General features: G+C 43.5%; 7 protein-coding genes, 1 long non-coding RNA gene and 2 pseudogenes across 8 annotated transcripts in view; 4 read left to right on the forward strand and 6 right to left on the reverse strand.

Moving 5' to 3' along the window:
• Positions 1-1779: 1779 nt before the first annotated feature.
• ndufaf5 (NADH:ubiquinone oxidoreductase complex assembly factor 5) lies at positions 1780-11029 on the reverse strand. The gene is made up of 11 exons (XM_029740244.1): positions 10405-11029; positions 10263-10303; positions 10063-10126; positions 9593-9640; positions 9287-9390; positions 9119-9158; positions 8736-8933; positions 8514-8574; positions 8266-8349; positions 2339-2421; positions 1780-2240 (listed from the first exon to the last, which is right to left on the reverse strand). The coding sequence occupies exons 1-11, from the start codon at positions 10729-10731 to the stop codon at positions 2154-2156; spliced, it is 1137 nt and encodes a 378-aa protein (XP_029596104.1). The 5' UTR covers positions 10732-11029; the 3' UTR covers positions 1780-2153.
• Positions 11030-11085: 56 nt separating this feature from the next.
• LOC115178864 (ESF1 homolog) lies at positions 11086-21645 on the forward strand (annotated as a pseudogene).
• Positions 21646-21758: 113 nt separating this feature from the next.
• On the reverse strand, positions 21759-25392 carry btbd3a (BTB (POZ) domain containing 3a). Its single transcript, XM_029740243.1, has 4 exons — positions 24650-25392; positions 24361-24451; positions 23927-24045; positions 21759-23712 (listed from the first exon to the last, which is right to left on the reverse strand). Exons 1-4 carry the CDS (start codon positions 24796-24798, stop codon positions 22680-22682), a joined length of 1392 nt encoding a protein of 463 aa, XP_029596103.1. The 5' UTR covers positions 24799-25392; the 3' UTR covers positions 21759-22679.
• A 7404-nt stretch (positions 25393-32796) lies between these two features.
• LOC115178802 (ERO1-like protein beta) lies at positions 32797-63838 on the forward strand. The gene is made up of 16 exons (XM_029740128.1): positions 32797-33337; positions 36257-36376; positions 38410-38493; positions 42889-42930; positions 49335-49417; positions 49595-49668; positions 52014-52134; positions 53601-53647; positions 54195-54209; positions 54322-54348; positions 55252-55344; positions 55757-56003; positions 56350-56419; positions 60093-60179; positions 61197-61330; positions 61726-63838. The coding sequence occupies exons 1-16, from the start codon at positions 33167-33169 to the stop codon at positions 61784-61786; spliced, it is 1476 nt and encodes a 491-aa protein (XP_029595988.1). The 5' UTR covers positions 32797-33166; the 3' UTR covers positions 61787-63838.
• Positions 63839-64278: 440 nt separating this feature from the next.
• LOC115178803 (integral membrane protein GPR137B) lies at positions 64279-72234 on the reverse strand. Its single transcript, XM_029740129.1, has 7 exons — positions 71155-72234; positions 68297-68346; positions 67967-68189; positions 67006-67155; positions 66658-66786; positions 66206-66327; positions 64279-65316 (listed from the first exon to the last, which is right to left on the reverse strand). Exons 1-7 carry the CDS (start codon positions 71614-71616, stop codon positions 65205-65207), a joined length of 1248 nt encoding a protein of 415 aa, XP_029595989.1. The 5' UTR covers positions 71617-72234; the 3' UTR covers positions 64279-65204.
• A 22935-nt stretch (positions 72235-95169) lies between these two features.
• LOC115178647 (cytochrome P450 2B4-like) lies at positions 95170-102099 on the reverse strand (annotated as a pseudogene).
• Positions 102100-107578: 5479 nt separating this feature from the next.
• Positions 107579-108818, forward strand: LOC115178648 (uncharacterized). Its single transcript, XR_003872654.1, has 2 exons — positions 107579-107798; positions 108651-108818. It is a non-coding gene; the product is annotated as an uncharacterized LOC115178648 (long non-coding RNA).
• Positions 108819-109107: 289 nt separating this feature from the next.
• On the reverse strand, positions 109108-116185 carry LOC115178645 (vitamin D(3) 25-hydroxylase). The gene is made up of 9 exons (XM_029739899.1): positions 115944-116185; positions 114230-114392; positions 112020-112172; positions 111490-111650; positions 110994-111167; positions 110466-110604; positions 110088-110275; positions 109779-109920; positions 109108-109632 (listed from the first exon to the last, which is right to left on the reverse strand). The coding sequence occupies exons 1-9, from the start codon at positions 116103-116105 to the stop codon at positions 109439-109441; spliced, it is 1476 nt and encodes a 491-aa protein (XP_029595759.1). The 5' UTR covers positions 116106-116185; the 3' UTR covers positions 109108-109438.
• A 7570-nt stretch (positions 116186-123755) lies between these two features.
• On the reverse strand, positions 123756-129596 carry LOC115178646 (vitamin D(3) 25-hydroxylase-like). Its single transcript, XM_029739900.1, has 9 exons — positions 129355-129596; positions 128017-128179; positions 126645-126797; positions 126115-126275; positions 125623-125796; positions 125095-125233; positions 124715-124902; positions 124419-124560; positions 123756-124272 (listed from the first exon to the last, which is right to left on the reverse strand). The coding sequence occupies exons 1-9, from the start codon at positions 129514-129516 to the stop codon at positions 124079-124081; spliced, it is 1476 nt and encodes a 491-aa protein (XP_029595760.1). The 5' UTR covers positions 129517-129596; the 3' UTR covers positions 123756-124078.
• Positions 129597-136186: 6590 nt separating this feature from the next.
• Positions 136187-144179, forward strand: part of LOC115178847 (nidogen-1-like) — an 80274-nt gene continuing 72281 nt past the window's right edge. Inside the window, exon 1 of the mRNA XM_029740215.1 lies at positions 136187-136483. Coding sequence (XP_029596075.1) covers positions 136280-136483 — 204 coding nt within the window. The 5' untranslated portion in view covers positions 136187-136279. The remainder of the gene's footprint in view (positions 136484-144179) is intronic.

Below are 144179 nucleotides of genomic sequence, written 5' to 3' on the forward strand. Positions count from 1 at the left end.
CACCATATAAGACGCTTCTAGCCCCTTCTTATTAATGTTCTGTTGCTTTTATACATGTCTTACTACTCAAAAGTTCTCTTTATCGCTCAAACTCCTGTGGCTTATTTTTCAAATTGTCATGTTTTGTTTCTAAATGTCTGCGGAAGAGTGAAGGTTTCCCACAAGAGAGTAACGATTAATCTGATTGGATGTTAATTATTTGGCTCCTGAGTGGTGCAGCAGTCTAAGGCACTGCATCTCAGTACAAGAGGCGTCACTACAGTCCCTGGTTCAAATCCAGGCTGCGTCCCATAGGGCGGCGCACAATTGGCCCAGCGTCGTCCGGGGTAGGCCGTCGTAGGCTGTCATTGTAAATAAGAATTTGTTCTTAACTGACTTGCCTAGTTAAATATTTGACTAGGCTACCTGTATTGTAGTGTTGTTATTTTGCTGAACACTAGATGGTTTAATTGTATTTGTGGCAGTGAAAGAGGCTACTCAGGCGAGGGGAAAAAAAACACCGAAATGTATACCCCCGTTGGAAAATATAAATGTACCGTTTGAAAATGGGAAGAATTAAAAATATTTTTTTGTATACATTTATTTGGAGTATCCGACAGCATTGCGCGTACCCCAGTTTGGGAATACTTGATTCAAACCATATGTTTTCAATTGGGTTCAGTCTCTGGATTTCAATGTGTGCTTGGGGTTATTGTCTTACTTGGCCGCAAGTGGATCTTCAAGCATCAGCCTCCTAGCAGAGGCAACCAGGTTTTGGGTAAAATGTCCTTTTACTTTGTAAAGTTCATGATGCCGTAGACCTTAATCAAGGGCCTCAGGACCAGTGGAAGCAAAATAGCCCCATAACATCAAAGATGCACCACCATATTTTCCCGTAGGTATGACATACTTCTCTGCATATACTTCTGTTTTTCAACGCCAAACAGCTGTATTTTCATACCATCTGACCATCGCACCGGTTGCAATCAAATCAAATGTCACATGCGCCGAACAACAACTTTACCATGCAATGCTTACCAACAATGCAGTTCAAGAAATAGTTAAGAAAAGATTTAAAGTAAACATTTTTAAAGTAGCACATAATAATAACGAGGCTATATACAGGGGGTACCGAGCCAATGTGCGGGGGTACAGGTTAGTTGAGGTAATTTGTGCATGTAGGTAGGGGTAAATGACTATGCATAGATAAACAGCGAGTAGCAGCAGTGTAAAAACAAAAAGGGGGGGGGGGGGGGGGGGGTCGTCAATGTAAATAGTCTGGGTGGCCATTTTGATTAATTGTTCAGCAGGCTCATGGCTTGGGGGTAGAAGCTGTTAAGGAGCCTTTTGGACCTAGACTTGGCGTTCCAGTACCGCTTGCCCTGCAGTAGCAGAGAGACCAGTCTATGACTTGTAACTGGAGTTTTTGGTGCCTTCATCTGACACTGCCTAGTATATAGGTCCTGGATGGCAGGAAGCTTGGCCCCAGTGATGAACTGGGCTGTACGCACTACCCTCTGTAGCACCTTACGGTCGGATGCCCAGCAGTTGCCATACCAGGCTGTGATGCAACCGGTCAGGATGCTCTCGCTGGTCCAAATACCAATGCCGTTTATCAAACTCCAGGCGGTGCTATGGTCAGATGACATGAAAATAGAGCTCTTTGACCATGCACACCAGCGGTGGGTTTGGCATTTGAGTCCAATATGTTAATATTTTGAATTCCACCTCTGACAAACAGCATTACCTTCAGATGTGAACACTATAAACAGTATACATACAGTCCATTATCAGACAAAGTGGAGATTATATATCATTGCATTTATTTTAAGAACACAAAGCATGGTAAGACAGGAACACAAGACACTAAATAATAAATGTAATGTAGAAATGTATGCATTTGCTATTAATTGGTGAGAAACTAATTATCTGTCATACAGCATGTATATCAGTCACTTAAAACACACAGTGTTGTAGCCTTTCTCAGTCACTGTCTGGCTTACACTGAATCTGTTGATAGTATCAGTTAAAAAGTGACATCTGACTGATGTCATTGAGTGGACATCTCTTACCAACCAGTCACCTATCTACTTTAGTAGTTCGCCAATACTTTCATTGGGGAACTTACCCCATTCTTTAATTTTCTTTATGCAATGGTTGCAGGTGTTTTTTTTCTACGACTTGTCTTTAGTTGATGGCTGGCCGATCTTCGAGAGGTCCCCAAAAGACACATTCGCAGAGCCTCTTTTAGCTGGTTTTGCCTGCCAAGAACAAAACAGCATTCATCATCTCTACCATTGTCATTTACATTATATTTCTGCAAATGTAATTTGCAAACATATGAGCGAAGATCACACACCTGTGAGTCATGAGGCTTCCAACCAATCATGTAGAGGATCTCAAATGTTGCAGGAACAGACCGATTCTCACTCCCATACATCTCTGAGGGGAATCAATCAAATACAGTATCAGCATCTGAAGCAGGGGTCAGGCTGGTTAACAGGTACTGGTTGTGCATGATTTTGTTCCAAGCCTGCGCTAAACACACCCGATTCATCTGCTCATCGAGAGTTGTTGAATCAGGTGTGTTTGTGCTGGAGCAAACAATACACCCAGTAGCTTTCCAGGACCAGAGTTGGTGATCACTTCTCTAAAGCAGAAGTTTGATAAGAGTTACTTCTGCTCAGGGATGGATAAAAATGTTCAGAATGGGTACCTAGAAGAAAATGGGGGAGGGTCATGCTTTTTCAATTTCAGTCAAGGGGAGGGTTTAGTGCAATTTTTTTTTACTAGTCCAGGGGAGGGTAATGTAATTGATGAAATGTCAATATTTTAGAATCAGTGGCTTATTAGGCTATCTAGCGATGTGTGCCCGATGCCACCCCTCAGCTCTGATTCTCTGCTGGGTGCGCAATATCAAGTGCGCCTACAGGCTATTTAGTACGGTCTCAATCAAATAATCCATAGCCTATAGGCTACGAAGAGCATGCTCGGAGAAGCACAGAAACAGCTGCTGGGATGGTGTATATAAAAGGAGGACCGGAGGTCAACTTTAATAGCTTGATAATTCTATAATTGACTTTAAAAAATAAATGTTTCTTGCCCATAATGTAGGCCTATTTATCAGAGTTATCGACCTCACAATAAGCCAGGTACGAGTAACTTACATAGTGGTGCTGAAATTTGAAGCAGCAGCCGGGGCACTATTAAATCGGAAATGGACAGCTCATGGTGATGAAAGCAGGCAAATTCGAGTAGGCATAATTCATTTCAACGTCTTCATTTTATTTACACTTCACTAACAGGGCTTTGTGTTGGAGCCTATTTAAGAAAGAGGGAGGCCTACCTGTTTGACGGACAAAATTAGGCTATTGGCTGCTATAGCTATAGATTTGTTGGTCAATTCCTCCACCCATCCGTGCTCTCTTTAAATAGCCTACCTCCGTGTCAGTGAAGGGCTGTTAAGTTAAACAACGACTCGAATTGAGGTATGAGAAGGTATATGACATAGGCTTTTTACCTTGTTTAAGATTTTGAAGAAAATAAAACAGACCCAACTATATAAAGTGATCTATAAACAGGGCTTTAGCATTACATATATATACACATACACACACACAGTTGAAGTTTACATACACTTAGGTTGGAGTCATTAAAACTCGTTTTTCAACCACTCCACAAATTTCTTGTCCTAACCAACTTGCCAAACTATAGTTTGTTAACATCTACTTCGTGCATGACAAGTCATTTTTCCAACAATTGTTTACAGATTTCACTATCACAATTCCAGTGGGTCAGAAGATTACATACACTAAGTTGACTGTGCATTTAAACAGTTTGGAAAATTCCAGAGAATTATGTCATGGCTTTAGAAGCTTCTGATAGGCTAATTGACATCATTTGAATCAATTGGAGGTGTACCTGTGGATGTATTTCAAGGCCTACCTTCAAACTCAGTGCCTCTTTGCTTGACATCATGGGAAAATCAAAAGAAATCAGCCAAGAACTCAGGAGAAAAAAAATGTAGACCTCCACAAGTCTGGTTCATCCTTGGAAGCAATTTCCAAACTCCTGAAGGTACCACGTTCATCTGTACAAACAATAGTACGCAAGTATAAACACCATGGGACCACGCAGCTGTCATACCGCTCAGGAAGGAGATGCGTTCTGTCTCCTAGAGATGAACATACTTTGGTGTGAAAAGTGCAAATCAATCCCAGAACAACAGCAAAGATCCTCGTGAAGATGCTGGAGGAAACGGGTACAAAAGTATCTATATCCACAATAAAACGAGTCCTATATCGACATAACCTGAAAGGCAGCTCAGCAAGAAAGAAGCCACTGCTCCAAAACTGCCATAAAAAAGCCAGACTACAGTTTGCAACTGCATATGGGGACAAATATTGTACTTTTTCGAGAAATGTCCTCTGGTCTGATGAAACAAAAATAGAACTGTTTGGCCACAATGACCATTGTTATGTTTGGAGGAAAAAGGGGGATGCATGCAAGCCGAAGAACATCATCCCAACCGTGAAACACGGGGGTGGCAGCATCATGTTGTGGGGGTGCTTTGCTGCAGGAGGGACTGGTGCACTTCACAAAATAGATGGCATCATGAGGAGGAATATTATGTGGCTATATTGAGGCAACATCTCAAGACATCAGTCAGGAAGTTAAAGCTTGGTCGCAAATGGGTCTTCCAAATGGACAATGACCCCAAGCATACTTCCAAAGTTGTGGCAAAATGACTTAAGGACAACAAAGTCAAGGTATTGGAGTAGTCATCACAAAGCCCTGACCTCAATCATATAGAAAATTTGTGGGCAGAACTGAAAAAGCATGTGCGAGCAAGGAGGCCTGCAAACCTGACTCAGTTACACCAGCTCTGTCAGGAGGAATGGGCCAACATTCACCCCACTTATTGTGGGAAGCTTGTGGAAGGCTACCCGAAACGTTTGACCCAAGTTAAACAATTTTAAAGGCAATGCTACTAAATACTAATTGAGTGCATGTAAACTTCTGACCTACTGGGAATGTGAAAGAAATAAAAGCTGAAATAAATCGCTCTACTATTATTCTGACATTTCACATTCTTAAAATAAAGTGGTGATCCTAACTGACCTAAGACAGGGAATTTTTACAAGGATTAAATGTCAGGAATTGTGAAACTGAGTTTAAATGTATTTGGCTAAGGTGTATCTTAAGTTATCCATACTTCTGTTAATACATAAATACAGTGATTGACACTACCTTTCCTCTATTATAGCACTGTAGCTCACTATGCAATGTGGAAATCACTAGATTTCTTTAGGCCGCTCATGTTTACGAATTGAATAGTATTGAAAACTGGAAATAACAGCAAATATTCGCTCACACTAAAAAAATAAAAGAATTGATAACAAGCAGTCAACTTGTACAAAGTGACATCAAGTTGCCTTCTCTTGCCCCACACTGTTAGTCTCATTCATTCAAAACTAGATGTTGGAACATTGCTGCGAGGATTTGCTTCCATTCAGCCACAAGCGCATTACCGAGATCGGGCACTGATGTTGGGTGATCCTGGCTTGCAGTTGGTGTTCCAATTCATCCCAAAGGTGGTTGAGGTCAGGGCTTTGTGCAGACCAGTCAAGTTCTTCCATGCTGATTTCGACAAATCATTTCTGTATGGACCTCGCATTGTCATGCTGAAACAAGAAAGGACCTTCCCCAAACTGTTGCCACAAATTTGGAAAGACAGAATTGTCTAGAATGTCACTGTATGCTGTAGCGTTGAGATTTCCCTTCACTGGAACTAAGGGGCCTAGCCCGAACCATGAAAAACAGCCCCAGACCAGTATTCCTCCTCCACCAAACTTTACAGTTGGCACTATGCATTCAGGCAGGTAGTGTTTTCCTGGATCCGCCAAACCCAGATTCGTCTGTCGGACTGCCAGATGGTGAAGCATGATTCATCACTACAGAGAATGCATTCCAACTGTTCCAGAATCCAATTCGCTTATGCACTCTGCGGTCCCAGTGAGAGCTTGTGTGGCCTACCACTTCGTGGCTGAGCCGTTGTTGCTTCTAGACGTTTCCACTTCACAATAACAGCACTTACAGTTGTCGGGGACAGCTCTAGCAAGGCAGAAATGTGACGAACTGACTTGTTGGAAAGGTGGCATCCTATGACGTTGAAAGTCAGAGCTCTTAAGTACGGGCCATTCTACTGCCAATGTTTGTCTATGGAGATTGCATGGCGGTGTGCTGAAATAGCCTAATGCACTAATTTTAAGGGTTGTCCACATACTTTTGGCCATGTATTGTGTGATATATATAAAATCAGTGCATTCGGGAAGTATTCAGAAACCTTCCCTTTTCCATATATTGTTTCATTACAGCCTTGTTCTAAAATGTATTAAATAAATAAAAAATCCAATCTACACACAATACCCCATAATGACAAAGTGAAAACAGGTTTTTATACATTATTCATTGTGAAATTCCTTATTTACATAACTATTCAGACCCTTTGCTATGAGACTCAAAATTGAGCTCCTGTTTCCATTGATTATCCTTTAAATGTTTGTACAACTTGGAGTCCACCTGTGGTAAATTCAATTGATTGGGTATGATTTGGAAAGGCACACCTGTCTATATAAGGTCCCACAGTTGACAGTGTATGTCAGAGCAAAAACCAAGCCATGAGGTTGAAGGAATTGTCCGTAGAGCTCCAAGACAGGATTGTGTCGAGGCACAGATCTGGGGAAGGGTAGCAAAACATTTCTGCAGCATTGAAGGTCCAAGAACACATTGGCCTCCATCATTCTTAAATGGAAGAAGTTTGGAACCACCAAGAACCCGATGGTCACTCTGACAGAGCTCCAGAGTTCCTCTGTGGAGATGGGAGAACCTTCCAGAAGGTCAACCATCTCTGCAGCACTCCACCAATCAGGCCTTTATGGTAGAGTGGCATGGAAGCCACTCCTCAGTAAAAGGCACATGACAGTCCACTTGGAGTTTGCCTAAAGGCACCTAAAGACTCTCAAACCATGAGAAACAAGATTCTCTGGTCTGATAAAACCAAGATTGAACTCTTTGGCCTGAATTTCAAGCGTCGCGTCTAGAGGAAACCTGGCACCATGCCTACGGTGAAGCATGGTAGTGACAGCATCATGCTGTGGGGATGTTTTTCAGTGGCAGGGACTGGGAGTCTAGTCAGGGTCTCGATTGTGCATCTGTAAAAGTTTGAGTGTTTTCAGCGACAAGCCACATTTCTTCAGCCTCCTACTGTCCCGTCGATGTGGTAGGGGGGTGCTCCCTCTGCTGTTTCCTGAAGTCTACGATCATCTCCTTTGTTTTGTTGACGTTGAGTGTGAAGTTATTTTCCTGACGCCACACTCCGAGGGAGAATAAAAAATGAATAAAGAATGGTACCAACACATCCTCCGTGAGCAATTTCTCCCAACCATCCAGGAACAGTTTTGGTGACGAACAATGCCTTTTCCAGCATGATGGAGCACCTTAACATAAGGCAAAAGTGATAACTAAGTGGCTCGGGGAACAAAACAGATATTTTGGGTCCATGGACAGGAAACTCCCCTGACCTTAATCCCATTGAGAACTTGCGGTCAATCCTTAAGAGGCGGGTGGACAAACAAAAACCCACAAATTCTGACAAACTCCAAGCATTGATTTTGCAAGAATGGGCTGCCAACAGTCAGGATGTGGCCCAGAAGTTAATTGACAGCGTGCCAGGGCGGATTGCAGAGGTCTTGAAAAAGAAGGGTCAACACTGCAAATATTGACTCTTTGTATCAACTTCATGTAATTGTCAATAAAAGCCTTTGACACTTATGAAATGCTTGTAATTATACTTCAGTATTCCATAGTAACATCTGACAAAAATATCTAAAGACACTGAAACAGTAAACTTTGTGGAAATTAATACTTGTGTCATTCTTAACTTTTGGCCACGACTGTACATCAATGTTGTTGTCTGAGGCTATCCGGAACATATCCCAGTCCACATGATCGAAGCAATCTTGAAGCGTGGAATCCGATTGGTCGGACCAGCGTTGAACAGACCTAAGCACGGGCGTTTCCTGTTTTAGTTTCTGTCTATAGGCTGGGAGCAACAAAATGGAGCCGTGGTCAGATTTGCCGAAAGGAGGGCGAGGGAGGGCTTTGTATGCATCGCGGACGTTAGAGTAGCAATGATCCAGTATGCTGCCAGCCCAGAACAGTATGTATGGATGATAATAGTATACGATGGTTTCATTTCAAGTATTTATCTACTATGTAGCTCACCTTGGTAGATTGCAGCTGCAGCTAAAATGGTGTCTCTGTGCAACATGGACTTCCTGTTCCAAGCGCAGTTGCTCTCCCCCATACCTGGAGAGTTGAGACAACAGTGAAAACTCAGCATTCAGGCACTAAACATTATTTAACTGCCTGTCCTATGAGAAGATGAATAGAAACAATTAAACTATAACAACTCAGTATGAACAAAAAGCACAGATCTACAACAGTATAACTGCGGTATACAGTAGGCCTACCTTGCAGGTCACTCATGACCTCAAGTATCCCAGGATAGTGCACTTGAATTTCATCAATGTCCTACAGAAAACAAAATGTAATAAATCGCTTGCCTCAAACACAAATATTGCGGCATCAATATAATTTCTAGCTAATCGCTAGATTCACATCCACAGAATTAAATAGAACACTCATATTAGCCTATATTGTATATCTATGGCTAGGGACACCCAAGGCCTCACCACTGTCAGCATACTGAAGCCTGCCTGGCCCAGCAAGTTGCCCAGGTCTGTGACGGCCGTGTAGGGGGACACGTGGGGGGAGAACCCCCCTTCCCGCTCGAGCTCAGCCAGCTGCAGGGAGCAGCGCAGCTCATACAGGGTCTCCCCGCCCACCATGGCCCCAATGAACACCCCATCCGGCTTCAGGACCTGGTTGATCTTTGGGAAGGGAAAGGGATTATAATGACAGCACAGTGATACAGACTGAAGAACCAGGATTGTTGTAATCCTGAATCCTATGCGTAATTATGATGTTATAAGGTAACACATTTGGAAAAACAGCCAGCAAAAGGCAATAGACAAAGCACTGATGTAAAAAAGAAAAATATGAGGCTGTCAGTTACCTGTCTCAAGGCTCCAGGGAGATCATTGATCCAGTGTAGGCTAAACAGGACAAACATACAGTGCTAGATCATTTTGTACTGCAAGCAAGCCATACAAAACCCTGGGGAATATGACTTGGAGGGCTCAAATCGAATATTATGTCAGAAACATCTACAGGGCCAAATCACCTCAAGCTGCTGACCACCAGATCAAATGCGTTTTCTTTAAAGGGTAGAAACTCTTCATCGGCCATGACACAGTGGGTAGGGATCTCACTTTCTCTTGTGTTTCTCTGAGGAGCGAGAAGAGCGTTAGATCATCCAGAAAAAAAACAGAAGTCCCTCCATAACATGCCTCTGATTTTACAGAATATTCCAGCAATCTATAGTTAGTGGTCTCTGCTCATAAACACAATAATTCCACTTAGGCTATGGGTGTTCCAACATAATTACATATTATAATTCCTATTAGTAATATAATTGGCTATAACTCACCAAAGACTTTTCTGAGATGTCAGTTAAGAAGAGCTGTTCAACTACTTCCTGAAAATGGAAGCACAATTCAATATTCAGAAAGCCATACATCTTGTGAGTTAATGTTTTCCCTACTTTAAAGGGGCAATCTACATCCATTTTGGACATAAATGTATGATATGTACCCATTGATTCTTGACGAATGTAGCTAATAAATGCCTCATTAGCTTTGTTCTGTTGTACCCCATCAGAACCCAAAACATTTAAAAGCTTATTTTACTATGTCAACAAAGTGAATGTAAACAAACATGATATAGCCTTAAAACAAGGTTAAAACTATAATTTTGATATCATGGATATATTGCAAAGCTCTGTCTATGAATTTGAGAGTGGTTACATTTCTACAGCCTCCAACTTTCTACCGAAACGGGTGGGGAATGCTGTTGTTTAAAATGCTCCCCGCCTGTTTATGAACAACCATTGAAGGCTACCTTGTGCAAATGCTCAGCAATGTGACTTTTCCCACAGCCAATGTCCAATGCCAAAGGAAATGTCCTGTGAAAATAAGTCCAAAATGTCAGCAAAATACACACCCTCACATGCACAAATATTAACTTTAATTTCAACAACAGTGCCATGAATGTGACGATTTTCATAGACTGTCTACGCATCACACCTTCTGTTGCCTTACCTTGCAATGTCATAGACCCTGTCTGCAACTCTGCTTCCAACCTGCAAATGAATATGAACAGTACCAGAACACATACATTTCCTTAGATAAAAGAGCGCTAGGACAAGACTAAATATATCATACAAATACAGCTACAGTATACCTCATCTCTCAGATAGTCATATTTGTCACTGTCTTGTAGTGATGCAGCCCATTTCTTCTGTCTCCTCTTCATAGTCCTGTCAAATACATTCATTGTACCTCCAGCCCTGCCAGACAACTGCCTCTGCATTTCAGTCCATTGAGAACACCGAATTTTAAATGACAACTCTCTCACCGGTGGAAACATTGAATGAGCTGTCATGACATTTCTTTGCGAATGAGCTGCATCATGTTGTTGTGGGACCAGCAATCTAACGCTGCCTATTTTCAAGACTCTCCGGCAGACACAACTACCATTGGGAAAACGACTACCTATTGCATTGTTCATTTCTACAAATTGTTTACCGACTAACGCGCTAATAAGTAGCAAACCATTGCATAACAAATTAATTTTTGGTGTGTTCTTCCAGTCATCCACATTGAATGACCTCGACACAGTGGACAAACATAAAACATGGAACTGTTTTTCCTCGTTTGATAGAAAATATGGAACTGGATTTCAGTCTGTTCACTAGTTTTACCGCCTCTTCTTGTTGTAAAGGCTAATGCATATAGTGCGGATTTCATTTTAAAGCTCAAATGATACATTTATATTGGTAAATGTAAGTATTGAATTTGAATACTTGGTGTATAGAATATGGACTGAATTGTGGTTTTGTACTGCCTGGCTTGCCGTATGCAAAAAGGGGTGGGACAAGAAAAAGGTCACGAAAGTGGTGCATGTTGGGAGAACACGTGGATAGCGGTACAATTTCATCGGAAAAGTTGTTTTTGTAAGTCTCTATTCACCAAAATACTTTTCCACGTGTTATCTCTGCCAATTATTTCTCAGTTTACACTTTGAATTGCGTTCTTTATGCTAACTGCAGCTCTTGGAATGGCCCTCCTCAAGTGTTGTTTACATGTTTGACTCATGTATCTAACGTGTTAGCTTGCATGCTAACCCATGCAATAAAACACTCACTTGTTAGAGTAGTATGCGCCCAGGGCAATATTGCACTGTGGTGCAGTGTACCTACTACGACTAATAGAGAGTAGGAATTATCTTTTTTCCCGAGTGGCGCAGCGGTCTAAGGCACTGCATCTCAGCGCAGGTGGCGTCACTACAATCCCTGTAGTACACACAAAGAATGATAGAGGCCTCTAGTGGCCAAAAGGTCATTTTTAGCATGGGAAGCGCGGTTGAGGGCTTCCACCAATTTAATGTAGTCAACTGGGTGGGACTGACAACTTCATTGGCTGATCCCTCCTGATGATCTGGTTCGAGGCATGTCCAACTGGGTCATCAGAAGGGATCAGCCAATCGTGAAGAAGAAAATTGACACTTTTAAAGTTGAGATGGCCTCAATGGGGTGGCAGGTAGCTTAGTGGTTAGAGCATTGAACCAGTAACTGTAAAGGTTGCTGGATCAAATCCCCAAGCTGACAAGGTAAAAATATTTCGTGCTCCTGAACAAGGCAGTTAACCCACTGTTCCCAGGTAGGCTGTCATTGTAAATAAAAATGTGTTCTTAACTGACTAGCCTAGTTAAATAAAACATGTTACAATGGCGCTGTCACAGATGCTATAATGTAGGGCGTTCACTTGCTGCTGTACAATGTAGAGAAAAACGAGGCAATTCAAGAGGGTGCTACGAAATTATTGTCAAAATGTGGTTCTCTTTACCCTATGTCATTATAAATTACATAGAATTAATCATTATTGGCAACTGCTCGGCTTCAGACTGCAAGGCACTACAGAGGGTAGTGCGTAAGCTTCCTGCCATCCAGGACCTCTGTACCAGGTGGTGTCAGAGGAAGGCCTTAGAAATTGCCAGACTCCAGCCATCCTAGTCATAGACATTCCTCTCTGCTACCGTACGGGAAGCGGTACTGGAGTGCCAAGTCTAGGTCCAAAAGGCTTCTTAACAGCTTCTGCCCCCCAAGCCATAAGACTCCTGAACAGCTAATCAAATGGCTACCCGGACTATTTGCATTGTCCCCCCACCCCCATTTATTATGTATGCATAGTCACTTTACCTCTACCTACATATTCTCTCAATTACCTCGACTAACCTATGCCCCCGCACATTGACTCTGTACCGGTTGTCCCTGTATATAGACCTGCTACTGTTATTTTATTGTTGCTCTTTAGTTCATTTTTATTTGTTATTACTTTTTTATTTCAGTTTATTATAGTAAATACTTTTACACTTGTTGTTCTTAACCGCATTGTTGGTTAAGGGCTTGTAAGCATTTCACTGTAAGGTTGTATTCGGCGCATGTGACAAATAACATTTGATTAGATTGTTTGCTACAATATTATAACCTTAATATACTTGTGTTGATCAAATAAGAATGTTAATTTGCTGTGACTGTTGCTAGTTTAGACTGTGCCACGCTTGGTTGTATCTCTTCCATATTTGGTGTTGTGAGGTGGTACTATTTGCAGGTATTTCCACTGGTTGGACAAATCAAATCAACTTGATACATTTTCTCCTCCAGCTCCTTGGCTTTCATTGTCTATAACCATGAGAGGGGCTGTTTCTATGGTGATTTAAAGGGAAAGACTCAGAAATACACAATGAAAACAGGGACAGATTGTTGTTGTGGAGGGTGGATTTTGAAATTCAGTCTTCTAGCTTTGTAAATAAATATATTTAGTCCCTACTTAGTTTTGTATTCAGCGGGTTTCGTTTTTAAAAAGCCCATGTTTACACTCACCAACCTGCAGCCACTAGTTAGCTTGTCAGTTGACGTTCGATGTTAGCGCCGTTCTGCCACGGCGCAGCGCCACAGAGTTCTATTGAGCAGTGACCACTTTTTGATCATACCTGTGATAACATGCTAAATTCGGTGAAAAATCTGTAACTTTTGAACCATATATGGTAGAAACATGACTTGTTTTTCTGACTTAATTTTCTATTGAATGGACACTTATATAAACCTTGATCGAATAAATCATTTTATGGGTGAACACCCTATATAGTGTGCACAGATACAAAGATGAGTCCTCTATCTATCTCTATGGGAGTGTCAAACTCATTCTATGGTGGGCCAATCATTGTTAAAGTTAAATATGTGTTTATTACTTTTATTATTTCATTCTCTTCTCGACCTACACTGTTGGAGCTTAAGAATTTCACTGTACCCTGCAATTACATCTGAGACCCTGTGCACGTGACTAATAAACTCATCTAATCTTAGGTCTGATGGTTTTTGCTAATGTTCTTTACTAATCAATTACCTTAATTCATCAATCAAGTACAGGGAGGTGCGAAAACCAGCAGACGCTCAGCCCTCTGTGGCTTGAGTTTAACAGTGACCTAGGAGCAATTCCATGGTAACGGAATTATATTGAGACTTTGGTAAACATTTTTCACCTCAAAATGTATCCCAAACAACAACCATTTGATTTTAAAAGTTGAACAAATCATATAACTCTGTGCACAAGGACAACTTTTAATAATTTCCACTGAACATTTTACAAGAACAACTGTGTTGATTCAAAGTTTGGTAACAGAATTACAGTAAAATCTTCCTCAGTTTTATTCTGTTACCAAACTTTGCATCTGCAAAATGTTTTCAGTAAATGTTTTTATTTTTTATTGTGTAAATTGTTCAAAGTAATCATTGTGCATAGTTTATGCCTTGAAATCAATGTTTGTTGTTTAGCATACACTTTAAAGTGAAAAATAGGAGACTACGCATAATTCCGTTACCATGGAATTGTCCCTAGCTAGTTACTTTCATATTTTTTGGGGTGGATATCAATAGACTGGAGCAAATCTACCATCTCTTACTATAGTTAGAGTAGCTCGCCAGAGATGTTACATTTATGCGCTTCAAAAGTAAATAGCGGTAGGCTGCATTACTAGCTTCTGATCTGCAGTATTGAATACTTCTATTCAGTTCAGTTTGGACATCAATAGATCTGCATAATCAGAATTGAGTACTGAGCACAAGAATTGCTCTCGTAAGCTTACATCTGAGGTAGGCTGTTCTTGGTTGTTACGACAAGTATGATAGTATTAGTAAGTAAGAGAGTAGTGTGTATGTAGAAAGGATAATAACTCATTGTTTTCTTTCTTAATCTCTGATCTTGTGCAACATTACCTTCCATGTTATCTAATGACTTCCATTGACAAACTGTCTGTCCTCTTTACAGATACGACGACTTAGTCATCATGGCTTCCAAAAAGGGCCAAAGCGGCGATGACCGCTTCCAAAAAGTGAAAAAGGACCCACGCTTCTGGGAAATGCCAGAGAAAGAGCACAAAATCAAGATTGACAAGCGCTTCCAGTCGATGTTCCACGACGATCGCTTCAAGTTCAAGTACACGGTCGACAAACGCGGCCGACCCGTCAACCACACCTCCTCCGAGGACCTGAAACGTTTCTACAATCTCTCTGACTCTGAGGAGGAAAAGGAGGATGGAAAGGATAAAGAGAAGAAAAAGAAGACAAAAGCAAAGTTGGACACTGGGGAGGGAGAGGATAAGGCAGTGGAAGCCCAAAAAGCCTCTGAAGAAAGGAAAAGCTTCACAGTCCGTAAAGAGTGGACCTAAAGGAGACCAGCCTATCAGAGGAGTCAGACTCTGTGAGGAGGGTATAAGTAGAAGAGGGGACCTTATTGTATGACCTTATGACCCATAGCATCAATTACACCTCAGGGCCCCTGCTAAAGCAAATGCTTTAAAAACAAATGTTTCAAGCTTTATTGTCACGTGCACAAGTACAGTGAAATGCCTTTCTTGACAGCTCTTTCCCAACAATGCAGTAATTAATCAGTAGCACTGTAAAGTAAAGTAGAACAAAAACACACAAGAAATAAGAAGAGTACAAGAAAGTAAGTAAGCTGTATACAGGGTAAGTGCCAATACCATATTTGCAATGTGCAGGGGTAGATATAGACCCCTTTCTGTGTTTACAAACATTGCCACAGGAGGGCGATGTTGGTGGCAGAACAAGGGGGAGTTCTTATAGAACACCGGCAAAAAAACTATTTACATGTTGCTTATGAGTGCATTTTACACTACTTTTGGATTGTAATTGAAAACCTCTTCACACTACTTTTGGATTGTAAGGCTCGTATGAACGTCCTGCTTAATATAATGTTTGTGTCATCATCGCAAATCAACTGCATTATACTTTAAAAAAAAACACTTCAACCAGGAAAAATGGCTCTTTGGCTAGCTGTTGCTACAGCCTATATCAGTGAGCGTTAGCATTCTAGCTAACAACTGCTGCATCCCAAATAGTTATTTTGCAAAGATCACAACCAAATATAATCTTAGTGACTGTTCATGCGAGAATCAAAACATCATTGTAAGTGTATGAGAACCCCAAAAAGTTATATACGTAAATCTAAGCTATGTTGAATGGGCGCAGATGGCGATGGCTTTCTAACTGCCACGCGCATATGTCCGTGACATCAATGTGTCGTACTAGAAAAGGGTCTATGTACAGGTATAAGGGGACTAGGCATCAGGATATATGATAAACAGAGTAGCAGCAGCAGCGTATATGATGATTGTATGCGAGTCAGTATGAATGTGTGTGCGTGTTATGTTTGTGTGAGCAAATAAAGTATGTGTGTGGGAGTGTGAGTATGTCTAGTCCTGTGAGTGTGCGTAGTCAGTACAAACAAATGTATTAACATTGGGCGATGAGTTGGATTGACGACATGCATAAAGATATAGCTCTAGAGATGAGGATGGTTTTCCCTTGCTCAGTCCTAGCAAAGCTGCTGCAGCCAAGTGGAGACTTTATACAGTGCATTCGTAAAGTATTCACACCCCTTCCCTTTTTCCACATTTTGTTACGTTACAGCCTTATTCTGAAATTGATTAAATAAAAAAAAATCCTCATCAATCTACGCAAAATTCCCCATAATGACAAAGTGAAAACAGGTTTTCAGAAATTTGTTGCGAATGTATAAAAAAAAAAAGATGCACTCACACCTGCCTGCTGCCATTCCTGAGCAAGCTCTGTTCTGGTGGTGCCCCGATCCCGCAGCTGAATCAACTTTAGGAGACGGTCCTGGCGCTTGCAGGACTTTCTTGGGCGCCCTGAAGCCTTCTTCACAACAATTGAACCCCTCTCCTTGAAGTTCTTGATGATCCGATAAATGGTTGATTTAGGTGCAATCTTACTGGCAGTAATATCCTTGCCTGTGAAGCCCCTTTTGTGCAAAGCAATGATGACGGCACGTGTTTCCTTGCAGGTAACCATGTTTGACAGAGGAAGAACAATGATTCCAAGCACCACCCTCCTTTTGAAGCTTCCAGTCTGTTATTCGAACTCAATCAGCATGACAAAGTGGTCTCCAGCCTTGTCCTCGTCAACACTCACACCTGTGTTAACGAGAGAATCACTGACATGATGTCAGCTGGTCCATTTGTGGCAGGGCTGAAATGCAGTGGAAACGTTTTTTGGGGGATTCAGTTCACTTGCATGGCGAATAGGGACTTTGCAATTAATTGCAATTCATCTGATCACTCTTCATAACATTCTGGAGTATATGCAAATTGCCATCATACAAACTGAGGCAGCAGACTTTGTGAAAATGTATATTTGTGTCAACTTTTGGCCACGACTGTAGTATATGCTCATACAATCTATGCATTGTTTTGAAGTTTGTTGCTGCCATCAATACATGCTGTTTTTACAGGTGACGAAGAGGAAGATGACAAGGTGCCTCACGTTGAGGGGGACAATGTGGACCAGGCGGCCAGCATCTCAGACGGCAGTGAGGATGACGAAGATGATGACGAAGATGAAGCAGATGTAGAGAGTGACATGGAGAGCGGCTCCGAGGACGAGTCCGGTTCAGAGTTAGACGAGGACAGTGACGGCAGCAGGCCAGATCTGGCCAGGGGGAAAGGCAATGTGGAGACCAGCTCGGACGAGGACGACAACGATGATGACGTGGGGGCCATCTTGAAACGTGAGGAAGAGGAGATCCAGCACGACTGGGGCGAGCTGTGCAAGGACAGCGCCGCGGAGCGAGGAGGTGAGGTCTAAGGCTGTGTCTCAATTGTCCAGAGGGGCTTCTTCTACTCATTTCCTTTCATCATCTAAAATTACATAAGAAATTGCATGTTCCAATGTTGTCGTTTTTTTTCTACAACAGGTAACCCAAAGGCTCGCCGTGTGTAACATGGATCGGGACCGGATGAAAGCCAAGGACCTGCTGGCTCTGTTTAACTCCTTCAAGCCTAAAGGAGGGGTTGTGCTCTCTGTCAAGGTAAGGCTCCATTAATTTGTCTATTGGCTGTCACTCAATTATGATGGATGTGACACTGCTTCACCAGACCAAGCCACAGATGTTGTGTATGTTTAACACTGTGTGTTTGTTTAGATCTACCCCTCAGAGTTTGGGAAGGAGCGGGTTCAGCAGGAACAGACCCAGGGTCCCCTGGAGCTGATGGCCCTGCCGGAGGATCCGGACAAAGACACAGGAGAAGTATGATCTAGCCACCCCATTAACACTTCCCTATCCTCCCTGTATTGTTCAACCAAAAGTACTACTATGCGGCTAAAGTACTACCATGCGGTGGTGGAGTGCGAATCGCTCGACACAGCCGCTAAAATCTACCAGGAGTGTGACAGTTTTGAGTACGAGAGCAGCTGCTCCATCCTGGACCTCCGGTGAGGAAATAGACAGACACTCGTTTATACTGAAGTGTACACTGGAGGAAAATGTGTTCAATTAAAGTGTAATAGAATATGCTGTATAACTTGATAACGTAAAGCATGGTAATGGAGCTGTCCTCAAAAGAGAGGTGGATGTACACAGCATCTTATCAAATCAAATCAAATTTATTTATATAGCCCTTCGTACATCAGCTGAAATCTCAAAGTGCTGTACAGAAACCCAGCCTAAAACCCCAAACAGCAAGCAATGCATGTGAAAGAAGCACGGTGGCTGGGAAAAACTCCCTAGGAAAAACTCCTGAGAAAGGCCAAAAACCTTATCAATACATAGAATAAAATAATAGCATGAATCTCATCCTTGCTTAATATATTACCAGTATATCATCGTACATCAAGGTATTGCACATGCTAACTACTTATTAGCATCATACCATTATCTGTGCTGCTTGTTCATTCTAAACATTAGGACGATGCTATATTCCCATGCTAACTGCTGTGGTGGTCCCTCCTCACCTTCCGTCGGAACAGGTTTATCCCTGATGTGACGTTTGACGAGGAGCCAAAGGACTTGGCCACAGACGTGGATCTGTCTGCCTACACCCCCGAGCTCTTCACCTCCACAGCAGCAGCCACGTCAAAGGTTAGGCACACTCCGTCTAATAAACTCTTATGGTCATAGCATTAATTCCTCCATGTTCGGTCCCTGTCAGGTGGATGGATTATCTTGGCAAAGTAGAAATGCTCACTAACAAGGATGTAAACAAATTTGTGCCAAAAATGTTAGTGAAATAAGCTTTTTGTGCGTATGGAACATTTCTGGGATCATTTTTTTCAGCTCATGAAACATGGGATCAACACTTTACATGTTGCGTTTTATATTTTTGTTCAGAAAAAATAAGTATGAATTGTTCAGATTGAAATTAGTAGATTATTCTTTTTTTTGTGCAGAATTTTGGGATCTCGTACATTTCCCCCTTGTCCTATCATCTTCTTTACTTGAGAAAGGACTCTGTAGTTATTTCAGGTTGTTTACATTTCTGACTTGTGTGTTTTCCAACCCAGGTGGAGTTGACCTGGGACGAGACGGACCACGAGCGTGTCACTGCCATGAACAGGAAGTTCAACAAGGACGAGCTGCTGCAGATGGATTTTAACGCCTACCTGGCCTCCTCCAGCGAAGACGATGAGGATGGAGTGGAGAAGGAAGAGGAGCTTCCAGAGGGTAAGAAGAAAACAACACTTGAAGTGATTTTGATTTGCTTTTATAGAATACCTTTCTAGCTGTATACCTGAAGAACAAAAGCTCACTTTAAGGTTATTATTCTTTGTGCTGGTAGATTATTGCCACTGAGGAAAATCACTATTACTGTAATTTAAAGGAGAGATGTTATTTAACTTGTTTTTATGTGTATTGCATATGTTTGTTGCATTGACGTTTATTTCTCCTTTGGTCACCTAGTTAAACAGCCTGAAGAGGCCAGCAAGGAGGTGGAGAAGAAGGCCAGGAAAGGGAAGCAGAGCAGCGGCAAGCAGATAGAGAAATACAGAGAGATGCTGAAGAGCATCCAGGAGAAAGACAAGAAGGAGGAGGAGGACAAGGGCATGGAGATGGAGATCACATGGGTGCCAGGTAGGGCCAAAAAAGTTTTTTCCCTGTGTCAGATTGACTTTTTCATTGTTAGTAGTGCAACTTTTCATTATGTCAGTGCGACTTTTCCCCATATGTCAGAAAGACTTTTTCCTTCTGTCGGATAGTGTGACTTTGACTCTTGTCAGTACAAATTGCATTTATTTGGCACAACCACTAAGCAGCCTCATAATTACACCATCTTCCTCACCTCAGGACTGAAGGAGACAACTGAACAGTTGGTGAAGAAGAAGATAGAAGGAAAGGACAAGCTGACACCCTGGGAAGAGTTCATTGAGAAGAAGAAGGACAAGAAAAAGCAGAAGACCAAAGGAAAGCAGGTGCGATCCCTAGATTAAAGATTGTTGTTAAATGTCTCACACACACTGTATTGGAGAGTGACAGACTTTTCTTTCCTTCAGGAATCAGATGATTCGGACCTCAGTGACGATGCGCTTCCTCCAGACGTTGACTTTGATGACCCATTCTTTGCTGATGAACTTGGTTCTACGGGTGAGTTGTGTCGTGAATCACACTCAATCAGTTGCCACATTTACTCAAGTGCACTGAGTAAATGACTGTTTTTTCTCTCATCTCCCAGATCTGAAAAAGAACGCAAAGAGCAAGAAAAACAAAAAAGTGGAGGAGAGGACACCTGAAGAGAAGGAGGAGTTGGAGAAACAAAAGGTAGGTGTCAGTGACGTGTGGTTGAAAGCATTCTTATACACTAATGCAATGGACTTAATACTGTTACTGGTATTCAGAACTCTGCGCATTACATTTTGTGAACAGATGTCTTGACACGGTTTGTGAGTAAGCTAATCAAAAGTAACCCATTTTATTTCTCCATTAACCCATAGGCTGAGATGGCCCTGCTCATGGAGGACGACGACAAGCACAAACACTTCAACTACGACAAGATCGTAGAGGAGCAGAATCTGAGCAAAAAGAAGAGGAAGAAGCTTCTGAAGAAGGACAACACGAGTCTGGAGGAGGACGACTTCCAGGTCGGAGCAACCTTTTGATTTCTTTTCATGGCAAAGAAATAGCTTGTATTTTGACTTGTTTCCAACCATCGTTTCCCATTGACATCAATTAATAATTTCGTAAAAGTCTCAAATCAGAAGCTTCATGAATACACTCATTGATATGGGATTTAGGTTAAATTACCTGGAATAAGGTGGAATTGGTACATGTACAACTTTGCCAAAGTTCATTAACTTTAAGGACCATTTTTCTGTGGCACAATTTGTTTTACGGTCAAGGCTTTTTTGTAGACTTCAATGAAATCTTAACACCCCCCCCATCCCTTCTCTCTGACTGACAGGTGGATGTGAAGGACCCTCGTTTCCAGGCCATGTTTACCTCCCACCTCTACAACTTAGACCCGTCTGACCCGGGCTACAAGAAGACCAAGGCCACCCAGAGCATCCAGGTCGAGAAGCAGCGCCTCAGGGAGGAGCGCCAGCGCGACCAGGACAAGGCGCTCAGGAGCTCACAGGCCCCGCCCACACAGGTAGTGGGAGCAAAGAAACAGGAAACAATTGCCAGTGGCTGAACCCACCAAGAACATGGACCCCGGACTGTCCATGCTCATCAAGTCTATTAAGAACAAAACAGAGCAGTTTCAAGCACGAAAGAAACAGAAGACAATGTAGGCCTTTCTAACTGGACTATTGGGGACTACGTTTCTGGGTGAAAAGCTATGTACTGCTGTTAACCAGCAGCTATGTGCAGCAGCCTTACGCTACACTATCTCTTTGTGATGAAGAGACTGTTGGTGTGTGTGAGGCCTGAGACAAGCCTTGCCCACTTTTATTTTGAACTATCACTCTACAAGAGGCCTAATCAGGAACACGAAGTTGAAGATAAAGTTTGAATATTTTGTATTTGAATGTGTAATATGCTAATTAACAGTGAGACACTTGTATAAAACATGTTCTGGGGGACTGCCAACAGTAAATGGTGGTTTGATGGATCTCTGAATAGTATTTTTTACTCTTGCTCTAAATTATACAAACCTGCTCTATAGCCCCAGTCTGAGCCCTTTAAAATACTTATATACTAAAAGAAGACACTTCACACAATTTTACAGAACTGGTTCATTTTATTTTTGATATGCAACAACAGTACACATTCATAGGTCCATTGACACTGTCAAACTCACAGCACAGCAACGCGTCATACTGATTTTCAGAGAAAACAAGGTCAAAAATAAAGTGTATACAAGGAAGCAAGATACAAAAAGGCTGTCCCATTTGAAAAGAGGACCAATAGTAGTGCAAACAAAAGTTAGCTATATACATACATACATACATACAAGGGCCTACACTGAGACAGCAACATACTCAAGTATCTTAAACCTCAGCACAGGTTTACATTTCCGTTTGATGTCTATTCTCAGTTTATTAATCTCACAGAAAACCCAAGGGGAAACTTTGAGAGGTAACAATATTAGCAACACAAAATTAGTTAACAATACAAAATCTTAGAAATTGCACCATCAAAAATGTTTAAACTATTTATCAAGTTACAAAGTACAAAAATATTTCATTATACCCCAAGTATCCTCTACATCAACGTCGATTTTTGCACAGGTTGAAATACCTTATATTGAAGTTGTAGTGTTTTCCTTAAAACAATTACAGGAATGTTTGAAGTAAAAACAAAAAAAAAGCTACCTACAACATACTAATAATCTTGTTAAATGAGAACTGTGCTTCATAAACAGTCAAACAAATGAGTAAACCGTTAAATGTGAACAAATGCCTATCCTTCATTTAAAATAAGAAAATATTTGGTCACTTCAACCCAGTCCTACACTAGGTCCGACATACTCATAAGGCAATTGAATATTGAACTAAATTACCACCACAATAAATGTGATTTTTTTTTCTCCAAACCAGGTACACTTTTAAAGCCATAGTTAAGAGATGATGCTTTCTGAACATCCGGAGGGGTGCATTTACTGTGACCGAAAAGGAGTGTTACGTTTCCCTCACGTTCGACACCTCAAGCGTAAAAGATGAGCTCAGGGATTTGCCCCCCCTGCACACCTGTCCCGTTGGTGCTGTCTGAAGAGCACTGGAACTGGAAGGTGACCTTGCCACACTGCACCTCAGTCATGCCCTCCTGGCCAAAGTAGCTGAGCTCGTTGCCGTCCAGCACTACGCTGGCCGTGTAGAATGTGTCGGGCTCGATCTGCACAGGATATTCAAACCACACTGGGAATGTGCTGCTGGAGCCGTCCGAAAAGTACTTGATGAGGCTCTGGCCCAGCGGCACGCCCTGCCTCTTGAGTTCAATCTTGGCGCTGTACTCTGCTGAGCCGCAGCTGGAGCCGTACAGGCCGAAGCCGGCGATGAACACTCGCTTGTCCACAGCGAACTGGATGCTGTCGCAACGGCCCCGGTAGCGCCACTGGTTGCTCCGGTAGGCGCACGACTGGAAGCGGTGGCAACGCTGTGGCGCCAGGCCCTTGCGCGGCTTGCTGGCGAACAGCAGCTCAGGTTTCTTGGCGGCCGTGTACCACAGGAAGATGTCGTTGGTCTCGTTGAGCGTCAGCACGCCCGACTGTGCCGCACCGTTGGCGAAGTCATCCAACGTCATGGTGGGGATGCGGATCAGGTAGATGGCCTTGCCCAGCGCCAGCCGTTTGTTCTCAATGGTGGGCGTCAGGTCCAGGCGCTGGCATTCGGCCTCGGCCCAGCTCAATGCCGCCTCGAACACCACCATCTCCTTGGCGTTGAGCGTCTCGCGGCGCAGGATACTCTCCAGGGTCACCGAGTCAATGTCTGTGAAGCCCTCGGAGCGCAGCGCCAGCTCGGCTTGGGCGTCGATCACCTCCCAGCAGCGCTGCATTAAGTCGGGCTCCTCAAACAGGCAGCTCTGGGATAGCAGCACGCAAGCGTTCTTGGCGCTCAGGCTCGTCTCCAGGAAGTTGACGCAGGCCCGAGCCAGGTGGGGCACAATGTACTTCTTGGCGGCGTAGAGCGTAGCCAGGACCGTGTCGGCACACAGGTCGATCTCGTCGCAGTAGATGTACCTGCCAGACCAGAGTGGGGAGAGTCAGATGAAGGCTCGACAAGGTCACTTCAACTTCTCATTTATGGGAAGGCTAACTTTATCATTTCACATGCCCTTGCATTGTCTGCTGACTATTCAAAGGAAGACATTCTAACCTGAATACGACATTCTGAAATGTACAATGAACACTGGGACTGTATCTAATGAAACGTCAGGAGGCGCCGGCCACTTACTTCAGCATGGCTAGGAACGAGGGAGGCTCCACATCAGGGATACGGATCTCTTCCTTGTCCTCTGCCAGTTCACCGTAAAACATGGCGTGGAACACAGAACTCCCCACAGCCAGCACATACTGAGGGACAACATGGAAGATAGGGAGTCACATGAGAAAAAGAAGAGGAGCAAAGAAAAGGGAGCAAGTTATGGTGGGAGGATGGATAAGGGACAGAAGTTGGAGAGAATATACATTTACACATGAATTATGTAATAAATGTAGAGATTTGCAAAAGGATTTAGCATAAAGAGGCTGGTGTGGAGAAATATCATTTTATTTTACGTGTTGGTCATTTAGCAGACGCAACAGATAAATCTGTCTGTACATGTTTTGTTTGGTCTTGCTCAGTTAATTACTCACATACGTTGGACAGGTTTAAAGGTGACTGGTTACCTTGTGCCCAGGTACTTGCTGAGTCCCTCCTGGGGGGCCAACGACAAAGTGAACATCTGCCATCAACTCATTGTTGAACATGACTGAATTCCTGTGAAAGCATGAGCCATATGATTAGCAAACAGTGTCGATGGCATCACATTCAGACTTCAGTATCTGCATGTATGAGCTGGTAGACCCAAGAAATTGGTTTTCTTTGGCCATTTTAAAAGGTATTAAATGTACACATCGTCTCTCCTCAAAAGGCATTAGATTCCCAGTTGAACTACTGCTTACTAGGGTCGCCTACCTCTCTCGGATGGTAGGATAGAGCCCTTGCCAGTTGCAGCTGGGAATGGTGTTGTTGTTATTCCGGTTCTGCTGCTGGTATTGTTGCACAGCTGTGGTGGTTGAGGATGCTGGGCCCAGCTTCTTGGTGGGAAAGAGCTCTGCAGCCATCTTCACCCCACTATTTCTTGTTAGGGTGATCTCATGGCAGGATGAGGCTGCGATTGTTGGGGGCAATCTTTTAAATTGCCTTTATGTGACGATCGTGGCCGACACTGGAAAGGACAAAAAAGCTAGCCACTGCAACAACGTTCGAACGTTAGCTAGCGTTAAATAGTTCGCTAGCTACGCAAGGTAGTCTTACAATACATGCACAAATACACACGACAAACATCTAGCTATATTCTAGAATTGAAGTTGTTTAAATCCTCGCTTAATTTTAGACGTATTAGCTAGATAGCTACCTGTAGCCAGTTTGCTAACGCTAGCTAACTGTGCTGTACTGCGGTCAAAACCGGACAGATGTGATACAGGAAGTGGCTAATGAACGCTTGTTTGTTGAATTTGGCAAAACCGGGAAAGGTAGCTAACTATCCTCTTAAGTGTCGCATTTGACGTCTAGTACCTATCACCAATCGTAAAGTGGGCGCCCGACGATTGTATGAAACCTTTCCACATCCAAGTAGCTAGCTAGCTTGCTACACACAACTCGAGTGTACACAATACACATCTGCCAGGCACTACTGTTTAGGTGTCATACAAGTTCATACCACCACACTACGGGTGAAGGAGGGCTGTACTCCAGTTTTTTTCTTTGTAGAATGCTGAACATGAATCCTTTCCAAACTATTGTTAATTTTTGTGACATTGATAAAGAAGAACAATATTCAAGCTGATTGTCACTGAAATATATTTGTGTAGGTATTGAAGTTATTTCAAAATAAATGTGACAGTGTATGTGCCTCTGCCTCTGCCCAGTGTTGTAGTACTCATTCTCGAGACCACATATTGACTGTCTTGGTGTCGGATACATTTGGTCTCGGACAGTGACTCCTCATAATTTCGCCAGGCCCAATATATACACTCCTTTCTTGAAACATATCTTAAAAGCCTTTATATCTATTATAGACATGTGCAATGGCGAACCTATAGGCCTTCAGTTTGTGACAGGTTCGAGATTCTGAAAGGACACCGTAATACCAGCGCACCCATCAATTGGAGGGTATACGCAGGTATATATTTATTTTTTATTTAACCTTTATTTAACTAGGCAAGTCAGTTAAGAACAAATTCTTATTTACAATGACGACCTACCCTGGCCAGACCCTAAAACGGAGGACGCTGAGCCAATTGTGAGCCGCCCTATGGGACTCCCAATCACGGCCGGTTGTGAAACAGCCTGGAATCGAACCAGGGTCTGTAGTGACACCTCTAGCACTGAGATGCAGTGCCTTAGACTCAGGAGCCGTAAAGCCATATACCCACATTTTTCAGTGGTCATTGCTTATACTCACTTCTTAGGGGGCCTGTTGTCCGGACCTCTGGCAGTCTCTATGGGTGTGCCACAGGGTTCAATTCTCGGGCCGACTCTCTTCTCTGTATGCATCAATGATGTTGCTCTTGCTGCTGGTGATTCTCTGATCCACCTCTACACAGACGACACCATTCTGTATACTTCTGGCCCCTCTTTGGACACTGTGTTAACTAACTCTCCTTCCGTGGCCTCAAACTGCTCCTAAACGCAAGTCAAACGAAATGCATGCAATTCAATCGATCACTGCCCACACCTGCTCGCCCGTCCAGCATCACGACTCTGGACGGTTCTGACTTAGAATAAATACGTGGACAACCACAAATACCTGGGTGTCTGGTTAGACTGTAAACTCTCCTTCCAGACTCACATTAAACATCTCCAATCCAAAATTAAATCTAGAATCGGCTTCCTATATTGCAACAAAGCATCCTTCACTCATGCTGACAAACATACCCTCGTAAAACTGACCATCCTACCGATCCTCGACTTCGGTGATGTCATCTATAAAATAGCTTGCAACACTCTACTCAACAAACTGGATGCAGTCTATCACAGTGCCATCCGTTTTGTCACCAAAGCCCCATACACTACCCACCATTGCGATCTGTACGCTCTCGTTGGTTGGCCCTCGCTTCATACTCGTCGCCAAACCCACTGGCTACAGGTTATCTACACGTCTCTGCTACGTAAAGCCCCACCTTATCTCAGCTCACTGGTCACCATAGCAGCACCCACTTGTAGCACGCGCTCCAGCAGGTATATCTCACTGGTCACCCCCAAAGCCAATTCTTCCTTTGGTCGTCTTTCCTTCAAGTTCTCTGCTGCCAATGACTGGAACGAACTGCAAAAATCTCTTAAGCTGGATACTCATATCTCCCTCACTAGCTTTAAGCACCAGCTGTCAGAGCAGCTCACAGATCACTGCACCTGTACATAGCCCATCTGTAAACAGCCCATCTATCTACCTCATCCCCATACTGTATTTATTTATCTTGCTCCTTTGCACCCCAGTATCTCTACTTGCCCATTCATCTTCTGCACATCTACCATTCCAGTGTTTAATTGCTATATTGTAATTACTTTGCCACCATGGCCTATTTATTGCCTTAACTTACCTCATTTGCACTCACTGTATATAGACTTTTTGTTTTCTTTTGTTCTACTGTATTATTGACTGTATGTTTTGTTTATTCCATGTGTAACTCTGTGTTGTTTTATGTGTCGAATTGCTATGCTTTATCTTGGCCAGGTCGCAGTTGCAAATGAGAACTTGTTCTCAACTAGCCTACCTGGTTAAATAAAGGTGAAATAAAAATAAAATAAAAAATCCCTACTGATGCGTATCAAAGTAGTGTGGTGGAGGTATACGATTTATCAATTACGTAGTACAATAGAGAAATCATGCACAAAGTAGCCTACACAATCGCAAAGCACGTGAAATATATTCACATAGTCTAGTTCAGCGGAATATAAGTGTGCAGCTCTCGACTGGTTTTAACATCGGTAGCCGGTAGGGCAATAAAGAAGTTTCAATTCGTGATATCTACCAGTAAATGCTAACTAAGGCAACAATGGCTATGCAAACCAGGTATTGAAAAAGTTACGTCCGAAATGTTGGTTAGTAGTCTATTTGTGATGAGCAATTGTCATCAGGGGCGGAAACATGGATGGGCCTGGGTGGAGAGGCCCACCCACAGGGAAACCAGGCCCTGACAGGCCCATCAAATCACATTGATGTGGTTTAAGCATACTTTTTTTTCTATTAACATCTATTACTTCCAATTGCAAAAAAACATTTAACTTTTACCACACAAAGTAACCGGTGATCTAAAGTTTAGTGGTACTTACAGCGTTTTAACTACTTTTCAGATATGAAACAAACAGACAATCATAATATCATTCAAAAATATCAAATTCCCAGTTTATGCTACAAAATCAACTTTATAAGAGGTTTTAAAAATAGGTTCTATTTAACTCAACGTTCCATAACATACACTAAGCCGATACATTTCTTGGTAGATATTGCTATCCGGTTGTAAATCACAGCTGGCCTGGTACATGGTTTGCTGCCTACATTCAGGATGCACAGTTTCATTTTCACTGACTCAATATTCTGGACAAAAACAGACTAATGTAACTAAGGTTGGGAATGTCAATACAATCAAACTAGCAAGGGCAATGATCACAAGTCAGTCATAATGTGACTAATAGGCTGGAGTATCAAGCTAGCTAGCTGCTAGGAGGATGTCATGCCATTGGAGGAGTGGGTAAGTGACTGACTTTTTCCCCTCATATCGTTTTTCGGTGGCTATACACAGCTAGAGATGCAGGTGTCATTTGGTTAGCTAGCAAGAACTTGAATGACAGTTATACAATTAGCGTATATCCTGCGTTTGAAAATTCACTCTGGCTATCTACTCCAATTTAGCACAGAACAACTGATGCATTTACAAATGCGCAACACCTGCTGAATATGACCGGGTCAGTAAACATAGGCAAAAAAAGCAATAGTTAGTCAAGAACGCTCTAGATAACATGAAAACAGCCCAACCAGCTCTGCTACGGTGAGTAAAAGGGTCAGAGTGAGGTGTTCTCTCATTTGTGTCTGGAAGTAGCTAGCTAGGAAGCTATCCAACTATAGCCAGTTAGCTTGGGTGCTTTGTTGGGACAAGCATGCATTGGCAGGCAAGCTGCAGAAGGATGAGGTGGCTACAGTTCTCCATCATTTATCAGTGCAATTTTGATGGCCAACTAGCTGAAAAAGTTTGAGAGGGTTTATCTAATGTTCCTTTGTTAGATTTTAGCTCATCTTGCTCTGGCTTGCATTATTTGTTGATCTTGTTGTTGATGTGCATAACTGAGGCAGAGAGAGCCTACCTTGTCATGGTTGTTTGATCAATAGGACTGTAAAGTTCCCAAATGTAAGAGGACTCCCATGGTATTTACATATTTGCAGAAATCCATTCAGGTGTAATTTGTGGCTTCTGGCAAATGTATTCTAATTATCTAAAGTCACACTGTTGCAACTGCCTATAAACACACAGTCCAGTTCAAAATGAATGATGGCAGGCCCATGTGGCAAATGGCTTGTTTGTAGAAAGGTCTACTGTAGCTCTGATTGGCAATAGTGCACCGTCTGTGTAGACTCCAGTCCTGGACAAGACAGATGTTTTTATTCGGTTTTATTTACTGCAGTGCCTATTGCCCAAATGCATGGCCACGTTCCCACTCTATATTGCTATAGAATTTTCACAAATGCCCTAGTATATGTAATTCCCAAACATTATAAGAATTTATGAAAACATGAAAATTACCATATCTAAGTGGTCGCTGTTCAGAATTGATGTCCTATTCTTCCTGGGGGTATATACAGTGCATTCGGAAAGTATTCAGACCCTTTGACTTTGCCCACAGTTTGTTATGTTACAGCCTTATTCTAAAATTGATTAAATACAAAAAGATACCTTTTTTACATAAGTATTCAGACCCTTTGCTATTAGACTCGAAATTGAGCTCAGATGCATTCCGTTTCAATTGATCATCCTTGAGATGTTTTTACAACTTGATTGGAGTCCACCTGTGGTAAATTACATTGATAGGACATGATTTAGAAAGGCACACATCTGTATATATCATCCCACAGTTGACAGTGCATATTAGAGCAAAAACCAAGCCATGAGGTTGAAGGAATTGTCCGTAGAGCTCCAATATAGGATTGTGTTGAGACACATCTGGGTAAGGGCACCAAATAAATTCTGCAGCATTGAAGGTCCCCAAGAACACAGTGGCCTCCATCATTCTTAAATGGAAGAAGTTTGGAAGTACCAAGACTCTTCCTAGAGCTGGCCTCCTGGCCAAACTGAGCAATCGGGAGAAGGGCCTTGGTCAGGGAGGAGACCAAGAACCCGATGGTTACTCTGACAGAGCTCCAGAGTTCCTCTGTGGAGAAAAACCTTCCAGAAGGACAACCATCTCTTCAGCATTCCACCAATCAACCAGGAGAAACAAGATTCTCTGGTCTGATGAAACTAAACTTGTCTCCAAACTTTTGACTGGCACTGTATATAAATGTGATATTTCAGTTTTGTATTTTTTATAAATTTGCAAAAAATTCAAAACACCTGTTTTTGCTTTGGAATTTGGGGGTATTGTGTGTAGATTGATGAGGGGCCAAAAACTATTTAATCCATTTTATAATAAGGCTGTAACGTAACAAAATGTGGAAAAAGTCAAGGGGTTTGAATACTTTCTGAATGCACTGTATGAAGAGATTTTAAGAAAATGTCATGTTGCTAAAATGCTGTCAGTTCCGCATTTCACTTTAAATGCAACAATGCATCACATAAGTTATTTTCAAAGAGATGGCTAACAACATCAATGATCATTTTAAACTTAACTTCTTGTTGAAAGTTATTCTTGAAAAGGGGGGGCTAACAAATTAGAAACAACATCCTCTTTGATAACACCTGCTGCTGCCACTGCAAACTAGACGGCAACAAAAGCTAGCTAGCTAGACCGCTGGAAAACTACTACTTGCTTTTGTGCAGTGACCTGTTGGCCTTCAAGAAGGCTGAAGTTTCCAAACTATTTTGTAAAAATGGTCCCACAAAACAGTCCCAGTCAATATGTGATTGGTTGATTCCACTGTCACTACAAAATGTTGCTCTAATACAGTTAAATGGCAGATGCCTTTATCTAGCTCCTGATGGCGTAGCCAATGGCTGACTTAGGTAGCTAGATTTAAGACCAGCAAAGAAAAATCCTGATTCTCTCTCTCAACTCTTTCCTGTCCTACAAAAACTGAAGAGATTAAATCAAAGCATCATTGAAAATAATAATATAATTATCATTATTATAATCATTATTTTATAAATCCTTAGCCCTTCTCTGAAGGCATAGAAGGCCCATTGTTCCCCACTGTGTTTGAGTTAGTAATAATTTATTGAGTGGCTCTATTCCCTCAGCATGCATTTTGTAACTTCTGAATGTATAAAGAATCCATATGTTGTTCTGAAATATGAAGACAGAAATACTGGACATGTTGAACTCTTATTATGGTGGTGATTTGACAAAATGACAATCATGGTCTTGAATTGGACTGGGCTTGACTCGGACATGATTTGCTCCGGTCTTGGTCTTGAATCGGTCTCGAACACAACACTGCCTCTGCCCAGAGCTTCTGTGGCACAGTCCATTCGGTGCATGCCTCTGCATCGTAGGAGCCACTCTCCGAGTCCCTGTGGCAGTCTCACTTTATCCCGCTACACTGGTGGCAGCAGTGATCACTCCAGTGGTCTCACATGGCATTGGGCAAGCATGATCTGTATATGTTTTGGGCTTGGTGTGCGAGGACACTTGGGGGAGAAGCCTGGAGTCCACGGCTTAGGGTAGTAGCAACAATGTGATCAACGGGGTTTCGAACTTCAGGATTTTGGCAATGATGCCCTGAATCTCGTTCCCAAGAGTCAGATGAACTCGTGAATACCATTTGTATGTCTCTGTTTCCAGTATGAATGAAGTTAGAGGTCTGTTTCCTGAGTCAATGCTAACTAACTATTGTTAGCGCAATGACTGGAAGCCTATGGGTATCTGAAGCTAGTTAGTAATTGAGTATGGAATTTTATATTTTTTGAATCTCTGCCTCCTTGGTTTTTCTTTTATATATTTTTTTGTGTTGGTTTTTCCTTTTATGGTTTGTGTGTGATAAATACCTGCTGAACTCTATAACTTAACTACTGTATCTATGTCTTATCTTAACTAATGTCAAAGAAACACGAGGTAATTCCAATTTCTTAATTTTTATTATTAATATGTGCCAGGAAAAATAGAATGGTATTTTATTTGCTCTTGCAGAACAGTTTAAACAACTGCCAGTAGGGCATCCAGCAGCCTGTCCTGCTCCAGGTTCTCCACTTTGGGGGTCTGCTCTGAGGAAGATCTCATCTTCTTCCTCGGGTAGTTGCGGAACCTCTTCCAGGCAGAGAACTTTGGCTTTGCAGTGGAGAAAGCCTCGCAGCCCGAGAGCTTTAAGTCAATCTCCTTTTCATCTGCATCACCGTGGTCCTCCACTTCAGCCACTTCAGCCTCAAGCAGAGTGTCCTCTGTGACGAGCTGGTTGGACAGGAGGAGGCTGACCTGGACTGGCTTCTGCTGGAGTCCTTCCTCCCCATAGTGCTGTAGGTCGCTCTACAGGAACTCCTTCTTCCTTCAGAGTGATGACCTCCTTACTCACACCTCGGAAAAATGGCAAAGGACCAGGAAGAGTCTCCACTCTCTGAGGAGGGATCAGCATCTTCCTCCTTTCACCAAACAGACTTGCAGCCAATCAGCTTTTCCCCAAGAGGGTCTGATGCAGAGATCTCGAGATTGTCTCTTTGGCCAGCCTCCTCCAACTCAGTGCAAATCATCACACACAATGTTTTAAAGCTTAGGGCCTAAGGAAAACCTAACTAGAGAAAAAAAATATTTAAAAATTATGTAAAAATAAAAGCCTATGCAGACAATACATCAGCTAGGGCTGCAGAAATGACACTGCCACAAATTACAGTGTATTTTCATTAGGCTATTATAGCAAGTCACATGAATGCGTTTCCCATTCACACAGGATGTAAAACACGCAGTAAAAACATTTTCACTGTACCTCTTTGCTTTCCGTAGCCGATTTATTTTTTTCAATCGTCTTGGCTCGAGAACTGTGTTTTTTTTCATGGCAAAACTTGGTATTTTCGGTTTTTTGAGTATTATTTATAACGACTACTGATGATACTAAATACATTTTCACAAGTTACTTCTGAGGATACAGTCGTACAGCTGTCAGCTTTGGTTGGGAGTCTTTCATTTATCCAGCAGTTTCATTACGACAAGCTTTTCTCCGCTGTTGTTCTTGCTAGTGCGCACCACTAGCTAGCTAGTAGCACATCATTAGCTAGCCTGCCAACTAGACATCTACATTTCAAAACTGTTCTTTGTTTTTGTCTTTCGTGGAGCGTTGAATTTGCATCAGTGATGATAAAAAACGTGATACAATCCGGAGGACTTCTGGTTTTGTTGTGGTTGTTATTTGGGGACTTTGTTCTGGTTTGGTTTCACAACAGAGTCAAAACCGAAACGTACAACAACCAATATTCTTCCAAAGAAGATGCTCCTGACAGTCAAGACCAAAGATGTTTTTGTCACGTAAGTACATTCAACTTACAATATATTGCAATATCAATGTCCGTTTAGGAAGGTTAAATGGCTGCGCTGGAGGAACATTATTCTAGTGTTTTCTACTGTCATGTTAATTTGACGTCATTATACCCGCATAGCTTGCTCGCGCCCTACCATTGCCTTATCCAACTTTATGGACAGTAGGGCATAATATGTATAAATTAATCATGTGGTTTATTTTGCCTTGCACATCGATACACACTGACTTGTCAAAATAATTATTAAAATGGGTGGTTAAAGATACTCGTAGCCAGCTATTTCCTGAATTCAACATGAGTGTTTGTTATTGCTGTACAGTGTAATTTCACACTTGTGCGCATCCCAACACCCCTGTCATAATCGAACTTTCCCTTATCATGCGAATATCTGATCTTAATTCACCAAATCTGCAACTTCCAGTCTCACAAATGTGTTTGTAGGCCTATGTCGTGCAATGTTAAATTGCTGTGTGTGTTTTCTTGATGTTTGTCATTCATGCCAACTTTTGAAAGAAGTTAGCTACTGAGATGAGTGGTTGTGATCGACGGCTGACTTGACTCACATACTGCAATCCGAATCAAAAAAGTGTCTGTATGTTTTTTGTACTGTGGCACGTGCCTTTATTATTTCGTTCTAACAAATTGTAATATGAGAAGACCGAGACGTGGTGTCGTCTGATTGGCCATAGTAAAGGTTCCTTCCAATTCGTTTGTGGGAGATGTAGTCTTCTCTTCCGTGAGTAATACTTGCTTTAAATGTCCTTGAACCGAAGTGAAGACTACAAATGTCAAGTATAGAGGCGGGACTAAGTTTGACAGCTGCTGACATATCTTGTTTGGAGGCGAGGCCTGGAGAATTATGCACGAGGAAAATAAGTGGTCTGAAATGACAGCTCATCCCCAGGTTAGGTCAGAGTCATCCTATCAACTCTGGCAAACTCTCACCTGTCCGTTGAAGTAGGCTTCAGCAGTCCCTTTAGGGACATAAAAGACAGAGATATTCTCATAAGGCTGGTCTTAGTATTGTAATTTAAAGATAGCAGCTCCTCAGAGAAATAGGAAAATTAAAATATATTTTTAATAAACAACAAGGGAAACCACTCAAAGGTTTTGAATTCATCCGGCATGCTCAGAAGACTTTGTTACTTATGGACGGCTTCACTGCTTCACATCACGTTTTCTGGACAGCTACACTCAGAGGTCAGATATGTGGTTGTTTCCATCTGTGGGCTATATGCTAGTGTTGGCTACATTTCTGGAATATTGTCACAATGACACAGAATCAACTGAAAGAGAAATGTCTTTCTGCTGCTTGTAGCCAGTTTGTGAAACTAATTGTCAGTAACAGCTGGTTAGATAGGCTACTCAGTTTTCTCCACATCATGACACACAACCACTGATGTGAAAGTGACTGAATGGTCTACACAGTGCTAAGAACTTAATTTCATAGAATTCTTGCAACATGCAGTCTTGTGCAACTTGTTATTATAAAATACCGTATGTCTCTGCTTTGTCTGTTGACAATGACACACATACCTTTTCATATGGCTGCAATTACAATATACTCATGAAACGAGTTTATATACTAAAATATTTTCTATGACGCCATTTGCTTTGATTGGGTCTAAACCTGAATACTTCATGATGAGAGAGAGTGGAAAGGCTTGGGTGTCTGCTGGACCAGAGCAACGCAGTCTTTCTTTCACAAAGCAGCTGTCTGTTTCATTATGCATGGGAGAATAAAGCCGTTTGTCCGCAGGTATCAGATGTATGAAAAGGGAAAGGTGGAGGGAGAATGGCAAACGTTTTGGTAACCAAATTCAGGTCAACAACCTCAACCTGCAGCTGAGATGAACGTTGTCATGTTGCTTAAGTGTTTTGTGTTGTGCGAGTGTCAGGAAGTGGTCTTTTATCTGGCTTCCAGCTCTCATGTCTGAAAGTGTCTGATTTGAAAGAGTATGTGGCAGTTTTATATCAGGCTAAATATGTGTAAGAGGAAGTTAAGATTTGCAGGCCAGCTTTTGCCCTCGTTTCTGTCCCTTTCTCTGTCTCCCCCTCTCTCTTTTTTTTGACTGAATCCCATATCTTCCCCTCGTCCCCGGCCCTCCATTTGCACCAAAGTGTCCCAAAGCTGAGGGAGGGAATATTATGGAGGGTGTAGGGCCTAATTAGACCTTCCGATAGCCACTTTGACGAGTCAGCGTTGCTTCCGAGCAGAGCATTATCCCAACAAGGTGTAGCCTAAACGCATGGTTAACGGTCCGGTCTGCAAGTAGCCTAGTTTTAAAATGGCCCGTGATATGCTTTATGAATGTAAAATACGGCCTGCCAATGCTGCTTGTTTTACTGATAAACTTATGCTGCTATTGTTTTTAATTTCGTAAAGCAGCTTGTGTTTCTTAACGAGGCAAAGGGTATCTGGCGGTGACTGGTTAGCTACAGGGAAGCAAAAGAGTCACCTGCATGATGTGTATAATCGGCGGCGACGCTTGAGCAGAGCCTGTTTGCCTAACCTGCCCACACTCATCGCTTTTTCCCCCACAGCTCACCAGCTGATGTAGGCTAGGCTTGTGTGGCGGGTCCTTCCCACTGTTGAACAGAGCCGTGCTGTGCATCTGTACTGTTAGTATTAATTGTGTTTATCACTGAAAAGCTCTCAATCTCTCCAAAAAAGTCTGATTTTAGCCACAGAGATAATTTAGTCTTGTCTCGTTTGAGTCAACTGAAATGAACAATATTTTTTTGTTTAGTTATTGTTTTTCCTGGGTCCATTTAGTCAGTTATAGTCTAATCAACTGCCACTGAAAAATAAGTGTTTGACAAATATTTTAGTCACTAATTTTGTTGACAAAATGAACACTGGTGTACACCCATAATTCTTAAGGCGTTTTCCGGTTGTTTCCCTCAGTTGACAGGCGTCTTGGATGACTGCTTCTGTGACATTGAGAGCATTGATGTCTTCAACAACTTCAAAATCTACCCCCGCATTCAGAAGCTGACCGAGAGAGACTACTTCAGGTACTACAGGGTAAGTACTAAATAGTAGGCCCCAACAGTGGAGGACGAGGAGCAGTAGAAATGCCCTTAAAATCATCAGACCGTAAGGTTTTGCGTTTGTCTTTGCACTATAGCTTAAAAAAATGTGTCCTAAAGGTAATCCCTCAATAAACAATCCTACTACTGTGGATTTACGCTAATTGACTACCTGTATTTTCAAATGGGTTTGTATTTTTTTTTTTAAACAATACCTTTGTTTGAGCTTCAATGGCTCTTAACCCGTAGTACTTAGTGCTTATAAAGGGACCCTCCCCAATTCAGTTCCTTGCTAATCTAAAACAAATAGGCCAAGCAAATGTTTTTCAGCCTACCCCATAGAGTTTGTGGACGCTGCTCTGTTGTGTATTCACTGCATTGGATGTCTCCACCCGGGACTACTGTTCTAGTTGGAATAGGTCTGCTTCAGGGTTGACTGTAAATTGACAGCGAATAGACAACCTTCTTGAATAAAAAGTTAATTGTGCTACTCCTATTTACGTTATAATGTCCATGGGTCTATTCACTAGGAACCAAACGGATGCAAACTGGCCGAAATAAGACGGGACTAACCTGAACTTGTCCGATAGGGTTGGTTGTTTAGCAACTTAACCGACGCGTGCACAACTATGGCGCAAAACAGACCGGGTTAACTTAGATTGTTGACATGTTGAAAACATTTCTAAATGAGCACTTGTGGTCGCTCAAATAAATCGTTAGTGTTGTTGGTTATCTAGCTGGCTAATTTTAGCCATATTAGCGTAGGCATGACATGAGTCAAAACATCACAACAAGATGCAACGAGCTAAAACGAGCCACCTACGATTCCCCACATGGCAGCTTCTTGTCATTGTTGCTAGCTATCAGAATCATAACCCCACACGGCCTTCTGCCTCATTGATGCTTGCGCATCATTTTTGTGAAGTTGTCAGCCAACCCTTCTTTAAGAAAGGCTTGTTTTTGTTGCTAAACATTTTCTGTTTGGAAAAACTTGCATGGGCCCTAGTTACAGCAGAAACACATTGACCGTACGTTATTATTATTGTATGTGATACTTGTCAGGTACATTAAGTGTGAAAATTAGATGCTCCTCATACTGGAACATAGGTATTAGAAAGAGTGCATGAGGATGACACCACCGTGTGGATGTAACTGAATCTTACAGGGAAATACAGTAGGTCCAGTCCAGTGGTTACAAACATTTAGTCATCCGTCTTTCCCAATCATCCTCTTTTGCATCCCTAGGCAGTCTTACGAGTTGCCCATTTGTAGAACCTGATGCAAATATGATATCATTCTCTATGACAACAGCACTCTGTCCCGTTACATTTGTATAACTGCTCAAACGCTCTCCCGACACCTAGAATCCATAAGAGACATTTAGGCCCATTTGAGTCACTTAATCTTTTCACGAAGGCAGTTAAAGAAAAGTCACTCAATGCGAGTCCAGCTGTTGCGTTCATACGCCATTCATACACACCAAGCCATCTCATTCTAAAGGCAGAGTCTATTGCCCTTTTCCCACTGTGAACATCCCATCAGGAACTCTGAAAAGGAAGAATAGACTCATAGGAACATAATTAATATTTTCAGAATACTCATCTGGCCCCTAGTGTGATATTCCGATTAAGTTTCTGTCTACCACTGATCAGAAAGCTGCTGCTTTTCTTGTCACCATCCCATTGACTGAGCAACATTTTGACCCCACAATCAGTGTGTCACCTTTATGATTATCAGGTATTCTTCTCATACTGTCGCCTTCGAATGAGGTTGACGTATCCAATGACGAGCACGACTAGGAAAGAGGTCACCAGCAACAACAATGCCCCGTGGTGTTTACGGCGGAGCTCGTCTCCGAAATGCGTCAATGGAAAGAGAATCTGAATCAGTTGTTGACATCATTATTTGAGTGAATTTAGCCTAGCTGTTCTGTCTTGCCTGTCTCCAACACATCACATCTCTGTGTGACTTGGTCACTTTTATAGCATATACCATGCCATCTCAACTCTTCCCTTTTCTTCTCCACAGGTCAACCTGAATAGGCCCTGTCCCTTCTGGGCCGACGATAGCCACTGCTCCATCAAGGACTGCCAAGTGGAGCCCTGCCCAGAGGTCAGTTCACCCAACCCACAATTATCTACGTTGGTCTCCACATCGACTCCTAGTATTAATTACCCACAGGCACCTCCTGTAGGTCTGAAATGGTTAAATAAGTATTGGAAATGTGGTAAAAATTCTACGTGGGCTACAACAAGGTGGAGATATTATTGCTATATTTAAAAAAATGTTCAAACATTTATTTCACCTTTATTTAACCAGGTAAGCCAGTTCAGAACAAGTTCTCATTTACAACTGCGACCTGGCTAAGATAAAACAAAGCAGTGCGACACAATGAACAACACAGAGTTACACATGGAGTAAAACAAACATACAGTCAATAATACAGTAGAAAAAGTCTATATACAGTGTGTGCAAATGGTGTGAGGAGGTAAGGCAATAAATAAGCTATAGTAGCGAAGTAATTACAATTTAGCAAATTAACACTGGAGTGATAGATGTGCAGATGATGTGCAAGTAGAAATACTGGTGTGCAAAAAAGTAAATAAAAACAATATGGGGATGAGGTAGGTAAATTGGATGGGCTATTTACAGATGGGCTGTATACAGCTGCAGCGATCGGTAAGCTGCTCACATAGCTGATGCTTAAAGTTAGTGAGGGAGATATTAGTCTCCAACTTCAGCGATTTAAAAAAATATATATATTTATTTATTATTTTATTTTTTTGCAATTCGTTCCAGTTATTAGCAGCAGAGAACTGGAAGGAAATTAGATGTACCTGCTGGAGTGCATGCTACGAGTGGGTGTTGTTATGGTGACCAGTGAGCTGAGATAAGGCGGAGCTTTACCTAGCAAGGACTTATAGATGACCTGGAGCCAGTGGGTCTGGCGACGAATATGTAGCGAGGGCCAGCCGACTAGAGCATGCAGGTCGCAGTGGTGGGGTAGTATATGGGGCTTTGGTGACAAAACGGATGGCACTGTGAAAGACTACATCTAGTTTGCTGAGTAGAGTGTTGGAGGTTATTTTGTAAATGACATTGCCAAAGTCGAGGATCGGTAGGATAGTCAGTTTTACGAGGGTATGTTTGGCAGCGTGAGTGAAGGAGGCTTAGTTGCGAAATAGGAAGACAATCCTAGATTTAGTTTTGGATTGGAGATGTTTAATGTGAGTCTGGAAGGAGAGTTTACAGTCTAGCCAGACACCTAGGTATTTGTAGTTGTCCACATATTCTAAGTCAGAACCATCCAGAGTAGTGATGCTAGTCGGGCGGGCGGGTGCGGGCAGCGATCGGTTGAAAAGCATACATTTAGTTTTACTAGCGTTTAAGAGCAGTTGGAGGCCACGGAAGGAGTGTTGTATGGCATTGAAGCTCGTTTGGAGGTTTGTTAACACAGTGTCCATAGAAGGGCCAGATGTATACAGAATGGTGTCATCTGCATAGAGGTGGATCAGCAAGAGTGACATCGAGTTGGCCCCAGAATTGAACCCTGTGGTACCCCCATAGAGACTGCCAGAGGTCCGGACAACAGGCCTTCCGATTTGACACACTGAACTCTGTCTGAGAAGTAGTTGGTGAACCAGGCGAGGCAGTCATTTGAGAATCCAAGGCTGTTGAGTCTGCCGATAAGAATACGATGATTGACAGAGTCGAAAGCCTTGGCAGGTCAATGAAGACGGCTGCACAGTACTGTCTTTTATCGATGGCGGTTATGATATTGTTTAGTACCTTGAGCGTGGCTTTCCTAACTGACTGCATGTATTGGTTCCTAAGTTCCCTGAAAAGTTGCATATCACGGGGACTATTCGATGCTAGTGCAGTCTGCCGCCGGGTATTTTTGTGCTGATCGAGGGCAGTCAGGTCTGGAGTGAACCAAGGGCTATATCTGTTCGTTGTTCTACATTTTTTTGAAAGGGGCATTATTTAAGATGGTGAGGAAATTACTTTAAAGAACGACCAGGCATCCTCTACTGACGGGATGAGGTCAATATCCTTCCAGGATACCCGGGCCAGGTAGATTAGAAAGGCCTGCTCGCAGAAGTGTTTTAGGGAGCGTTTGACAATGATGAGGGGTGGTCATTTGACCGGGGACCCATAGCGGATGCAAGCAATGAGGCAGTGATCACTGAGATCCTGATTTGAAAACAGCAGAGGTGTTTTTGGAGGTCAAGTTGGTCAGGATAATATCTATGAGGGTGCCCATGTTTACGGATTTAGGGTTGTACCTGGTGGGTTCCTTGATAATTTGTGTGAGATTGAGGGCATCTAGCTTAGATTGCAGGACTGCCGGGGTGTTAAGCATATCCCAGTTTAGGTCAACTAACAGATCGAACTCTGAAGGTAGATGGGGGGGCAATCAATTCACATATGGTGTCCAGGGCACAGCTGGGAGCTGAGGGGTGTCTATAACAGGTTGAAACAGTGAGAGACATTTTTTTCTGGAGAGATTCATTTTAAAATTAGAAGCTCGAACTGTTTGGGCATAGACCTGGAAAGTATGACAGAACTCTGCAGGCTATCTCTGCAGTAGATTGCAACTCCTCACCCTTTGGCAGTTCTATCTTCACAGAAAATGTTGTAGTTGGGGATGGAAATCTCAGAATATTTGGTGGCCTTCCTAAGCCAGGATTCAGACACGGCAAGGACATCAGGGTTGGCGGAGTGTGCTAAAGCAGTGAGTTAAACAAACTTAGGGAGGAGGCTTCTGATGTTAATATGCATGAGACCAAGGCTTTTACGGTTACAGAAGTCAACAAATGAGAGCGCCTGGGGACACGCAGGGCCTGGGTTAACCGCCACATCACCTGAGGAACAGAGGAGGAGTAGGATGAGGGTACGGCTAAATGCTATCAAAACTGGTTGTCTAGTGCATTGGGGACAGAGAATAAAAGGAGCAGATTTCTGGGCGTGGTAGGATAGATTCAGGGCATAATGTATAGACGGGTATGGTAGGGTGCTGGTACAGTGGAGGTAAACCTAGGCATTGAGTGACGATTACAGAGGTTGCATCTCTGGACGCACTAGTTATGCTGGGTGAGGTCACCGCTTGTGTGGGAGCTGGGATAAAAGAGGTATCTGAGGCATGTTGAGTGGGACTAGGGGCTCCGCAGTGAACTAAAACAATGATAACTATCCTAAACAACAGTATACAAGGCATATTGACATTAGAGAGACATAAAGCGAGGCATAAAGCAATCACAGGTGTTGATTGGGAGAGCTAGCTAAGTCAACAACGGGTAAGACAACAACAGCTAATCAGCTAAGACAACAACCAGACCAGTCGTGATGGAACGGCGGGGCTCCGTGTCGACAAAGGGTCCAGGCCATTTGGCAAAAGAGGTATTGTAGCTGGAGTAATTTCGCTTGCTAGCTGGGAGATGTGCCTGGCTCGCGGCTAACTGGTGCTAGTTTCGGGACAAGGGCGTTAGCCACTATAGCCACTCGGTAGCAGCTAGCTAGCAGCGATGATCCGATGCAAAGGTCCAGAGCTTACGGCAAGAATCCGGTGGTGTAGTGGATTCTAGTCGTGTTAGTGAAGAGTCCGGGAGGCATCAGCTGTGTAGCCGAGTGATCATAGGGTCCACTGAGCAGGCCGGTAGATGGGCCTAGCTCAAGGCTAGCTTCGGGGCTGGCAGCTAGCAAGCTGCGACGATCAGGAGTAATGGTCCAGGGCTTACGGCAGGAATCCGGTGTTTTAGTGGAGAAAAACAATCCGATATGCTCAGGGTTGATTACGCGCTGTGCAGACTGGCAGGCTGGCAAGTATTATCCAGGCTACAAGTTTTAATTTTTTTAAAAATTTTAGTCATTTAGCAGATGCTCTTATCCAGAGCGACTTACAGTAGTGAATGCATACATTTCAGACATTTTTTTCCCCCCCGTACTGGTCCCCCGTGGGAATCGAACCCACAACCCTGGCATTGCAAACACCATGCTCTACCAACTGAGCCACACGGGAGACTACAGATTAGTCTGTAGTGGCTGGTGTCTGTGCTAAAGGTAAAGGCCGCTAGCAGTGGCTCAAGCTTCTGATGGCTAGCTTCTGATGGAGGTTCTGGCTATAAGTTCTAAAAATAGCAGACCCATATCACATTGGGTGAGGCGGGTTGCCGGAAGGTATATTTAATTTAAAAATGGAAAAATAGATTTAAAATATATAGAAAAAAGACAAAAAAGACAAAATTTACACGGGAGACTGACAAACAACATCTGCACGGCTTCGCCATCTTGGAATATTGCTAATCATTCTAATTCTTTTAGATCTAGGCCTACAAGAAGAGACCAGGGCTAGGGGCAAATTCATTTACAAATGTTAATATAGTGTTTCCTGAGTCTTCGTATTCTAATCTGTGTTTTCTGTTAATTATAGCTTTGCCTCTGTGACCTGCTTTCTGCATTGTTGACAGTGATGTCCCATCAGTTTTCTTTGTGTGTGTTTGTTTACAGAGCAAGATTCCAGTGGGAATAAAGTCTGGAAACTACAATAGGGTAAGGTGGTCTCTCCCCAGATAGACAGACGGCATTCACTCAACAGTCATTCAACTGTAATGAATACAAACACACTCTACAAACACATTCAAACGAAAGGAAAGAGAATGTACCATATGCACTCTCGATTTTCATGCAATATGGCAAAGAAACAGGAGTGTACTTACTATGTTTTAAAATAATTAGGGCAAAGGAGTAAGTTAAACAGATAATACTGTGTAAATGTATTGTTCGAAGAATGTATTATAGTTGGATATTTATTATAGTTGGGGGGGGCGGGGTAAGCGAGAGACATGATTGTTGGCAAACGCTTGGGTCGTGTTCAGTAGGCATGAGGAGGAGTGAAACAGGTGGGTACTATCTGATTTTTGTCCAATTACAAATGCTTGTTTTTGTTCTCTTCTGCAAAGTGTTTTGTTACAGTGTGCACTAATGAACACGACCCTGGCGTAGTGCCTTTTGTTTGTCTTGTAGTGACCCACTAGTGTTTGTTGGTTATCAGGACTGATTGGCAGGCAAGGTCAAATCCTGCTGTATCTTTAGTTAATGGAAAACGGTTATGTTTGGACACATCGGTTGAGCTAGGGGTAGTTACATGGCTATAGGCTACATTATGTGCAGGGCAAGGTTTGTTTTTCAACTTTAATGAAATCAGCCACATCTCATAGATTTTCGACTAACAGCGTTAAGCCAGACAGCTCTTCAAAACTTTTCAGTAGTTTATTAGCCACATCTGGCTTGACCTCCCGAGGCCTCTGGTCCCTTATTGTGTGGTCTGTTGTGTGAGGATTTTTGTCACATCGCCCCCCAGTGTTAGGGGTTAGCGCTAAGTGTGCTAGTGGAGACGTGTGAGGCAAAAGGCTTATTAAATTCGCAGTTAGCGCTGTGGTGATGCTCTCCCACAGCTGAAAGCACAGAGGGGGTATGTGCTGGCAAGAGATGCTATGTGGCTGGCGACGTAGCCATGCCACAGGAAGAAGCACAGCAGGTGCTTGTGTGTGAGGTCATGACGAAACATTAGCTGACTGCACATCAGAGTTGTTTATTTAGCTTTTTATGCTTCGTGGCATGTGGCGTTAGCTTAACCAATTTGTTTAGCCCCTCAGGTATTTTTTTCTTGACTGACTTTCTATTTAAAAAGTTGAATCCTATTGCAGAGAGTGTGTGAAGAGCTCGAGTTGAAGTATACAGAGTAGGGAGCCCTATATGATGGATTTAGCCTAGCGTAATTGATAACAAAGATGGGTCGTTCCATTTGATTTCAATCACCTTTTGACTGCATCCTTTTTGATTGGTAGAAGTGGTCAGAAAGTAGCTTTTTAGACTTGTGGTAGGATAACTAACCTTCCAATTAATGGCAATACATTTCTTAGCCGCTACAAATGCTTGGGAGTCCCATAGGGCGGTGCAGCGTCGTCTGGGTTTGGCCGGTGTAGGCCATCATCGTAAATAATAATTTGTTCTTAACCTTTATTTAACAAGTCAGTTAAGTAAAAGACCATAACATATGCAAATATGTCTCCTTTTGTGTTTTACACCTCCAGCAGAGGAATGACATTTCTGAGTGCATGTAATTCAGTTTCACTGGCATATACTTTGTTCTATGAATGGCCTTAAACTGCAGTATTTGATGTGCAAGATGATATGAATATGACTGGGCATTCAAACACATCTGTATCCATTCATTTACATTTACATTTAAGTCATTTAGCAGACGCTCTTATCCAGAGCGACTTACAAATTGGTGCATTCACCTTAAGATATCCAGTGGAACAACCACTTTACAATAGTGCATCTAAATCTTTTTTTTGGGGGGGGGGTTAGAAGGATTACTTTATCCTATCCCAGGTATTCCTTAAAGAGGTGGGGTTTCAGGTGTCTCCGGAAGGTGGTGATTGACTCCGCTGTCCTGGCGTCGTGAGGGAGCTTGTTCCACCATTGGGGTGCCAGAGCAGCGAACAGTTTTGACTGGGCTGAGCGGGAACTGTGCTTCCTCAGAGGTAGGGAGGCGAGCAGGCCAGAGGTGGATGAACGCAGTGCCCTTGTTTGGGTGTAGGGCCTGATCAGAGCCTGAAGGTACGGAGGTGCCGTTCCCCTCACAGCTCCGTAGGCAAGCACCATGGACTTGTAGCGGATGCGAGCTTCAACTGGAAGCCAGTGGAGAGAGTGGAGGAGCGGGGTGACGTGAGAGAACTTGGGAAGGTTGAACACCAGACGGGCTGCGGCGTTCTGGATGAGTTGTAGGGGTTTAATGGCACAGGCAGGGAGCCCAGCCAACAGCGAGTTGCAGTAATCCAGACGGGAGATGACAAGTGCCTGGACTAGGACCTGCGCCGCTTCCTGTGTGAGGCAGGGTCGTACTCTGCGAATGTTGTAGAGCATGAACCTACAGGATCGGGTCACCGCCTTGATGTTAGTGGAGAACGACAGGGTGTTGTCCAGGGTCACGCCAAGGTTCTTAGCACTCTGGGAGGAGGACACAAGGGAGTTGTCAACCGTGATGGTGAGATCATGGAACGGGCAGTCCTTCCCCGGGAGGAGGAGCAGCTCCGTCTTGCCGAGGTTCAGCTTGAGGTGGTGAGCCGTCATCCACACTGATATGTCTGCCAGACATGCAGAGATGCGATTCGCCACCTGGTTATCAGAAGGGGGAAAGGAGAAGATTAATTGTGTGTCGTCTGCGTAGCAATGATAGGAGAGACCATGTGAGGATATGACCTCTCCAAGGGAACCTGGAGGGCGATAAATGATAAGGATGTTAAGCTTGAAAGGGCTGGTAACTGTGACAGCATGGAATTCAAATGAGGAGATAGACAGATGGGTCAGGGGAGAAAGAGAGAATGTCCACTTGGGAGAGATGAGGATTCCAGTGCCACCACCCCGCTGGCTCGATGCTCTAGGGGTATGCGAGAACACGTAGGCAGCTTCTACCAGGTCTTCCTCACATTTTTATTTTACATGTTTTGTGTCATCGGGAAAAGCCTTGATACAGTTTGAAATCAACTTTGGACGTTTGTCAGACTGCCTTAAAATAGCATCTGGCTGGTCCAGTGTTTGCTACACAGAGAGAATAAAGTGTTGCAACTCTAAAAATGCAGTTCCCTGGATGGCTGACCCTGCTGATACCCCTGTCACCATCTGATCCTCCTTAAATGAGGCATGAAAAATAATTACCTTGGTGTCCATTCATGCATTATATTATCCAAGAATAGAATCAATGGTTCAATAATTGAAATGACCATTATTCCCAAATCCCAGACTGCAGCCTTAAACTTAAGCTGCTGTCCTGTAGCTACTGTAGGTCTACCCATCAATTCAAGATTTAACTTTGTATCATTCACTGATATTGTTAATATACTGTAAAATTCACCTGAGCTCCGTAGACTGATCTTCCCTGGCTGTCTGACCTAGGGCCGTGGCAGGCATGAAATTTCCTCAGCCGGTGATTGTCAAGCAAATAACTGTCGGTCTCACGGTAATTGACCGTTTATTAACAAATACACATTTAGCATCTCCTGGCTTCTAATAAATCCATGTAATATAGCCTACACCTTCCCAATAAATCCATAATTTGTTTTGGACAGGTCTAAAGAAGCATGATCTGAAGAGAATAGCATACTCTGAGTTGTCCTTATGTTAGGTCCTGATATGGCTATGCCAAATGGCTGTGGGCTACACTAGTTCATTTAGCATTATTTTATAGTATGAAGAATACAATTCAACAAAGATAAATAAAATATAAATATTGTCTGTGATTTGAGGGAGTGCGCACATGCAGCTATTTTTGTGTTGAGCGGTTAACAAAGAAATAGGTACTCCTATAAGCTTAATTTAGAGTTATTAATGTAACTTTAGTTGTTCTACGAACGTTGGGCTATATGTTTAGATTTTTAATACATTGTAAGGCTGCGTGATTTGATTCTAATGATGATTGGAGAAAAGTTGCTTGACATGCATGAGCTCTGCCTTGTTTTTTTTGCGTAGGCTGTACACTCTCCAATAGTCTCTCATTCACAATTTGACAAGCACTTGATAATGGCTCGAATTTCACGGCGGGGCCGTAATGCACCCTAAAATAATCCATGCCTTTTGCGGACCGGAGTGCTGCGTTGTGCCCTTGTCACTGAGTGTGCTGCGCAATGGAAGCCCTCTCACTCACATGGCTCTCTGTCACGTGATCAGGCCTTTCTCACAGGCTACAAATGAAGATGGACACATCGGAGACGCAACTGCATGTCCTTATCCAATTCCGAGGTGCATATTGGAAAAACTATCCACATTTACTTTGTTAGCCAACAAGATGAGCAGGCCTAACGAACAGCAAAAGCACTAGCCTATGTCAATCTACTATCCCCCATAGTACAAAAGTCGACCTATTCTATTCTGTGCCAGAAATAAATATTCCAAACATAGTCTGGGACAGTTGTGGGATGTGATAGACCCCAAATTAATACAACCACTAGCATCAAAACACCTTATTTATGCAATGTGGCTGACGCAACAGATCAGAACGTTTAGCTTAAAATGTTGCTAAACTATTATGCTGTTTCTTCACATTATAGGCGCAGCAATGCGCACATGGTAGTAGGCTATAAGCGCGAATGTCCCATTAGCGGAAAACACCATTATCTAAAGTGACCGCAAATGCGATTATGCATATGACGCTTTTATTATAAAGGTGCCTTTTTATGGTGAAAATGATCTTCCCCAAACTTGAAACTCACGCGCTGCTTATGTATGCCAGTTGGGCTCTACACGCCTTGTAAAGCAGATGAATGTGCTTAATTTTAAGAAGTTATTTGGCCACTTTAGTTGTGATACAAACCTTACTAAAACATAGGCCTATGGGCTAAGCTACATGAGGTGTGCGACTATGTTTAGAAAAAGTTGTAAAAAAGAAGCCAGTTTCTTATGCTGGGCATCATTTACAAGTGATAGGCTAGTATTGTCACCCTTCAGACTTTTCTTGATTTAATCTTGTCTTATATATGTGTGACATTTGTTTTGATTTAGAATGGATCATTATCATGCACCTGTATCGAAACGGGGGCAGCGGGAAAAATACATGTAATCTATGCACTTAAATAGCGAATGGAGGACGCTTTTCTCCGTGGTTTATTTTCATGCCAGCCAGGTAGGCTATTCTCCAGTTGTAAATATAAGCATATTAGGAAAGTATAGAAATAAATATAGTAGGCCTCACCTAGAGAAATAAATATAGTAGGCCTAACCTAGAGAAATAAATATAGTAGGCCTAACCTATAGAAAACTGATGGGATTCTCTTTTTTAATAGCGGCCATCACTGTTTTCTTCCGCAATTGCAAAGCCTATAGAAATGTTGCGCAGCATGAGCTCATAGGCTCTCATGAAGTGTTTGATTAGATTTTTCGAATACCAATGCCATGACAGAGAAGAGATTTGACTGGGCTGAGCAGGAGCTGACCTCCTGTAGGGGTGGGACGGCTAAGAGACCAGAGGTGGCAGAACAGACTGCTCGGGTTAGGATGTAGAATTTGAGCACAGCCTGAAGTTAGGCAGGGGCAGTTCCCCTTGGTGCGCCATAGGCATGCACCATGGTACTTGTAGTGAATGCTAGCTTTGACTAGAAGCCAATGTCTACGGAGGAGCGAGGTGATATGGGAGAACTTGGGAAGGTTCTCCCATATAAGACGGGATAGGACGATGGCCTGGATTAGGACTTGCTCCACTTCCTGTGTAAGGAAAGGTTGTACTCTACAGATATTGTAGAGCATAAACCTGCAGGAGTGAGTCACTATTTTGATGTTTGCAGAGAACGACAGGGTGTTCCAGGGTAATGCCAAGGTTCTTTGCACCCTAGGAGGGGGACAGAGGAGTTGTCTACAGGGATTGAGTAGTCTTGGAGCGGTAAGGCCTTCCCCAGGAGGATGAGCAGCTCTGTCTTGTTGAGCTTGAGGGGGTAGGCTAACATCTAAACTGACATCCAAAATATGCCAGGCAGGCAGAGATGTGTGTCGCCACCTAGTTGTCAGAAGGGAGGAATGAAAAAAGTAGTTGCGTGTTTTCTGCATAGCAATGATAGGAGAGACCATAAGAGGATATGATAGAGCCGAGTGACTTGGTGTATAGAGAGGAAAAAGGAAGGGGCCTAGAACCGAGCCCTTGGGGACACCGCTAATGAGAGCATGTGAAATGGTTCAACTTTGAGCAACTTTATCTGTTTTGGCATTCAGGTTCAAAAAGTAACCATGGGAAAATGGGTATTGAAAGTTTTGTTCAAATCACAAGGGGTGCCATCAAAAAGTGATTGAAATCAAATTGAACGACCCACATGTAGCATTTTTCTTAGGCTACCCATTTTTACTTTAAAGTTATCTTATTTCATCTAGCTAATGCTCTTTTCTCTTTCTATCTTTGTGGCCAGTATTCCCAGGTGGCCAACGCCAACACGGACATAGTAGATTGTGAACAAGCCCAAGACCTGGGGGCTATTAACAGCACCCTGAGGTAAGAGCACACGCACACGCATGCTACTTCCCTAAAAGGCCTCATACATACATGGGCATCAGTTTGGATAAGAAACCACTAAACCAACATTCCAAAATATGGCGGTTATTTCAGATGAATGAAAGCATTGTCCGAGAGTGGTTGCTGTATTACTTTTCCTCCTCCTCTCTCCTATAGTAACTATAGTAAAGAGGCCTTTGAGGACTGGGCCCGGCACGATGACGCACAGGACCACTTCTGTGAGCTGGATGGTAAGGCCCACTCTTCTTCCACTTCAATGCTTTTTTTAGACGGTGCCTATCTTTTCCATTCATATGGGATTGAGGCTGGTGTATTTCTTCTAACATTGGTGCTAGAGTGGGGTGTTGTAAAAGCAGTAGGTTTTTTACCTGCTACACTGGAACTTTAGGCCAGTGTGCAAGAACCACTTTTATAAATTGTTCTCGGGCGTGAGCTACTCAACGAATCTTGAAAATGTAACCAAAGCTTAATTATACTCTCAGTAATCTATGATGGGCAAACGCATGTGACTGTCTGAGAGTATCTGTTTAGAGAGGTGGAGACTTTGCTAGTGAATATTTTCTAACACTTCTCCCCCCAGAACATAATCGAGCATCTGACGCAATTGTCTGTGGAATTGCAAAATACTTTATTTCTGAGCGTCTGAGATTATACGCTCACCAACGCGAGACTCTCGTGAAGCCACGCTTCTTACATAATAGGAGCTTCTCATGGTCTGCAAAGAATGTGCATGTAGTGTAGCAGGCCAGTAATGCATTTTGGTCTTTGACAGTCACTTTCGAGGTGTGAAAACATCTGACAAACTTATTTAAAAAAATGTATATATATATTTCACCTTTATTTAACCAGGTAGGCCAGTTGAGAACAAGTTCTCATTTACAACTGCGACCTGGCCAAGATAAAGCAAAGCAGTGCGACAAAAACACATGGGATAAACAAACGTACAGTCAATAACACAATAGAAAGATCTGTATACAGTGTGTGCAAATGTGTGAAATTCCCCTTTAGTGACCCCTCAACAGGTGGATCCCGTTAGCGGGATCAATTTGACAACAGCCAGTGAAAAATCAGAGCGCCAAATTCAAAACAGCAAAAATCTCATAATTAAAATTTCTCACACATACAAGTATTATACACCATTTTAAAGATAAGATTCTCCTTAATCTAACCACATTGTCCGATTTCAAAAAGGCTTTACGGCGAAAGCAAAACATTAGATTATGTTAGGACACCACCTAAACAAGAAAAGCCACACAGCCATTTTCCTAGCAAGGAGAGATGTCACAAAAACTAGAAATACAGCTAAAATTAAGCACTAACCTTTGATCTTCATCAGATGGCACTCATAGGACTTCATGTTACACAATACATGTGTGTTTTGCTCGATAAAGTTCATATTTATATCCAAAAACCCCATTTTACATTGGCACGTAATGTTCAGAAATGTTTTCCCTCCAAACCTTCCGGTGAATGAGCACACACATTACAGAAATACTCATCATAAACTTTGATCAATATACAAGTGTTATGCACAGAATTATAAATACACTTCTCCTAAATGCAACCGCTTTGTCAGATTTCAAAAAAGGTTCACGGCGAAAGCACAATTTGCAATAATCTGAGTACAGCCTAGAAGACACCAACAACAAGCAAACAGAAACCCGCCATCTTGGAGTCAATAAAACGAAATTACATTATAAATATTCACTTACCTTTGATTATCTTCATCAGAATGCACTCCCAGGAATCCCAGCTCCACAATAAATGTTTGATAAAGTTTATCTTTATGTCCAAATACATCCATTTTGTTTGCGTGTTAGGTTCACTATCCAAATCCACAACGTGGATTTACTTAGTCCAGACGAAAAGTAAAAAAAGTTATACTACAGTTTGTAGAAACATGTCAAACGATGTAGAAACATGTCAAACGATGTATAGAATCAATCTTTAGGTTGTTTTTAACATATCTTCAATAAAATTCCAACCGGACCTATTCGTTCTCTTTAGGAATGAATATGAACTCAGCTATCTCCCAAGTCTCTGCGCGTGACTGAACCCATGCCTTATAATGGGACACCTACTTCCTTGGGCTGTTATTCCCTTCGAATTCACCATAGAATCCTCAAACAAGGTTCTAAAGACTGTTGACATCTAGTGGAAGCTTTAGGAAGTGCAAAATGAACCCTAAGTCACTGTATACTGGAAAGGCAATCACTTGAAAAAAACTACAACCTCAGATTTCCCACTTCCTGGTTGGATTTTCTCAGGTTTTTGCCTGCCATATGAGTTTTGTTATACTCAGACATCATTCAAACCGTTTTAGAAACTTAAGAGTGTTTTCTATCCAAATCTACTAATAATATGCATATCCTACCTCCTGGTAGCAGGCAGTTTAATTTGGGTACGTTTTTCATCTGGCCGTGAAAATACTGCCCCCTATCCCCAAGAGGTTTTTGACAAATACCCCTTTAACATTGACAAGATACATTTTATAAGGTGTATCGCAATAGTGAAAGGGGATTCATCTATCCATTCATCCCAATGTTCTCTCATTCTTTCTCACACCTTCTGTCAGATGAGACGTCACCAGATGCAGACTATGTGGACCTGCTCCTAAACCCGGAGCGCTACACTGGCTACAAGGGCCCCTCAGCCTGGAGAGTGTGGAACAGCATCTACGAGGAGAACTGCTTCAAGTGAGACACACACACACACACACACACACACACACACACACACACACACACACACACACACAAAATAAACTTTTGTAAAAAAAAATATTTTACCTTTATTTAACTATGAAAGTCAGTTAAGAACAAATTCTTATTTTTCAATGACGGCCTAGGAACAGTGGGTTAACTGCCTTGTTCGGGGCAGAACGTGCCCCTGAATGCAGTTTTACACACAGATGAACTAAATCTATCCCATGCCTACTTGCGCACAGTCCACTCACACACACCACATAAGCGACATGTTCCCTAATCTGTAGCTAGCTGAAATATTTCAGCTTCTTCCCTCTCTTCGATGGTCTGATGTACAGTCAGGTCCATAATTATTGGCATGTGCGCATCAAAGATCCACCCCCATATTTTACTGCAGGTACAAGGTACTTTTCTGCATATGCTTCTGTTTTCCAAAACCACCACTAGTGTGTGTGTGGCCAAAGAGCTTTATTTTTATGTCATTTGACCAAAGCACCGGTTCCAATCCAAGTCACAATGCCATTTCTCAAACTCTAGGTGGAGCTATGGTCAGATGACATGAAAATAGAGCTATTTGGCCACGCCCCAGTGCTGGGTGTTTGGCATCAAAAAAGGGAAGCATATGCAATAAAGTACCTCATACCTATGGTAAAATATGGTGGTGAATTGTTGATGTTATGGGGCTGTTTTGCTTCCACTGGTCCTGACGGCATCATGAACTTTACGAAGTACCAGGACATTTGTGCCAAAAACCTGGTTACCTCAAATGGATTTTCCAGCAAGGCTATAAACACAAGCACTAATCAAAATCCACAAGGAAATGGTTACTTGACCACAGAATCAACATTTTGCAATGGCCATCTGCCTCCAGACTTGAACCCCATTGAAATCCTGTGATTTGAATTGAAGCAGGCAGTCCATAAGAGCAGGAGAATAATCTGGAAAGATTCTGTATGGAGGAATGGTTTAAGATCCCTCCCAACGTTTTCTCCAATCTCAAAGCATTTTAGAGAGAGGTTCAGTGCCGTTATTCTCGCAAGGAGAGGGTGCTATTCTATTAAAAACAGGCGTGCCAATCACCAATTATGTTAGTATAAAATAAGATAATTTCCATTTTTTTAACATACAATATAGCTCAGTATTTGTATAATTTATTTTAGTCTTTTTTTTTTTTGCTCGTTTTTTGCTTGTCTTTATTTTATTATTTAACCTTTATTTAACTAGGCAAGTCAGTTAAGAACAAATTCTTATTTTCAATGACTGCCTACACTGGCAAAACCCTAACCAGGACGACGCTGGGCCAATTGTGCGCCGCCCTATGGGACTCCCGATCACGGCCGGTTGTGATACAGCCCGGGATCGAACCAAGTGTGCCAATAATTATGGACCTGACTGTATGTCATTTTGATAAATCCATAGAGTATAGTGTCTGATTGCCCATTGTTTGTGGTTTGCAGGCCCAGATCAGTGTACCGGCCCCTTAACCCACTGGTTCCGCCCAGAGGTAAGGGATACTCTTCTAGTTAACAAGCCTGTATTCACCATCATGGATTGTCTTGTCTCCATTTTCCTTCTCAGGGTGGCCTGTATTTTACAATCTTAAGCCAACAGCTAGTTTTGTTTTACGTTTGCCCTGTGTATTCACATGCTTTCATTTCGCTATTAGGTTATAATAATAGTTGTTATATTGTTAATAACCAATATATTAATTAGAAACGATATAAATTGTTATTAATTGCTAGTTTTCCAGAATAATTTCCAGAGATGTGTGTGCATATTCAGTTTCTGTGTAATAGATAATGTCCTCTCATCAGCTTACCTGCTGGTAATAGATCATTCATGGTAATAATGATAGCAGGGCTTTTGTTCATGTTTGCCTTGTAGTGTTACTTGAGTTATTTAGGAGTAAATAGTGTACAGTTTTCCCCTCCAGAAGTCTGTGTGGGTTTGTGTGCGTGCGTGGATGTGTAATAATAATAATAATAGCCTACAGTATGTGTGTAACATGCCTTTGTCCTCCTCTCCCTTTTGTATTTTTTTCATTCCCATAGGAGGAGATGATGATGGTAAGTTGGAATCTATGCATGTTAATCTATGTATATTGAATTGTGCTATTTATAATATATTTTAATGAATGCAAACTGACACAAGGCCTATTGTCGTCTTGTATCCGTGCAGGCGAAGGCTTCTACAACTGGCTGGAAGGTAATGTTTTAGAAATGTATTTTTATTTCATCAAATTATTTTTAAAAATCTCTTCAAATTAGCATTATTTTCACTTCAAACACACAATATATTTTGGAATGAAGCAGTGGCACATCTTTGTTCAGCACTGTTACACTTTATAGTCATTTCCCTGTATGGGACGCCACAGGACAAGTAGAAACTTCTAAATTAAGAATGGGATTATTTTAGTTATTTGTTAATTAGTCCATTTCAGAATCACTTGAATGTTACGTGTCATCATCGAATGCCCCTTAACCACACCACTCAGAACAGCCACTCGCATCCAAACCAATTCAGCCGAGACACTCCCTCTCTCCAACTTTTTCTCATGTATAATGGGTTTTCAACATCTGTCAGGTTGCACCCTCTGCGTCCCAAATGGCACCCTATTCCCTATGTAGTGCCACACTACATTTGGGGGACTTTGGTCAAAAGTAGTGCACTATTTGGGAAAAGGATGCCAAAAAAAAGCGCCCTCTTTGTATGCCTTCATTAAGGTGTTTTTGTTCAGGCAGACAATAGTGGCGGAAACCTCTTTGGGTGGGCTACAAAGAAAACATACACAGTTCCATTCCTTGGCTCTAGTATAGAGAAGACTATGAAATAAGCCTTTGTTGTGAATGTCCCGTGACGTGCAGACACACTTACTGGACCAAGAGAGGGGACTCTAGTCACTCAAATGCGTTGAGTCGACAACACACACATACACAGTGATGGAACTAGGGGTGTGCCATGTGTGCGTATCTCAAGCTTTCTTGTTTTTTCCTCTCTTTCTCTCACCCTCTCCCTCCCTCCCCCCTCTCCCTCTCTCTCTCTCTCTCTCTTCCCATCACCCCTCTACATACTCTTTCTCTCTCTCTTTCGACCCTTCCTCCCCTCTAGGTCTGTGTTTGGAGAAGAGGGTGTTCTACCGGCTCATCTCTGGTCTCCACAGCAGCATAAACATCCACCTGTGTGCAGAGTACCTTTTGGCCGGTAGGGAAAAACAAACCACTTCCTCTCTATAGATGTCAAAACAGTCACCAGCGTTATGGTCATAGAATTATAATTCTTAGAATAGAAGAAGCCCCTCGAGTCATGATAATTTGAATGACGAACCATGGCAATTTGGGTGGCGGGTGTAGTAATGTGTGTGGTGTATTGGTGTTTGTGTAAAACCAATTTAGCATTTTCTATATATTTACTCTACTTTTGTAAGTGTTCTTGTATTGGAATACTTTCATATGGGTCTGTTATCATTCTATAACTGATTCAGTGTTTGTTTACTTCTTCGTTACATCAATTCATAAAGGTTTCTAAATCAGTGGTCCCAGTTTTTCACCCCAATGTCATCAGTCGTGCCAACGTTGATGTAACCCTCACTATTCACTCTCTCTGCTCTCGTCAGAGGGCTGGGGCAAGTCCCTGTGGGGCCCCAATGTGCAGGAGTTCCGCCAGCGCTTCGACCCGGCCGAGACCAAGGGCGAGGGCACGCGGCGCCTTAAGAACCTCTACTTTCTCTACCTGATCGAGCTGCGCGCCCTCTCCAAGGTGGCGCCCTACTTCGATCGAGCCTTCGTCAACCTGTACACGGGCGACCGTCAGGAGGACCGAGCCACCAAAGAGTTACTGCTGCAGTTCTTCAACGAGACCAAGTTAGTCAAATGTTTTTTAACATATCTTTTTTTAAAGTGATTTTTTTCTATTTATAGAAGAGATAGTGAGAGTGGAGGGTGACAGTGAAGAATGATAGAAGTTGTGTCAATAGGCAGTAGGATAGATACAAACCTATGCCAACACTGTAGACATGTGCCAGAGGCTGCAGCATTACAGCTAGACCAACCAGGCCACAATACCAATTGAGTCTTAAGGATCATTCGCGCTACTGAACTCTAGGGCTTCAATGAGGTCATGAGTTTCAGGTCAAGTGGTCGGTTTTGATTGTGAATTAGAGGGGATATTGTCTTGACTTCGGAATAACTGTCTGTTCTCATCTCCCAGAGCTTTCCCGATGCACTTTGACGAGAAGTCCATGTTTGCTGGGCAGAAGATCGAAGCAAAAACGTTGAAGGTGAGTCCACACATCTCACTTTCATTTCACTGTTAATACTAACATGCTTATATTTGCCATAAGCCCAGTCCTAGAATAGGTTTGACTCATATCTCAATGGTTTGGTCCCTAGCATAGCTTTGTACAGTGGGTCTTGTACAGTGGGTCTATTTGGAATGTGGAGAGCAGATGTGTCTGCAGAATTTTGTGCTAGCTCACTGTACGACCGGCTAACCAAATGGGCCAGTATTCGGTCAACAGACAGTGGTTTTATGCACTGTATAATGATTTTGCTGCGTCCATTGAACTTGACTTGACACTTCCAAGATATGGCCTAGTAGGCCTACATTCTGTACATATCAAATACATTTGTATTTGTCACATGCGCCGAATACAACAGGGTTAGACCTTACAGTGAAATGCTTACTTACTTAACCAACAATGCAGTTTTAAGAAAAAGACCTACAAAAATAAGAAATAAAAGTAACAAATAATTAAAGAGCAGCAGTAAAATAAGAGTTATTAATGTGACTATGCATAGATAATAACAGAGAGTAGCAGCAGTGTTAAAGAGGGGGTGGGGGGGGGGGCAATGCAAATAGTCTGGGTAGCCATTTGATTAGATGTTCAGGAGTCTTATGGCTTGGGGGGTAGAAGCTGTTTAGAAGCCTCTTGGACCTAGACTTGTCGCTCCGGTACCATGTGCCGTGCGGTAGCAGAGAGAACAGTCTATGACTAGGGTGGCTGAAGTCTTTGACAATTTTTAGGGCCTTCCTCTGACACCGCCTGGTATAGAGGTCATGGATGGCAGGAAGCTTGGCCCCAATGATGAGGGCACTGCCCTCTGTAGTGCCTTGCGGTCGGAGGCCGAGCAGTTGCCATACCAGGCAGGGATGCAACCCATCAGGATGCTCTTGATGGTGCAGCTGTAGAACCTTTTGAGGATCTGAGAACCCATGCCAAATCTTTTCAGTCTCCTGAGGGGGAATAGGTTTTGTCATGCCCTCTTCATGACTGTCTTCGAGTGCTTGGACCATGTTATTTTGTTGGTGATGTGGACAGCAAGGAACTTGAAACTCTCAACCTGCTCCACTACAGCCCTGTTGATGAGAATGGGGGCGTGCACGGTCCTCCTTTTCCAATCATCTCCTTTGTCTTGATCACGTTGAGGGAGAGGTTGTTGTCCTGGCACCACACGGCCAGGTCTCTGACCTCCTCCCTATAGGCTGTCTTGTCGTTGTCGGTGATCAGGCCTACCACTGTTGTGTCTTCGGCAAACTTAATGATGGTGTTGGAGTCGTGCAGTCATGAGTGAACAGGGAGTACAGGATGGGACTGGGCACGCACCCCTGTGTTGAGGATCAGCATGGCGGATGTGTTGTTACCTACCCTTACCACCTGGGGGCGGCCCGCCAGGAAGTCCAGGATCCAGTTGCAGAGGGAGGTGTTTCGTGCCAGGGTCCTTAGCTTAGTGATGAGCTTTGAGGGCACTATGGTGTTGAACGCTGAGCTGTAGTCGAAGAATAGCATTCTCACATAGGTGTTCCTTTTATCCAGGTGTGAAAGGACAGTGTGGAGTGCAGTAGAGATTGTGTCATCTGTTGGGGCGGTATGCAAATTGGAGTGGTTTTAGGGTTTCTGTGATAATGGTGCTGATGTGAGCCATGACCAGCCTTTCAAAGCACTTCAGGGCTACAAATGTGAGTGCTACGGGTCTGTAGTCATTTAGGCAGGTTACCTTAGAAACATGTATTACAGGCTCAGACAGGGAGAGGTTGAAAATGTCAGTGAAGACACTTGCCAGTTGGTCAGCGCATGCTCGGAGTACACGTCCTGGTGATCCGTCTGGCCCTGCGACCTTGTGAATATTGATCTGTTTAAAGGTCTTACTTGCATCGGCTGCGGAGAGCGTGATCACACAGTCGTCCGGAACAGCTGATGCTCTCATCCATGTTTCAGTGTTACTTGCCTCGAAGCGAGCATAGAAGTAATTTCGCTCATCTGGTAGGCTCGTGTCACTGGGCAGCTCTTGGCTGTGCTTCCCTTTGTAGTCTGTAATAGTTTGCAAGCCCTGCCACATCCGACGAGTGTTGGAGCCAGTGTTGTACAATTCGACGTTAGTCCTGTTTTGATGCTTTGCCTGTTTAATGGCTCATCGGAGGGCATAGCGGGATTTCTTATAAACTTCCGGATTAGAGTCCCGCTCCTTAAAAGTGGCAGCTCTACCCTTTAGCTCAGTGCTGATGTTGCCTGTAATCCATGGCTTCTGGTTGGGGTATGTAAGTACAGTCACTGTGGGGACGATGTCATCGATGCACTTATTGATGAAGCCAGTGACTGATGTGGTGTACTCCTCAATGCCATCGGATGAATCCCGGAACATATTCCAGTCTGTGCTCGCAAAACAGTCCTGTAGCTTAGCATCTGCTTCATCTGACCACTTTTTTATTGATCTAGTCACTGGTGCTTCCTGCTTCAATTTTTGCTTGTAAGCAGGAATCAGGAGGATAGAATTATGGTCAGATTTGCCAAATGGAGGACGAGGGAGATCTTTGTACGCATCTCTGTGTGTGGAGTAAAGGTGGTCTCGAGTTGTTTTTCCTCTGGTTGCACTTGTGAGATGCTGGTAGAAATTAGGTAAAATGGATTTAAGTTTCCTTGCATTTAAGTTCCCGGCCACTAGGAGCGCCACCTCTGGATGAGCGTTTCCTGTTTGCTTATGGCCGTGTACAGCCCATTGAGTGCGGTCTTAGTTCCAGCATCAGTTTGTGGTGGTAAATAGACAGCTACGAAGAATATAGATAAACTCTCTTGGTAGATAGTGTGGTCTACAGCTTGTCATGAGATACCCTACCTCAGGCGAGCAAAACCTTGAGACTTCCTTAGATATTGTGCACTAGCTGTTGTTTACAAATATACTTAGACCGCCACCCCTTGTCTTACCAGAGGCTGCTGTTCTATCCTGCCGATACAGTGTATAACCCGTCAGCTGTATGTTATTCATGTCGTCGTTCAACAACGGCTCGGTGGAACGTAAGATATTCGTTTTTATTGTCCCGTTGGTAGGATATACATGCTTGTAGTTTGTCCACTTTATTATCCAGTGAATGTACGTTGGCCAATAGTACTGATGGCAAAGGCAGATTAGCCACTTGTCGCCAGATCCTCACAAGGCACCCCGATCTCCTTCCGCGATACCTTAGTCTCTTTCTCCTGCGAATGACGGGGATGAGGGCCTATTCGGATGTCTGGAGTAAATCCCTCTCGTCTGACTCATTAAAGAAACATTCTTTGTCCAGTTCAAGGTGAGTAATCGCTCTTCTGATGTCCAGAAGCTCTTTTCGGTCATAAGAGATGGTAGCAGCAACATTATGTACAAAATAAGTTACAAACAAAATAGCATTGTTGTTTAAGAGCCCATAAAACGGCAGCCATCCCCTCCGGCGCCATCTTCTAATGCTGACAGGAAGTCCTAATAGCTAAGCTAAAAGCTAATAACAACTGACTTGGTGTGAGTGTATGTGTGTTTGATTCCTCAGCCGCACTGATTATGACTAAATCTGTTCAAATTATACCGAATGAATGCAGGTGTTTGCAGGCTATTTATCCACATTGAGCCTAGCTCATACCCCAACAGGAAGCAAAGCCTGAAACATTCCCGTCTCTCTCTCTCTCTCTCCCACTGTTTTCCCAGGAGGAATTCCGGCTACATTTTAAAAACATTTCCCGGATCATGGACTGTGTGGGCTGCAGTAAATGTCGACTCTGGGGGAAGCTACAGGTATGCCATTTTGGGACTCTTGTCCTTCCTCCTGTGGACACGTGGTTATTTTTAGCGGTAGTTACCCGTTATGCTGTGCAGTAGTTAGCTGTTATGTAATAAGTGGAAAGGCAGTGCTATTTGTAAATGTGACCAGACAATTTATAATTTCTCTTCATATCTGTGTTATTTAGTTACTTTGCAACTTTCTTCAGTTTAATACATACTGTAGAAAATATATCTTAAATTCTTGATGTATGAAGATTTAACTAAAAGAATACTTCTCTGATTTAAAACTGATCCCGGCACATAACACAGCACCATTATAAGCAGTAACAATACCCTTAGGACAATAACCAAAACCAATGGATTTTGAGTAGAGTCAAGAGGAAGAAGCAATATGGAATTGTACCCTATATCTTGGGACAGTGTTAGATCTGATGATGTATAGGAAAATATTACATACCAGTATCCACATCCAATGTTTCTGTGCATTTGCTGGATATCAAATATTTTCATAAGGTAAAAAGAGACTCAGCGCATTGAAATCCACGCTCCCATGTGGTTTATGGGCGACAATGTTTTAGCCACAAGCCACGACTCATAATTAATGACCGGAATGGCGCAAATGGAATGGCATAAAACACCTGGAAACCATGTGTTTGATGTATTTTTTGCCTTTTCTCTTATTCCGTTCCAGTCATTATCACGAGCCTGTCCTCCCCAATTAAGGTGCCACCAAACTCCTGCGGTTTCAGCCCTTAGGTCAGTGTTTTCCGGTCCTGGTCCTGGGGACCCAGGGAATAGTTTTTGTTTTTGCCCTAACAATAACACACCTGATTATGCTAATCGAAGGCATGATGATGAGTTGATTAGTTTGATCAAAAATGTGCAGGACCAGGATTGAGAAACGTTGAAATAATTATACGCTCATGAAACCTTGTTGCCAATAAACCACATGGCATCATGGATTGGAGTGTGTGAGATCTCAGGCTTTCTCACATTATTAACCCATGGCTCCCCAACCCCCCATTGCAGACCCAAGGGCTGGGCACGGCGTTGAAGATCCTCTTCTCTGAGAAGGAGATCAAGAACCTGCCGGAACACAGCCCCTCCAAGGGCTTCCAGCTGACACGGCAGGAGATAGTGGCCTTGCTCAATGGCTTTGGGAGGTTGATACCACTTTTATACACATTGTGTCTTTATGGTTGATACTACTGCCTTGGCAACTGGATAGTGTTCATTAGGGCACACAATGGAAAACGTTTTAAAACGGAAAAGGAAAATGACCATTTCATGCTGGACAAATCCAGGTAGTCCTTCCGTTTCAGTCCGTTTTGTTCCCTTTGGTGCGTAATGAACACAGTTGGCCTCATGACGGGTGATTCAAGTAATGTTAGCATCTCTCTCGTTCTCACTTTCTTGCTCTTTCTTGCGCTTTCTGTCTCGCAATTTCAAATTACTATTAGCATGACATACATTTAGTAAACATTGCATACATTGTCATAAATAGTTTCACAATCTCTCTCTCCCCATCTCCTGCCCCCTTCTCTGTTTCTCCCCGTAGGCTCTCCACAAGCATCCACCAGCTCCATAGTTTCCGTGCCTTGCTGAAGGAGAAGAGGTAACACCCCCCCCAACAGCACTACCACCTCCCGGCCACCAGGTGGAGCCAACCCAGAGGGAACTGCAATAGTCTTATTCCTCCCCAGAATAAGATCAAGTTCAGGGACTTCAGGATCGACACTGAACCCCCATCCCCTCCTCCTTCCTTCTTCCTCTCTATGTACAACTCTCTTTACTCTCCTTCTCTCCTCTTCCTTTCCAGAGAGCAACGGCACTAAGTCTGAGAAATCTGTACCTCTGTTTCCTTTTGTTGTTTTTACTTTTGTGGATGAAAGTGTTCACTATGTCAGGCATATTAGTTGTGAGCTAAACCCATCCTTGAGTGAGGGAGTTTGTGTATGTGCGAGTGTGTTATTGAAGGTGTGTGTTTGTGTGAGAGTACTTGTTTAGTCGTTGATCGCCAGTTGCAGCTAAATGATAACGAGAACTAGGGATAACGAGAACTAGGATTCATTCTGTACTTTTACGACCATAAACTTGATAAGCGCAGCTGCTTTTTCCTATCCCAGAGGTGTAACCTTTTATTCTGTGTGAGTGCATGTGTTGAACGAACGTCTATGTGAGCGACTATGTCTGCTTTTGCTTTTGTCTGTGTATTTAACTGTGCTGTTTAGGGGTGTTTTAACATCTCCATTTGGCAATCCAGTCTTTCTGCGCATCATATTATATAAAGCCTAATTTAAATGTGAAAAAGTAACAATTTACAGATTGGGTATCTGTTGACAACGATAAGCTTGCATTACTTCTCTCATACCTATTCTATTTGGTGGCAGAACGGTTCCTGGTGTTTTATTCTTATCCTATTCTTATTTTATTGGTTTTATGAAAGTCGAGACTAGCCAGGGTGATAGCAATCCCAAATGTGTAAGAGGTGTTTTCATGGCAATGAAAAGCCACACCAGTATTTGTTTCATAGTTCACTTAAATAAGCTGTCATGCTGTGAAACGGCCATGTTGGAGAAGAGTACTGTTAAAGTATAATGGAGAATGTAGCCAATGGTGTGGAAAGAAGCAACTCGAAACAAGCAGTGGGGTTTGTTCCCCCATGATGGTCAAGTTCACTGGGGTGTCTTGGTGAGCTTGCCATGTAAATCAATTCAAAATGGATACACGTAATGGCATTTAACGCCACACAACCTTTTTTATACTGTCATGCCCTTCAGGGCTGGGGCGATACCAGTATCGCGATACTCGTTATTATCGTGGCAAGGAAACATAACGTGAAGCGTATTTAACTTCTTTAGGAAAACGGCCCTAACGTTCCACACACTATACATGTTTTATTTCTGTCTGAACTAGGTATTTCACCATGTGGACCAAAGATTTTATGTTGCCTTTTTTTCTTTTCTATCATGTCAAAGCACATTTGAGTTTTTCCACCATATGTCTTTAGTTTGTGCATCATCACCCCCTTGGGTAACATTGGTTAGAAAATGTTGCAAGTGAGGTTCGCCTTATGTGCAAAGATTAAACTATTGGTAGCCAGACAATACCTGGGTAATACTATGTATCACATTTTTGTAAAAGAAAATCTCGATCCAATCAAACAAAGGTAGACATGGGATTTGAGTCAAGTGCTAGCTAGCTGATGCTTATGCTAACATAAAGAGCAACGCTACTGTCGCCGTGAATGTGAACGCTAGGGAGATTGAACAAGCTGTTCCTTTGCTTAAAATGAAAGAAATAGACAAGATAAAATATTATCTTAGAGGAAAAGCGTGTGTGTCTGTCTAAAACATCAGAACGTCCTGTGCAATCCACTTGTCTGCCTTAAAAGTTCCAAAAAATCGTTAAAAAAGCTTGAGCCTGCTTTCTTGGATGAAATTCACCATTTTATCTCCAATGATCTCCACGCTCTTCTGCTTTCTCCTATCTCTGCCTTTGTAACATATTCAGATTACCCAGAAAGTTGTACTATTTGTAAAAGGAAAAATGACAGAACTTTTTTCAAAGCTGTATGAATATATAATTAGTTGCACCTGTATTGATGTGTATTCTTGTTTGATTATATTTATTTGAACAGAGGAATAAATATTTCTGGTTGTCATTCAAAACTTTTTATGCATCTTTTTCAGATTTGTACCACGATCCATTATGTACAAACCCTTTCAGAACAATACTATTTGACCTCACCATAACAGAAAGGTGTACTTTATACCGCTCAAACTCAACTCGGGACCTCAAAGCCAGTTCCACTGTGGGTTTTTTCATTGTTCCCCTTTAATCATGGACTGATTTAGACCTGGGACAAGTGGGTGCAATTCATTCAGGTAGAATAGAAAACCAGCAGGCTCTGGACCTCCATAGGGTAAAATTTGAATACACCTGCTCCATACGCTTATTTAATATTTGTAAGTCATTTTTAGCAATAAACCCTGAAAAGGGTTCTGTTCTGTTATTGGGACTTGTTCTGACCTTTCGTATCATAAAGTAAATTGTAGACAATATTGGTGTACACTTGTTTCATCTAGTGACTAAATCAAGAACAGTAGGATATCCTCACATTGAGTGTCACACCCAAAATTTCCTTTTATTCATGGTTATGGGTCAATACCGATCACGATACATTCACAGACAGAAAAGCAGACAAAAAAAATAGAGCATCTGATCAGTGAAACTTTCTCCATTACATTAAAAAAACGTCCTGTTAGAAATATAGAATCCATCTTTTTCACCAATAAATGAATGTATGTTCATAGTCACATTTACTGCGAATATAGATATGACATGATTTTGTTTATTTGTGTCATTGTTCTATACAGGCTTTAGGATATTGATATTGTCTAAGGTCAACTACCTTGATGTATATGTTTGTGCATGACTTAGTGCTAGCTTATAATATGGGTTTATTTCACAGGTTTTCTAGATGACTTTCTAAAATGTCTAAATCAGTGGTTCCCAAACTGTGGGGTGGTCGATAGGGGGGTGCATTTTTTTTTTTTTTAAGGAACTCAGTCTGGCTTTCAACTTACTTTTGAAAGTTGTTATAGTAGAATGTACAAGGCACAATTTTGGGTAGTGTATCGTCATTTTCTCTTGTCATGTCAGTCATTGAATACCTTAGAGCTATTTTATAACTTGTCAGAAATGTCCAGATCAACTAGCCCATGTCAGCTTACGGGATGTTCCCCAATGATGGAAGGGGGGCCCCGAGTGAAATAGTTTTGGAACCACTGGTCTACATTATCACTAAGTTACTAATGCAATACGGTGGCTGATGATGGACAAAATACAGATGCTGTCAACAAGTGTCAAAGTTTGCAAAGTGCATTGCGGTGCTGTACAGTGCAGTGTGGACTGGTTCAGAGTTAGGGTCAATACCAATTTTTTGCTTTTCAATTAGGAAAATTTTGAATTTGAATGTTTGCTTCCTGATTTGAATTAATTGAAATGGAATTGACCCCGACCCTGGACTAAGTCTCAGTATGGATGGAGCTCTCCCGTCACCGGTGCCAACCGTTGTTCGTCCGTCCCCGTTTGTACAGTGAAACTGCTGTTGCGGCTGCCCCAGTCGTAGCAGTCTGTAACTAGGCTATAGACACAAAATATAAACAAATCTTTGAGTTACTATTATTAAACTGAACAAAAATATAAACGCAACATGCAACAATTTCATAAATTTTACTGAGTTACAGTTCATATGAGGAAATCGGTCAATTGAAATAAATTCATTAAGTCCCAATCTAAGGATTTCACATGACTGGGAATACAGATATGCTGATGGTCACTGATACCTTTAAAAAAAAAATTAAAAAAGGGCCTTACAATGGACCTCAGGATCTCATCAAAGCTTTTTTTGTGCATTCAAGTTGCCATCGATAAAATGCAATTGTGTTTGTTTTCTGTAGCTTATGCCTGCCCATACCATAACCCCATTGCCATACGCGGTCTGCATTTGTGAGGCCTGTTGGACATACTGCCAAATTCTCTAAAACAACATTAGAGGCGGCTTATGGTATAGAAATTAACATTAAATTCTCTGGCAACAGCTCTGGTGGACATTCTTACAGTCAGCATGCCAATTGCACGCTCCCTCAAAACTTTGTGGTGTTGTGTGACATAACTGCACATTTTAGAGTGGCCTTTTATTGTCCCCAGCACCAGGTGCACCTGCGTAAGGATCATGGTGTTTAATCAGCTTCTTGATATGACACACCTGTCAAGTGGATGGATTATCTTGGCAAAGGAGAAATGCTCACTAACAGGGATGTAAACAAATATGTGCCCAAAATCTGAGAGAAATAAGCTTTTTGTGCCTATTGAACATTTCTGGAATCTTTTATTTCAGTTCATGAAACATGAGACCAACACTTTACATGTTGTGTTTATATTTTGGTTCAGTGTAGTTATCTTTCGGTATATCTTTTAAATCTAAAACATACTCAGAAGTAACCTATCCCCGTCTTGACACTCTACTGTACCTTGCGGAATTGTTCTGAGGAGGGATGCTCCACGCCAGGTCGTCGTCGCTATCGTACCGACGGGGGTTGTCAAAGAAGTAACCTCTGGAAGAGAGCACGTGGTTTGGGATCCCTGATCCACTCTGCAAAGACAGCATACCGAATAAGAAAGAAATTGGTAACGCTTTATTTAAGAGCCCAGTTTAAGCTGGTACTTACCTGGTGTTTTCACTAAGAAACTATGTGGTAGCAACGGACACTTTCTGGTACTTATCTCAGAATTTAACACAATTGGTAACTAACCAGCATCAAATGGTATTAGCTTAAATAGTGACGCTAGCGTCAATGAATCTCAATGAAACTGAAGTGTATGTGCAATGCAATTATTAGGGATTTACTTTTAAACAACTAACTAGCTGGTAAACAGCGGGCTGGTTAAATATCCAAGCTTCTTGTCATCTGAACACACTCACCCTGTCCTGTGGCAGCCTGCGGACCCTGAAGAAGAAAACCACCAGGGAGGTTGGCAGCAGTTCCCAGACAAAGAGGATCACCCCGAACACGATGTAACCAGCGTCCCCCAGAGTGGACCTCAAGTCAGCCTGCACAGAGAGAGAGTGTGCATTTGTGTGTTTAACCCTCCAGAGGATCCTCATTTGTGGATCGTTGGCGTTAGACTGTTTTCGAGTGTGTTTGTCTGGCGAAATGTATTTGACTTTTGTCCCACATATACTGTGTTTGTGTCTGTCACTTTATCTTTTCTCTCTCTGTCGCTCTCTTCTCTCCCTAATTCTGTGTCTGGGATAGCGTGTCATCCATACCTGGTCGGACACGTTGTACCAGTCGTAGTCGAAAGAGTTGATGGTCTCAATGTCGGTCAGAGCCAGCACCACCAGGTTGTAGCAGGCCCGTGATGCGTACAGCAGAACCACCAGGATGCCAATCAATGTCACCTGACACACCGACGTTCCCTGCAACCAATGGTGAGGGAGGTCATGAACTATTATCTGTCACACCCTGATCTGTTTCACCCGTCTTTGTGCTTGTCTCCACCCCTCTCCGGGTGTTGCCCATCTTCCCCATTTCCCCAGTGTATTTATATCTGTGTTCTTTGTTCGTCTGTTGCCAGTTTGTTTTGTTTGTCAAGCATACCAGCGGTTTCTGTTGCTCCTGTCTGTTTCTAGTTTTCCCCGGTTTTGACCATTCTGCCTGCCCTGACCCTGAGCCAGCCTGCAACTCTGTACCTTGTCACATCCGACTGGATTATTGACCTCTGCCTGGCCTGAGACTGCCTGCCGTTCTGTACCTTTTGGACTCTGATCTGGATTACTGACCTCTGTCTGCCCTTGACCTGTCGTTTTGCCTGCCCCCTGTTCTAGTAATAAACCTTTTGTTACTTCAACACTGTCTGCATCTGGGTCTTCCCTGAAACGTGATACCAATCAGCATTAGTATTTACGAGGGGTCACCGTTTAGTGCTACCGAGTTCACACAATTGCCCGCCTCCAAAATATATACAAAGACATTAAATAAAATATAAAACTTTTACTGTTTTTTAAGTTGACCTGAACTGTTTTTATTCTTTGTGTCCTACTTTCAGAATAGCATGACACAGACTTAGTCAATCTTAATGGAAGTCTGGGGCTGTATGTATCAAGTGTCTCAGAGAAGGAGTGCTGATTTAGGATCGCATGGACAGGCAAGACCTGATCCTCGATCAGCAATCCTACTCTGAGATGCTTGATACATACAGCCCCTGATCTACAAGTTCTGAGGTCCTACCTTGGACTCGAGGTATATGCTGGCCAGGGACATCTTAGCCACCTTGTAAAGGCAGACGGACAGCGAGATGGCACAGAGCACGAAGAGCGTATCGTTGATGGTGACTCTGACCAGGACAATGGTCTTGACCTCGGTGGCGGTCATCTTAACCAGCAGGGCACAGGCCAGGTTAACCACCAGGAAGAGAAAACTGACCGCCAAGAAGACCAGATAGAGGGGGAGCCTATGGAAGGAAAGATATGGAAATCTCTGGGCCCTAGTTACAGCCTTTGAAATATGTGAGGGTCCTGTATATGGACAGGAAGAGAGGGGTAAACTCAGTCTACTTACTTGTATTTAAGGAGCTCTGGGGTATACTTGGACTTTGCCTTGAAGTAAACCTGTTTTGGGTGACATCAGAAAGAAAGTTACACTTTGGACATTTTCCCCCAAGAAAACAACAATCAACAACGTGGCCGCTCAGCTGAAGAACCAGTTAATGAATTAATTCTGTCCCCAGATCAGATACATTTGAAGGGATCCTGAAGAAATACAAACAAATTGGACCCCTTTTTCGTTATGTAGACTGACCTCTTATCAGTTAAACCCATGATGTGATGCCAACAGCAGACAAGCAATGCCCTACTGTATTATCTTTTAATAGTAATGTGTGAAGGGAGACAAATGCTGCGAATAGATGTAGCATTGCTCTCTATACAGAGCAGTGGGCATGAGGATGTCAAGCAAGTGTGTGATTGCTGGCGTCTGCAGACAACGGCTGTGTAAGTCTCTATTGTGGGCCACCCCTTTTGAGCCACGTTCCTCTTTAGGTTTCCTTCCTCCTTCTAGAGAGTTTTTCCTGCCCTGCGCTTTCGCTTCTGCTTTGCTTACTCTTTGGGGTCTAAGACGGGTAACTGTAAAGCACTTTGTGACAACTGCTGATGTGAAATCTATATAAAATCATTTAGAAAACGCTAGGTCCTCTAAGTCTATTACAATTGAATTACGTGCCTCTGATATTGATTCACCATCTATACTGAACAAAAATATAAACACAACCTTGTAAAGTGTTGGTTCCACGTTTCATGAGCTGAAATAAAATATACCAGAAATCTTTAGCACAAAAAGCATTTTTCTCTCAAATTTTGTGGACAAATTTGCTTACTTCCATGTTAGTGAGCATTTCTCCTTTGCCAAGATAATCCATCCACCTGACAGGTGTGGCATATCAAGAAGCTGATTAAACGGCATCATAATTACACAGGTGCACCTTGTGCTGGGGACACTAAAAAGAGCACTCTAAAATATGCAGTTTTGTCAAACAACACAGCGTGCAGTTGGCATGCTGACTGCAGGAATGTCCACCAGAGCTGTTGCCAGAGAATTGAATAATCATTTATCTACCATAAGCCGCCTCCAATGTAATTTTAGAGTATTTGGCCGTACATCCAATCGGCCTCACAACTGCAGACCACGTGTAACCACGGCAGTCCAGGACCTCCACATCTGGCTTCTTCAGTTGCGGGATGGTCTCAAAAGAGCGACCCGTACAGCTTTTGAAAATGTGGGTTTGCATAACCAAAGAATTTCTTCACAAACTGTCAGATACCGTCTCAGGGAAGCTCATATGCGTGCTCGTCGTCATCACTGGGGTGGTGATGGCGACGAGCACGCAAATGAGCTTCCCTGAGACTGTTTCTGACAGTTTGTGCAGAAATTCTTCGGTTATGCAAATCCACAGTTTTGGTCTTGACCTGACTTCAGTTCGGCATCGTAACCGACTCCAGTGGGCAAATGCTCCCCTTCAATAGCCACTGGCATGCTGGATAAGTGTGCTCTTCATGGATGAATCCCGGTTTCAACTGTTTCCCGGGCAGATGGCAGACGTCTTGTGGGCAAAGGGTTTGCTGATGTCAAAGTTCTGAACAGAGTGCCCCATGGTGGCAGTGGGGTTATGGTATGGGCAGGCATAAGCTACGAACAACGAACACAATTGCATTTGATCAATGGCAATTTGAATGCACAGAGATACCATGATGAGATCCTGAGGCCCATTGTCGTGCCATTCATCCGCCACGATCACCTCCTGTTTCAGCATGATAATGCATGGACGGCCCCATGTTGCAAGGATCTGTACACAATTCCTGGAAGCTGTAAATGTCCCAGTTCTTCCATGGCCTGCATACTCACCAGACATGTCACCCATTGAGCATGTTTGGGATGCTCTGGATTGACGTGTACGACAGCTTTTCCAGTTCTCGCCAATATCCAGCAACTTTGCACAGCCATCGAAGAGGAGTGGGACAATATCCACAAGCCACAATCAATAGCCTGATCAATTCTATGCAAAGGAGATGTGTCACACTGCATGAGGTAAATGGTGGACACCAGATACTGACTGGTTTTCCCATCCACGTCCCTACCTTTTTTTTAAAGGAATTTGTGACCAACAGATGGATATATATATATATACTCCCAGTCATGTGAAATCCATAGAATAGGGCCCAATGAATTTATTTCATTTGAATGATTTCCTTAAATGAACTGTAACTCAGTAAAATCTTTCAAATTGTTGCATGTTACATTTTATATTTTTGTTCAGTGTATCTAAAAGCAGTATGACTTCTTGTCTGAACCGTGTTGCCCACACCTCACCTCGACGCCCGCTATGATATATTGTAAATAACTAGTTGTATGAATATATAATTGCTAAATGCTGTGTGCACATTGCACAATAAGGTGGCTGTGCTAAGCTGTTAAATAAGGGAAACGTTACTAATCTTGCTTTGCCGGGGCTTCATACCTTTACCCTCCTTTTTCTTTTTCTTGAGCTGTCCCCTCCTCCCCACTGCCTTCACGCCCCTCCCACCACTTACCTCTTCTAGGGGAGCTTTCCCCGTAGGATTGTATATCCCCCCCTATTGAGGATGCCACCATTTCAGCAAAATCAGAAATACCAGTCCACAGCTATTCTGTATACACAACACTCACACATCAATGATTAATCATATTAATACTCTGAACTACTACCTAGACACTGAGACTGAAAAAAAGGGCAGATTGGGTATAAAAAACCCACAACATATAGCATCCAACTGTAATCCAAATTTTGGACCCCAATGGGCCCTCAAAATGGCCCCAATATGGCCCCTTGTGGCCCCCTGAGACCCCCCATTCCCTCAATGTGGCCCCTGGGAGCCCATCCTCACCTGGGCGCAGTAGAGGTTCATGAGGCTCAATGTGAAGAACTGCAGGCAGACGGGGAAGCAGTAGAGCAGCCAGAAGGTGAAGGGACCCAGCGCGTTGGCCGTGACGCAGTCGCGGAAGTAGAAGGAGAAGAGGAGGGCGCGCAACGCGGCCCACAGCAGACACAGGAAGAGGAATGCCGTCTGGTAGCTGAAGCGCTTGTGGCGGTATCGGAGCACCAGCCACAGCTGGGCATAGATGAAGGCAAAGAGGAGAGAGTAGAAGACGGTGTAGGCCACGGTGAGGCCAAGCGTGACGTAGGGCGGGATGGCCGGGGCCATGGTGGGCGGAGGAGGCAGGGAGCCGTTACCGGCTGCTGCCGCTGTGGATGCCGGTTCTGGTGCCGCTGACACCCCCCCGATGGTGCCTTGCTCCACCACCGGGGATGATGACTCCAGGGACATGTCCATCGCTTCTCCATTCATTCTCTGTTCCTCAACGAGGGAGAGAAAGAAGGGAATCCTTTTTTCTTCTGTCTCTCTCAGGCAATGTGTCGCTGGTAGAGACGATGTCTCCCCTCCATGGAGCCTTTGCTTCAGACACACAACCCTGCTGTCTGACTCAGTGTGAGGGAGGGAGACAAAGGAGGGAGGAGAGGGGGGAAAGAGACACTCCCCTCTTTTTGCCGGTGCTCCTTGGAGAGTGGTTGGAGGCTGATGTCACATGACCGTGGCTCGGAGCGTTTCGGTGGCCAAGGGCTCGGCAGCAGGCTGTGATGCATTTGAAGAGGATGGAGGGAGGGTAAAGATGGATCGAGAAAAAGAGAGCGCGAGAGAGAGGTGGGAGGGAGTGAGGGAGAGGTGCACTGACTGTACCTTAGACCACGTGCTGGAGGGACCTGTCATCTGCTCCCATCCCCCTCTTTCATCATAGACAGCATCATCATGCAGTCTGTGCCAATTGTCTTTCTGTCGCCCCTCCCCCATTTTTTTCCTCCTCATTTCTTATTTCCTCCATCCATACTGAAGGTTGTGTAATGGATGTATCTGTGATGGTGGGTGCTTTAAAATATGTCAGTTAACCACTTGGTTGAGTAAGAATTTTGCCCACAAAAATACCCACAATTCTGTTATACACTGAGTGTACAAAGCATGACATAGACTGACCAGGTGAATCCAGGTGAAAGCTATGATCCCTTATTGATATCACTTGTTAAATCTACTTCAATCAGTATCGAGGAAGGGGAGGAGACTGGTTAAAGAAGGATGTTTAAGCCTTGAGACAATTGAGGCAGGGATTGTATGTGCGCCATTCAGAGGGTGAATGAGAAAGACAAAATATTTAAGTGCCTTTGAACGGGGTATGGTAGTAGGTGCCAGGCGCACCGGCTTAAGTGTGTCAAGAACTGAAACGCTGCCGGGTTTTTCAAACTCAACAGTTTCCTGTGTGTATCAAGAATTGTCCACCACCCAAAGGACATCCAGACAACTTGACACAATTGTAGGAAGCATTGGAGTCAACATGGGCCAGCATCCCTGTGGAATGCTTTTGACACTGTGTAGAGTCCATGCCCCGACGAATTGAGGCTGTTCTGAGGGCAAAAGGGGGTGCAACTCAATATTTTGTACACTCAGTGTATATCCTGCCTAGTGGCACTATTGAGCATTGGCCGCACAATTATCATTTTTTTGACTATTCAGCTTCAGATAAATGACTGAGGATGTGTTTTTGGTATAACATACAGTTGAAGTCGGAAGTTTACATACACCTCAGCCAAATACATTTAAACTCAGTTTTTCACAATTCCTGACATTTAATCCTTGTAAAAATTCCCTGTCTTAGGTCAGTTAGGATCACCACTTTATTTTAAGAATGTGAAAAAGAGTAATAGTAGAGAGAATGATTTATTTCAGCTTTTATTTCTTTCATCACATTCCCAGTGGGTCAGAAGTTTACATACACTAATTTTGTATTTGGTAGCGTTGCCTTTAAATTGTTTAACTTGGGTCAAACGTTTCGGGTAGCCTTCCACAAGCTTCTCACAATAAGTTGGGTGAATGTTGTCCTATTCCTCCTGACAGAACCGATTTGAAGGTTTGTAGGCCTCCTTGCTCGCATACGCTTTGCACATACTTTTTCAGTTCTGCCCACACATTGTCTATGGGATTGAGGTCAGGGCTTTGTGATGGCCACTCCAATACCTTTGTTGTCCTTAAGCCATTTTGCCACAACTTTGGAAGTATGTTTGGGGTCATTGTCCATTTGGAAGACCCATTTGCAACCAAGCTTTAACTTCCTGACTGATGTCTTGAGATGTTGCTTCAATATATCCACATAATTTTCCTCCTCATGATGCCATCTATTTTGTGAAGTGCACCAGTCCCTCCTGCAGCAAAGCACCCCCACAACATGATGCTTCCACCCCCGTGCTTCACGGTTGGGATGGTGTTCTTCGGCTTGCAAGCCTCCCAGTTTTTCCTCCAAACATAACAATGGTCATTATTGCCAAACAGTTCCATTTTTGTTTCATCAGACCAGAGGACATTTCTCCAAAAAGTACGATCTTTATCCCCATGTGCAGTTGCAAACCGTAGTCTGGCTTTTTCATGGCGGTTTTGGAGCAGTGGCTTCTTCCTTGCTGAGCGGCCTTTCAGGTTATGTCGATATAGGACTCGTTTTACTGTGGATATAGATACTTTTGTACCTGTTTCCTCCAGCATCTTCACAAGGTCCTTTTCTGTTGTTATGGGATTGATTTACACTTTTCGCACCAAAGTATGTTCATCTCTAGGAGACAGAACGCATCTCCTTCCTGAGCGGTATGATGGCTGTGTGGTCCCATGGTGTTTATACTTGCGTACTATTGTTTGTACAGATGAACGTGGTACCTTCAGGCATTTGGAAATTGCTCCCAAGGATGAACCAGACTTGTGGAGGTCTAAAAAAAAGAATTCTGAGGTCTTGGCTGATTTCTTTTGATTTTCCCATGATGTCAAGCAAAGAGGCACTGAGTTTGAATGTAGGCCTTGAAATACATCCACAGGTACACCTCCAATTGATTCAAATTATGTCAATTAGCCTATCAGAAGCTTCTAAAGCCATGACATCTTTTTCTGGAATTTTCTGGAATAAACTTCTGACCCACTGGAATTGTGATACAGTGAATTCTAAGTGAAATAATCTGTCTGTAAACAATTGTTGGAAAAATGACTTGTGTCATGCACAAAGTAGATGTCCTAACCGACTTGCCAAAACTATAGTTTGTTAACAAGACATTTGTGGAGTGGTTGAAAAACGAGTTTTCATGACTCCAACCTAAGTGTGTGTAAACTTCCGACTTTAACTGTATTATAAGCCTACTACGCTTCAGTATTTTTTGTCTCTGGATTCACAGACACCCATATGTCACCTACGTATATTTTGACATGGCCTATTAATTACCGAGACACCCTCTACAACCACTGTGATTATTATTTGACTCTGCTGGTATTCTATTAACATTTGAACATTTTGAAGAACGATTTGGCATTAATGTCCATGTACTCTTATAATCTCCACCCTGCACAACCAGAAGAGGACTGGCCACCCCTCAGAGCCTGGCTTCTCTCTAGGGTTCTTCTTGCATTGCTTGCTGTTTAGGGTTGTAGGCTGGGTTTCTGTATAAGCACGTTGTGTCATCTGCTGATGTAAAAAGGGCTTTATAAATACATTTGATTGATTGATTGATAGATTTTTTCTCTTTTTATTATGCACTATGATTTGCCATTTACCTTGAAATATATTATCGTTATGATTTGTTTTATATTGTTATCTCAATGAGCCACTAGGCTATAAATAAGATTTAAGTGCAATAGTCAGGTCACTGAGGAAGACATCAGCTTGATGTCGAAACATCAGTCACCTGTCCACATCCTGTACAATGGATTAAAGTGAGCAATAAGAAATCAATCTCTGCCTTTTTTGTTCAGTGTTCCAACTCCTTTTTACCTCGAATAAGTCCTTTTGGATGATTTTCTCTGTAAGCCACTCTTGTGATTTTTGTCCTTGTTGTTGAGCACCCCTCCTTTCCTTTGTTTGCTGAAGCGCGAAGGGCCACCTGAACTCTATGCTACAGTATACTGTATACTATTATATTCTGTTATGTAAAATATGAATGAATCATTATGTGATCTTGTGAAACATTGATTCAGCTTTATTCTTAATTTACTAAACCAGCACCATTGTGAGAACGGACAATCTTCTATTTGTAATAATAATAAGTGATGAGTATCACTATTAGGCGTAGGCAATAGAACTTGATGAGGGTTATTTTAAGCGATGTAAGCACCCTCAGAATCATGGTGCTGGAAGGACAGCACCGTAACCAAGTGGTCACAATGACTGGAACGAACTGCAAAAATCACTGAAGCTGGAGACTCATATCTCCCTCACTAGCTTTAAGCACCAGCTGTCAGAGCAGCTCACAGATCACTGCACCTGTACATAGCCCATCTGTAAACAGCCCATCTATCTACCTCATCCCCATACTGTATTTATTTATTTATCTTGCTCCTTTGCACCCCAGTATCTCTACTTGCACATTCATCTTCTGCACATCTAGCATTCCAGTGTTTAATTGCTATATTGTAATTACTTCGCCACCACGGCCTATTTATTGCCTTAACTTACCTCATTTGCACTCACTGTATATAGACTTTTTTAGTTTTCTTTTTTTTGTACTGTATTATTGACTGTATGTTTTGTTTATTCCATGTGTAACTCTGTGTTGTTGTATGTGTCGAATTGCTATGCTTTATCTTGGCCAGGTCGCAGTTGCAAATGAGAACTTGTTCTCAACTAGCCTACCTTGTTAAATAAAGGTGAAATAAAATAAATAAAAAACATATCATTCTGAATTCCACTGTGCAAGAGGGGGTCCGTGGAGTTTTATGAACTTCAAGGCAGACACGCAGTGAATTTGGATCCTAGATCTCGTTGGTGGGATGATCAGGTTCATGCGGTGGATTAGTTTGTCTGCCTACACGATAGAGGTGGTGCATTTCTATAAGCTAAGCACTCAGACAGTAGGGCGAGTTCAAGTGTGTCGTACATGGGCCCCAAGCCCATAACAAACTGTTTTGAGGGACAGGCGTTTCTAGCAACCCCTCGTAGAGTTTTTTGTTGGTGGCTGTTCTTGTTAAGTCGGATTTGGTCCAACCGATCGATGGGCCTCTGCACACGAGCCTACAGTATTCATCATTTGCGCCACCGCCAGAGAGAGAGAAAAGACAGGGAAGAAACCACCATTTACCTACCTACAGTGTATTCATTCGGAAGGTATTCAGACCCCTTCTCTTTTTCTATATTTTGTTATGTCACAGTCTTATTCTAAAATTGATTAAATATTTTTTTGCTCTCATCAATCTACACACAATATCTCATAATGACAAAGCAAAAACAGGTTTTTATACATTTTTGCAAATTAATACAAATACTAAAACAGAAATACCTTATTTACATAAGTATTCACAACTTTTTGCTATGATACTTAAAATTGAGCTCAGGTCCATCCTGTTTCCATTGATCATCCTTAAGATATTTCTACAACTTGTTTGGAGTCCACCTGGGGTAAATTCAATTGATTGAAAATTATTTGGAAAGCCACACACCTGTCTATATAAGGTCCTACAGCTGATCCCACAGTGCATGTCAAAACAAAAACCAAGCCATGAGGTTTAAAGAATTGTCCATAGAGCTCCGAGACAGGATTGTGTCGAGGCACAGATCTGCAGAGAAGAATGGGAGAAACTCCCCAAATACAGGTGTGCCATACTTGTAGCATCATACCTGAATAATTATGGTTTTGAATAATTATGTAAATGTATTATTTCAGGTTATTTTTTTCTCATAAAAAAAAAGTTTTTTTGCTTTGTCATTATGGGGTATTTTGTATAGATTGGTGATGGGGAAAATGTATTTAATCCATTTTAGAATAAGGCTGTAACAAAATGTGGAAAAAGTCAAGGGGTCTGAATAATTTTACACATATCAGTTATACAAGCTAACAACCAGCATAGATAACAAGCTGGCTTGCTAGCTAGCTAACAATAATACCTAGCTAACTAGCTAGTTCACAAGACTAGCCATGGCTGTGGTATTAGGGGCGGCACGCAGCCTGGGAGATAGAGCTGCCTGTCAGGCATTAGTCAGGCCTTAAATGCCCCACGAGCGCATTACAATCAAAGCAGCCACAGGGCTCCTTGATGATGTGGTTATCGTGCATCTGAACAAATTAATGGATGATGCGAGGTACTTTTGATGATCTCCTGATCTTGACAAAACATAACAATTTGTGATGTAGTGATCTCGACATAATGAGGGATTTGTTTTATTTTTTATTCATATGTCCTCTCTGGACTTCCGAAACAATCTCACCGGAGAAAGCATCCCAGTGAGCGAAACAGCGAACCTCTGTCTTACTATATGTAGCCCATGTATCTGATGCTGTCTGGACAATAGAGTATAGAATGTTTATTTGTCTAATGGGGATCCAAATAAACAAATACATTTACATGTCATACAATCTTTTTCCAGACAGCATCAGATACATGGGCTACATATAGTAAGACAAAGGGTCGCTGTTTTGCTCGCTCGGATGCTTTATCTGAGATTGATGCGTATTTCTGTTGGCGCACGTCTTGGTCAAATAAATTATCAATAGTAAAATATTTTATAAGGACGGCAATGAGGTAAGGTAAGACGGGCCAGGCCCCTGAGGCCCGCCCAGGCCCCTAAGGGCCACCCATAATGCCGGCCCTGCCGATAGGTACTTATTACAGTAAGAGGCTGTTCCTTCTCTTGCTAGAACAAAGGACTACCTGCTGTGTACTGACCTGATACCGACGAACCTACCGTTTCTTCTTGTAGAATTGGCAGTGGCCAACAACTTGACTTTGGGCCAATCAGAGAGCTCGAACATTCATGTGGGGGAGCCGACAGGAGTGACAATTAAAAAGGAAAAACCAGGGCATTTTTTTCCAGCCTAATCTAATTGTTCTAAAACAATAAAGCAGCATAATGCATTTTTTTTCTGGAGAAAGACTTTGGAGTTTTGTGCTGGAATAAGGATTTTTTGTTAGTGCACATTATCAAACCCATCTTATTAGTTACTTAGCGATTACTGAGCAAGGCAGTCACACACACTTCTTATGAAACAAATGGGGTGGTCAGTGCAGCACAATGTAGCACTAAATGCTTTTAGAACAACAGCTTGCTAACTGTAATGATGGGGCGGTGAATTGAAGCAGGTGAAATGTTTTAATAAAACAACAAAACCAAGAACACAACACTAACATAAGGCAGTACGCCGAGACACAAGAATAATACCAACTGGTGAGTGAACCTGGGAGAGTGACATATACAGGGGAGGAAATGATGAAGGTAATGGAGTCCAGGTGTGAATCATAGTGATTAACAGGTGTGCGTAATGATGAGTGCCAGGTGTGCGTAATGATGAATCCCAGGACCGGTGGTTAGTACTCTGGCGACATTGTACGCCGGAGGGGAGGAGCAGACATGACAGTATCAAACAACGCTACTGCCACCTTCTGGTTTGGAGTGGCTGATGACTTCAATGTCTCTGCTGTGTCAACACAAAAGAGATTGACTGCCGACACTGTTCAGGTGCTACTCACTGGGCACACAACTTCAACGTGGAAATGTAGGTAGTATTTGGTTGAGACGATGATCAATGAGATTTCAACTTTTATTCACCCAGTCAAAAAGACAGACAGGAGTTTGTGAATTCCCAACATGTTATCACTGTGCTTTCAACCATCTAAAAGCACAATCACATTCCAATGGAAGAACAATGTCTGATTTTTGGTTTAGTTCTCATCTAAATGTGTTATTACTGTGCTTTCAACCGTTTAAAAGCACAACAATGTTGAAATGGGAATACAATTTCAAATATTTTGTATTTATACAACAATTTAACGTGTTATCACTGAGCTTCATGTTATTGCACAACCAAATGACCTGGATTGCAGTTGAGATAACATTCAAAGTACATAGTGCAAGTGAGTAGCGCTGTTCGCACAGATTATTATAGCAATTGTGAAGAACTCCACAGACCTGCAACCTTTGAATGCCATCTTGAACTTGCACATTTTCTATGATTACATAAGACATTTAGTAACGATAACCTCAAAATGTGGCCATGGATGTGTTACTAATTTTAAGGTTAAATAAATACTGTTACATTAGTTTGTAAGATAGGCTTAACTTTAGTCTATTTATTGTATTACAAAAGTAATATTGAATTGTGTTTGGTTGACAACGCAACCAACTATCAACATTTAAAGGAGAAGATGTGCTTGGATATTTGCATCTGAGCCACTGGCTTAATCCAAATTTTTGGTTGAGATGGAGTTTTGAATCCAGCATATCAATTATTAATTTGTAGTCAAACTGGAATTAAAGCCAGACTAAGTGTCACACCCTGATCTGTTTCACCTGTCTTTGTGATTGTCTCTGGTGTATTTATCCCTGTGTTTCCTGTCTCTCTGTGCCAGTTCGTCTTGTTTTGCCAAGTCAACCAGCGTTTCTCCTAGCTACTATTTTTCTCAGTCTCTGTTTATTCCTAGCCCTCCTGGTTTTGAACCTTGCCTGCCCTGACGCCGAATCCGCCTGCCTGACCACTCTGCCTGTCCTGACCTCGAGCCTGCCTATCCCTTGGTACTGTTTGAACTCTGACCTGGTTTATGAACTCTTGCTTGTCCCCGACCTGCCTTTTGCCTACCCCTTTTGGTATAATAAATATCGGAGCTCAACCATCTGCCTTGTGCCCTTATACTAAGTCAGTGGCACAGATCTCTCCAATGCAGAAAAAAATGGACTAGTAAAGGCCAAGTGTACTACTTTTGTGATTTTTTTTTAACTAAATGTATTCTTTTTACCCCCTTTTTTGTGATATCCAATTGGTAGTTACAGTCTTGTCCCATCGCTGCAACTCCTGTACGGACATGGGAAGGTCGAGAGCCATGCGTCCACCGAAACACGACCAAAAACACAACCAAACACGAAATCTTTCTAATTGAGAGGGGTCAAATACTTATTTCCCTCATTACAATGCAAATCAATTTATAAATTTTTTTACATGCGTTTTTCTGGATTTTTTTGTTGTTATTCTGTCTCTCACTGTTCAAATAAACCTACCATTAAAATTATAAGAGAGAATTATAAATTATAGTGGGCAAACGTACAAAATTAGCAGGGGGATCAAATACTTTTTTCCCTACGGACAACATAGAGCTAGCGGGATTTTCCATGCACCGGCCGAACAGAGGCGCTACCTCTGGTAGACAAGGGGTGTGTGTCAAGAAGCGGCAACTGCTCGGCATCTGACCGTAAGGCGCCACGGTCAGATGTCGACTGATCATTTCTGTCAGTGCGCGAACGTACAAAATTAGCAGGGGATCAAATACTTTTTTCCCTCACTGTATGTTTTCCAGTTCTTGAAATACCTTGCAAATGCAATTTATTTCTACGTGTAAATTGAAATGGTCTATTCATTCCTTTTATATTTTAGTAGATGCTCTTATCCAGAGCAATTTACAGCAGTGACTACATAAATGTTTCTACTGGTCCCCGGTGGGAATTGAACCCAAAACCCTAGCATTGAATGTGAATGGCGAATGGCACCGAAGAACATGACTGATGTTTTACATTCTCCCAAACAATTGTGCTATTTATTTATTTATTTTTGGCGTTTTGTGTAACTTATTTCTTAACTTATTGTGTACATAATGTTGTTGCTACCGTCTCTTATGACCGAAAAGAGCTTCTGGACATCAGAACAGCGATTACTCACCTTGAACTGGAAGAAACGTTTTACTTCAATAAGTCCGACGAGAAGGATATCCTGCTTTCACTGGAACAGGCCCAAATCCACCTCTTTTGCGTGAAGAAAAGACGCCGGAAATGGGGACGCAGATCGGGAATCCTTCTGAGAATCCGGATGCGAGCGAGTAAACTCCCAAATCTTTCCATTCTTCTTGCTAACGTGCAATCATTGGAAAATAAAATTGATGACCTACTATTAAGATTATCCTACCAACAGGACATTAAAAACTGTAACATCTTATGTTTCACCAAGACGTGGCTGAACGAAGATACGGACAACATAGAGCTAGCGAGATTTTCCATGCACCAGCCGAACAGAGGCGCTACCTCTGGTAAGACAAGGGGTGTGTGTCAAGAAGCGGCAACTGCTCGGCATCTGACCGTAAGGCGCCACAGAGGGTAGTGCGAATGGCCCAGTACATCACTGGGGCCAAGCTTCCTGCCATCCAGGACCTATATAACAGGCGGTGTCAGAGGAAGGCCCCTAAAATTGTCGGAGACTCCAGTCACCCAAGTTATAGACTGTTTTCTGTGCTACCGCACGGCAAGCGGTACCGGAGCGCCAAGTCTAGGACCAAAAGGCTCCTCAACAGCTTCTACCCCCACGCCATTAGACTGCTGAACAATTCATAAAAATTGCCACCAGACAATTAACATTGACCCCCCCCCCCTTTTTGTACACTGCTGATACTCACTGTTTGTTTGGGAGCTATGCATAGTCACTTTCCCCCACCTACATGTACAGATTACCTCAACTAGCCTACACACTGACCTGATACCGGTGCCCCCTGTATATAGCCTCGTTATTGTTATTCTTATTGTGTTACTTTTTATTATAACTTTTTATTTTTGCCTACTTGGTAAATATGTTTTTCTTCTTGAACTGCACTGTTAGTTAAGGGCTTGTAAGTAAGCATTTCATGGTGAAGTCTGCACTTGTATTTGGTGCATGTGGCAAATAAAGTTTGATTTGATTGCAAGGGAATTGAAACCACAACCCTAGCATTGCAAGTGCCATGCTTACAATTTCAACTGTTGAATCCTATAAGATACTGTTCTTATACAACAACATTTTTTGCCAGTGGAGATGCTGAAAAAATGTTTTGGCCCGTGCTACAGATGTCTATATGTGTCCATTAATAATAGTAAAGGCCCAGTGCACTACTTTTGTGAAAGAATGTATATGCTCAGCACCCTCAGCACCCATACTTCCCGTGGCTATGCTGTTGGGGCATTTAAAGCAGGCCTTAACCCCCTAGAGTTGATGTCCATGCCCCCGTGGAAATCTAACTGGCATAACAATTAAAAATCCCCATAAAAATCTGTCGGTTTAAGCTAGCAATATCTGTTTGTTTTTGCATTATATGCGTCTCAATACATCGCATCTGCCAATGTCGCACTTCTGCATCTGCGGTGAAAAGTGACAGAGCTAGACCGTTTATCAGACCATGAAACATCCCAAAAATCGGTCTTCTCACAAAATTGTCTGAAGGGAGATTGGCCCCTATATGGAAAGATGAGACTCTCACGAACACGATGGTGTTCTCTGTTTTGCTCTACGACCCCCACAAGCACCTTGGGACTCGTCTGAAGTTGGTACAGCCAATCTGCCAACTTCTGTCTGTAGCATCCGAACAGTTTGGGCTACACACTAATGACCCTTTTGTGGAAAGGTGAGACTCTCACAAACAAGTACATGTCAGTTGTTTTGCTCTAGTACGCCCACATGCCTCACAAGACTCGTATGAAGGTCCCCCGGTACCAGTTAAAAAAATGAATGGAAGTATATATGGATTCTGTTTATTGCCACAAATACGGGGTTAAATACGTAAAAAAGAAATGAATACGTTTCCTGATCTTTCTTATATCTCTCAGATATAGGACAGACACTTCAGAACAAACTTCCTTTAGGTTTTTTTGGAGGGACTATCTGTTGTTCCATGTAGTGAATCTGTTATTCAATGCATTTGTATGGGCTAATAGCAGTAAGGCCAAAACATATTTTTTAAATATATTTTGTAGACTTCAAGGGGTCTTAAAATTCAAAATCAAATAGCTAAATGATCCTTGGTATGACCTTCTTAAAACAATTCCATATAGCTTAGTACGGCTATTCCCAAACTGGGGTAAGCCCACACCCCCAGGGGTACGCGCAATGTCGTCTGGGTTACGCCAAATAAAAATGCGATTCACATTTTCAAACAGTCTATTTAGATTATCCAACAGGGCTATACATTTGGGTGATGTTTTTTTCTCGCCTGAGTAGCCTCATTTCACTGCCAAAAATTAAATTTAACCATCTAGTGTTCAGCAAAATAACAACACAATGTCAAATACTGTCACGTCCTGACCAGCAGAGGGCGTATTGTGTTAGTCTTGGTCAGGATGTGGCAGGTGGTTTGTGTTTGTTAAATGTTGGGTTGGTGATTGGGACTTCCAATTGAAGGCAGGTGTGTTGAGTTGCCTTTGATTGGAAGTCATATATGGGTGTGTGTGTTTTTCTTTGGGGTTGTGGGTGGTTGGTTTTGCACTGCGTTTAATAGCCTGCAGAACTGTTGCTGTCGTGATCTTTATTGTTTTGTCAAGTGGATGCTTTACTCCTTTTTTTAAATTAAAAATATGAGTATCCAAATACCTGCTGCGCCTTGGTCTTCTCTCCAGTACGACATTTTCTGTGACAGAACCACCCACCACCAAACCAGGACCAAGCAGCGTAAGAGGAAGGAGCAGCGCCAGGAGGAACGTAAGGAATGGACCTGGCAGGACGAAAGACAATTCTGGGAGGACAAGTTAAGGGAGCTTAGGAAACCCGAGAGGCAGCCCCAAGATTTTTTTTGGGGGGGACACACGGGTAGTTTGGCCAGGCCAAGGAAGAGCCGTAAGCCAGCTACCCGTGACTACAGGGAGGTGCGTATGAGGTGGAGGGCGCCATGTTACGCTGAGGTACGCACCATCTCGCCTATACGGACGCACAGCCCAGTCCGCCCGGTACCAGCGCCCCGCAGGTGCCAGGGCAAGGTGAGCATTGAGCCGGAAGGGGTGATGCCAACCCTGCACTCAAGACCGCCAGTGCGCCCTTTCGGTCCGGTGTTTCCCGCTAGACGCACTAGCATGGAGGCGCGTGTCTCCAGGCTGGCATGTCCAGTACCAGCCCCACGCATCAGGAATCTAGTGCGTCAGCCCAGCCTCGCCAGTCAACAGTCACCAGAGCTGCCCGCCAGTAAAGAGTCACCAGAGCTGCCCGCCAGTCGTATGTCGCCAGAGCTGCCCGCCAGTCGTAAGTCGCCAGAGCTGCCCACCAGTCAGGAGTCGCCAGAGCTGCCCGCCAGTCGTAAGTCGCCAGAGCTGCCCGCCAGTCGTAAGTCGCCAGAGCTGCCCGCCAGTCGTAAGTCGCCAGAGCCGCCCGCCAGTCAGGAGTCGCCAGAGCCGCCCGCCAGTCAGGAGTCGCCAGAGCCGCCCACCAGTCAGGAGTCGCCAGAGCCGCCGCCAGTCAGGAGTTGCCAGAGCCGCCCGCTAGTCAGGAGCCGCCAGAGTGGCCCGTCTGCCCGTCTGCCCGAGTGGCCCGTCTGCCCGGAGATGCCCGAGTGGCCCGTCTGCCCGGAGATGCCCGAGTGGCCCGACTGCCCGGAACTGCCAGAGTGGCCCGACTGCCTGGAACTGCCAGAGTGGCCCGACTGCTCGGAACTGCCAGAGTGGCCTGCCTGTTCGGGGCTGCCAGAGTGCCCTGCCTGTCTGGATCTGCCAGAGTGGCCCGACTGCCCGGAACTGCCAGAGTGGCCCGCCTTTCGGGGCTGCCAGGGTGCCCTGCCTGTCTGGATCTGCCAGAGTGGCCCGACAGTCCGGATCTGCCAGAGTGGCTTGCCTGTTCGGGGCTGCCAGAGTGCCCTGCCTGTCTGGATCTGCCAGAGTGGCCTGCTTGTTCGGGGCTGCCAGAGTGCCCTGCCTGTTCGGAGCTGCCAGAGTGGCCCGTCAGTCATGATCAGCCCGAGTGGCCCTCCTGTCCTCCGGCCCAGCCCGAGTGGCCCTTCTGTCCTCCGACCCAGCCCGAGTGGCCCTCCTGTCCTCCGGCCCAGCCCGAGTGGCCCTCCTGTCCTCCGGCCCAGCCCGAGTGGCCCTCCTGTCCTCCTGCCCAGCCCGAGTGGCCCTCCGGTCCTCCGGCCCAGCCCGAGTGGCCCCCCTGTCCTCCGGCCCAGCCCGAGTGGCCCGCCTGTCCTCCGGCCCAGCCCGAGTGGTCCGCCTGTCCGCCGGCCCAGCCCGAGTGGCCCGCCTGTCCTCTGGCCCAGCCCGACTGGCCCGCATGTCTTCCGACCCAGCCAGAGTGGTCTGTCTGCCAGGGTCAGCCCGAGTGGCCCGTCTGCCCGGCGCAGCTATCGGCTCCACCAAAGTGGGCGACGCCGAAGGTGGATCGAGGTCCACGTCCTGCACCTGAGCCACCTCCAGGATAGGTGGGTTGGGGAGGGAGGGTGTAGCACAGTGCCGTCGGTGACGGCAGCCACCCTCCCTTCCCTCCCTTATTGTTTAGGGGTTATTGTTTGTTGGTTTTGTTGGGGTATTGGGGATTTTCTTGTGTTTTCTTTTTTTAGGTGCATCCCGGGGTCTGCACCTTGAGGGGGGGGTACTGTCACGTCCTGACCAGCAGAGGGCGTATTGTGTTAGTCTTGGTCAGGATGTGGCAGGTGGTTTGTGTTTGTTAAATGTTGGGTTGGTGATTGGGACTTCCAATTGAAGGCAGGTGTGTTGAGTTGCCTTTGATTGGAAGTCCTATATAGGTGTGTGTGTTTTTCTTTGGGGTTGTGGGTGGTTGGTTTTGCACTGCGTTTAATAGCCTGCAGAACTGTTGCTGTCGTGATCTTTATTGTTTTGTCAAGTGGATGCTTTACTCCTTTTTTTAAATTAAAAATATGAGTATCCAAATACCTGCTGCGCCTTGGTCTTCTCTCCAGTACAACATTTTCTGTGACAAATACAGGTAGCCCAGTCAAATAATTAACATCCAATCACATTAACCGTTACTCTCTCACAGGAATTCCCCTAACGGTCCATATTTAGCCAAACGTAGCTGCTGCTCATTCCGTTTTCTCGAAAATTGATAAATGGTTGAAAAAAGTAAGGCATAGAGACACATACCAGCTCTAGTGGTAGTACTGCTACTACCAGCAGTACTATACCTGCACTGTTTCACGACACATCAGTGACATGGCAGGAGATGTTTTGAAACAATTACTGCTTCACATACAAGCCAGTGAATTCTACGCGTTACAGCTGGACGAGTCAACAGACGTGACGGGCCTGGCACAGCTCCTGGTATATGTCCGTTACGTTTATGTGGGGTCAATTAAGGAAGACATCCTCTTCTGCAAACCAATGGAAACCAGGACAACAGGAGAGGATATTTTTAAAGTACTGGAAGACTTTGTGACATCAAATGGACTTTGGTGGTCAAGATGTGTTGGTATCTGTACTGATTGCGCAAAAGCCATGGCAGGGAGACATAGTGGAGGGGTAACACGTGTGCAAGCAGTTGCTCCCAACGCCACTTGAGTACACTGCAGCATCCACCGAGAGGCTCTTGCTGCCAAGGGAATGCCTGACAGCTTGAAAGACGTTTTGGACACTACAGTGAAAATGGTTAACTTTCTTAAAGCAAGGCCCCTGAACTCTCGTGAATGATCTGAAACTAGGATTACAAGGACTTCTCCACAACTATATTCAATGTGCGGGACAAAATTGAGGCTATGATTAAGAAGTTGGAGCTCTTCTCTGTCTGCATTAACAAGGACAACACACAGGTCTTTCCATCATTGTATGATTTTTTGTGTGCAAATGAACTCAAGCTTACGGACAATGTCAAATGTGATATAGCGAAGCACCTGAGTAAGCTGGGTGCGCAATCACGCAGTTACTTTCCCAAGACGGACGACACAAATCAAATCAAATTTAATTATAAAGCCCTTCTTACATCAGCTGATGTCACAACGTGCTGTACAGAAACCCAGCCTAAAACCCCAAACAGCAAGCAATGCAGGTGTTGAAGCACGGTGGCTAGGAAAAACTCCATAGAAAGGCCAGAACCTAGAAAGAAACCTAGAGAGGAACCAGGCTGTGAGGGGTGGCCAGTCCTCTTCTGGCTGTGCCGGGTGGAGATTATAACAGAACATGGCCAAGATGTTCAAATGTTCATAGATGACCAGCAGGGTCAAATAATAATAATCACAGTGGTTGTTGAGGGTGCAACAGGTCAGCACCTCAGGAGTAAATGCCATTTGGCTTTTCATAGCCGGTCATTCAGAGTATCTCTATCGCTCCTGCTGTCTCTAGAGAGTTGAAAACAGCAGGTCTGGGACAGGTAGCATGTCCACTGAACAGGTCAGGGTTCCATAGCCGCGTCCAGAACCGTTGAAACTGGAGCAGCAGCACGACCAGGTGGACTGGGGACAGCAAGGAGTCCTCGGGCTCAGGTCCTCCGAGAGAGAGAAAGAGAGAAAAAGAGAGAAAGAGAGAGAGAATTAGAGAGAGCATACTTAAATTCACACAGGACACCGGATAAGACAGAAGAAATACTCCACATATAACAGACTGATCCTAGCCCCCCGACATATAAACTACTGCAGCATAAATACTGGAGGCTGAGATAGGAGGATTCGAGACAGGAGGGTTCACAAACAACTGGATTCGTTATCCCTTTTATGCCCTGCCTAAAGTCCACTTATCGATATCTGAACAAGAAAGCCTCATCAAAATTGCAACAAGTGGTTCTGTGAAAATTAAATTTAATAAGAAGCCATTGCCAGATTTCTGGATAGGGCTGTGCTCAGAGTATCCTGCCTTGGCAAATCACGCTATTAAGACACTGATGCTCTTTGCAACCACGTATCTATGTGAGAGTGGATTCTCGGCCCTCACTTGCATGAAAACTAAATACAGGCACAGACTGTGTGTGGAAAATGATTTAAGACTGAGACTCTCTCTAATACAACCCAACATTGCAGAGCTATGTGCATCCCTTTCAAGCACACCCTTCTCATTAACCTGTGGTGAGTTATTCACCATTTTTTATCAGCAAATAAGGTTTTATACGTAAGATGGTTAAATAAAGAGGAACATTATTGAGTAGTATTATATTATTATTTGTGCTCTGGTCCTATAAAAGCTCTTTGTCACTTCCCACGAGCCGGGTTGTGACATAAACTCACACTCATTCTTGTGTTTAATAAATGTATCGTATAGTGTGTGTGGCAGGCTTACAATGATGGCAAAAAACAACATTTGAGAGTGTGCTGACCCTTGTGCTAGAGGGGGTACGCAGCTGAAGGTTGAATGTTTGAAGGGGTACGGGACTATAAAAAGTTTGGGAACCACTGGCTTAGTAGAACCCCTCCCTCGGCTTAGACAGGGCTTATTGAGCTGAGACTCATCTTTATCGGCTGGCCTAGCCTTCCTCCTAGACTGATTGTTACTTTTATGATTTGGTTATATATATATTATATATATACTGCTCAAAAAAATAAAGGGAACACTTAAACAACACATCCTAGATCTGAATGAAAGAAATAATGTTATTAAATACTTTTTTCTTTACATAGTTGAATGTGCTAACAACAAAATCACACAAAAAGAATCCAATTTAAAAATGGAAATCCAATTTATCAACCCATGGAGGTCTGGATTTGGAGTCACACTCAAAATTAAAGTGGAAAACCACACTACAGGCTGATCCAACTTTAATGTAATGTCCTTAAAACAATGAGGCTCAGTAGTGTGTGTGGCCTCCACGTGCCTGTGTGACCTCCCTATAACGCCTGGGCATGCTCCTGATGAGATGGCGGATGGTCTCCTGAGGGATCTCCTCCCAGACCTGAACTAAAGCATCCGCCAACTCTTGGACAGTCTGTGGTGCAACGTGGCGTTGGTGGATGGAGCGAGACATGATGTCCCAGATGTGCTCAATTGGATTCAGGTCTGGGGAACGGGCGGGCCAGTCCATAGCATCAATGCCTTCCTCTTGCAGGAACTGCTGACACACTCCAGCCACATGAGGTCTAGTATTGTCTTGCATTAGGAGGAACCCAGGGCCAACCGCACCAGCATATGGTCTCACAAGGGATCTGAGGATCTCATCTCGGTACCTAATGGCAGTCAGGATACCTCTGGCGAGCACATGGAGGGCTGTGCGGCCCCCCAAAAATGCCACCCCACACCATGACTGACCCACTGCCAAACCGGTCATGCTGGAGGATGTTGCAGGCAGCAGAACGTTCTCCACGGCGTCCCCAGACTCTGTCACGTCTGTCACATGTGCTCAGTGTGAACCTGCTTTCATCTGTGAAGAGCACAGGGCGCCAGTGGCGAATTTGCCAATCTTGGTGTTCTCTGGCAAATGCCAAACGTCCTGCACGGTGTTGGGCTATAAGCACAACCTCCACCTGTGGACGTCGGGCCCTCATACCACCCTCATGGAGTCTGTTTCTGACCGTTTGAGCAGACACATGCACATTTGTGGCCTGCTGGAGGTCATTTTGCAGGGCTCTGGCAGTGCTTCTCCTGCTCCTCCTTGCACAAAGGTGGAGGTAGCGGTCCTGCTGCTGGGTTGTTGCCCTCCTACGGCCTCCTCCACATCTCCTGATGTACTGGCCTGTCTCCTGGTAGTGCCTCCATGCTCTGGACACTACGCTGACAGACACAGCAAACCTTCTTGCCACAGCTCGCATTGATGTGCCATCCTGGATGAGCTGCACTACCTGAGCCACTTGTGTGGGTTGTAGACTCCGTCTCATGCTACCACTAGAGTGAAAGCACCGGCAGCATTCAAAAGTGACCAAAACATCAGCCAGGAAGCATAGGAACTGAGAAGTGGTCTGTGGTCCCCACCTGCAGAACCACTCCTTTATTGGGGGTATCTTGCTAATTGCCTATCATTTCCACCTGTTGTCTATTCCATTTGTACAACAGCATGTGAAATTTATTGTCAATCAGTGTTGCTTCCTAAGTGGACAGTTTGATTTCACAGAAGTGTGATTGACTTGGAGTTACATTGTGTTGTTTAAGTGTTCCCTTTATTTTTTTGAGCAGTGTATATGTGTATGTATTTTTTATTTGTATTTTTCATGCACTTTAAGATTATTCTTGTATAATGAAAAACGCTTTACAAATGTCATTCATTATAATAATAATAGTTATTATTATAATTCTTAATTATGGCCGATATCCAAAGATTCTACAATGAAACGTCACATTAAATAGAGCATGGAGCATTGTTGTTGCGTCCATCTCCAAATTAGCGTGCACCATAACATTTTTATAATCTCTATGGCGCACACCTTATCCCAAAAATGTTTGTGTCAGCTTTCACCTGAGGTTTGCTTAGAATTTGAAATGTGAATTCTAATAATTCTTATTCCATAGTTTTAGGCATATGTGATATTTTATTAAATTCAGCCCAAAATAAAAATGTTTTAGCACACAATGCCTGTTGTTTTCAACTGTACAGGCTTCCTTATTTTAATTTTGTCATTTAGGTTAGTATTGTGGAGTAACTACAATTTTGTTGATTCATCCTCAGTTTTCTCCTATCACAGCCATTGAACTATGTAACTATTTTAAAGAAACCTTTGACCTCATGGTGAAATCCCTTAGTGGTTTCCTTCCTCTCCGTCAACTGAGTTAGGAAGGATGCCTGTATCTTTATAGTGGCTGGGTGTATTGATACACCATCCAAACTGTAATAATAACTTCACCATGCTCAAAGGGAGTCTGCTTTTTTTTATCTACCAATGGTTCCCTTCTTTGTGAGGCATTGGAAAACCTCCCTGGTCTTTGTGGTTGAATCTGTGTTTGAAATTCACTGTTCGACTGAGGGATCTTAGAGATAATTGTATCTGTGGGGTGAAGAGATGATGTTGTAATTCAAAAATCAATCACACAGTGAGTCCATACAACTTACTATCTGACTTGTTAAGCAAATGTTTACTCCTGAAGATATTTAGGCTTTCTATAACAAAGGGGTTGAGTACTTATTGACTCAAGACATTCAAACTTTACATTTTGAATGTTTTTTATTTCTTTCAAAAACTCAATTCCACTTTGAAATTACAGGGTATTGTGTGTAGATCGGTGACACAGCATCAAAATGTAATCAATTGTAAATTGATTCAGGCTATAACACAACATTTGGAGAAGGTCAAGGGGTGTGAATTCTTTCTGAAGGCACTGTAAACAGCAACATGCACATTTGACAGATACAAATGCTTACATGGTATATACAAGATAAATGTATGTCACAAAAACGAAAAAAAATTAAGCGCCTTGCTATACAAGATGAACATAAGTCACACAAATAAATGTTCATTAAAAAGCCTACTGATGTCGGTACAAATCTGTTAGTAGCATTCTTGGTTTTAAGAGGTAAAGACCTGAGTCTGCGCCAAATAATCTGAGTTAAAGAATCGGACTAAATCAAATCAATCTTTATTAAAAGTTTAGTCCTATACTTTAACTTGGATTTTTGGTTGAGATGGAGACGTGAATCCAACATATCAATTATTCATTTGTAGACAGACTGGAATTAAAGCCGGACTAAGTCAGTGGCACCGATGGAACTATCCAAGCAGAAGATACATCTCCTTCAAATGTTGATATTTGGTTGCATTAACAACCAAACACAATGCAATGTCCAGTTTGACAATTGATATGTTGGATTTTACACTTAGATTCCAAGTACACAATACTTGAAACAATGTTGAGTCAACCAGTGGGAAGTGAAGGCCTGATTTAAAATTATAATAACTGCCATTATGAAAGCCACATCTTCCCCTCTTTGACTTTACTTATGTGACACTGATGTTTTATTGCATTTCAATATCACAAACGAAATAAACATGTTATTAGTCATTTGTTTCCTTGCACAAATCGGCCTTTCTTGCCACACCTGATAATGGCACATTAAATGGTGCTGGCCACTGTCTGATGGCTATGGATGGGTGAGAGGGGGATTAACGATAGCCTTGTTAACACCTTGGCTAACATGTGGTTTTCATAATCCAATCAAGATGATCCAATTACTATCTTATCAAGGTCTGTCACATTTACACATGCTATTAAAATGTGTGTGTGATCTGTCCACTGCGTCTGCATTGTGACCAGATCCCCTGGTCAGCAAGACAAAGGAGCTGATGGTGGACTACAGGAAACAGAAGGCCGAGCACACCTCCGTCTAGCGGGTCGAAAGCTTCAAGTTCCTCGGTGTCCACATCACTAAGGAATTATCATGGTCCACGCACACCAACACAGTCGTGAAGAAGACACGACAGCACCTCTTCCTCCTCAGGAGGCTGAAAATATTTGTCATTGGCCTGTCATGCCAAATAGTGTCCCACGGCTAAATAGTGTCCCCCTCTACGTCACAATGGGATTCGATGAGTTCTAACTTCTGTTGCTAGGACTGTTGCTAGAACTTGAGAAATTCTGACCGGATTACTTAATGAACCAAAGCGGATGCTATGCTGGATGCTTGGCTCTATTTTACCTCGTAGTGGTCGTGACGGAAGGAGGACGCTGGCAGTTCTAGTTCACCTCAGAAACGCTGGATCAGTCCGCGCAAAATAGTTACCACAGAATTGCTCTCCAAGGACGTTGTTTTTGACGGTGACAACCTGCTGACCACCTGCTGCTTCCGAGGACCGAAAAGACTGGAAAGAGAACACTATTTCTTTACCACATAAAGTTAAAATCGGAAGTTTACATACACTTAGGTTGGAGTCATTAAAACTCGTTTTTCAACCACTCCATAAGTTTCTTGTTAAAAAACTATACTTTTGGCAAGTCGGTTAGGACATCTACTTTGTGCATGACACAAGTACTTTTTCCAACAATTGTTTACAGACAGATGATTTAACTCAGAATTGTAAGGGCTGTCGTCTGAAGAAGACCAAGGTGCAGCGGAGTTAGTGTTCATCTTGACATTTAATTCAAACAAAGAGAACACTATACAAAAAATAGGAAAACCGACAGCCAAACAGTACTGATAGGAAACACACTGAATATAAATAATTACCAACAAAACCCAAAGGAAAAACATGCTCCTTATGTGTGACTCCCAATCAGCAACAACGAGCTTCAGCTGTGCCTAATTGGGAGCCACACACACACGGCCCAAAACAAAGAAATACAAAAACATAGAAAAAGGAACATAGAACGCCCACCCAATGTAACACCCTGGCCTAACCAAAATAAAGAACAAAAACCCCTCTCTATGGCCAGGGCGTTACAAGAATTCACTGTATCACAATTCCAGTGGGTCAGAAGTTTACATACAATAAGTTGACTGTGCCTTTTCAACAGCTTTGAACATTCCAGAAAAGGATGTCATGGCTTTAGAAGCTTCTGATAGGCTATGTGACACAATTTGAGTCAATTGGAGGTGTACCTGTGGATGTATTTCAAGGCCTACATTCAAACTCAGTGACTCTTTGCTTGACATCATGGGAAAATCAAAAGAAATCAGACAAGACAAAAATTGTAGACCTCCACAAGTCAGGTTCATCCTTGGGAGCAATTTCCAAATGCCTGAAGATACCACGTTCATCTGTACAAACAATAGTACGCAAGTATAAACACCATGGGACCACGCAGCCGTCATACCGCTCAGGAAGGAGACACGTTCTTTCTCCTAGAGATGAACGTACTTTGGTGTGAAAAGTGCAAATAAATTCCAGAACAACAGCAAAGGACCTTGTGAAGATGCTGAAGGAAACAGGTACAAAATTGTCTATATCCACAGTAAAACGAGCCCAATATTGACATAACATGAAATGCCGCTCAGCAAGGAAGAAGCCACTGCTCCAAAACCGCCATAAAAAAGCCAGACTTTTGCTTTCGCTGTAAAGCCTTTTTGAAATCGGACAATGTGGTTAGATTAACGAGAGTCTTGTCTTTAAAATGGTGTAAAATAGTCATATGTTTGAGAAATTGAAGTTATAGCATTTTTGAGGTATTTGTATTTCGCGCCACGAGATTCCAAGTTGCCCAGGGAGGTTAACTTGGATCAAACATTTCGGGAAAACCTTCCATAAGCTTCCCACAATAAGTTGGGTGAATTTTGGTCCATTCTTCCTGACAGAGCTGGTGTAACTGAGTCAGGTTTGTAGGCCTCCTTGCTCACACACACTTTTTTGCTGCAGGAGGGACTGGTGCACTTCACAGAATTTTGAGTGTTTCCCACCCAAAATTGATTCTGTTATTATTTATTTAAGGCGGTTGGTGCTGCTGGCCTGTTGCCGTATTCTACTGCAGACAAATTGAGGATTGAAGTCAGGGGTGGTGCATCTGCTACAGACGAAAGTTGGACACTGATGTGGTTTTCCGACAACAATTCTCGGTGCAACATGGTAGTGTTGCCATTGTTCATAAAGTTTTTCTTTATATTGTCAAAAATTAACATGTCTACAAACGCCATATCACACACTCAAATTGTAAATATACTGTATGTGTGTACATGGTACTATCAATTGTGGAGAGAGAGCCTCAAATATCACATTCATTTGTACATATCCACTGTATACATATGAATCGAGGCAAAGTTGCTTCTTCTGTTTAGACACGTGTTTGGTCCCGTTCGCGTGGGTCAAACCAAAACAAAGCAGGAGACAGCTGCAAGTTGTGGCTGGTGAGGAGCAACTGCAGAAAATGTAAGTAGACTGTAGTTGGAACTTCATGGCCTTTGATCACATGGCTGTTTTAATGTTCATGCAGTCAACATGTAGGCGAAAGTGTTAAAATGTTTATCCCCATAATGCACCAATTTTGAGAAGCAGGCCACTCAAACGCCCCCAGTGCCGAGGAGAGATTTCTTCATGGATCTTTCTGGAGAGGTGACTATAGAGGTCCCTCCATAAATTACTTAACTCTGAGTGGTTTTTATTGATATGAGAGCAAGAATCAGTTTGGTAAAGGCAAAAGCATTTACAAGCTTTAAGAAACGATTTTATATAACATTTTCCAGCATATGCTATCTAGGAGGCAGATAGCAATAACTATCTGCACAAAACATTTGTCTGCAATACTTTTGTGAGTAGGCTAAGCATTGCAGCTCATATAGAGCTTCATCAAAAAAAAATTGGTGCAGGAGATTTGACCTCAATCATAAGAGTTACAGATGCAGGTAAGGGGATGGGAGGACATAAAATCAGAGGTCCACATTTTTTATCCAAATCACATGGTTTACTTAAGAAAACTTGATAAGAAAATACAATTCGTTGTAATTAACAAAAACACAAAACCAATAGTTTTAACAATGGTATGGATTACAAAATACATGCCAGCATACTGAAAGATCTAGTTTGTGAATGATCATTCCAATATCTGATACTTACAGAAGCTGACACAGATTATAAGGCATTAAATGGTGGGTTACACATTGTTGAAAAACTACTCATCTGATGAATTACTAAAATGAAGGTGTATTATTACAGAATAACATCTTTAGCTGTCTGACAGAACTAGAGCCCTCTTGTGGAGACTGTGGGTAGTTCACCCTCTCTCGCTGCTCCTCACGCGCACTCCAAGGCGGTAGGGCTTTAGAGACTGTGTCCCACCAAAGATGAGGCTGAAATCTGGGACACCTCCATCCTCAGGCCAGACGAATCGGAAACGCCGAAGCAATGTCACTAGAACCAGGAAGAGCTCCATACGTGCTAACCCCTCCCCCAGACACACACGAGGTCCTGGGGAACACACACACGGCTATCAATGAGAACAACACTTCACTCATACCTTTATATGCATGCAGCCTGGCATTTTATGTCAACATATTATACTGTCTTAGTATCATTTATAAGCTATAGATATTGACGCTTTAACAAAAAGGCACCTGCAGAGAATGGCAGAAAGGTTTCACAAACTCTCCGACCTCGTTGAGGAAATTCTCAGGGTTGAACTCGTGAGGGAATTTCCACTGGCCCTCTTCATGCAGCACTGAAGACAGGTTAGGAATCACCATCATGCCCTAGAACAGACGGGGGAGAGATGGATTAAGGGTGAGAAGGAGAGGCGGAGAGGTACACTAAAGGCTGAGACAGCACCAATCATGTAGCCCAGGAGACCTTTATAGTTCTAAGGTCAACAACAGGCAGGATATCAGTCGTCATGGTAATGCTCACCTGGGGCAGCTGGTAGCTGTGTAGTTGTGTGTCGCTGCAGGTAGTATGGAACACGCTAAGAGGAACGGTGTCACTCATGCGCTGTGCCTCATGGATCGTGGCTTGAACATACGGCATGGCATGTCTGTCCTCAAACGAAGCGTCTGCACGTCCCTCAAGAACCTCGGCAATCTCTCGGTGACAGCGATCTGGGACAAACACACACTCTTTGGCCGGGTTTCAATCCAATCAATTTTTGCAGAATGTTTCATATTTAAAGCTAATTTCCTATTTAGCCGACATATACATCGTTTACCGTGAATGCGGAACCATTGTCTACAAGCGCCATTGAACTGAATGAAATGTCTGCCAGTGTGTGTGTTGTGTGTGTATTTGCTCACCCTGTACATGCTGGTTGGTCATCAGGTGTAGCATGGCAGAGCGGAGGGTGTTGGAAGTCGTGTCTGTCCCAGCCATGAACAGATCAAGTAGTAGAGACACCATCTGAGTGTCATTAAATGTGGAGCTTTCCTCAGCTGTCTGAAACACACACAAACACATACACGCACGCAGACACCAAAGGCATCTACATTAAATTCTGCATTCCACCCTGCTCCATCCTGTAAAGTACTTCCTCCTCTTCCACCAGCCCAATGAAAATGTTTGCCCTGTTCACGGAAGTCATTCCAAAGACTCTACAAATGGGACCCGATGCCTCTCTGATTGGCAAATGGATTCAGGGTAAAGTCCTGCGACAGACTAGTGTCCTTTCCAGGGGTGTACTTCTACATCAAGCTTCTTAATGCTACAGAAACAGGAGATAGGCTCCTGCCCTATGGACCATTCAGGCTTACTTGTACAAGGCTACTTACTTTATATCTTATCTCCTTTATTTTACTTCTAGAACCATAGTTCTATTGTTCTCCTACCTTGTCAATCTGGTCCAGGTAGCAGTCAAGGAGGTCTCTGGGCTCTCCTGCGACCCTTGAATTTTTGTGCTTGGTCACAACCTTCTTGATATGTTCTTTAATTTGATCAAATTTGTGGAAAACGTTCCTGAAGGGCAAAGGGAGGGGCCTCAAGACCGGTATGATTTCATAGAGCTACAATAGATTGGAGGAAATGGAGGTAAAACAGAGGGGAATGTGGATCAGTGTGTCATGTCTAGCACAGAGAGGTCAGTGATGATCATGTAACTCTTATAAAAAAAAAGGTTCCATCTAGAATCTAAAAGGATTATTTGGCTGTCCCCATTGGAGAACACTTTGAAGAACACCTTTGAAGAACACTTTTGGGATCAGTGTAGAACCCTTTCCACAGAAGGTTTTACCTGGAACCCAAAAGGGTTCTACCTGGGGACAGCCGAAGAACCATTTTGGAACCCTTTTTTAGTAAGCATGGAGTGGTATAGGGCTTAGACTGTACCATGGCCCAAGGTCCGAGAGCTTCCTTGAGAAACTCATCTAACCTCTGGATGAGGGTGAGGATGACTGGGTCGTCATATTCAAACCTCTCTCCAAAAATCAGTGAGCAGATGATGTTAGACGCAGCCAGATGGAACAGGTGCTGAGGATCCATCGAACTGCCTACCAGGGCACAGCAACGATCACCACACGAGGCAATACATACGGACAAGGTAAGAACAGCGATCACAGAGCTACTGAATTGAACACACTGACAGGATAGATAAAGTAACAATCCCCACAGTCTTTATACCTTATGTTAAAACAAGTATAGTAAATATAGTCATACTGGGAGTATTACTGACAGTATCTTATTTCTATTAAGTTTGTGTGGTTTATGGAAGTTTGTTATAACAACATGGGGTTAATAGTGTAAGGGTTTGATATAGTATTTGGAGGAGCTTTGGGGTGGATACTAAGCGCTGATAATGACATGAATATGTACAGTGATGACTGTGATTACTAGGACGTTGTGTGTGTGTGAGACTGTACCAGCACTGCTCTCCAGCTCAGTGCAGATGTGGGACACCTCCTCCAGGATGCGCTCTTCCATGGAGCGTTTGCCCAGACCAAAGTTTCTCAGCGTGGTCAGAGCAAAGCGCCGGTGGTCCCTCCAGCTGGAGCCATAATTGGCCATGATGATCCCTGATCGGCACACACATACAAACACACACGGAGCGTGTCACGTCCTGACCCTAGTAAGATGTCATTTTCTATAGTAGAGTAGGTCAGGGCGTGACAGGGGGTGTTTTGTGTTTTTTTTCTGTTTTCTATTTCTATGTTTAAGTTCTAGTTTTTCTATTTCTATGTTTTTTGGGGGTTGATCTCCAATTGGAGGCAGCTGGTCCTCGTTGCCTCTGATTGGAGATCATATTTAAGTAGGGGTTTTCCTTCCTGGGTTTTTGTGGGTAGTTGTTTTCCGTTTTGTTAGTTTACCTGACGGAACTGTTGGCTGTCGTTTTGTTGTTTTTGTTCAAGTGTTTTCATTAAAGTAAAATATCAGCACTCTACATGCTGTGCCTTGGTCCCCTTTATACCACCCATGTTACAGAACTACCCACAATGATTGGATCAAGCGGCGTGCCCAGGCAGAATTGGACACCTGGTCACACAAGGAGTGGACGGAGCGGAGAAACTGGACTTGGGGCCAGGTAATCAAGCGATATCGGAGCCTACCTGGGAAGAACGAGAGGTATCCCCAAAACCTTTTTGGGGGGGGCACTCGGGTAGTTTGGTTGGGCCAGGGGTGAGGCCTGAGTCAACTCCCCGTGCTTATTGTGGTGAGCATGTGCCTGTATCTCGCACTCTCTCTCCAGTGCGCCTCCATAGCCCAGTACGTCCTGTGCCTGTTCTTCGCACTCTCCCTCCAGTTCGCATCCATAGCCCAGTATGGCTGGTGCCTGCTTTGAGCACTCGGTCGTCAGTGCGTCTCCCCAGTCCGGTGAGACCGGTTCCAGCTCCACGTACAAAGCCTCCAGTGATAATCGATGGTCCGACGCCTGTAGAGATGATCCATGGCACTAAGCCTCTAGTGATGATCCATGGCCCGGAGCCTGTAGGGATGTTCCATGGCACGAAGCCTGCAGAGGTAATCCATGGCCCGGAACCTGTAGAGATAATCCTTGGCAAAAAGCCTGGAGGGATTATAAATGGTCCGGAGCCTGTAGGGATAAACCATGGCATGACACCTGAAGGAATAATCCATGGCCCGGCACCTGTAGAGATAATCCATGGTAAGAAGCCTCCAGTGATGATCCAGGGCACGGAACCTGTAGAGATGATCCATGGCATGGAGCCAGCAGCAACGGTCACTAGTCCTGAACCTATTATGACGCCTCCCAGTCCGGAGCCTCCGGCGACGCTTCTCCGTCCAGAGGCTCATGCGACGCTCCCCAGTCCGGAGCCTGCAGCGACGCTCCCCAGTCCGGAGCCTCCAGCGACGCTCCCCAGTCCGGAGCCTGCAGCGACGCTCCCCAGTCCGGAGCCTGCAGCGACGCTCCCCAGTCCGGAGCCTGCAGCGACGCTCCCCAGTCCGGAGCCTGCAGCGACGCTCCCCAGTCCGGAGCCTGCAGCGACGGTCCGCAGCCCGGGGCCTCCAGCGACGGTCCGCAGCTCAGAGTCTTCAGCGGCGGCCCGCAGCCCAGAGTCTTCAGCGGCGGCCCGCAGCCCAGATCCTCGGCTGTCGTTTTGTTGTTTTTGTTCAACTGTTTTCATTAAAGTAAAATATGAGCACTCTACATGCTGCGCCTTGGTCCCCTTTATACGACCCGTGTTACAGAGCGTAAGTGGGTCGGACTCACGGTCTCATGTCTGCTACTTTAAAATCAGTGTCACACTCAGCCTAAGGGGTGATTTCCTATTGGGCTAATTCTTAAGACGTTGGTTTCTCCTGTGGGAGACCAGGGCTCAGATACCGCCGGTGGCACATACACACAGTGCCCTTATTATAACACATATTATAAAAGGGGTCAAGAACGTACTACCTTTGCCTTTGAAGATGTGGCTGGCCATCATATGGGTTGGTCGTCCAGCATATTCCGCTGCGCGTGTCACCAGTGCCTCACGAACCACCTCCAGGCCATTCAGAACCACTGCAGGCCGTGAGCCGATGTACAGACTGAACACGTTACCATAGCGCCTCTTCAGCTGAAGCACAGAAGGAGAGGGACAGGGGGAGTATTTATTGTGAGAATATAATGTGGAACTTTTCTTTTGAAATGTTATTCAAGCACGCAAGGGTTGATGGATAAGCTTTCAGTCTTGCGTTTTAGAGTGGTTACAGGAGTAATTCTTGGCTGACTACTATTATTTTTCCCTTTACAAGTTGTGTAGCACTCTGATATTAAACATTGAGCCCCTGGTTTTCGTATGTGTAATACCAAATAGCTCAACCTTATTCAGAACATATCTATACAGTGTTGTTAGTGTGTAATTACACAATTTCTACCCAGGATAATAAAGTTTTTCCCTTTTTTTTAAATTCAATATTTTTTCCTTGTTTATAAATCCCATAGAATGTTACAGATTAGAAATAACAGAAAGCATGGTTTCTATCCACAATTTTCACTAACTATTTTACTAGGTAAGTCAGTTAAGAACAAATTCTTATTTACAACGACGGCCTACCCCAGATGACACTGGGCCAATTGTGCGCCACCCTAAAGAACTCCCAATCAGAATGGATGTGATGTAGCCTGGATTCGAACCAGGAACTGCAGTGACACCTCTTGCACTGAGATGCAGTGCCTTAGACCGCTGCGCCACTTATTATTTCTGTTTCTTGTCAAATTAATGAATCATTGTCTTTTGTTGAAATTGTGTTATGACATTCCAACCTTGTTGAGCATTTTTTTGTCCAATTGTGGCATGAATCAACTATTGTATCCGTTGTCCTAAAACTAGCCTACATCACACTTAATACCCATTCAGTCAGACTGGTCTCATAGACTAGACGTAACATAGTAAATGTAGATCCGGGACTATCAAATGAGTATGATATGTTACCTCTGGTATGGTTACATAAGACAGATGGTTACTTAAGGCAGTGGTTCCAAAACTTGTTTTATTTTTAAGAACCCTGTCCAGATTTAAATTTACATTTACATTTTTTGTCACTCAAATATCACATGAATACACATTAGACATGGGAAACTGTATAGAATTGCAAGAAATATAGCTATAAAACGGCAAAATTTTCTTTGCACCCCATGACAAAATGTGTAGAATTGCAGGAAATAAGCTTTAAACCTGCAAAATCCTGTCCACCAACAAGAGGGGTGTGAACAGTTTTTTGTCATGAACAGTGCTGTGCCAAATATAAATAGACGTGGTGCGTGCGCGCAGGGAGTGCCCAGCAAATTCATAACATATTGTTCATTTTTGCAAATTCATAACATATAATCCAAATTATAATTCGTAACATATCATAACGAAATGGGTGATGGACATCCATAATACACACCATACGAAACGTAACATATCATACATACTAAATGGAGTGACTCGGATTTATTATACAGAATAATAGGAATCCGTTGACCTATATTACGAGTTGCTTGAAGAAAGCTTTATCCAAAATATTAGCGTCACAAAAAATAGTTATTTCCAGCAGCGTTATCGTAGCAGGTCTCGAGAGTAGGTCCAGCGACAGTTGGTCTAACTCTAGCCTACAAAGTATAGCCCACTTTACCCTTTCCAGGTCTTTGAGGGGGTTGGCAGGATCCAGCTGTAGCAGATTGCCGAGGATGGGCAGGGGACGGGGTCCTGGTGGGAAGTTTTTAGGTCGGCGGACCCTGATGAAGAAAAATAGAAGGAGGATAAAGAGCCACAGCAACACTACCGACCCAAGCATCGCGACTGGGCTTCAGGAATTGTGTAGGCTACATCACGATTTAATGCTGGCTGATTTAAAGACGCCGGTTGCCACCCACACAAATTGTGGACTTTGTTTTGAACACTAGTCAACAAGGGTTTATGAGAGGGATATTTGCAGACTCTAAGTTCACAGATCTATGGCAACAGTTAATGTGGGAGGTAACCTGTCTGCCTATGGGAGACTAGTAGGTTTACAGCCTTGATTCAGGACTTGATATTTTTAGTTTGATTTGGTATTGGAACTGGGGGTTTATTTGCCACCCAATACGAGGTAAAGACAGTTTCAAACTGTATATTCGACGATATTCACGCTTTCAAACCTCAACAGCTTTCAAACCACTTGAGCCACAGGCTCCAAATAAGTGTCATGATGTTGGAAAAATTGCACACAACATTGCACAGGTCTTATTTTCACAATTTGGACATGAATTCGCTTTCCAAAGCTAATAAACGTGGAAATGTGAGCAGCATTTTGTATTCCTAGTTGAATTAGTTATGGAGCGTAAACAAAGTACAAACTTTTTATACATTCGAATGTCAATAGCTCCTTGGTCATGTTACCTACTTGACTCAAACAAGGTTCAGAATGTCCACTGACTACCCTTCTATATTGCACACCTTTAGTTTGTCAATTTTCATGTCACATGTTTTTACACACATTTTTCAAAATGTAAAATTTAAATTGTTTGAAGTCATGACCAAGGAGCTATTGAAATGTGACATTTTGAAAAATTCATGAAAAATCTTGTGAGATGAAACTGGACAAACTAAAGGTTTTGCAATGTGTAGGCCCACTGATTGGACATTCTGAACCTTGTTTGATGTCAGTAGGTCACATGACTAAGGACCTATTGACATTTTTAAGTTTGTAAAATTAATATAAAAACGTGTGACATGAAAATGGACAAACTAAGGGGTGTGTAATATAGAAGGGTAGTCAGTGGACATTCTGAACCTTGTTTGAATTCAGTAGGTCACTTGACCAATGAGCTATTGAAATTTTACATTTTGAAAAATTCATGTGAAATCTTGCGAGATGAAAATGGACAAACTAATGGGGGTGCAATACAGAAGGGTAGTCAGTGGACATTCTAAACCTTGTTTGAAGTCAGTAGGCCACATGACCAAGGAGCTATTGAAATGTTATATTTTTAAAATTCATGTAAAATCTTGTGAGATGAAAATGGACAAACTAAAGAGTGTGCAATGTGTAGGCCCACTGAGTGGACATTCTGAACCTTGTTTAAAGTCAGTAGGTCACATGACCAAGGAGCTATTGACATTTGAAATATTGAAAAATTCATGTAAATATGTGTGAGATGAAAATGTGCAAACTAAAGGATGTGCAATATAGAAGGATAGTCAGTGGACATTCTGAACCTTGTTTGAATTCAGTAGGTCACATGGCCAATGAGCTATTTAAATTTTACATTTTGAAAAATTCATGTGAAATCTTGCGAGATCAAAATTTACAAACTAAGGGGTGCGCAATGTGTAGGCCCACTGAGTGGACATTCTGAACCTTGTTTGAAGTCAGTAGGTCACATGACTAAGGAGCTATTGGAATTTTTAAGTTAGAAAAATTCATGTAAAAACATGTGACATGAAAATGGACAAACTAAGGGGTGTGCAATACAGAAGGGTAGTCAGTGAACATTCTAAACCTTGTTTGAAGTCAGTAGGTCACATGACCAATGAGCTATTGAAATTCAAAATGTTAATAAATAATTTAAAATACTGCAAGATGTAAATCAACAAAAAAAAGTCTGTAATGCGTGTCTATGCCATCGAGTTAGCTACAACAAGTTTTAAAGTTTTAGGAGTAATGATTAAAGAGCTGTTGAAATGTGAAAATGTTGATTTGTCACTATGTTGACGGTTCCTAACTGCTTTTGGTGGACATAAGGAAAACTAACGGGCGAATATCTGTTGAATATCCAACCTGAAACTGGTTTTACCTCGGTTCACAGAATGTATTGTGAAGTTTCAATGCGCAATACTTTGGAAATGGATGCAACAACAATATTCCATGCTCTAATTTATTATGACATTTCTTTCCAGAATATTTTGATATTCGCCAAAATTAAGAATTCTAACAATTACCAAGACAAGAGCTTTTTTTGCAAAGATTCAAACACAAATAGAAGATTTATCCAAACCTTTCAACAAAGGTATTTGGTAGTAGAAAGAGGAGGAAGGGAAGTGTCACGGTTGTCGTCGGGAATGGAGGACCAAAACGCAGCAGGAATGTGGATGCTCATCTTGTATATTTATTTACATAACAAGAACACCAAAAACAACAAAACGAAACGAACTCACAAACAACAAAACAGTCTTGTCAGGCTCACACTCAGCAAAACAAGAAACAATCTCCCACAAACACTAAACCAAACACATACCCATATATAGGACTCTCAATCAGAGGCAACGAGAAAGCACCTGCCTCCAATTGAGAGTCCAACCCCCCATTAACCTAAACATAGAAATACAACCCACTAGACTAAACATAGAAATACATAAACAAGGATCAGTGCCCAAAAACCCCGGAATACATAAATCAAATACCCTTCTACAAAAAACACCACCCCGAACCACATGAAACAAATTCCCTCTGCCACGTCCTGACCAAACTACAATAACAAATAACCCTTATACTGGTCAGGATGTGACAGTACCCCCCCCACCTAAAGGTGCAGACCCCGGATGCACCTCATAAATAAACAAAACCCAAAACAACAACAAAAAAATCCCTCTAAACTAAAGGGAGGGAAGGGAGGGTGGCTGCCGTCACCGACGGCACTTGTGCTACACCCCCCCTCCCCAACCCACCTATACAGGTGGTGGTTCAGGCTCCGGCCTACTGTCCTCCAGAATGCAGACAGACTTAATCCGTTTCAGGCCGTAGGCAGACTCCCCTCGTTCCGGATCGTAGGCAGACCTCTTCCATTCCACACTGTCCGCAGACTCATTTGAAACACAGTTACTTATATTTATTTCTGGATCATTAATAGACTTACTCAGTTCCGGGTTGCTGCTAGACTCCTTTGGTTCCGGGTCATAGGCAGACTCACCCGGTTCTGGGTCACAGGCAGACCCCTTCGGTTCCGAGTCACAGGCAGACCCCTTCGGTTCCAGGTCATAGTCAGACCCCCTCGGTTCCGGGTCACAGGCAGACTCCCTCGGTTTCGGGTCACAGGCAGACCCCCTCGGTTCCGGGTCACAGGCAGACCCCCTCGGTTCCGGGTCACAGGCAGACCCCCTCGGTTCCGGGTCACAGGCAGACCCCCTCAGTTCCGGGCAGGCGGGCCACTCTGGCAGATCCGGCGCGGCGGGCCACTCTGGCAGATCCGGCGCGGCGGGCCACTCTGGCAGATCCGGCGCGGCGGGCCACTCTGGCAGCTCCGGGCAGACGGGCCGCTCTGGCAGCTCCGGGCAGAAGGGCCGCTCTGGCAGCTCCGGGCAGACGGGCCGCTCTGGCAGCTCCGGGCAGACGGGCCGCTCTGGCAGCTCCGGCGCGGCGGGCCGCTCTGGCAGATCCGGCGCGGCGGGCCGCTCTGGCAGATCCGGCGAGGCGGGCCGCTCTGGCAGATCCGGCGCGGCGGGCCGCTCTGGCGACTCCTGACCGGCGGGAGGCTCTGGCGACTCCTGACCGGCGGGAGGCTCTGGCGACTCCTGACCGGCGGGAGGCTCTGGCGACTCCTGACCGGCGGGCGGCTCTGGCGACTCCTGACTGGCGGGCGGCTCTGGCGACTCCTGACCGGCGGGCGGCTCTGACGACTCCTGACCGGCGGGCGGCTCTGGCGACTCCTGACCGGCGGGCGGCTCAGGTGACTCCTGACCGGCGGGCGGCTCTGGCGACTCCTGACTGGTGAGCGGCTGACGCACTAGATGCCTGATGCGTGGTACTGGTACTGTAGGTGTCAGCCTGGGAACACGCACCTCAGGGCTAGTGCGGGGAGCGGGAACAGGACGAGTCGGACTGGACTGACGCACTGGAAGCCTGGTGAGTGGTGCTGGTACTGGACATGCCAGACTGGGAACACGCACCTCAGGGCTAGTGCGGGGAGCGGGAACAGGACGAGTCGGACTGGGCTGACGCACTGGAAGCCTGGTGCGGGGTGCTGGTACTGGACGTGCCAGACTGGGGTTTCGCACTTCCGGGTCCGCACGAGAGACAGGAACTGGAAACACCGGGCCATGGAGGCGCACAGGCGGTCTTGATCTCACCTCCTGCACAACCCGTCCTAGCTGGATGGAACTAGTAGCCCTGTACGAGCGGGGTGCTCGGTTTTGGAGCAGTGGCTTCTTCCTTGCTGAGCGGCATTTCATGTTTGTTGATATTGGACTCGTTTTACTGTGGATATAGACAATTTTGTACCGGTTTCCTCCAGCATCTTCACAAGGTCCTTTGCTGTTCTGGGATTGATTGGCACTTTTCGCACCAAAGTACGTTCATCTCTAGGAGACAGAATGCGTCTCCTTCCTGAGCGGAATGACGGCTGCGTGGTCCCATGGTGTTTATACTTGCGTACTATTGTTTGTACAGATGAAAGTTGTACCTTCAGGCGTTTAGAAATTGTTCCCAAGGTCTACAATATTTTTTTGCTGAAGTCTTGGCTGATTTCTTTTGATTTTCCCATAATGTCAAGCAAAGAGTCACTGAGTTTGAATGTAGGCCTTGAAATACTGTCACGTCCTGACCAGTAAAGGGGTTATTTGTTATTATAGTTTGGTCAGGACGTGGCAGGGGTATTTGTTTTACATGGTTCGGGGTGGTTGTGTGTGTAGAGGGGTGTTAGATTTATGTATTCCGGGGTTTTTGGTTATTGTTCTATGTTAGTTTATTTCTATGTTCTGTCTAGTCGTTTATATTTCTATGTTTTGCTAATTGGTGTTGGGGCCTTCAGTTGGAGGCAGCTGTCTATTTTTGCCTCTGATTGAAGGTCCTATAATTAGGAGTATGTTTGTTTTGGGGTTTGTGGGAGATTGTTTCTTGTATTGCTGTGTGTTGCCTACAAGACTGTTTTGTGGTCCGTTTATCGTTTTTTTCGTGTTTGTTTTGGATTAATAAAAATGAGCATTCACGTACCCGCTGCGCCTTGGTCCATCTATTACGACGACCGTGACAAATACATCCACAGGTACACCTCCAATTGACTCAAATGATGTCAATTAGCCTATCAGAAGCTTCTAAAGCCATGACATCATTTTCTGGAATTTTCCAAGCTGTTTAATGGCACAGTCAACTTAGTGCATGTAAACTTCTGACCCACTGGAATTGTGATACAGTGATCTATAAGTGAAATAATCTGTCTGTAAACAATTGTTGGAAAAAGGACTTGTGTCATGCACAAAGTAGATGTCCTAACCGACTTGACAAAACTATAGTTTGTCAACAAGAAATTTGTGGAGTGGTTGAAAAACGAGTTTTAATGACTCCAACCTAAGTGTATGTAAACTTCCGACATCAACTGTAAATGTCCTTGGCAAAAGAAGGTGATTCTGGTTGGACTTTCTCTTCCAATGCATTTTGAGAAGGAGGTCCAGAGAATGAGAGGATTCAATGAAAGACTGCTGAGACTTTTAAATTGATTCTGTTATTATTATCTTATGTGTTTTCCAGGACACGTCTTTGCCACCCCCCTTCCCTCTCCCGGAGTCCCTAGGTCGTGCCTCTCCCGCTAGTGCCTTACTGTGGGGTCTGAAGCGGGTGTCTGTGCGTCTAGTCGATTGCAGGAAAACACTGGGGCTGAGTGGAACTGCGAGAGAAGGAGTTGAAGAGGAGGAAAAGGGGAGATTCAGATTCGATGTCATCAGGTAAGAATAATGGTGTGTGTGGATTTGACTTCAATCTTCTGTAACAGTTCATTGATTGATCAATATTTATTAATTGACCCATATTTGCAAAACGTAGCTATTTAGTGTTGATTAGCAGCTCATCTGTCAGGGCTCTACAGTGCAACTGTTTTGATCTCTTATAGGGCTCTGGTGGTCATGAAATTTCATCAGCCAGTGATTGTCAAGCAAATAATTGTCTGTCTCACGGTAATTGACCGTTAATTAATGTAAAAACATTTAGCATCTTCTGGCTTCCACACACAGCCTACCAGCCACTGATGCAGATCTTTAGAACATCTACATTTAAAAAAATTGAATAAATCCATGTAATTTAGCCTACACCTTCACAATAAATCCAGTATTTATTTTAGACAGGTCTAAAGAAACATGATATGAAGAAAATGTAGATTATTTCAGAAGAACAGAATAGCGTTGTCTGAGTTGTCCATATGTTAGGTCCTGATCTGGCTATGCCAAATGGCTGTGGGCTACACTAGTTCATTTAGCAGACAAGATTTGCTCAGAATTCCGTGGCATTATATTATAGTATGAAGAATACAATTGAACAAAGCTGAATAAAATAAAAACGATATTTTCTCCAAACATTTTGAGAGTGCGCTCATGCGGCTATTCTATGTTGAGCGGTTAACAAAGAAATAGGTTCTCCTATATGCTTACTTTAGAGTTATTAATGTAACTTTAGTTGTTCTACAAACGTTGGGCTATATGTTTTGATGTTTAATACATTGTAAGGCTGCATGATGCAACTCTAATGATGATTTGGAAACAGTAGCCTTAAAGGCATGAGCTCTGCTTTGTTTTTTTGCGCAGGCTGTGAAAGGCGGTTGGTGCTGCTGGCCTGTTGCCGTATTCTACTGCAGACAAATTGAGGATTGAAGTCAGGGGTGGTGCATCTGCTACAGACGAAAGTTGGACATTGATGTGGTTTTCTGACAACAATTCTCGGTGCAACATGGTAAATAAATTACTTAACTCTGAGTGGTTTTTATTGATCTGAGAGCAAGAATCAGTTTGGTAAAGGCAAAAGCATTTAGAAGCTTTAAGAAACCATTTTATATAACTTTTTCCAGTATATGCTATCTAGGAGGCAGATAGCAATAACTATCTGCACAAAATGTTCGTCTGCAATACTTTTGTGAGTAGGCTAAGCATTGCAGCTCATATAGAGCTTCATCCCAAAAAATGTGGTGCAGGAGATTCGACCTCAATCATAAGAGTTACAGATGCAGGTAAGGGGATGGGAGGACATAAAATCAGAGGTCCACAGTTTTTTATCCAAATCACATGGTTTACTTAAGAAAACTTGATAAGAAAATACAATTCGTTGTAATTAACATAAACACAAAACCAATAGTTTTAACAATGGTATGGATTACAAAATGCATGCAAGCATACTGAAAGATCTAGTTTGTGAATGATCATTCCAATATCTGATCCTTACAGAAGCTGACACAGATTATAAGGCATTAAATGGTGGGTTACACATTGTTGAAAAACTACTCATCTGATGAATTACTAAAATGAAGGTGTATTATTACAGAATAACATCTTTAGCTGTCTGACAGAACTAGAGCCCTCTTGGGGAGACTGTGGGTAGTTCACCCTCTCTCGCTGCTCCTCAGACGCACTCCAAGGCGGTAGGGCTTTGGAGACTGTGTCCCACCAAAGATGAGGCTGAAATCTGGGACACCTCCATCCTCAGGCCAGACGAATCGGAAACGCCGAAGCAATGTCACTAGAACCAGGAAGAGCTCCATACGTGCTAACCCCTCCCCCAGACACACACGAGGTCCTGGGGAACACACACACGGCTATCAATGAGAACAACACTTCGCTCATACCTTCATATGCATGTAGCCTGGCATTTTATGTCAACATATTCTCCTGTCTTAGTATCATTTATAAGCTATAGATATTGACGCTTTTACAAAAAGGCACCTGCAGAGAATGGCAGAAAGGCTTCTGGTTTCACAAACTCTCCGACCTCGTTGAGGAAATTCTCAGGGTTGAACTCGTGAGGGAATTTCCACTGGCCCTCTTCATGCAGCACTGAAGACAGGTTAGGAATCACCGTCGTGCCCTAGAACAGACGGGGGAGAGATGGATTAAGGGTGAGAAGGAGAGGCGGAGAGGTACACTAAAGGCTGAGACAGCACCAATCATGACATCACTCACTGTAGCCCAGGAGACCTTTATAGTTCTAAAGTCAACAACAGGCAGGATATAAGTCGTCATGGTAATGCTCACCTGGGGCAGCTGGTAGCTGTGTAGTTGTGTGTCGCTGCAGGTAGTATGGAACACGCTAAGAGGAACGGTGTCACTCATGCGCTGTGCCTCATGGATCGTGGCTTGAACATACGGCATGGCATGTCTGTCCTCAAACGAAGCGTCTGCACGTCCCTCAAGAACCTCGGCGATCTCTCGGTGACAGCGATCTGGGACAAACACACACTCTTTGGCCGGGTTTCAATCCAATCAATTTTTGTAGAATGTTTCATATTTAAAGCTAATTTCCTATTTAGCCGACATATGCATCGTTTACCGTGAATGCGGAACCATTGTCTACAAGCGCCATTGAACTGAATGAAATGTCTGCCAGTGTGTGTGTTGTGTGTATTTCCTCACCCTGTACATGCTGGTTGGTCATCAGGTGTAGCATGGCAGAGCGGAGGGTGTTGGAAGTCGTGTCTGTCCCAGCCAAGAACAGATCAAGTAGTAGAGACACCATCTGAGTGTCATTAAATGTGGAGCCTTCCTCAGCTGTCTGAAACACACACAAACACATACACGCACGCAGACACCAAAGGCATCTACATTCAATTCTGCATTCCACCCTGCTCCATCCTGTAAAGTACTTCCTCCTCTTCCACCAGCCCAATGAAAATGTTTGCCCTGTTCACGGAAGTCATTCCAAAGACTCTAAAAATGGGACCCGATGCCTCTCTGATTGGCAAATGGATTCAGGGTAAAGTCCTGCGACAGACTAGTGTCTTCTCCAGGGGTGTACTTCTACATCAAGCTTCTTAATGCTACAGAAACAGGAGATAGGCTCCTGCCCTATGGACCATTCAGGCTTACTTGTACAAGGCTACTTACTTTATATCTTATCTCCTTTATTTTACTTCTAGAACCATAGTTCTATTGTTCTCCTACCTTGTCAATCTGGTCCAGGTAGCAGTCAAGGAGGTCTCTGGGCTCTCCTGCGACCCTTGAATTTTTGTGCTTGGTCACAACCTTCTTGATATGTTCTTTAATTTGATCAAATTTGTGGAAAACGTTCCTGAAGGGCAAAGGGAGAGGCCTCAAGACCGGTATGATTTCATAGAGCTACAATAGATTGGAGGAAATGGAGGTAAAACAGAGGGGAATGTGGATCAGTGTGTCATGTCTAGCACAGAGAGGTCAGTGATGATCATGTAACTCTTATAAAAAAAAAGGTTCCATCTAGAATCTAAAAGGATTATTTGGCTGTCCCCATTGGAGAACACTTTGAAGAACACCTTTGAAGAACACTTTTGGGATCAGTGTAGAACCCTTTCCACAGAAGGTTTTACCTGGAACCCAAAAGGGTTCTACCTGGGGACAGCCGAAGAACCATTTTGGAACCCTTTTTTAGTAAGCATGGAGTGGTATAGGGCTTAGACTGTACCATGGCCCAAGGTCCGAGAGCTTCCTTGAGAAACTCATCTAACCTCTGGATGAGGGTGAGGATGACTGGGTCGTCATATTCAAACCTCTCTCCAAAAATCAGTGAGCAGATGATGTTAGACGCAGCCAGATGGAACAGGTGCTGAGGATCCATCGAACTGCCTACCAGGGCACAGCAACGATCACCACACGAGGCAATACATACGGACAAGGTAAGAACAGCGATCACAGAGCTACTGAATTGAACACACTGACAGGATAGATAAAGTAACAATCCCCACAGTCTTTATACCTTATGTTAAAACAAGTATAGTAAATATAGTCATACTGGGAGTATTACTGAGAGTATCTTATTTCTATTAAGTTTGTGTGGTTTATGGAAGTTTGTTACAACAACAAGGGGTTAATAGTGTAAGGGTTTGATATAGTATTTGGAGGAGCTTTGGGGTGGATACTAAGCGCTGATAATGACATGAATATGTACAGTGATGACTGTGATTACTAGGACGTTGTGTGTGTGTGAGACTGTACCAGCACTGCTCTCCAGCTCAGTGCAGATGTGGGACACCTCCTCCAGGATGCGCTCTTCCATGGAGCGTTTGCCCAGACCAAAGTTTCTCAGCGTGGTCAGAGCAAAGCGCCGGTGGTCCCTCCAGCTGGAGCCATAATTGGCCATGATGATCCCTGATCGGCACACACATACAAACACACACGGAGCGTGTCACGTCCTGACCCTAGTAAGATGTCATTTTCTATAGTTAGAGTAGGTCAGGGCGTGACAGGGGGTGTTTTGTGTTTTTTTTTTCTGTTTTCTATTTCTATGTTTAAGTTCTAGTTTTTCTATTTCTATGTTTTTTGGGGGTTGATCTCCAATTGGAGGCAGCTGGTCCTCGTTGCCTCTGATTGGAGATCATATTTAAGTAGGGGTTTTTCTTCCTGGGTTTTTGTGGGTAGTTGTTTTCCGTTTTGTTAGTTTACCTGAAGGAACTGTTGGCTGTCGTTTTGTTGTTTTTGTTCAAGTGTTTTCATTAAAGTAAAATATCAGCACTCTACATGCTGTGCCTTGGTCCCCTTTATACCACCCATGTTACAGAACTACCCACCATGATTGGATCAAGCGGCGTGCCCAGGCAGAATTGGACACCTGGTCACACAAGGAGTGGACGGAGCGGAGAAACTGGACTTGGGGCCAGGTAATCAAGCGATATCGGAGCCTACCTGGGAAGAACGAGAGGTATCCACAAAACCTTTTTGGGGGGGGCACTCGGGTAGTTTGGCTGGGCCAGGGGTGAGGCCTGAGTCAACTCCCCGTGCTTATTGTGGTGAGCATGTGCCTGTATCTCGCACTCTCCCTCCAGTGCGCCTCCATAATCCAATACGTCCTGTGCCTGTTCTTCGCACTCTCCCTCCAGTTCGCATCCATAGCCCAGTACGGCTGGTGCCTGCTTTGAGCACTCGGTCGTCAGTGCGTCTCCCCAGTCCGGTGAGACCGGTTCCAGCTCCACGTACAAAGCCTCCAGTGATAATCGATGGTCCGACGCCTGTAGAGATGATCCATGGCACTAAGCCTCTAGTGATGATCCATGGCCCGGAGCCTGTAGGGATGTTCCATGGCACGAAGCCTGCAGAGGTAATCCATGGCCCGGAACCTGTAGAGATAATCCTTGGCAAAAAGCCTGGAGGGATTATAAATGGTCCGGAGCCTGTAGGGATAAACCATGGCATGACACCTGAAGGAATAATCCATGGCCCGGCACCTGTAGAGATAATCCATGGTAAGAAGCCTCCAGTGATGATCCAGGGCACGGAACCTGTCGAGATGATCCATGGCATGGAGCCAGCAGCAACGGTCACTAGTCCTGAACCTATTATGACGCCTCCCAGTCCGGAGCCTCCGGCGACGCTTCTCCGTCCAGAGGCTCCTGCGACGCTTCTCCGTCTGGAGGCTCCAGCGACGCTCCCCAGTCCGGAGCCTGCAGCGACGCTCCCCAGTCCGGAGCCTCCAGCGACGCTCCCCAGTCCGGAGCCTCCAGCGACGCTCCCCAGTCCGGAGCCTGCAGCGACGCTCCCCAGTCCGGAGCCTCCAGCGACGCTCCCCAGTCCGGAGCCTGCAGCGACGCTCCCCAGTCCGGAGCCTGCAGCGACGCTCCCCAGTCCGGAGCCTGCAGCGACGCTCCCCAGTCCGGAGCCTGCAGCGACGCTCCCCAGTCCGGAGCCTCCAGCGACGCTCCCCAGTCCGGAGCCTGCAGCGACGCTCCCCAGTCCGGAGCCTGCAGCGACGCTCCCCAGTCCGGAGCCTGCAGCGACGCTCCCCAGTCCGGAGCCTGCAGCGACGGTCCGCAGCCCGGGGCCTCCAGCGACGATCCGCAGCCCAGAGTCTTCAGCGGTGGCCCGCAGCCCAGAGTCTTCAGCGGCGGCCCGCAGCCCAGAACCTCGGCTGTCGTTTTGTTGTTTTTGTTCAAGTGTTTTCATTAAAGTAAAATATGAGCACTCTACATGCTGCGCCTTGGTCCCCTTTATACGACCCGTGTTACAGAGCGTAAGTGGGTCGGACTCACGGTCTCATGTCTGCTACTTTAAAATCAGTGTCACACTCAGCCTAAGGGGTGATTTCCTATTGGGCTAATTCTTAAGACGTTGGTTTCTCCTGTGGGAGACCAGGGCTCAGATACCGCCGGTGGCACATACACACAGTGCCCTTATTATAACACATATTATAAAAGGGGTCAAGAACGTACTACCTTTGCCTTTGAAGATGTGGCTGGCCATCATATGGGTTGGTCGTCCAGCATATTCCGCTGCGCGTGTCACCAGTGCCTCACGAACCACCTCCAGGCCATTCAGAACCACTGCAGGCCGTGAGCCGATGTACAGACTGAACACGTTACCATAGCGCCTCTTCAGCTGAAGCACAGAAGGAGAGGGACAGGGGGAGTATTTATTGTGAGAATATAATGTGGAACTTTTCTTTTGAAATGTTATTCAAGCACGCAAGGGTTGATGGATAAGCTTTCAGTCTTGCGTTTTAGAGTGGTTACAGGAGTAATTCTTGGCTGACTACTATTATTTTTCCCTTTACAAGTTGTGTAGCACTCTGATATTAAACATTGAGCCCCTGGTTTTCGTATGTGTAATACCAAATAGCTCAACCTTATTCAGAACATATCTATACAGTGTTGTTAGTGTGTAATTACACAATTTCTACCCAGGATAATAAAGTTTTTCCCTTTTTTTTAAATTCAATATTTTTTCCTTGTTTATAAATCCCATAGAATGTTACAGATTAGAAATAACAGAAAGCATGGTTTCTATCCACAATTTTCACTAACTATTTTACTAGGTAAGTCAGTTAAGAACAAATTCTTATTTACAACGACGGCCTACCCCAGATGACACTGGGCCAATTGTGCGCCACCCTAAAGAACTCCCAATCAGAATGGATGTGATGTAGGCAGGATTCGAACCAGGAACTGCAGTGACACCTCTTGCACTGAGATGCAGTGCCTTAGACTGCTGCGCCACTTATTATTTCTGTTTCTTGTCAAATTAATGAATCATTGTCTTTTGTTGAAATTATGTTATGACATTCCAACCTTGTTGAGCATTTTTTTGTCCAATTGTGGCATGAATCAACTATTGTATCCGTTGTCCTAAAACTAGCCTACATCACACTTAATACCCATTCAGTCAGACTGGTCTCATAGACTAGACGTAACATAGTAAATGTAGATCCGGGACTATCAAATGAGTATGATATGTTACCTCTGGTATGGTTACATAAGACAGATGGTTACTTAAGGCAGTGGTTCCAAAACTTGTTTTATTTTTAAGAACCCTGTCCAGATTTAAATTTACAGATTTACATTTACATTTTTTGTCACTCAAATATCACATGAATACACATTAGACATGGGAAACTGTATAGAATTGCAAGAAATGTAGCTATAAAACGGCAAAATTTTCTTTGCACCCCATGACAAAATGTGTAGAATTGCAGGAAATAAGCTTTAAACCTGCAAAATCCTGTCCACCAACAAGAGGGGTGTGAACAGTTTTTTGTCATGAACAATGCTGTGCCAAATATAAATAGACGTGGTGCGTGCGCGCAGGGAGTGCCCAGCAAATTCATAACATATTGTTCATTTTTGCATATTCACAACATATAATACAAATTATAATTCGTAACATATCATAACGAAATGGGTGATGGACATCCATAATACACACCATACGAAACGTAACATATCATACATACTAAATGGAGTGACTCGGATTTATTATACAGAATAATAGGAATCCGTTGACCTATATTACGAGTTGCTTGAAGAAAGCTTTATCCAAAATATTAGCGTCACAAAAAAAAGTTCTTTCCAGCAGCATTATCGTAGCAGGTCTCGAGAGTAGGTCTAGCGAGAGTTGGTCTAACTCTAGCCTACAAAGTATAGCCCACTTTACCCTTTCCAGGTCTTTGAGGGGGTTGGCAGGATCCAGCTGTAGCAGATTGCCGAGGATGGGCAGGGGACGGGGTCCTGGTGGGAAGTTTTTAGGTCGGCGGACCCTGATGAAGAAAAATAGAAGGAGGATAAAGAGCCACAACAACACCACCGACCCAAGCATCGCGACTGGGCTTCAGGAATTGTGTAGGCTACATCACGATTTAATGCTGGCTGATTTAAAGACGCTGCCACCCACACAAATTGTGGACTTTGTTTTGAACACTAGTCAACAAGGGTTTATGAGAGGGATATTTGCTAACTCTAAGTTCACAGATCTATGGCAACAGTTAATGTGGGAGGTAACCTGTCTGCCTATGGGAGACTAGTAGGTTTACAGCCTTGATTCAGGACTTGATATTTTTAGTTTGATTTGGTATTGGAACTGGGGGTTTATTTGCCACCCAATACGAGGTAAAGACAGTTTCAAACTGTATATTCGACGATATTCACGCTTTCAAACCTCAACAGCTTTCAAACCACTTGAGCCACAGGCTCCAAATAAGTGTCATGATGTTGGAAAAATTGCACACAACATTGCACAGGTCTTATTTTCACAATTTGGACATGAATTCGCTTTCCAAAGCTAATAAACGTGGAAATGTGAGCAGCATTTTGTATTCCTAGTTGAATTAGTTATGGAGCGTAAACAAAGTACAAACTTTTTATACATTCGAATGTCAATAGCTCCTTGGTCATGTTACCTACTTGACTCGAACAAGGTTCAGAATGTCCACTGACTACCCTTCTATGTTGCACACCTTTAGTTTGTCAATTTTCATGTCACTTGTTTTTACACACATTTTTCAAAATGTAAAATTTCAATTGTTTGAAGTCATGACCAAGGAGCTATTGAAATGTGACATTTTGAAAAATTCATGAAAAATCTTGTGAGATGAAACTGGACAAACTAAAGGGTTTGCAATGTGTAGGCCAACTGATTGGACATTCGGAACCTTGTTTGACGTCAGTAGGTCACATGACTAAGGAGCTATTGGAATTTTTAAGTTAGAAAAATTCATGTAAAAACATGTGACATGAAAATGGACAAACTAAGGGGTGTGCAATATAGAAGGGTAGTCAATGGACATTCTGAACCTTGTTTGAATTCAGTAGGTCACATGACCAAGGAGCTATTGAAATTTTAAATTTGGAAGAATTAATGCAAAATCTTGTGAGATGAAAATGGACAAACTAATGGGGGTGCAATACAGAAGGGTAGTCAGTGGACATTCTAAACCTTGTTTGAAGTCAGTAGGCCACATGACCAAGGAGCTATTGAAATGTTATATTTTTAAAATTCATGTAAAATCTTGTGAGATGAAAATGGACAAACTAAAGAGTGTGCAATGTGTAGGCCCACTGAGTGGACATTCTGAACCTTGTTTAAAGTCAGTAGGTCACATGACCAAGGAGCTATTGACATTTGAAATATTGAAAAATTCATGTAAATATGTGTGAGATGAAAATGTGCAAACTAAAGGATGTGCAATATAGAAGGATAGTCAGTGGACATTCTGAACCTTGTTTGAATTCAGTAGGTCACATGGCCAATGAGCTATTTAAATTTTACATTTTGAAAAATTCATGTGAAATCTTGCGAGATCAAAATTTACAAACTAAGGGGTGCGCAATGTGTAGGCCCACTGAGTGGACATTCTGAACCTTGTTTGAAGTCAGTAGGTCACATGACTAAGGAGCTATTGGAATTTTTAAGTTAGAAAAATTCATGTAAAAACATGTGACATGAAAATGGACAAACTAAGGGGTGTGCAATACAGAAGGGTAGTCAGTGAACATTCTAAACCTTGTTTGAAGTCAGTAGGTCACATGACCAATGAGCTATTGAAATTCAAAATGTTAATAAATAATTTAAAATACTGCAAGATGTAAATCAACAAAAAAAAGTCTGTAATGCGTGTCTATGCCATCGAGTTAGCTACAACAAGTTTTAAAGTTTTAGGAGTAATGATTAAAGAGCTGTTGAAATGTGAAAATGTTGATTTGTCACTATGTTGACGGTTCCTAACTGCTTTTGGTGGACATAAGGAAAACTAACGGGCGAATATCTGTTGAATATCCAACCTGAAACTGGTTTTACCTCGGTTCACAGAATGTATTGTGAAGTTTCAATGCGCAATACTTTGGAAATGGATGCAACAACAATATTCCATGCTCTAATTTATTATGACATTTCTTTCCAGAATATTTTGATATTCGCCAAAATTAAGAATTCTAACAATTACCAAGACAAGAGCTTTTTTTGCAAAGATTCAAACACAAATAGAAGATTTATCCAAACCTTTCAACAAAGGTATTTGGTAGTAGAAAGAGGAGGAAGGGAAGTGTCACGGTTGTCGTCGGGAATGGAGGACCAAAACGCAGCAGGAATGTGGATGCTCATCTTGTATATTTATTTACATAACAAGAACACCAAAAACAACAAAACGAAACGAACTCACAAACAACAAAACAGTCTTGTCAGGCTCACACTCAGCAAAACAAGAAACAATCTCCCACAAACACTAAACCAAACACATACCCATATATAGGACTCTCAATCAGAGGCAACGAGAAAGCACCTGCCTCCAATTGAGAGTCCAACCCCCCATTAACCTAAACATAGAAATACAACCCACTAGACTAAACATAGAAATACATAAACAAGGATCAGTGCCCAAAAACCCCGGAATACATAAATCAAATACCCTTCTACAAAAAACACCACCCCGAACCACATGAAACAAATTCCCTCTGCCACGTCCTGACCAAACTACAATAACAAATAACCCTTATACTGGTCAGGATGTGACAGTACCCCCCCCACCTAAAGGTGCAGACCCCGGATGCACCTCATAAATAAACAAAACCCAAAACAACAACAAAAAAATCCCTCTAAACTAAAGGGAGGGAAGGGAGGGTGGCTGCCGTCACCGACGGCACTTGTGCTACACCCCCCCTCCCCAACCCACCTATACAGGTGGTGGTTCAGGCTCCGGCCTACTGTCCTCCAGAATGCAGACAGACTTAATCCGTTTCAGGCCGTAGGCAGACTCCCCTCGTTCCGGATCGTAGGCAGACCTCTTCCATTCCACACTGTCCGCAGACTCATTTGAAACACAGTTACTTATATTTATTTCTGGATCATTAATAGACTTACTCAGTTCCGGGTTGCTGCTAGACTCCTTTGGTTCCGGGTCATAGGCAGACTCACCCGGTTCTGGGTCACAGGCAGACCCCTTCGGTTCCGAGTCACAGGCAGACCCCTTCGGTTCCAGGTCATAGTCAGACCCCCTCGGTTCCGGGTCACAGGCAGACTCCCTCGGTTTCGGGTCACAGGCAGACCCCCTCGGTTCCGGGTCACAGGCAGACCCCCTCGGTTCCGGGTCACAGGCAGACCCCCTCGGTTCCGGGTCACAGGCAGACCCCCTCAGTTCCGGGCAGGCGGGCCACTCTGGCAGATCCGGCGCGGCGGGCCACTCTGGCAGATCCGGCGCGGCGGGCCACTCTGGCAGATCCGGCGCGGCGGGCCACTCTGGCAGCTCCGGGCAGACGGGCCGCTCTGGCAGCTCCGGGCAGAAGGGCCGCTCTGGCAGCTCCGGGCAGACGGGCCGCTCTGGCAGCTCCGGGCAGACGGGCCGCTCTGGCAGCTCCGGCGCGGCGGGCCGCTCTGGCAGATCCGGCGCGGCGGGCCGCTCTGGCAGATCCGGCGCGGCGGGCCGCTCTGGCAGATCCGGCGCGGCGGGCCGCTCTGGCGACTCCTGACCGGCGGGAGGCTCTGGCGACTCCTGACCGGCGGGAGGCTCTGGCGACTCCTGACCGGCGGGCGGCTCTGGCGACTCCTGACCGGCGGGCGGCTCTGGCGACTACTGACTGGCGGGCGGCTCTGGCGACTCCTGACCGGCGGGCGGCTCTGACGACTCCTGACCGGCGGGCGGCTCTGGCGACTCCTGACCGGCGGGCGGCTCAGGTGACTCCTGACCGGCGGGCGGCTCTGGCGACTCCTGACTGGTGAGCGGCTGATGCACTAGATGCCTGATGCGTGGTACTGGTACTGTAGGTGTCAGCCTGGGAACACGCACCTCAGGGCTAGTGTGGGGAGCGGGAACAGGACGAGTCGGACTGGACTGACGCACTGGAAGCCTGGTGAGTGGTGCTGGTACTGGACATGCCAGACTGGGAACACGCACCTCAGGGCTAGTGCGGGGAGCGGGAACAGGACGAGTCGGACTGGGCTGACACACTGGAAGCCTGGTGCGGGGTGCTGGTACTGGACGTGCCAGACTGGGGTTTCGCACTTCCGGGTCCGCACGAGAGACAGGAACTGGAAACACCGGGCCATGGAGGCGCACAGGCGGTCTTGATCTCACCTCCTGCACAACCCGTCCTAGCTGGATGGAACTGGTAGCCCTGTACGAGCGGGGTGCTCGGTTTTGGAGCAGTGGCTTCTTCCTTGCTGAGCGGCATTTCATGTTTGTTGATATTGGACTCGTTTTACTGTGGATATAGACAATTTTGTACCTGTTTCCTCCAGCATCTTCACAAGGTCCTTTGCTGTTCTGGGATTGATTGGCACTTTTCGCACCAAAGTACGTTCATCTCTAGGAGACAGAATGCGTCTCCTTCCTGAGCGGAATGACGGCTGCGTGGTCCCATGGTGTTTATACTTGTGTACTATTGTTTGTACAGATGAAAGTTGTACCTTCAGTCGTTTAGAAATTGTTCCCAAGGTCTACAATATTTTTTTGCTGAAGTCTTGGCTGATTTCTTTTGATTTTCCCATAATGTCAAGCAAAGAGTCACTGAGTTTGAATGTAGGCCTTGAAATACTGTCACGTCCTGACCAGTAAAGGGGTTATTTGTTATTATAGTTTGGTCAGGACGTGGCAGGGGTATTTGTTTTACATGGTTCGGGGTGGTTGTGTGTGTAGAGGGGTGTTAGATTTATGTATTCCGGGGTTTTTGGTTATTGTTCTATGTTAGTTTATTTCTATGTTCTGTCTAGTCGTTTATATTTCTATGTTTTGCTAATTGGTGTTGGGGCCTTCAGTTGGAGGCAGCTGTCTATTGTTGCCTCTGATTGAAGGTCCTATAATTAGGAGTATGTTTGTTTTGGGGTTTGTGGGAGATTGTTTCTTGTATTGCTGTGTGTTGCCTACAAGACTGTTTTGTGGTCCGTTTATCGTTTTTTTCGTGTTTGTTTTGGATTAATAAAAATGAGCATTCACGTACCCGCTGCGCCTTGGTCCATCTATTACGACGACCGTGACAAATACATCCACAGGTACACCTCCAATTGACTCAAATGATGTCAATTAGCCTATCAGAAGCTTCTAAAGCCATGACATCATTTTCTGGAATTTTCCAAGCTGTTAAATGGCACAGTCAACTTAGTGCATGTAAACTTCTGACCCACTGGAATTGTGATACAGTGATCTATAAGTGAAATAATCTGTCTGTAAACAATTGTTGGAAAAAGGACTTGTGTCATGCACAAAGTAGATGTCCTAACCGACTTGACAAAACTATAGTTTGTCAACAAGAAATTTGTGGAGTGGTTGAAAAACGAGTTTTAATGACTCCAACCTAAGTGTATGTAAACTTCCGACATCAACTGTAAATGTCCTTGGCAAAAGAAGGTGATTCTGGTTGGACTTTCTCTTCCAATGCATTTTGAGAAGGAGGTCCAGAGAATGAGAGGATTCAATGAAAGACTGCTGAGACTTTTAAATTGATTCTGTTATTATTATCTTATGTGTTTTCCAGGACACGTCTTTGCCACCCCCCTTCCCTCTCCCGGAGTCCCTAGGTCGTGCCTCTCCCGCTAGTGCCTTACTGTGGGGTCTGAAGCGGGTGTCTGTGCGTCTAGTCGATTGCAGGAAAACACTGGGGCTGAGTGGAACTGCGAGAGAAGGAGTTGAAGAGGAGGAAAAGGGGAGATTCAGATTCGATGTCATCAGGTAAGAATAATGGTGTGTGTGGATTTGACTTCAATCTTCTGTAACAGTTCATTGATTGATCAATATTTATTAATTGACCCATATTTGCAAAACGTAGCTATTTAGTGTTGATTAGCAGCTCATCTGTCAGGGCTCTACAGTGCAACTGTTTTGATCTCTTATAGGGCTCTGGTGGTCATGAAATTTCATCAGCCAGTGATTGTCAAGCAAATAATTGTCTGTCTCACGGTAATTGACCGTTAATTAATGTAAAAACATTTAGCATCTTCTGGCTTCCACACACAGCCTACCAGCCACTGATGCAGATCTTTAGAACATCTACATTTAAAAAAATTGAATAAATCCATGTAATTTAGCCTACACCTTCACAATAAATCCAGTATTTATTTTAGACAGGTCTAAAGAAACATGATATGAAGAAAATGTAGATTATTTCAGAAGAACGGAATAGCGTTGTCTGAGTTGTCCATATGTTAGGTCCTGATCTGGCTATGCCAAATGGCTGTGGGCTACACTAGTTCATTTAGCAGACAAGATTTGCTCAGAATTCCGTGGCATTATTTTATAGTATGAAGAATACAATTGAACAAAGCTGAATAAAATAAAAACGATATTTTCTCCAAACATTTTGAGAGTGCGCTCATGCGGCTATTCTATGTTGAGCGGTTAACAAAGAAATAGGTTCTCCTATATGCTTACTTTAGAGTTATTAATGTAACTTTAGTTGTTCTACAAACGTTGGGCTATATGTTTTGATGTTTAATACATTGTAAGGCTGCATGATGCGACTCTAATAATGATTTGGAAACAGTAGCCTTAAAGGCATGAGCTCCGCTTTGTTTTTTTGCGCAGGCTGTGAAAGGCGGTTGGTGCTGCTGGCCTGTTGCCGTATTCTACTGCAGACAAATTGAGGATTGAAGTCAGGGGTGGTGCATCTGCTACAGACGAAAGTTGGACACTGATGTGGTTTTCCGACAACAATTCTCGGTGCAACATGGTAGTGTTGCCATTGTTCATAAAGTTTTTCTTTATATTGTCAAAAATTAACATGTCTACAACCCCCATATCACACAATCAAATTGTAAATATACTGTATGTGTGTACATGGTACTATCAATTGGGGAGAGAGAGCCTGAAATATCACATTCATTTGTACATATTCACTGTATACATATGAATCGAGGCAAAGTTGCTTCTTCTGTTTAGACACATGTTCGGTCCCGTTCGCGTGGGTCAAGCCAAAACAAAGCAGGAGATGGCTGCAAGTTGCGGCTGGTGAGGAGCAACTGCAGAAAATGTAAGTAGACTGTAGTTGGAACTTCATGGCCTTTGATCACATGGCTGTTTTAATGTTCATGCAGTCAACATGTAGGCGAAAGTCTTAAAATATTTATCCCCATAATGCACAAATTTTGAAAAGCAGGCCACTCAAACGCCCCCAGTGCCGAGGAGAGATTTCTTCATGGTTCTTTCTGGAGAGGTGACTATAGAGGTCCCTCCATAAATTACTTAACTCTGAGTGGTTTTTATTGATCTGAGAGCAAGAATCAGTTTGGTAAAGGCAAAAGCATTTAGAAGCTTTAAGAAATGATTTTATATAACATTTTCCAGCATATGCTATCTAGGAGGCAGATAGCAATAACTATCTGCACGAAACGTTCGTCTGCAATACTTTTGTGAGTAGGCTAAGCATTGCAGCTCATATAGAGCTTCATCAAAAAAAAATTGGTGCAGGAGATTCGACCTCAATCATAAGAGTTACAGATGCAGGTAAGGGGATGGGAGGACATAAAATCAGAGGTCCACATTTTTTATCCAAATCACATAGTTTACTTAAAAAAACTTGATAAGAAAATACAATTCATTGTAATTAACATAAACACAAAACCAATAGTTTTAACAATGGAATGGATTACAAAATACATGCAAGCTACTGAAAGATCTAGTTTGTGAATGATCATTCCAATATCTGATCCTTACAGAAGCTGACACAGATTATAAGGCATTAAATGGTGGGTTACACATTGTTGAAAAACTACTCATCTGATGAATTACTAAAATGAAGGTGTATTATTACAGAATAACATCTTTAGCTGTCTGACAGAACTAGAGCCCTCTTGGGGAGACTGTGGGTAGTTCACCCTCTCTCGCTGCTCCTCAGACGCACTCCAAGGCGGTAGGGCTTTGGAGACTGTGTCCCACCAAAGATGAGGCTGAAATCTGGGACACCTCCATCCTCAGGCCAGACGAATCGGAAACGCCGAAGCAATGTCACTAGAACCAGGAAAAGCTCCATACGTGCTAACCCCTCCCCCAGACACACACGAGGTCCTGGGGAACACACACACGGCTATCAATGAGAACAACACTTCGCTCATACCTTCATATGCATGCAGCCTGGCATTTTATGTCAACATATTCTCCTGTCTTAGTATCATTTATAAGCTATAGATATTGACGCTTTTACAAAAAGGCACCTGCAGAGAATGGCAGAAAGGCTTCTGGTTTCACAAACTCTCCGACCTCGTTGAGGAAATTCTCAGGGTTGAACTCGTGAGGGAATTTCCACTGGCCCTCTTCATGCAGCACTGAAGACAGGTTAGGAATCACCATCATGCCCTAGAACAGACGGGGGAGAGATGGATTAAGGGTGAGAAGGAGAGGCGGAGAGGTACACTAAAGGCTGAGACAGCACCAATCATGTAGCCCAGGAGACCTTTATAGTTCTAAGGTCAACAACAGGCAGGATATCAGTCGTCATGGTAATGCTCACCTGGGGCAGCTGGTAGCTGTGTAGTTGTGTGTCGCTGCAGGTAGTATGGAACACGCTAAGAGGAACGGTGTCACTCATGCGCTGTGCCTCATGGATCGTGGCTTGAACATACGGCATGGCATGTCTGTCCTCAAACGAAGCGTCTACACGTCCCTCAAGAACATCGGCAATCTCTCGGTGACAGCGATCTGGGACAAACACACACTCTTTGGCCACGTTTCAATCCAATCAATTTTTGTAGAATGTTTCATATTTAAAGCTAATTTCCTATTTAGCCGGCATATGCATCGTTTACCCTGAATGCGGAACCATTGTCTACAAGCGCCATTGAACTGAATGAAATGTCTGCCAGTGTGTGTGTTGTGTGTGTATTTGCTCACCCTGTACATGCTGGTTGGTCATCAGGTGTAGCATGGCAGAGCGGAGGGTGTTGGAAGTCGTGTCTGTCCCAGCCATGAACAGATCAAGTAGTAGAGACACCATCTGAGTGTCATTAAATGTGGAGCCTTCCTCAGCTGTCTGAAACACACACAAACACATACACGCACGCAGACACCAAAGGCATCTACATTCAATTCTGCATTCCACCCTGCTCCATCCTGTAAAGTACTTCCTCCTCTTCCACCAGCCCAATTAAAATGTTTGCCCTGTTCACGGAAGTCATTCCAAAGACTCTAAAAATGGGACCCGATGCCTCTCTGATTGGCAAATGGATTCAGGGTAAAGTCCTGCGACAGACTAGTGTCCTTTCCAGGGGTGTACTTCTACATCAAGCTTCTTAATGCTACAGAAACAGGAGATAGGCTCCTGCCCTATGGACCATTCAGGCTTACTTGTACAAGGCTACTTACTTTATATCTTATCTCCTTTATTTTACTTCTAGAACCATAGTTCTATTGTTCTCCTACCTTGTCAATCTGGTCCAGGTAGCAGTCAAGGAGGTCTCTGGGCTCTCCTGCGACCCTTGAATTTTTGTGCATGGTCACAACCTTCTTGATATGTTCTTTAATTTGATCAAATTTGTGGAAAGCATTCCTGAAGGGCAAAGGGAGGGGCCTCAAGACCGGTATGATTTCATAGAGCTACAATAGATTGGAGGAAATGGAGGTAAAACAGAGGGGAATGTGGATCAGTGTGTCATGTCTAGCACAGAGAGATCAGTGATGATCATGTAACTCTTATAAAAAATAAAAAAAAAGGTTCCATCTAGAATCTAAAAGGATTATTTGGATGTCCCTATTGAAGAACACCTTTTGAAGAACACTTTTGGGTTCAGTGTAGAACCCTTTCCACAGAAGGTTCTACCTGGAACACAAAAGGGTTCTACCTGGGGACAGCCGAAGAACCATTTTGGAACCATTTTTTAGTAAGCATGGAGTGGTACAGGGCTTAGACTGTACCATGGCCCAAGGTCCAACAGCTTCCTTGATGAACTCCTCTAACCTCTGGATGAGGGTGAGGATGACTGGGTCGTCATATTCAAACCTCTCTCCAAAAATCAGTGAGCAGATGATGTTAGACGCAGCCAGATGGAACAGGTGCTGAGGATCCATCGAACTGCCTACCAGGGCACAGCAACGATCACCACACGAGGCAATACATACGGACAAGGTAAGAACAGCGATCACAGAGCTACTGAATTGAACACACTGACAGGATAGATAAAGTAACAATCCCCACAATCTTTATACCTTATGTTCAAACAAGTATAGTAAATATAGTCATACTGGGAGTATTACTGAGAGTATCTTATTTGTATTAAGTTTGTGTGGTTTATGGAAGTTTGGTACAACAACAAGGGGTTAATAGTGTAAGGGTTTGATATAGTATTTGGAGGAGCTTTGGGGTGGATACTAAGCGCTGATAATGACATGAATATGTACAGTGATGACTGTGATTACTAGGACGTTGTGTGTGTGTGAGACTGTACCAGCACTGCTCTCCAGCTCAGTGCAGATGTGGGACACCTCCTCCAGGATGCGCTCTTCCATGGAGCGTTTGCCCAGACCAAAGTTTCTCAGCGTGGTCAGAGCAAAGCGCCGGTGGTCCCTCCAGCTGGAGCCATAATTGGCCATGACGACCCCTGATCGGCACACACATACAAACACACACGGAGCACACGGTTTTATGTGGTTCAGTGTGGTGTGTTAGTTAGGAGGGCGTTTGATTTATTATTTCCGGGTTTTGAGTTATGGTCTATGTTTATGTATTTCTATGTGTAGTCTAGTAAGTGTGTGTTCTATGTTGAGTTAATTGGGGTGGACTTCCAATTGAAGGCAGCTGTTTGGTGTTGCCTTTGATTGGAAGTCCTATATTAGTTGGGTGTGTTTGTCTGTGTATTTGTGGGAGATTGTTCTTGGATTGCTGTGTTGCCTTCAAGACTGTTATTTTGTCGTTCATCGGTTTGTTATTTTTGTATACGTGTTTGTTTGGTTTTCTTCCTTCTTTTCCCGTAAATAAAGAAGATGAGTATACATGTGCCTGCTGCGTTTTGGTCCTCCTTCACCGACGACAACCGTGACATGGTCTGGAGCCTGTAGGGATAAACCATGGCATGACGCCTGTATGAATAATCCATGGCCCGGCACTTGTAGAGATAATCCATGGTAAGAAGCCTCCAGTGATGATCCAGGGCGCGGAACCTGTAGAGATGATCCATGGCATGGAGCCAGCAGCAACGGTCACTAGTCCTGAACCTATTATGATGCCTCCCAGTCCGGAGCCTCCGGCAACTCTCCCCAGTCCGGAGCCTGCGGCGACGCTCCCCAGTCCAGGGCCTCCGGCGACGCTCCCCAGCCCGGGGCCTCCGGCGACGCTCCCCAGCCCGGGGCCTCCGGCGACGCTCCCCAGCCCGGGGCCTCTGGCGACGCTCCCCAGCCCGGGGCCTCCGGCGACGCTCCCCAGCCCGGGGGCTCCGGCGACGCTCCCCAGCCCGGGGGCTCCGGCGACGCTCCCCAGCCCGGAGTCTTCAGCGGCGGCCCGCAGCCCAGAACCTCGGCTGTCGTTTTGTTGTTTTTGTTCAACTGTTTTCATTAAAGTAAAATATGAGCACTCTACATGCTGCGCCCTGGTCCCCTTTATACGACCCGTGTTACAGAGCGTAAGTGGGTCGGACTCACGGTCTCATGTCTGCTACTTTAAAATCAGTGTCACACTCAGCCTAAGGGGTGATTTCCTATTGGGCTAATTCTTAAGACGTTGGTTTCTCCTGTGGGAGACCAGGGCTCAGATACCGCCGGTGGCACATACACACAGTGCCCTTATTATAACACATATTATAAAGGGGGTCAAAAACGTACTACCTTTGCCTTTGAAGAGGTGGCTGATCATCATATGGGTTGGTCGTCCAGCATATTCCGCTGCGCGTGTCACCAGTGCCTCACGAACCACTTCCAGGCCATTCAAAACCACTGCAGGCCGTGAGCCGATGTACAGACTGAACACGTTACCATAGCGCCTCTTCAGCTGAAGCACAGAAGGAGAGGGACAGGGGGAGTATTTATTGTGAGAAAATAATGTGGAACTTTTCTTTTGAAATGTTATTCAAGCACGCAAGGGTTGATGGATAAGCTTTCAGTCTTGCGTTTTAGAGTGGTTACAGGAGTAACTCTTGGCTGACTACTATTATTTGTCCCTTTACAAGTTGTGTAGCACTCTGATATTAAACAATGAGCCCCTGGTTTTCGTATGTGTAATAACAAAATAGCTCAACCTTATTCAGAACATATCTATACAGTGTTGTTTGTGTAATTACACAATTTCTACCCAGGATAATAAAGTTTTTCCCTTTTTTTAAAAATTCAATATTTTTTCCTTGTTTAAAAATCCCATAGAATGTTACAGTTTAGAAATAACAGAAAGCATGGTTTTTATCCACAATTTTCACTAACTATTTTACTAGGTAAGTCAGTTAAGAACAAATTCTTATTTACAATGACGGCCTACCCCAGATGACACTGGGCCAATTGTGCGCCACCCTAAGGGACTCCAAATCAGAATGGATGTGATGTAGCCTGGATTCGAACCAGGAACTGCAGTGACACCTCTTGCAATTTTTTTTGTCACTCAAATATCACATGAATACACATTAGACATGGGAAACTGTATAGAATTGCAAGAAATGTAGCTATAAAACGGCAACATTTTCTTTGCACCCTATGACAAAATGTGTAGAATTGCAGGAAATAAGCTTTAAACCTGCAAAATCCTGTCCACCAACAAGAGGGGTGTGAACCGTTTTTTTGTCATGAACAGTGCCGTGCCAAATATAAATAGACGTGGTGCATGCGCGCAGGGAGGGCCCAGCAAATTCATAACATATTGTTCATTTTTGCAAATTCATAACATATAATACAAATTATAATTCGTAACATATCATAACGAAATGGGCGATGGACATCCATAATACACACCATACGAAACGTAACATATCATACATACTAAATGGAGTGACTCGGATTTATTATACAGAATAATAGGAATCCGTTGACCTATATTACGAGTTGCTTGAAGAAAGCTTTATCCAAAATATTAGCGTCACAAAAAAAAGTTCTTTCCAGCAGCATTATCGTAGCAGGTCTCGAGAGTAGGTCTAGCGAGAGTTGGTCTAACTCTAGCCTACAAAGTATAGCCCACTTTACCCTTTCCAGGTCTTTGAGGGGGTTGGCAGGATCCAGCTGTAGCAGATTGCCGAGGATGGGCAGGGGACGGGGTCCTGGTGGGAAGTTTTTAGGTCGGCGGACCCTGATGAAGAAAAATAGAAGGAGGATAAAGAGCCACAACAACACCACCGACCCAAGCATCGCGACTGGGCTTCAGGAATTGTGTAGGCTACATCACGATTTAATGCTGGCTGATTTAAAGACGCTGCCACCCACACAAATTGTGGACTTTGTTTTGAACACTAGTCAACAAGGGTTTATGAGAGGGATATTTGCTAACTCTAAGTTCACAGATCTATGGCAACAGTTAATGTGGGAGGTAACCTGTCTGCCTATGGGAGACTAGTAGGTTTACAGCCTTGATTCAGGACTTGATATTTTTAGTTTGATTTGGTATTGGAACTGGGGCTTTATTTGCCACCCATTACGAGGTAAAGACAGTTTCAAACTGTATATTCGACGATATTTTTATTTTATTTATTTTGCTCCTTTGCACCATATTATTTATATTTGAACTTTGAACTTTCTTCAAACTACAAATCTACCATTCCAGTGTTTTTCTTGCCATACTTTATTTACTTTGCCACCATGGCATTTTTTGCCTTTACCTCCCTTATCTCACATCATTTGCTCACATTGTATATAGTCTTATTTTTTCTACTGCATCATTGATTGTATGTTGTTTTACTCCATGTGTAACTCTGTGTTTTTGTATGTTGTCGAACTGCTTTGCTTTATCTTGGCCAGGCCGCAATTGTAAATGAGAACTTGTTCTCAACTTGCCTACCTGGTTAAATAAAGGTGAAATAAAAAAAATAAAAAAATATTTGCGCTTTCAAACCTCAACAGCTTTCAAACCACTTGAGCCACAGGCTCCAAATAAGTGTCATGATGTTGGAAAAATGTTGTATTCCTAGTTGAATTAGTTATGGCGCGTAAACAAAGTACAAACTTACTTTTATTTAAAAAAATGTACTTATCTATTTTTTTATTTAACACTTTTTCTTAAACTTCTTAAAGAATTGTTCCAAATTTAAAATTTCAATAGCTCCTTGGTCATGTTACCTACTTGACTCTAACAAGGTTCAGAATGTCCACTGACTACCCTTCTATATTGCACACCTTTAGTTTGTAAATTTTCATGACACATGTTTTTACACACATTTTTCAAAATGTAAATCTTCAGTTGTTTGAAGTCATGACCAAGAAGCTATTGAAATTTTACATTTTGAAAAATGAATGTAAAATCTTGTGAGATGAAACTGGACAAACTAAAAGTTGTGTAATGTGTAGGCCAACTGATTGGACATTCTGCACCTTGTTTGACGTCAGTAGGTCACATGACTAAGGAGCTATTGGATTTTTTAAGTTAGAAAAATTTGTGTAAAAACGTGTGACATGAAAATTGACAAACTAAGGGGTGTGCAATATAGAAGGGTAGTCAGTGGACATTCTGAACCTTGTTTGAAGTAAGTAGGTCACATGACCAAGGAGCTATTGACATTTTAAATTTGGAACAATTCTTTAAGAAGTTTAAGAAAAAGTGTTAAATAAAAAAATAGATAAGTACATTTTTTTAAATAAAAGTAACAAATAATTAAACAGCATCAGTGAAACAACAATAGAGAGGCTATATACAGGGGGTACTGTTACAGAGTCAATGTGCGAGGGCACCGGTTAGTCGAGGTAATATGTACATGCACAGCTGAAGTCGGAAGTTTACATACACCTTAGCCAAATACATTTAAACTCAGTTTTTCACAATTCCTGACATTTAATCCTAGTAAAAATTCCCTGTCTTAGGTCAGTTAGGATCACCACTTTATTTTAAGAATGTGAAATGCCAGAATAATAATAGAGAGAATGATTTATTTCAGATTTTATTTCTTTCATCACATTCCCAGTGGGTCAGAAGTTTACATACACTCAATTAGTATTTGGTAGCTTTGCCTTTAAATTGTTTAACTTGGGTCAAACGTTTCGGTTAGCCTTCCACAAGCTTCCCACAATAAGTTGGGTGAATGTTGTCCTATTCTTCCCGAATGAGCTGGTGTAACTGAGTCAGGTTTGTAGGCCTCCTTGCTCGCACACGCTTTTTCAGTTCTACCCACACATTTTCTATAGGATTGAGGTCAGGGCTTTGTGATGGCCACTCCAATACCTTGACTTTGTTGTCCTTAAGCCATTTTGCAACAACTTTGGAAGTATGCTTGGGGTCATTGTCCATTTCGAAGACCCATTTGCGACCAAGCTTTAACTTCCTGACTGATGTCTTGAGATGTTGCTTCAATATATCCACATAATGTTCCTCCTCATGATGCCATCTATTTTGTGAAGTGCACCAGACCCTCCTGCAGCAAAGCACTCCCACAACATGATGCTGCCACCCGTGCTTCACGGTTGGGATGGTGTTCTTCGGCGTGCAAGCCTCCCCCTTTTTCCTTCAAACATAATGATGGTCGTTGTGGCCAAAGAGTTCTATTTTTGTTCCATCAGACCAGAGGACATTTCTCCAAAAAGTATGATCTTTGTCCTCATGTGCAGTTGCAAACAGTAGTCGGGCTTTTTTATGGCGGTTTTGGAGCAGTGGCTTCTTCCTTGCTGAGCGGTCTTTCAGGTTATGTTGATATAGGACTCGGTTTACTGTGGATATGGATACATTTGTACCTGTTTCCTCCATCATCTTCACAAGGTCCTTTGCTGTTGTTCTGGGATTGATTTGTGCTTTTCACAACAAAGTACGTTCATCTCTAGGATACAGAACGCATCTCCTTCCTGAGCGGTATGACGGCTGTGTGGTCCCATGGTGTTTATACTTGCGTACTATTGTTTGTACAGATGAACGTGGTACCTTCAGGCATCTGTAAATTCCTCTGACACCACCTGGTATAGAGGTCCTGGATGGCAGGAAGCTTGGCCCCTGTGATGTACTGGGCCATATGCACTGCCCTCTGTAGTGCCTTGCGGTCAGAGGCTGAGCAGCTGCCATACCAGGCAGTGATGCAACCAGCCAGGATGCTCTCGATGGTACAGCTGTAGAACCTTTTGATGATATGAGGACCCATGCCGAATCCTTTCTCTCTCCTGTCGTGCTCTCTTCACGACTGTCTTAGTGTATTTGAACCATGATAGTTTATTGGTGATGTAGACACCAAGGAACATGAAGCTCTCAACCTGCTCCACTACAGCCCCGTCGATGAGAATGGGGGCGTGCTTGGTCCTCCTTTTCCTGTAGTCCACAATCATCTCCTTTGTCTTGATCTCGTTGAGGGAGAGGTTTTTGTCCTGGCACCACACAGCCAGGTCTCCGACCTGTCTCATCAGTGTCGGTGATCAGGCCTACCATTGTTGTGTCATCTGCCAACTTGATGATGGTGTTGGAGTTGTGCCTGGCCATGCAGTCATGAGTGAACAGGGAGTACAGGAGGAGACTGAGCATGCACCCCTGAGGGGCCCCCGTGTTGAGGATCAGCGTGGCGGATGTGTTGTTACCTGCGCTTACCACCTGGGAAAAGGTATATCTTCATGAATTTAGAAATAGTGTACATTCAACTAGCTTGTAAACTCAAAATTATATCTCTTCTTCAGGTATCCATTCAAAGACAAATATTTTTTTTCTGGATGGGGGTGCAGAGGCAACCATAGATTTGATTTGATTTATTAGGATCCCTATTAGCTGATGCCAATGACAACAGCTCGTCTTACTGGGGTCCGACACATATCGAAAAATACATTACAGACAAAATACTTTACAATTTACATATAAACATGAACATGTAGTGTGTGTGTGTGTGTGCATCTATCAGTTACACATACATGTCATTACATACTGTTTCAGGGGTTGTATGGTGGATGGTCGGTATGTGACTGCGAGGTTTCTGTGTTTTCTGACTAACAGGACCATGGACAGCTCAGGGGAAACTGCCAGACTACAGCAGAATAGCCACACCTGTCTCCAGTTGTAATTAGAGGCGAAACAGTAGACAGGTGAAACCAATCGGGGCCTCTACTTAACTGCACCCTGTGTATGCTTTCTTTGTCTTTCCTTTAACCCCGGCAGGTGAATGAGGAGTAGGCTATTGGAGAGACTGCGCATACGGTGGAGAAGGAGGTTTACTGGAATAAAGGAACTTAAGATTTTAGCAAGTTGTGAACCCCAAAGACCAAGAGTGGAGGACCTTCCACTGGTGGAGATGGATTTACTTTGTTTGTTTGAGTTGCCGGTACCCAATTAAAAAATAAATAAACCGTATTAACCCTTCCCTCTATATGTTTTGACCATGAAAGTTTACAATCTAAGGTAACACCAATTAATTTAGTCTCCTCAACTTGTTCAACAGCCACACCATTGATTACCAGATTCAGCTGAGGTCTAGAACTTGATTTGTACCAAATACAATGCTCTTAGTTTTAGAGATTTTCAGGATCAGTTTACTACTGGACACCCATTACCAAAACAGACTGCAACTCTTAAGGGTTTTGGCGACTTCATTAGCTGTGGTATCTGATGTGTATATGGTTGAATCATCAGAATACATGGACACACATGCTTTGTTTAATGCCAGTGGCAGGTCATTGGTACAAATAGAAAGGAGTAGAGAGCCTAGAGAGCTGCACTGCAGTACATAGGATTCAACTCTGAGGAGAATCCGTTTTCATAGTGACTGGCCTACAGGTCAAGTTTTTGGTCTCCAACAGCCTGACCACAGACCCAATCTCTTGGCTCCAAAGTCAGAGCCGCTGACTGGTGCAAGGCCAAAGTCCTCTGGGAGTGCATCCTGTGTGCCGACCCCAGAAACCCCTCTGCAATCAGGATGATCCTGAAGAAGGTTGGTTGTCCAGGCTCATCTCAGAAGGCTGTGTCAGGCCCCAAGCTGACCAAGCAGGCCTTGCAGCGACCAGACCTGTCCCAGAGTGCTGTGGAGGCCAGTGCCAATGCCAGTCAGGTGTCTGGGTACCTTTGCTGCCCCCTGACATGGGAGCGGATAGTCATTCCGTCAATCAGGAAGTGAGCCAGCTCAAGAGACCTCAACTGTCATCCCCCGAGCTAAATATATGCAGCATGTGGAGGCCGGTGTCTGCGTACCTTTCCTGGAAGCGGCTGAGGGATATTCTCAATCAGGAACTGAGAAAGTCCAAGAGGCTTATACTGAAGCAGCAGCTAGAGGCCCGCTGGTATGTCAGAAGGGGTTTGGCAGCAGGGGCTGCAAAGAGAATATAGCCAGAGTGAAGAAGGAGGAGACCCCAGATCGCAAGAAAGAGGAGGGAGCATAGTCTGATATTCACACATTCATATGCACACATCAGGGTTGGGGTCAATTCCATTTCAATTCAGTCAAATCAGAAAGTAAGCTGAAATCCCAGTTTCCAGTAAAACAAATTCTTAAAACGAGGCATTGAGGAATATTGGAACGGGAAGTGGAAAGTCAGTTTACTTCCTAAATTGAGAGAATTGAAAAGGAATTGACTCCGACCCTGGCACACTTATACAAAGACAGACACACACACACACACACACACACACACACACACACACACACACACACACACACACACACACACACACACACACACCACACAAGAATGCCTCTTGATGATTGCTGCATCATAGGTATTTTCTTAATAAATATTTTAATAAGTAAACATCTGTGAGTAAAGACTGCACTGTACATCAAACTGACCAGGCCCTGATAGGAATAGATAGGGTGGTACAATACTACCTCTGAATGTAGTAACTACATGTGTAAAATAGGTAAATGTGGTTTCATTTCTATCAAAAAGCAAATACATCACACACAAAAAGAGATTATGAAATGCTCCGCATCCATTCAAATTGATTGTTAAAGACTCTTTGACATCAAATTTCAGACACAAGTCAGCAGGTGGCAGTGTCTTCAAATGAAAAAGAAAAAGAAAGTTAAAAAAGGCAATTGCATGCAATGGGCTATATGTTTCTAGTACCTTTTATATTTTTCTCTCCCTTGTTATTAATTTGCTTAACTCGTTCATTTGGTTTGGAAAAAGAAAATCGCGACCTGCCATTGCAATACTACTCTTTGTTGCACACATATTATATAGTTATTTTGCAAACGTTTTCAATTGTTCACAATCTGTTACTTAACTTGGAACAAAATGTGGGTTGAAGGCAACACTTTTCAGCTGTTAAATATATTGGCATGGCGCTCTACTCAACAGTGTTGTTTACATTTCAATATTCAGCAGACTCTCTTATCCAGAGCGATTTACAGGAGCAATAGGGTTAAGTGCCGTGCTCAAGCGCTCATCAACAGATATTTCACCCAGACGGCTCGGGGATTCGAAGCAGCAATCTTTAGGTTACCGGCCCAACGCGCTTAACATCTAGGCTACCTGCTGCTGTGTTGCTGTAGCTTGGTAAATTACACATTTAAAACTTTTTTAACCACCAGTATGTTGGTGGATAAACATTACAGAATTATTTATTATATAGAATGATCTGTAATTCTGCACCCAAAATCATCACTCATAAATTGCTTAAATATGTGGTTATCAATTCATGAAAAAACAAGGTTCAGTTTGTTTGGTGAAAGACTGCGAGTAAAGGCAAAAGGACTTAAAACTACTTTTTCATGTTTATTTTATCTAGCATATCTAGAAGCGAGAAGGTTAAACCGTCCGGACAGATGCATGATTGTAAAGACTGGAAAGCGGTTTGTGAGGCAGGCAATCCCGCGCAAGTGTCCCATGCATATTTCTCCGCCTTCTCCAACTCCACCCTCCCTTTATATGGGCTTTTACTACCGCGGATTCATTCCGCTATTGTGCGCCCTGAGGTGTGCACCTCATCGGAACCGCTTTGGCAAACTGGGTTGGCAAGCCTATAGGTCAAAACTAATAAGTGTTCTGGGCATAGACGTATTTAAATATGGATCTTCATCAACGAGATTGGTTAGGATGGGCAACTCTTTTTGCCATTGCGTTATCAGTGAACAGTTTGAGAAAACGCGACATGTTTGATTATGGAGAGCAAGCTGGAGACCAACTGTTGGAGCAAGGGACCGACCAAACTCAAAAACTTATTTTGAACCAGTCAATGTTCTTCTTCGGTGGCACATATGACACTGTTTATGTGAGTATAATTATGTTTTATGCACATGCGCAAATAGTAGCATAATTATGCACGAGAATAGCTGCAAAATATATCAATGGAAAAAATGCACAGCCATCAATTATGATATTCACATGCACGTTGACTGTTGAGAACCCCTTCCTATGGATTCATTGTGATAGGAGATTTTATCCATGAAAGATAGCTAACAAAACAAAACAATTACATTCTATGTTCTCAATTAGTTTACCACCTCATGCATATGCCACATATCACATCATTCAAAATCTGTTCACAAATTAAAGTACTCATTGATGATAATCAAATTAGCATAAATTGCTCAAATGCCATGAATTGGGGTGATGAAAGGCCATGTGGAATGTTGCTGGGAGGGTTTGGAATGTCAGTCAATTCATTATGTGACTGATAAGGCTATCAACACCTACCTTCATAAACACTGGCTTGGCTCTGTGCCTCCTTATACTGTAGAATATTACATACCAACAAATCATGTGATGATGATTGATAGAGAATGATACATTCATTGATCCACATATGTATTTAGTTTAGACTGTTTCAGATCATCCCAAGCACCTGAAAGTTGCCCAAAATGTCACATTGGCAATTGTTACCCCTGTTATGCCCAAATGTCGATCTCTCTCTCTCTGTCTCTCTCTCTCTGTCTCTCTCTCTCCTACGTCTTTGTATGATGTATCTACTGCATTATAAATGAAATCGCCCTTTAGCTATGGATCCCAGACAGTGCAGTGTAAGGCTTAATTAACCCTAACAATGACTAGTCTGTTCATTAAAAAGCGCTGAGCCCCATTGTTGTAAATTGACAAAACATTAACCCCAGAAGGCCCAGGCTCATCCCTGTGCCCCATAAGAAAGCTTTGTCTTTGACGTGACCTGCCTTTTGTTGGATCAAAAGACAGACGGCACAAAGAACTTATGAAGTCCCCACACAGCAGGCCTATTGTGTGATTTATCTCCAAAGAGGCAGTCAATCTCTTTTGTGTTCACACAGCAAAGACCTTGGAAGGCGTCAGCGACTCAGCCTTGCTAAAATACTCCAAACCAGAAGGTGGCAGTAGCGTTGTTTGGCAATGCATATCCCTGTGTATTGCTTATGGCCTAGATTCGAAGCTAATGTATCTGCGCTAATGTTGCTTGTTGATACTATGTTGTTCTTGTCTAATACTGTTCTGTACATTGTCATGTATTTATACGTTTGATGTGGATCCCAGGAAGAGTAGCTGCTGCATTTGCAGTAGCTAATGGGGATCCTAATTAACTAAACTAAATACTAGTCAGGTGGGACAGCTAGATAACTACAGTACCTAGCAAGATGATGAAGAAACTATTTAATTCACTCTCCATAATTCCATACTGCCAGTGCCAGTCCATAGCAAAATGTTTAGGTGGCTAGCTAACGTTAGCATATACGCTAGCTAGTAAAATATAGCTAGCTAGCTAAGGACACTGCACTAACTTGGCAGCTATCACAGGCAGCTGTTTCATGAAAACTAGCTAATCCATTGTGATTTAATTAGAATGTCAATACTAGCTACAGTGGTTAGCTAGCTTGGAGGAAGTATTTAGTGTTGTATGCATTGCGTCTATACGCTTAGCTAGCTACCATCCCATAGCCTACATTGCATATGAAGTGTGACTGGCTCATCCCTGGATGTACTGAGAAAATGCCCTATTTTTTTCTTTTTTTGTTGGCTCCCCCACATGGGGGTTCGTGCTCTTTGATTGGCTCAAAATCAAGTTGTTGGCCACTGACAAGCATTGCGATTCTACAAGTATAATCTGTAGGTTTGTCGCTACTGGGTCAGCACGCAGCAGGTACCGCTTTTGTTCTAGCAAGAGAAGGAACGGCCTCCCACTTTGATAACTAGACCTACCTATCGGGAGTCTATCGGCAGTGAGATTCTCAGTGTGTTCCATGCTGTATGAGAGCTCAACTCCAATTGATAGCCAATCCTGATGCTTATCATATTGACTTAACTTGATTCGACTGAAGATAATTTTTCTCTACCCTACCTTTCTCTACCTTTACTCTACCTTTCTCTACCCATTTTTTGTGTGCAGTGTTTGTCATTGTTTAGGGATATTAGCACGGAATTTGTCTCTGCATTTCAAGTTTCTTTGGTCATTACATAGCTAAGTCAGTTAACATTCTGTCATTTGGGACCATTCAACTGCTGAGATTGTTCTTATTTTGACATAGAGGTGTGCTATGCAAATATCCTCTTTTCTAAACCAAGAGATTCCAACACGCTTGGGGTTGTTCTCACTTCTCACCACATCTATCTCTTTTCTTTTTGTTGACTTAAACTCCCCTAAAACGACATAATCCATACAAACTACAAGTTTCCTGAAAAAAGGCTGCATTTTTGTGTCCAGAACAACTTCCTCCCCTCCCAATGAGTGACATCCTGGAATTTAGTAATATTCCCAGTGCTACTTGAACCCCTTCCAACCAGATTAGCCAGATAATATACCACCCACTAATTGCAGAACGACACCAAGGGCTGGATGCAATCAGAGCAACATTGTACTTAAATGGAATTGCGGAAGGGAAAAATCACATTGATCACATTTTTCATTAAGTCTTACTGTTCATTTTACATTTCCATTTGAGTCTTTAAAAAAAAATATTTATAGATTTTCAAATATGAGAACAAGAACAGTACAACTCGAACGCCTCATTCTCCCATCTATCCCTCCCTCCCTCCCACCCACCAAAGCATCATACAAGGATATACTATTAAAGTAAATGAAATAGGACAGAAAAAAACTGAAAAACAGTCATAGAAATAAAAACATAGAAAAAAATGTATAGATGTACTATTGTAAAGTGGTTGTTCCACTGGATATCATAAGGTGAATGCACCAATTTGTAAGTCGCTCTGGATAAGAGCGTCTGCTAAATGACGTAAATGGAAATGGAAAAACAATGGAAAAAGTTCAATAAAAATTCTTATCAGCACAAATGGCCACTAGAACAGACATGACTGCTTACCAAAATATGCAAGTTACACTAGGTAAAAAACAAGCTCTCCACGTATTGTATTAATGGGGGACCAGGTTAAATCAAACTTTTGTCGGGACCCAAACACAGTGTACCTAACCTTCTTCAGAGGCAGAGATGACATCACCTCCTTAACCCACTGCTTAAAGGAGGGCGCCTTTGCAGACTTCCAGTGAAAGATGACAAGGCGGCGAGCTAGCAGCTAGGCAAATGCTATTGCATTCGCCTAATGCGTGGTAGCATTCTGGTCTAGGGGAAGTACCCCAAAAATGGCAGGGAACAGGTTGGGACTAACAGTTGTATTACACATATGTGAGAATGCCTCAAAAATGGGGTCCCAGAAGCCACTCAAAGATTGGCATGACCAAAACATGTGTCCCACAGTCGCTGGACTCTGGTGGCATCTCAAACACTTGGGGTCCACATTTGGGTATATTTTTGCCAATCTGTCATTTGAGTAATGGAGACGGTGCAAAACTTTAAACTGAATGAGCCCATGCCTTATGCAAAATGATGAGGTATTGGATTCTCCAATCCAAAGTGAAATCTAGAATTGGCTTCCTATTTCGCAACAAAGCATCCTTCACTCATGCTGCCAAACATACCCTCGTAAAACTGACCATCCTACCAATCCTCGACTTCGGCGATGTCATTTACAAAATAGCCTCCAATACCCTACTCAACAAGCTGGATGCAGTCTATCACAGTGCCATCCGTTTTGTCACCAAAGCCCCATATACAACCCACCACTGCGATCTGTATGCTCTCGTTGGCTGGCCTTCACTTCATAATCGTCGCCAAACACATTGGCTCCAGGTCATCTACAAGACCCTGCTAGGTAAAGTCCCCCCTTATCTCCGCTCACTGGTCACCATAGCAGCACCCACCTGTAGCACGCGCTCCAGCAGGTATATCTCTCTGGTCACCCCTAAAGCCAACTCCTCCTTTGGTCATCTCTCCTTCCAGTTCTCTGCTGCCAACGACTGGAACGAACTACAAAAATCTCTGAAATTGGAAACACTTATCTCCCTCACTAGCTTTAAGCACCAGCTGTCAGAGCAGCTCACAGATCACTGCACCTGTACATAGCCCATCTATAATTTAGCCCAAACTACTACCTCTTCCCCTACTGTATTTATTTATTTTATTTATTTTGCTCATTTGCACCATATTATTTATATTTGAACTTTGAACTTTCTTCAAACTACAAATCTACCATTCCAGTGTTTTTCTTGCTATACTTTATTTACTTTGCCACCATGGCATTTTTTTGCTTTTACCTCCCTTATCTCACATCATTTGCTCACATTGTGTATATAGTCTTATTTTTTTTTCTACTGTATTATTGACTGTATGTTGTTTACTCCATGTGTAACTCTGTTGTTGTATGTTGTCGAACTGCTTTGCTTTATCTTGGCCAGGTCGCAATTGTAAATGAGAACTTGTTCTCAACTTGCCTACCTGGTTAAATAAAGGTGAAATAAAAAATAAATAAAAAATACGTTCAATACTATGTTGCCATATATCATCGGGTAGCTCGCCACCCATGTCTTGCTCCCATGCAGATTTTGTATTTGCCAAGGAAGGCGGATTAATGTTATGTATTATGTCGTATAATCTGGAGATTGTGCCCTTCAAATACTGGCTAAGATCTAAGCCCCTTTCAACTGGACACTTAGTGGGCTCGAGCGGAAATTAAGGGAAATGTTTTTTAGCATAGCTGCGAGTTTGCAGATATCTAAAAAAGTGCCTATTGGGAATTTTAACCCAAATGTGTTGTCAACAAATAGGTCACAACAAAAACACCAGACCGTTCCTATGCCAGAACTAGAATGCCGTGTCAATCTGTGACGCTGGGAAGAGATGATTAGATGTTAATGGAGAGAACTAAACTAAACTACAGGACTGTTTTGCTATCACAGACTGGAACATGTTCTGGGATTCTTTTGATGACATTGAGGAATACACCACATCAGTCACTGGCTTTATCAATAAGTGCATTGAGGACGTCGTCCCCACAGTGACTGTACGTACATACCCCAACCAGAAGCCATGGATTACAGGCAACATTCGCACTGAGTTAAAGGGTAGAGCTGCTGCTTTCAAGGTGCGGGACTAACCCGGAAGCTTACAAGAAATCCCTCTATGCCTTGCGACGAACCATCAAACAGGAAAAGCGTCAATACAGGGCTAAGATTGAATCATACTACACCGGCTCCGACGCTCGTCGTATGTGGCAGGGCTTGCAAACTATTACAGACTACAAAGGGAAGCACAGCCGCGAGCTGACCAGTGACACGAGCCTACCAGACGAGCTAAATCACTTCTATGCTCGTTTCGAGGCAAGCAACACTGAGGCATGCATGAGAGCATCAGCTGTTCCGGACGACTGTGTGATCACGCTCTCCATAGCCGACGTGAGTAAGACCTTTAAACAGGTCAACATTCACAAGGCTGCGGGGACAGATGGATTACCAGGACGTGTGCTCCGGGCATATGCTGACCAACTGGCAGGTGTCTTCACTGACATTTTCAACATGTCCCTGATTGAGTCTGTAATACCAACATGCTTCAAGCAGACCACATAGTCCCTGTGCCCAAGAACACAAAGGCAACCTGCCTAAATGAATACAGACTCGTAGCACTCACGTCCATAGCCATGAAGTGCTTTGAAAGGCTGGTAATGGCTCACATCAACACCATTATCCTAGAAACCCTAGACCCACTCCAATTTGCATACCGCCCAAACAGATCCACAGATGATGCAATCTCTATTGCACTCCACACTGCCCTTTCCCACCTGGACAAAAGGAACACCTATGTGAGAATGCTGTTCATTGACTACAGCTCAGTGTTCAACACCATAGTAGCCTCAAAGCTCATCACTAAGCTAAGGAACCTGGGACTAAACACCTCCCTCTGCAACTGGATCCTGGACTTCCTGACGGGCTGCCCCCAGGTGGTGAGGGTAGGTAACAACACATCTGCCATGCTGATCCTCAACACTGGAGCTCCCCAGGGGTGCGTGCTCAGTCCCCTCCTGTACTCCCTGTTCACCCTCGACTGCATGGCCAGGCACGACTCCAACATCATCATTAAGTTTGCTGACGACACAACAGTGGTAGGCCTGATCACCGACAACGACGAGACGGGAGAAGGTCAGAGACCTGGCCGGGTGGTGCCAGAATAACAACCTATCCCTCAATGTAACCAAGACTAAGGAGATGATTGTGGACTACAGGAAAAGGAGCACTGAGCACGTCCCCATTCTCATCGACGGGGCTGTAGTGGAACAGGTGTCCACATCAACAACAAATTAGAATGGTCCAAACACACCAAGACAGTCGTGAAGAGGGCACGACAAAACCTATTCCCCCTCAGGAAACTAAAAAGATTTGGCGTGGGTCCTGAGATCCTCAAAAGGTTCTACAGCTGCATCATCGAGAGCATCCTGACCGGTTGCATCACTGCCTGGTACGGTAATTGCTCGGCCTCCAACCGCAAGGCACTTCAGAGGGTAGTGCGTACGCCCTGTACATCACTGGGGCAAAGCTGCCTGCCATCCAGGACCTCTACACCAGGCGGTGTCAGAGGAAGGCCCTGAAAATTGTCAAAGACCCCAGCCACCCCAGTCATAGACTGTTCTCTCTACTACCGCATGGCAAGCGGTACCGGAGTGCCAAGTCTAGGACAAACAGGCTTCTCAACAGTTTTTACCCCCAAGCCATAAGACTCCTGAACAGGTAACCAAATGGTTACCCGGACTATTTGCATTGTGTGCCCTCCCCCTGCGCTGTTTGTTGTCATACGCTATGTATGAAATAATTTGGCCCCTTAGATATGCTTTTAACGACTCCCACACAGTAGAGTGAGACACGTCAGTGGTGCAGTTGATTTTTTTATTTTTTATTTCACCTTTATTTATCCAGGTAGGCTAGTTGAGAACAAGTTCTCATTTACAACTGCAACCTGGCCAGGATAAAGCAAAGCAGTTCGACAAATACAACAACACAGAGTTACACATGGAATAAACAAACATACAGTCAATAATACAGTAGAAAAGTCTATATACAATGTGTGCAAATGAGGTAAGATAAGGGAGGTAAGGCAATACATAGGCCATAGTGGCAAAGTAGCTACAATATAGCAATTAAACACTGGAGTGATAGATGTGCAGAAGATGAATGTGCAAGTAGAGATACTGGGGTGCAAAGGAGCAAAATAAAAAAATAAATACAGTATGGGGATGGGGTAGTTGGATGGGCTATTTACAGATGGGCTATTCTCAACAAGCCCCCTTCATTCACGCCGCCAAACTTACCCTAGTAAAACTGACTATCCTACCAATCCTCGACTTCGGTGATGTCATCTACAAAATGGCTTCCAATACTCTACTCCGGAAACTGGATGCAGTCTATCACAGTGCCATCCGTTTTGTTACCAAAGCCCCTTATACCACCCACCACTGCGACCTGTATGCTCTAGTCGGCTGGCCCTCGCTACATATTCGTCGCCAAACCCACTGGCTCCAGGTCAACTATAAGTCTATGCTAGGTAAAGCTCCACCTTATCTCAGCTCACTGGTCACCATAACAGCACGTGCTCCAGCAGGTATATCTCACTGGTCATCCCCAAAGCCAACACCTCCTTTGGCCACCTTCCCTTCCAGTTCTC

The sequence above is a fragment of the Salmo trutta genome, chromosome 38 (genome assembly GCF_901001165.1).
Source record: "Salmo trutta chromosome 38, fSalTru1.1, whole genome shotgun sequence".
Taxonomy (NCBI): domain Eukaryota; kingdom Metazoa; phylum Chordata; class Actinopteri; order Salmoniformes; family Salmonidae; genus Salmo; species Salmo trutta.

Coding starts and splice junctions, on each gene's coding strand:
- LOC115178646 (XM_029739900.1), bottom strand. CDS start 129,516: ATGCTTGGGTCGGTGGTGTTGTTGTGGCTCTTTATCCTCCTTCTATTT. Junction 126,276..126,644: donor TGAGCTGGAGAGCAGTGCTG/GTACAGTCTCAC, acceptor GTGCCCTGGTAG/GCAGTTCGATGGATCCTCAG. Junction 124,561..124,714: donor ACAGCTACCAGCTGCCCCAG/GTGAGCATTACC, acceptor CGTCTGTTCTAG/GGCATGATGGTGATTCCTAA.
- LOC115178802 (XM_029740128.1), top strand. CDS start 33,167: ATGATAAAAAACGTGATACAATCCGGAGGACTTCTGGTTTTGTTGTGG. Junction 49,418..49,594: donor GCTATTAACAGCACCCTGAG/GTAAGAGCACAC, acceptor TCTCTCCTATAG/TAACTATAGTAAAGAGGCCT. Junction 56,004..56,349: donor CAGTTCTTCAACGAGACCAA/GTTAGTCAAATG, acceptor CTCATCTCCCAG/AGCTTTCCCGATGCACTTTG.
- LOC115178803 (XM_029740129.1), bottom strand. CDS start 71,616: ATGAATGGAGAAGCGATGGACATGTCCCTGGAGTCATCATCCCCGGTG. Junction 67,156..67,966: donor GCATATACCTCGAGTCCAAG/GTAGGACCTCAG, acceptor CATTGGTTGCAG/GGAACGTCGGTGTGTCAGGT. Junction 65,317..66,205: donor CCTCAGAACAATTCCGCAAG/GTACAGTAGAGT, acceptor TTGTGTCTATAG/CCTAGTTACAGACTGCTACG.
- btbd3a (XM_029740243.1), bottom strand. CDS start 24,798: ATGGCTGCAGAGCTCTTTCCCACCAAGAAGCTGGGCCCAGCATCCTCA. Junction 24,046..24,360: donor AGCAAGTACCTGGGCACAAG/GTAACCAGTCAC, acceptor GTTGTCCCTCAG/TATGTGCTGGCTGTGGGGAG. Junction 23,713..23,926: donor TCGTTCCTAGCCATGCTGAA/GTAAGTGGCCGG, acceptor CTGGTCTGGCAG/GTACATCTACTGCGACGAGA.
- ndufaf5 (XM_029740244.1), bottom strand. CDS start 10,731: ATGAACAATGCAATAGGTAGTCGTTTTCCCAATGGTAGTTGTGTCTGC. Junction 10,127..10,262: donor AGGGTCTATGACATTGCAAG/GTAAGGCAACAG, acceptor TTATTTTCACAG/GACATTTCCTTTGGCATTGG. Junction 8,934..9,118: donor TCCCTGGAGCCTTGAGACAG/GTAACTGACAGC, acceptor CCCTTCCCAAAG/ATCAACCAGGTCCTGAAGCC.
- LOC115178645 (XM_029739899.1), bottom strand. CDS start 116,105: ATGCTTGGGTCGGTGGTGTTGTTGTGGCTCTTTATCCTCCTTCTATTT. Junction 111,651..112,019: donor TGAGCTGGAGAGCAGTGCTG/GTACAGTCTCAC, acceptor GTGCCCTGGTAG/GCAGTTCGATGGATCCTCAG. Junction 110,605..110,993: donor ACCTGGACCAGATTGACAAG/GTAGGAGAACAA, acceptor TGTGTGTTTCAG/ACAGCTGAGGAAGGCTCCAC.